General features: G+C 48.3%; 12 protein-coding genes, 1 long non-coding RNA gene, 1 other non-coding gene and 1 pseudogene across 22 annotated transcripts; 7 read left to right on the top strand and 8 right to left on the bottom strand.

Annotated features, from left to right (window-relative positions):
* Nucleotides 1-16,908: 16,908 nt before the first annotated feature.
* Nucleotides 16,909-21,704, top strand: LOC112875510 (ABC transporter G family member 11-like). Its single transcript, XM_025939386.1, has 10 exons — nucleotides 16,909-17,589; nucleotides 18,854-19,143; nucleotides 19,238-19,409; nucleotides 19,505-19,627; nucleotides 19,718-19,846; nucleotides 19,943-20,137; nucleotides 20,266-20,352; nucleotides 20,439-20,711; nucleotides 20,911-21,018; nucleotides 21,170-21,704. The coding sequence occupies exons 1-10, from the start codon at nucleotides 17,164-17,166 to the stop codon at nucleotides 21,509-21,511; spliced, it is 2,145 nt and encodes a 714-aa protein (XP_025795171.1). The 5' UTR covers nucleotides 16,909-17,163; the 3' UTR covers nucleotides 21,512-21,704.
* A 1,297-nt stretch (nucleotides 21,705-23,001) lies between these two features.
* Nucleotides 23,002-25,665, top strand: LOC112878309. Of its 3 annotated transcripts, XR_003225676.1 has the most exons (3): nucleotides 23,006-23,212; nucleotides 23,491-23,606; nucleotides 24,069-25,665. It is a non-coding gene; the product is annotated as an uncharacterized LOC112878309 (long non-coding RNA). The 3 variants fall into 3 exon arrangements; XR_003225677.1 differs by having other exon boundaries at nucleotides 23,002-23,212; nucleotides 23,484-25,665; XR_003225675.1 differs by having other exon boundaries at nucleotides 23,012-23,212; nucleotides 23,491-25,665.
* Nucleotides 25,666-26,765: 1,100 nt separating this feature from the next.
* On the top strand, nucleotides 26,766-29,827 carry LOC112877029 (E3 ubiquitin-protein ligase Hakai). The gene is made up of 3 exons (XM_025941228.1): nucleotides 26,766-27,104; nucleotides 27,960-28,018; nucleotides 28,534-29,827. The coding sequence occupies exons 1-3, from the start codon at nucleotides 26,787-26,789 to the stop codon at nucleotides 29,621-29,623; spliced, it is 1,467 nt and encodes a 488-aa protein (XP_025797013.1). The 5' UTR covers nucleotides 26,766-26,786; the 3' UTR covers nucleotides 29,624-29,827.
* Nucleotides 29,828-30,401: 574 nt separating this feature from the next.
* LOC112878404 lies at nucleotides 30,402-30,501 on the bottom strand. The gene has a single exon (XR_003225730.1). It is a non-coding gene; the product is annotated as a U6 spliceosomal RNA (small nuclear RNA).
* Nucleotides 30,502-30,968: 467 nt separating this feature from the next.
* Nucleotides 30,969-40,990, bottom strand: LOC112875057 (katanin p80 WD40 repeat-containing subunit B1 homolog). 4 transcript variants are annotated; one of them, XM_025938744.1, is made up of 19 exons: nucleotides 40,560-40,987; nucleotides 39,265-39,395; nucleotides 39,045-39,162; nucleotides 38,712-38,938; nucleotides 38,440-38,542; nucleotides 38,178-38,248; nucleotides 34,910-34,933; nucleotides 34,690-34,764; nucleotides 34,453-34,596; nucleotides 34,252-34,375; nucleotides 33,727-34,164; nucleotides 33,223-33,531; nucleotides 33,087-33,142; nucleotides 32,867-32,992; nucleotides 32,669-32,743; nucleotides 32,482-32,594; nucleotides 31,675-31,791; nucleotides 31,506-31,574; nucleotides 30,969-31,408 (listed from the first exon to the last, which is right to left on the bottom strand). In XM_025938744.1, the coding sequence occupies exons 1-19, from the start codon at nucleotides 40,585-40,587 to the stop codon at nucleotides 31,330-31,332; spliced, it is 2,427 nt and encodes an 808-aa protein (XP_025794529.1). In that variant the 5' UTR covers nucleotides 40,588-40,987; the 3' UTR covers nucleotides 30,969-31,329. The 4 variants fall into 4 exon arrangements, 3 of the variants coding, with proteins under 3 accessions (XP_025794529.1, XP_025794527.1, XP_025794528.1); XR_003225105.1 differs by having other exon boundaries at nucleotides 32,682-32,743; nucleotides 33,223-34,164; nucleotides 40,560-40,990; XM_025938742.1 differs by having other exon boundaries at nucleotides 33,223-34,164.
* A 2,632-nt stretch (nucleotides 40,991-43,622) lies between these two features.
* On the top strand, nucleotides 43,623-49,335 carry LOC112875092 (KH domain-containing protein HEN4-like). 3 transcript variants are annotated; one of them, XM_025938798.1, is made up of 8 exons: nucleotides 43,623-43,791; nucleotides 45,573-46,221; nucleotides 46,539-46,955; nucleotides 47,045-47,290; nucleotides 47,396-48,133; nucleotides 48,499-48,554; nucleotides 48,639-48,729; nucleotides 48,831-49,335. In XM_025938798.1, exons 2-8 carry the CDS (start codon nucleotides 45,601-45,603, stop codon nucleotides 49,020-49,022), a joined length of 2,361 nt encoding a protein of 786 aa, XP_025794583.1. In that variant the 5' UTR covers nucleotides 43,623-43,791; nucleotides 45,573-45,600; the 3' UTR covers nucleotides 49,023-49,335. The 3 variants fall into 3 exon arrangements, with proteins under 3 accessions (XP_025794583.1, XP_025794582.1, XP_025794584.1); XM_025938797.1 differs by having other exon boundaries at nucleotides 48,636-48,729; XM_025938799.1 differs by lacking the exon at nucleotides 47,396-48,133 and having other exon boundaries at nucleotides 43,625-43,791.
* Nucleotides 49,336-50,666: 1,331 nt separating this feature from the next.
* Nucleotides 50,667-56,313, bottom strand: LOC112875240 (vacuolar-sorting protein BRO1). The gene is made up of 8 exons (XM_025939011.1): nucleotides 55,529-56,313; nucleotides 53,910-54,860; nucleotides 53,510-53,599; nucleotides 53,361-53,429; nucleotides 52,762-52,902; nucleotides 52,445-52,493; nucleotides 51,641-51,744; nucleotides 50,667-51,538 (listed from the first exon to the last, which is right to left on the bottom strand). Exons 1-8 carry the CDS (start codon nucleotides 56,207-56,209, stop codon nucleotides 51,011-51,013), a joined length of 2,613 nt encoding a protein of 870 aa, XP_025794796.1. The 5' UTR covers nucleotides 56,210-56,313; the 3' UTR covers nucleotides 50,667-51,010.
* Nucleotides 56,314-57,119: 806 nt separating this feature from the next.
* On the bottom strand, nucleotides 57,120-60,640 carry LOC112872802. The gene is made up of 3 exons (XM_025935846.1): nucleotides 60,405-60,640; nucleotides 58,380-58,662; nucleotides 57,120-58,133 (listed from the first exon to the last, which is right to left on the bottom strand). The coding sequence occupies exons 1-3, from the start codon at nucleotides 60,638-60,640 to the stop codon at nucleotides 57,279-57,281; spliced, it is 1,374 nt and encodes a 457-aa protein (XP_025791631.1). The 3' UTR covers nucleotides 57,120-57,278.
* Nucleotides 60,641-66,580: 5,940 nt separating this feature from the next.
* On the bottom strand, nucleotides 66,581-68,904 carry LOC112877664 (pH-response regulator protein palA/RIM20-like). Its single transcript, XM_025942015.1, has 2 exons — nucleotides 67,919-68,904; nucleotides 66,581-67,267 (listed from the first exon to the last, which is right to left on the bottom strand). The coding sequence occupies exons 1-2, from the start codon at nucleotides 68,591-68,593 to the stop codon at nucleotides 66,749-66,751; spliced, it is 1,194 nt and encodes a 397-aa protein (XP_025797800.1). The 5' UTR covers nucleotides 68,594-68,904; the 3' UTR covers nucleotides 66,581-66,748.
* Nucleotides 68,905-69,141: 237 nt separating this feature from the next.
* Nucleotides 69,142-74,104, bottom strand: LOC112877594 (nucleolar complex protein 2 homolog). Its single transcript, XM_025941935.1, has 12 exons — nucleotides 73,970-74,104; nucleotides 73,739-73,848; nucleotides 72,501-72,572; nucleotides 71,910-72,425; nucleotides 71,487-71,801; nucleotides 71,339-71,395; nucleotides 70,767-71,096; nucleotides 70,480-70,686; nucleotides 70,311-70,397; nucleotides 70,109-70,203; nucleotides 69,756-69,890; nucleotides 69,142-69,650 (listed from the first exon to the last, which is right to left on the bottom strand). The coding sequence occupies exons 1-12, from the start codon at nucleotides 73,989-73,991 to the stop codon at nucleotides 69,347-69,349; spliced, it is 2,250 nt and encodes a 749-aa protein (XP_025797720.1). The 5' UTR covers nucleotides 73,992-74,104; the 3' UTR covers nucleotides 69,142-69,346.
* A 2,826-nt stretch (nucleotides 74,105-76,930) lies between these two features.
* LOC112874426 (DNA-directed RNA polymerase I subunit 2) lies at nucleotides 76,931-90,331 on the bottom strand. 2 transcript variants are annotated; one of them, XM_025937739.1, is made up of 27 exons: nucleotides 89,934-90,331; nucleotides 89,321-89,394; nucleotides 89,075-89,197; nucleotides 88,586-88,662; nucleotides 87,852-87,915; nucleotides 87,682-87,752; nucleotides 86,901-86,978; nucleotides 86,771-86,816; nucleotides 86,037-86,217; nucleotides 85,897-85,949; nucleotides 85,740-85,813; nucleotides 85,525-85,642; nucleotides 84,795-84,879; nucleotides 83,555-83,667; nucleotides 83,220-83,347; nucleotides 83,070-83,149; nucleotides 82,595-82,836; nucleotides 82,328-82,492; nucleotides 82,085-82,249; nucleotides 81,908-81,982; nucleotides 80,933-81,036; nucleotides 80,783-80,858; nucleotides 79,787-79,909; nucleotides 79,554-79,697; nucleotides 79,107-79,319; nucleotides 78,062-78,313; nucleotides 76,931-77,622 (listed from the first exon to the last, which is right to left on the bottom strand). In XM_025937739.1, the coding sequence occupies exons 1-27, from the start codon at nucleotides 90,118-90,120 to the stop codon at nucleotides 77,185-77,187; spliced, it is 3,549 nt and encodes a 1,182-aa protein (XP_025793524.1). In that variant the 5' UTR covers nucleotides 90,121-90,331; the 3' UTR covers nucleotides 76,931-77,184. The 2 variants fall into 2 exon arrangements, with proteins under 2 accessions (XP_025793524.1, XP_025793525.1); XM_025937740.1 differs by lacking the exons at nucleotides 87,682-87,752; nucleotides 87,852-87,915; nucleotides 88,586-88,662; ... (1 more) ...; nucleotides 89,321-89,394; nucleotides 89,934-90,331 and adding an exon at nucleotides 87,662-87,681.
* Nucleotides 90,332-91,018: 687 nt separating this feature from the next.
* Nucleotides 91,019-92,600, top strand: LOC112872801 (annotated as a pseudogene).
* A 390-nt stretch (nucleotides 92,601-92,990) lies between these two features.
* On the top strand, nucleotides 92,991-95,599 carry LOC112874429. The gene is made up of 3 exons (XM_025937742.1): nucleotides 92,991-93,201; nucleotides 93,291-93,496; nucleotides 95,108-95,599. The coding sequence occupies exons 1-3, from the start codon at nucleotides 93,109-93,111 to the stop codon at nucleotides 95,355-95,357; spliced, it is 549 nt and encodes a 182-aa protein (XP_025793527.1). The 5' UTR covers nucleotides 92,991-93,108; the 3' UTR covers nucleotides 95,358-95,599.
* Nucleotides 95,600-95,912: 313 nt separating this feature from the next.
* LOC112874427 (dof zinc finger protein DOF1.6-like) lies at nucleotides 95,913-97,587 on the bottom strand. The gene is made up of 2 exons (XM_025937741.1): nucleotides 96,896-97,587; nucleotides 95,913-96,812 (listed from the first exon to the last, which is right to left on the bottom strand). Exons 1-2 carry the CDS (start codon nucleotides 96,995-96,997, stop codon nucleotides 96,174-96,176), a joined length of 741 nt encoding a protein of 246 aa, XP_025793526.1. The 5' UTR covers nucleotides 96,998-97,587; the 3' UTR covers nucleotides 95,913-96,173.
* Nucleotides 97,588-114,799: 17,212 nt separating this feature from the next.
* On the top strand, nucleotides 114,800-117,143 carry LOC112876459 (protochlorophyllide reductase B, chloroplastic). The gene is made up of 4 exons (XM_025940581.1): nucleotides 114,800-114,960; nucleotides 115,107-115,193; nucleotides 115,722-116,247; nucleotides 116,354-117,143. The coding sequence occupies exons 1-4, from the start codon at nucleotides 114,904-114,906 to the stop codon at nucleotides 116,866-116,868; spliced, it is 1,185 nt and encodes a 394-aa protein (XP_025796366.1). The 5' UTR covers nucleotides 114,800-114,903; the 3' UTR covers nucleotides 116,869-117,143.
* Nucleotides 117,144-129,264: the final 12,121 nt, after the last annotated feature.

Below are 129,264 nucleotides of genomic sequence, written 5' to 3'. Positions count from 1 at the left end.
TCCGGGCAACGGCAGCTGCTGCGCGGGAAGGAGTCCAGGAGGCGGCTGACATGGTCGCGGCACGCGCCCGACGACGCCCGGAACCTGCACAGAGCGGGGGTGCCTCCGGGACACCAGATCAATAGTTTTAGAATCTTTTTGTCGTTTCTTTTGTAATATAACTTTTGTTATTGTAAGATAACTTCGTAATGTTGTACCTATTATCAACGATGCATTTAAGTATTTCGTGCGTCTACTTTTTTGCGAAAAACTTAGCTGTTTTCCTGGTTGTCAATCTGTAAAGTATTCTTGAGTACACCGAGGTCCCGTGGCCCCCTAGGAGGTAGTCGCGATAGATCCGGGCTAGCTACCATAGAACCGAGGTCCCGCACATGACTCAGATCGACGTTTAGTCGACGTTCCCACGAGGTCCCGGTCAGGTCAGCGAAGGCCTCCTTAGTTGCATGACGGGTCAGAGCACTAGGACCTAGGTTCGGGGATTAAAGGGGTCCCGGCCACCGGGTCCATGGTTCGAGGTACAACGGTACTCACCTTAGGAGGGCAGGGCGTGTAGGCTTAGGGTACGGAACCAGGCTAAGCGGCTACACAACCCTGGACCCCAGCAAAGGACGAGTACGTCTCCTTGAAGCCAGTTCCCAGGGGTCCGGTTCCTTTTCTCCTGCGAGACAGAGGTCCCGGGCAGAGACGTAGCGTAGCAACTTAAGAAAGGCCTTGGGCACGCCACAGACGCGAAAAACCACGTGGGGGTTAGCGTAACAAGAAGCGAAGAAAAATAGAATTGCATATACTTTAAGGACACACTGAGAAATAAATTTTTCCTTAATGAATTGGTATAGAAGAGTTGTGCGATGTACGCCAGGGGCCGGGTTTACGAGGGCGGACCTCCACCGCCCTGGTCCGCACGTTGATGCTACCAATTACAAAGGAAAATTTTCCTCTCAACTAGGTCCTAGGGATAGAACTTATGGAGGTGCTCAATGTTCCATGGATTGGGTAGTTGCATGCCTTCCTCCGCAGCCAGACGGATAGATCCGGGTCGGCACAACTTTCTTACCTTGAAGGCCCCCTCCCAACTGGGGGAGAGCTTGTGCAGGCCCTCTCGGTTTAGGATTCGCCTTAAGACTAGGTCCCCGACCAGGAGCTCCCTATTCCGCACGAACCGTTGGTGGTAGAGCTGGAGCGCTTGGTTGTACCGTGCGTTTCGGACTGCTGCTCGCCATCTGCGCTCGTCGAGGAGGTCCACATCTTGGCGACGCTGCTGTTCCTGCAAGTTCTCATCAAAAGCCTGGACTCGTAGAGAGCCCATGGTGATCTCCGGGGGAAGGCACGCTTCGGCCCCGTAGACCAAGAAGAAAGAGGTTTCCCCTGTTGCCCGGCTGGGTGTGGTCCGGTTCCCCCATAACACGCTCGGGAGCTCATCAATCCACCTTGCACCGTGTTTCTCAAGATCACAGTAGGTCCGGATCTTGAGCCCTCTAAGAATCTCAGCATTAGCCCGTTCAACTTGGCCATTGCTCCTGGGATGCGCCACTGAGGCGAAACAGAGCTGGATGCCAATGTCCTCGCAGTACTCCTGGAAGTATTGGCTTGTGAACTGAGTCCCGTTGTCGGTGATGACCGGTTCGGGACCCCGAACCGGCACACAATTGACCTGAGGAAAGCAGTTGCTGACGCCTTGGTGATGTTGACCACTGGGGTCGTCTCCGGCCACTTTGTGAATTTGTCAATGGCGACATAGAGGTACCGGTACCCACCGACGGCCCTAGGGAAAGGTCCCAAGATATCCAACCCCCACACGGCAAAGGGCCAAGAGGGAGGAATCATCTGCAGCGCCTGAGCTGGAGTGTGTATCTGCTTTGCATGGAACTGACACGCCTTGCAGGACCTTACCAACTCAGCTGCATCCTGGAGCGTTGTCGGCTAGTAAAAGCCATGCCGGAAGGCCTTACCGACCAGCGTACGGGATGAAGAATGACTTCCGCACTCGCCTCCATGAATCTCCGCGAGCAAGTTGCGGCCCTCTTCCTGGGTAATGCACCGCATGAGGATGCCGTTGGCGCCGCGGCGGTAGAGATCCCCTTTACCACTGTGTACCGCTTTGCCATCCGGACTATGCGCTCAGCAGATGCTTGGTCTTCAGGAAGAAAATTATTTTTCAGGTAGTCCCGGACCTTAGAGATCCATGCATCGGGACCTTCCTGAGAATTTGGGCTTGGCTCCCTGAGGTATTCGGGACCCTCTAGGGAGCACAGAACCCTTGGCAGGCTCCACGGATGGAGCGCCGCCGGGACCGCTAGCTTCGAAGTGCTAGTCCGACCCCCTTCGCCCAGGTCGGCAGGCTGGGTGGAAGGCTTCAGCAGGCGTCTCTGAAAGACGCCCTCAGGCACGGGTGCCTGAGTCGATGCGCTCGCGGAGAGTGCATCAGCTGCTGAGTTGGCCTCGCGTGGAACATGTTGCAGTTCCAGCACATCGAAGTCCTTCTCCAGCCTCTTCACGTGGATGAGGTAGGCTGCAAGCTGGGGATTGTTACAGCAACATTCCCCCCGGACTTGCCTGATGACGAGTTGGGAGTCTCCTTTGACCAGGAGCTCCCGGACTCCCAGGGATAGAGCCGCCGTGAGTCAAAAGATCAAGGTCTCATACTCCGCCATGTTGTTGGTGGCCTCAAAGTCGAGGTGTACCATGTATTTCAACTGCTCACCACATGGGTCGATGAGGACCACGCCAGCCCCCGCTCTCCTGCTGCGGGCGGGCCCATCGAAGAAGAGTGTCCAGTGAGGTCTGGTGAACACCGGTGCCCTCACCTCCTGATGTGGGGGGTCCGAGCCATCTCCCGGACCCCCAGGGACGCTTGGCGCCGGTGTCCACTCCGCGATGAAGTCAGCAAGAATCTGGCTCTTGACGGCGTGGCGTGGCTGGAAGTCGAGCTGGAATCCGGCGAGCTCAGCTGCCCACTTGGCGATGTTGCCTATGGCATTGGAATTGTGGAGGATGGCCCTCAACGGGTAGGAGGTCACCACCACAATCTTATGGGCCTGAAAGTAGTGGCGGAGTTTCCTGAACGCAACGAGTATAGCATAAAGAAGTTTATGCGTCTCAGGATACCTGGCCTTTGCCTCATGAAGGACCTCACTGACGTAGTAGACCGGCTTCTGGACGGTCCTGACTCTGCCAGCTGGAGCGGATCCTTTTGCTTGAACTGGGGACCCATCGGACCCCATGCGGCTTGGTACTTCTTCGGGTCGGAACCCGGCCGGACCCCCCGAAGTAGGGCCGGTTGCTGGAGTGGTAGAGGCCAGACCTCCTTCTCCTGCAGGGGGGGTCCGCGGAGGCCCCCTGTGGGAGATGCTCGGACCTCTCAGTGACCAGCACCATGCTGATCACTTCGGCCGTTGCTGCACGCAAGGAGGTGAGGTACTGCTTCATCTCTTGGAAGGCACATTCTGCCTCTTCAGTCCATGCAAATGGACCGGACCCCCTCATCAGCTTGAAAAAGGGAAGTGCCCTCTCCGCCAACCTTGAGATGAAGCGGCTGAGGGCTGCTAGGGACCCCGTCAACCTCTGGACGTCCTTGAGGCCCACAGGGGGTCTCATTGCCTCGATCTCCCGGACCTTATCCGGGTTGGCCTCGATCCCCCGGTGGGAGACCAGGAAATCAAGGAGCTTATCCGCCGATACGCCGAAGACGCATTTCTCGGGATTAAGCTTGGTGGAGGTCGCTCGTAACTTGTCGAAGACTTGAACTAAATTTTCTAGGAGAGAGTTTGATTCTCTAGTCTTGACAACGATGTCATCAAAATACACCTCAACTATTTCTCTAACCAAATCACCTAAAGTGATGTTCATTGCACGAGCAAAGGTGGGTAGAGCATTAAACAATCCATAAGGCATTACTATATAACAATAAAGACCATCCATTGTTACAAAAGCTGTATGCTTCCTATCATCCTCAGCCATTTTGATTTGGTGAAAACCAGAATAGGCATCTATGAAGGATAGCAAATCACACCCAGAGGTGGAGTCTACAATTTGGTCTATGCGCGGAAGTGGATAAGGGTCTTTTGGACATACCTTATTAAGATTGGTGTAGTCGATGCACATCCGAAACTTCCCGTTTGCCTTCGGGACCACAACAGGGTTGTCCAACCACACCGGGTGGTAGACCTCCTCAATGAAGCCAGCCTGCAACAGCTTGCGGACCTCTTCACGGATGAAGTTTTGCCGCTCGATGGACTGCTTGCGTGGCTTCTGCCGGACTGGCCTGGCGTCGGGGTGGATCTTCAGATGGTGCTCAATCACCTCCCTAGGGATTCCGGGCATCTGTGACGGTTCCCAGGCGAACACGTCGACATTTTCCCAGAGGAAGACGATGAGCGCGCTTTCCTATTTCTCTCCCAGATTCCCCCCGATGCAGGTGGTCTGGGAGGTCTCCGCTCCGACCTGTACGGTCTTCACGGGTACATCGTCCGTGTCGGACGGACGGACCTTGGGCGCCTTGGCCAGAGCCTTGGCACGCAAGGTGGAGGGGTCGGACCCCTGGACGCCAGCTGCAGGGGCAAGCCCTGTTGCCAGCGCATGGAGCTTCTCGACCGCCACGATAGCGGCGGCTCGGTCGCTCTGGACGGTGAGGACGCCTGCCGGAGAAGGCATCTTCAGGACCAAGTACCCGTAATGGGCAATGCCCATGAACCGGTACAGGGCCGATCTGCCAATGATGGCGTTGAAAGGGAGGTTAACCTCCACCACATCAAACTGCACGTTCTCGGTACGGAAGTTGTCCTCCGTCCCAAAGGTAACCGGTAGGGTGATGGTCCCTGCCGGGTACACCGGGTCCGGGCCCACTCCGGAGAATGGGCGTGAAGGAGTCAGTTTGGACTCCGGGATCTGCAGGTGCTTGAACGCTGCATAGCTGATGACGCTGAGGCCTGCACCTCCGTCGATCAGCACGTGGTGGAGGCGGACGTTGGAGATGGTGGGTGCCGTGACAAGCGGCAGCACCCCAGCTCCCGCCATATTCTCCGGGCAGTCCGACGGCCTGAAGGAGATGGTGGTGTTCTTCCACCGCTGGTGCGGCGCCGCCTTTGGCGTCGCTGGCTTCACCGAGAGGACTTCTCGGCGAAGGGTTTTGACGTCCCACCGGGAGACGAGCTCCGAACTACCGCCGTACATGACGTACAGCTTCTTGCGGCGCTCGTCACCATCGGACTCGGAGTCGGACTGGTGGAAGAGACCCTTGAGGTCCTTATTGGGGGCTTGGTACCCCAACTCTCTCTCCGCGGCGGCCGCATCGGCGTCGGAGATCTTCTCCTTGCCGGACCGTCGTGGAGAGGAGGTGCCTTCCCTTGAGGCTTGGTCGCGCCTTTTGCTGAGGCGCTCCGCGAGTTTTTGGATCTCGCGGCACTCGGTGGCGCTGTGGCGTGCCCTAGGGTGAAAAGGGCACGACCCTGGGTCGGTGTGCTGTTGCCGTGGGCGCTTGCCGCGGGGGTTCTGGCCCCCGGTCGATGCTGCTGCAACGGCTGGACCCCCGATCCGTGACTTGTCGAAGCCACGGCTCTTCTTGTTCTTTTTCTTGCCGCTGCCAGGGGCAGCGACACTGGGCCCACTTGTCTGAGCGGGTCCTGCCTGGGTTGCAGAGTGCCATGCACGGCCTTTTGCTGCCCTGGCGCATTTGTCCGCCAAAGCGAACAAGGTGGTGACGGTTTTCACCTGGTGGGTCGTCAGCTTCTCCAGCATCTTCTCATCACGGACCCCCTGTCGGAAAGCCGTGATAATAGATAAATCGGAGATATGCGGAATCGTTCCACGTACCTTGGTGAAGTGGGAGATGAAGGCCCGGAGGGTTTCTCCGGGTTGCTGCCTCACGGTGTGGAGGTGGGCCTCCACACCGTGTTGCTGAGACGCACTGGCAAAGTTTACCGTGAATTGTGCGCACAGCTCCCCCAGGATCGGATGGATCCCGAGGTAAGATTCATGAGCCAGGTCCAGGCTGGCCCGGTCAAGACTATATGAAAGTAACTTGCCATAACGGCATCGTTACCTCCAGCCGCCGTGATGGTGGTGATGTAGACCTGCAGGAATTCTGACGGGTTAGAGGACCCATCATACTTTTTCGGCAGGTGTGGCCGAAACTTGGACGGCCAGGCGACGGCGCGAAGGTGATCTGCGAGCGCGGCGCAGCCCACCCCGAACACCGGTGCCTGGAAAGGTCCCTGCGGGGCCGAAACCACCGTAGCGAATTCGGCATCGAGGTCGCGACCCTCGATACTAAGCCGGCGACCACGCGCCCGCTCGATGGAGACACGGGCGTCCTCTCCCGCACGTCTGCGGTTGTGCTCCGCCCGGAGGTACTCGGTCCGTGCACTCCTTACAGATGGTGAGTGCACAGAACCGGATGCGCCGCCCTGATGACGGCGTTGCCTGGAGGCAGACCCCCCCCCCCCCCCCCCCCGCTGAACAAGGGGAGGCCTGTGCCAGGTTGAGGAGGCGGTCGACGTTGTCACGCCACTGCCTCTGGGCGTCGGGCGAGGCCGCTTCTCCAGGGGGGTTGCGAAGCAACTCCCTGGCTGCCATGTTTCCTGGCTGCCATGAGCGGCCCATTCGGTGCGGGCACCGATTGGGCAACGGAGGCCCGCGCCGCGGCACGCTGCGGTGCTGCCCGCGCCACCCTGGACGCTGGACGACAGGAAACATGTGGCATCGTGGACGCCACTTCCTCGCCCAACTGGAGGTCGTGGCGACCATCTTCTTGCGCCATTGCGGTCTTAAGGGTCGACCGAGCGCAAACCAAACCTAAGCCCCCTACCTGGCGCGCCAAATGTCGGAGGAAATCTCCAGCCGAGTGGCGGAAAGCACCCGCCTAATCGTAGTTAAGGATGGGTTTGGAGAAGACTTAGGAGCGCTCGATCGATGTGCGGATGACCACAGGAAGGACGCAAGGAATTAGAGTGGTTCAGACTGCCGGAGCGTAATACCCTACGTCCACTTTAGTGTTGTACTGACTATGCAAGCCTGAACGGAGAGCAGCGTGAACGCATGTGTGTAAAAACCTGTCCTCTAACGAGTGCACACTCCCTTTTATAGTTCAAGGGAGGTGCTTACACTGTGCGGGACCCCGACAGGTGGGCCTGGCCAACAGGGGCCTACTCTCTGTGATATGGAGATCTCCTTCTCCAGCCCCTTGTCGCTGCCTTCACGGTTGGGAAGATAACGTGCGTATCTACAACCCGGATGCGGTCGTGTGCTATCTTGCAGGCACAGTGATCGCTGTCAGTGTTACCCAACAGTGGTGCTGTGCTGCCACTATTGGGTGCGATTCTGACAGGCGCGGGGGCAGAGCTGACCCGCCGCGTCGTTGCCTCCGCGCGCACTGTAGTAGCGCATGCCTGGGCTCTCTTGTTACAGCCCATCATTACGCCGTGCGCGGCGCCGTGATGGGACTGCATGCCGCTGGCGCACAGTAGACGGTGACACGACGCGCCGTCTTGGAAACAGGCGGGTTTACCGTGGTGTCAGCCTAGCTGCCCCGTGTGTCAGTGGCAGACCACTCTTTTTGACTTGGGGATGCCCGGCTCAGCTGCCGCATTAAATGCTGGTTGGTGGGCTGGAGACCCGCGAAGGGCCTCTTGCCACACGCACGTAGCAGGGCCAGCCCCGCTCCCTCCGCAGGGGCGGCACGTGGCGGCACCTGACCCCTCCCCGGGGGGAGTGGGTCCAGGCCCCCGAGGCCGGTTGGAGCGGTCAGGCCCGTGATGGTCCGGCCATCACGCGCGGCGGCCCCGGACCTCCCTAGGGAGTCCGGGTCCGCGGGAGCTACCCGAGGGCTCCCCTGCCTTCCGTGGCATGCGGAGGTCCCGGACCTCAGGGAGCTCGGGGAGGGTCCGGAGACCTCGGTCCCAGCTGTCAGGCCCGGGCCGTACGCCACGTCACCCAGAAGGCAAGGGGGAGATCACGTATGGTGATACGCTAAGGGCCTGGACACCCTAGCAGGAGGTACCCCTATCTGTATGTACCGACAGTCCCCCAAGAGACATTCAGATCCTTAAACTTACTAATTGTATCACGTGAGGTCCAAATCACAGTTGTTTAAGCTAAATAGAAAGTTATATAATTTGTTCAAATAAAAAATTATATATGCACAAAAATAATTTATACCAATTTACTCGTACAAATATATTAAAATACAAAAGATCTGTATAGAAAAATTGTAAAACAAGAAATTTATATATCAAATTTATAAAAGATAGAAAATAAAAGATAAATTTTGGAGGAAATATTGGCAAAGAGAATATTCGGTATAAAGTTTTGAACCAAAATTTTGAATTTTTTTAAAAATATAAGAGTTGAGCAGAAAATTTAAAAGGAATAATGTCGGTACATGCGGACAGGGGTACCTCCTGCTAGGGTGTCCAGCTCCGGCGTGTGCACCAAGCGCATCATGGTGGACGCGCACCACCACGTGCTCGGCCGCCTTTCCTCGATCATCGCCAAGTAGCTGCTCAACGACCAGAAGGTCGTAGTAGTCCGTTGCAAGGAGATCTGCATGTCCGGCGGTCTCGTCCGCCAGGGAGTCGTCCGCCGGAGTGACCAACTTGATGGACATGAGGTCATCCGTGACCTCGCCCTTGGCCTTTGGGTGACGAGACGTACGGCCCGGGCCTGACGGCTGGGATCATGTTCTCCGGATCTCCCCCCGTGCTCTTACAGGTCCAGTGCCTTCACGTACCCACAAGAACAGGGTGCTCGGGGATGGCCTCCACAGGCCCAGACCACCGGGGGGGTCCGGTGCCACCACGTGTGGGAGCCAGACCCCTATGGGCCTGTCCACCCGGACTGGCCTCGGGGGTCCGGACCTCCCTTCCCCCCGAGAAGGGGTCCGGTGCCACCACGTGCCGCCAAGGGGGCGACAGCTAGGCCAACCCTGCTACGTGCCCGGGGGAGTACGCCTTCCGTGGGACGCTAGCCCAACTACAGCATTAAATGCGGGTAGGTGGGCTGTGCGTGCCCAACATAGGGCACGGCCTGCCCACTGACGCACTGGGCAGGTATGCTAACACCACGGTAAGCCCGCCTGTTTCCAAGGCGGCGCGTCGCATCACTGCGCTCTGCCCGCGGGCGCGCGGCGCGTCACTTCACATCACAGCGTCGCGCGCGTGAGCAAAGGGTGATGATGGTCTGCTGCAGGAGAGCTGAGGCGTGCGCTGCCACAGTATGCACGGAGGTGACGGAGCGGCAGGTCAACATAGCCCCTTCGCCCGTCAGAGGGGATAGACCCAACAATGGCAGCACGTCTTCCACTGTGCAAGCAGTGACAGCGCGCCTTCTACTGTGCAAGTCACGGATAGCAGGCACTGTGCCGGTAAGACGACAAATAACCATAACCTGGTTGCTGATACGCACATCAACTCCCCGATCGAGGGCTACAGGAACGAGCTAGAGCGGAGGATCTCCGTATCCGTGGCATTGAAGGCTCCAGCATGTATATTATTTAATGTGTCACCGGGTTCACCTATCGGGACCCCGTTCTGTGTACGCGCTCCCCTTGAGCTTATAAAAGGGAGAGCTCACGCGTTAGAACACAAGCTTTGTGTCTCTTCCGTGTTCATCCACCCATTGATCAAGCGTTCCTAGAACTCCCCCAAACTCATCCTAAACTAGGATTAGGCGGGAGCATTCCGCCACTCGGCTGGAGATTTCCTCCGACAAATAAAATTTGGATCCACATGTAAGCTCTGGACACTTTCACTTTATAACTTAGAAATAATAATTTGTGTTTCACGTGATACGATTATCAAGTTTGAGATCTAAATATGCATTTTGAAAATTTGAGGACGGTGATAACACCCCGAACCAAGTTCGAGGACCGGTGATACATTATGCTCCTAATCCAACATGATGTATTGTCTCGATGCGGTACTAAACCACTGTTTGCAACCCGCAACCAGACGTCCGCTTTGGAAATCCTTCCGTATCAGACCACTGTTAGCCGGCTCGCTCCAAAGCTCAAGAGGCCGCAACGTAACGTGTTCTGCTGTCTCTCGGTTAATCGGGGCTTTATCCTGCAACATATTCAGGCCTTTTGGGCCCATTGGTCCCAGCCCAGCCCATGTGGACTGGCTGTCCCAAATAGGCCCAGAAAGTGTTACCACACACACAATGGGGCGCCTGTCTGTCCGGCCCTAGTTCTGTCCAATTCAGGCCCAGCACTAGTTCACATTCATGTCGATGGTCCATGGCGGTAAGGTACCAGCAGATCAACAAGAACTTGCCAGAGTACATGTTCATGTACTAGTACATGATTTTTTATCTTCTGGTATCATCTTATCTTTTTATTCAAAAAAAAGTATCATCTTATCCTCTCGACTCTTGAGACTTGGCTTGCGAGGTTAGCAATCCGGAAAAGAGGGACAAATTCCGAACTGAAATAAAAGCAGTAGGGCACAAGCTGATGGAGAGGGATCGTATGCCATCATGCTGTATTGCTGTTTCCCCTGTAGGGAATGATTTCAGCATCAGTTGCTAACATTGATTTCAAGAGAGATTATGGGAGGCGTGTTAAGGTTGATCCTGCCAAACTCTCTACTGTTTGGGATATGGAATGGGACCGGATGCGTGTAGTTGAGTCAGTCCGCCGCACCAGCGGGTTTGATGGGCATGGGCGTGGTGGATAGATTCCACTGTGGATGCCAAGGAAATCCATCTATTTGAAATCTGATCGCGCTCGTCTGCCATAATTAGGTTTTATGGATAAGGATTCTCTGCATTGGAGGGTGTAAATGAAAATTACGTAAAAGGTTCGCATTGAAAACATTTTTATCCAGAAAGGCGAAAAAAAATCTTTGTTTTCCTTTTCAGATGCAGAGAGAGAGAGAGAGAGAGGAGGCGAATCCCAGTTTTAATTGAAGAACAGCAGTGAAGGGACTGCAGTGCTGAACAGTGACGAGTCACACGTACTGTGCCGGGCCTTCGACATACGTGGCCCATGTTGGGCGTTCGCGAGACGGGCCGGAATCCGAATTAAAAGCGCGCCCGCGCCCACCGGCCTGGCCTACTTATCCGTTCCACTCGTACAGGACTACAGGAGCATGAGATTCTGTTGCAGTGGTAGGTATCCTGGCCCCTTTTCTTTTTCCTTTTTTTTCTGAGCAAGAGAACCCTTTCGTGTTCCTTGAGCAGCCGAAACTTGCCTTGCCTTCTTTCAAAACAAAAAAGTGCCTTGCCTGCTCTCTTCTCCTCCTAGTCCGGCTTGCGGGCTGCTGCCAGCCGGCCATCGCGGCGCGCTTGCTTGCTTGTCTTGTCCCTGGCCCCTCCATCTCCGTCTCCTGCTACTCCCCTACAGCCATCGGTGCCCGCCCGGTTGCCGTTGCAGTCGCAGCATTGCCTTGCTCTTGCTCCATAATTTAACCCCCCAGGCAGCCACAGACCCCTTGGCTGCTGCGCGCCCCTGCCTCTTCACAGATCGTAACTGCAGGAGCAGCAGCGCTGCGACGACGACGACCACTTGACCGCGCCACGCACGTACAGACCGTTCAGCTGTCTGGCAAGCAGCAGCTAGCGACGCTGAGACTAATGATGATTCCATCCCCTGTGAGGCTCGCGCCTCCTGATCTCCCGAGCCTCGATAGGTCCGCAGATCAATGGATGCCGGGGACTACTAGACCACCGTAAGAGATCTACACCTGCAGGGGTGGTGGTACGGAAGTCGTGGTGAATGCGGTAGGGACGACGAGCACGTGCGGCCAGGCCTTGTGTGTGGTAAATAGCATGGTACTTTTCTCGCTGGTTCACACTTGACACGCGCGTGCGTGTGTCCTTACCGTGATTTGGATTTCTATACGCATGGATTTCACTGGATCGTCGTGCAATACTGGATCAGCAGGCAGAGACAGCCTCTTCAAGTGGTCTGCAACAGGGCGGCATGTTGCAATAGCAGCATGGTGTGAGAAATACCTAGGAGAAACCACTACACATGCATCTCCGGCGCTGCTCTTAATCAAGGAAGAGAGCATGTTTCTTGCTTCTCGCCACGAAAAGTCTCTTGGATCTTGCATCTCCTGCCGTGCACGCATGAGCCCAGCCGTCGCTGGATCTGCCCATGATAGCGCAGCCCCATGCATTGGCACTGATAGCACGATACAGGATGTTTGGTTCTGAGGACTAAACTTTAACCCTATCACGTAAAAAATCTTATTATTTAGGAGCATTAAATAAAATTTAATTACAAAATTAATTGTAGAATTCCTAGACTAATTCGTAAGACAAATCTAATAAGATATAATAATCCATAATTAAGTGGATGGTTACCGTAGCATCACTGTAGTAAATTATAAATTAATTAGACTCGTTAAATTCGTCTCGCGAATTAGCATTCATTTGTAAGAAAAATTTAAACAGATTAGCTCTCCGAAACGGACCCACAGTGTTCTTTCCCGGCCCCATGTTGATGGTTCTCTCCTCCGATCCTGCAGGCGGCCGCCAGCAGGAAAGGATGGGCTGTAGAGAAACCCGGCGGCAGGGCACAACACACTACAACAGTCGAAGTCGACACAGGAGCGGCAGCCCTGTCCTGGTTCAGCGCTCGATTCCCCGGGCCTGCAGCATGGATCCAATCCATTCCTTTCCCGAGGATTCCTAGACCAGCCGACCAACACAGAAAGAAACGGGTCCGATCCGTTTCTGAAAACAAAAAAATCTGAATCATTCCTGTATTGTATTCCATCTGGCATACTATATCCCATCAGCTGATTACAGGTGAGCAGCAATCAATCCAGTTAGTACCAAAAGGCAAAAGAATTTCTAAAGCCCCAAGAGGCATTCTTGTGAACTCGCTATTCACCACCAAGGTCGGTCGCAGTGGCAGCAGCCGCAGTACTCGCCGGGTTGCTCTGCCTGCTAGTAGCAGCAAGCTGCTGCTGCTGCTTGTGTTCTTTGACGCAGCGCCGCACTGAATGCGTGCGCGCGTGCCGGCAACCACCCACCTGCCCGCCCCTGCTTGAATGCGGTTGATGGCCTGCGTCGTCCATCAGCGTTCGTCCATTTCGTTTGCATGGGAGGTTGGGGATGGGGAGATCCAACCGGCCGCCGCATGACCCCCCGAATCCATCCAGCCATGCCTGCCGCCAGCCCGCCGCTGGTGGTGAAACCAACCTGCCAATGGCGACGCTCCCCGCCCTCCCGTTCGTTGCACCTAGCTACCCGCTCGTTCAATGGGCTCGCAGGATGACAGCCACGGCGTCGCAGGGGGCAGGAGGGGGAGAGATCACTCCGGAGAGCCAAATCGGCCGGTTTGAGTTGATGGAGCACTGCACTGCTACATCGATTCGGGAATGCGTCTCTTGTAGTCTTTTTTTCTTTTTTGAGAAATGTGTCTTTTGTAGTCGAAACGATTCATTGTTCACACGGTTTGAGGAAGCCCAGCCTGTTTGTTAACAGGTCCGAAAAATTTCCAGTCATTTCGTTCACACGGATTAGACATGGCTTGATGATGGTTATTCATATTGCAAGAAAATCAAGTGGATATTTTCAGATGGAGTAATCAATCAAGTATTCGACTGGGCGAGGAGATATTTTGTACAAGGAGACATGTTTGCTTGATCTCCAACACGCCACATGTTAAACTCACCATAACGCATAAGTGCTTACTGATAGAATGTGAGTGAATTGGATCATAATCGGCTAATTCCAACCGAGGGTTTATTGAGAAAGTCGTCCAGCGTTTTATCTCTTTGAATGAAACATGCCGGGTTTGCTTTTAAACGACTACGAAATGGCCTAGCCGCTTTAATTATTGGGTACTTTTGAAGATAATGCAATAAAATTAGTATAGTAACCAATTTTATCTCCTCTAGGTGTGATCTTTAACTACTCTGGGTGTTATCTTAATTACCAAGTTCTCAGATCAAATAGACTAGAGGAACAAGATCGGAGTATGATTGTAGAAAGTTTTTATAAGGAATTATATTATTGTATGTTGCATGATTTACAGAAATGATCGATGTTTATAGGATGAGGAGCGCAGTATGATTGCATATTTCCTGTGGTGAAGATGATGTAAGTTAGATTGCTGGGTGCTAACACAACGTATAAAAATTATTAATTAAGATATATCCTAAGATTTTAGGTAGCCGGTGGCTTTTGTGTAGACAATAACTATCGCATCTAGCACTAACATTTTATAAACTACATGCTTAACCTCACTACATAGCATCGGTGGTAAGTCGTAAGTAAAACACATAGTGTTGGTCAATTTTATTTAAGAGTTTATCAAGAAAGCTATTTAGGTTTTCATTCAAATTTGCTTCCAAACACGTACGTAAAAAGGTAAGCTGGTTATTTCTTTAGTACTTTGAACAACACTATGGGTGAAAACGATGTGTAAATTTCTGACCAACCGAGTATCGTTTTTGAAAAATTAATTTTGTTTCTGATTATTCCCAATTCTACCCAAACATAAAACTTGCTATTTCTAATCATTTCCATCTCTAAATTGCAATTCTCATTTAATTGCTAAATTGACTAATATGAAAATCCCCCACCAGCTATTTCTAATTGCTGAATTGATTAATATGAAAATTCACGAGCGGCCAAGTATCATATCGAATAAAATGATTTTGTATTCGATCTTTTTCATCCTTAGACTACACAATAGAAGTAGTAGCAACATGCCAACATGGTATCCAACTATTGGATTCTTTGATTACTTTTGCATATATGATCTCAGCTACAAAGTCCCATATATGATAGAAAGAGTTGAGGAATGTTATTGGGGACATGATATGTTAATTATGGAGGTTTTACATAGCATTCACTGGACTCTTTTAGTGTTTTAAAGATTGGATCAGCATTTATAAACAAGAAACACGAAATGATTCCACATTCCTTGTTTGACACGTGTTACCAAATTTCATGTCTCACAAGTCGTATCAACAACGCACTACCAATTTGATATATATGTTACCAACTTCTACTTTTCCTCATACTTTTTTTATAGGGTGTGTCTTCTTGTCAACTGATTGAAATTTTATTTATCTGTCAATCACTTAATCACTTGTTACATCCACTGGATCTAGAATAGAGGGCTGAGATCCACTCCTTATCTTCTTCTACTCTTAGCAGCCACCCACCGCCCACTACCATCTCCACCATACCACTGCACCGCCGCCCCTGCTGCTCCGCTCCTAGCTACGGGCGCGGGAGGGTCTCGCCGGAGCCCCGCACCGGCCGCCGCGGGCGCGGGCTCCGACAAAACCCTCACGCGCCCGCGGCTCCTCTGTCTGCCCCTCCCGGCGCCGCCGCCCTGCCATGGCTAGGCCCTCCCATGCCCGGCGCGGGGCTCCGCGTGCCCCTCCCGGCACCGTCGCCCCCGCCACCGACCCGGTGCTCATCCCCGCCACTTCCACAGGCCAACCGGCTGTCCACTAGCCACCCACGGCCGGCGGTGCCCGCGCCGCCTCGCCGCCCCACCGGCACGAACTGCCACCACCGCTTGCTCCACTTCGGAGCTCTCTCTAGGATCGCCGAATACAGGTACACCACCTCCCCAAACCCTGGACCCTAAAGACCCCGAACCCTAAAAGCTCGCTGGAGCTTTCCGAAATTGAGGAAGACGAGGTCGGGTGGTGTCGATTGAGAGATATACAGGATTCCAATCAGTTGATGAGGAGTAAATTTATTTTCTATATTGCTTTTTCCAAGCTCCAGAAGGGAGAAAAAACATATTCTTTCCGTACAAGCACCAATCTGCTATCCGGAGAAGGTTCATACACCTGCATCTAGAAAAGTAGCTATGGTGATAGCGTCACGCATGAGCAACAAAGTGACAATGGATGGTACCATTAATGGAGGAGACAAAGGGGATAGTGCCACGCCCAGCGGGCGAGTGGCGAATAAGCGAGGTGGAGATTATTGGAGAATGGAGATGAAGGTAAACTACTAGGCAGGCTATGCAGTGCAGAAGAAATGTGAGAAAAGAATGAAAACGCCATCGGCCTTTTGAAAAGAAGGTGAGTGGTGTTGTTAGTCCGTCCGTTCGTCGTTTCATGGTACAACTCAAGCATTCATACCACATGCACACTCACTACTATAAACACATGTACGCAAACCCTACCTCTATGAGCATCTTCGAAGATTGAACCGACAAATCCTCGAGATTGATAAAATCACCACAGGTGCCTCGCTGCTACCACTTAAAAACATAACGCCGTTAAATACTAGAAAATTCGCTTCCACGGGAGTCGAACCCAAAATATGAAATTCCACTGAGGCTCTTATAACCACTATTCTACGGACCCTTTCGTAGGCCGTTCGTCCGTCGTTGGATGCCAACTGAACTCATATAAGAGCCCTCGACCGATATATGTTCCAACATTCTCGGCAACCGAAATAGAAGCCACGCCACAACTTGTTACGTGATTGCACCTCTCACGTTTGTCTCCTGCACAACACGTCACCCTTTTGCCCGTGAAGCAGCGCCAACGTACACTTACGAGTACACGACAATGGATCACGTACGTATAAGCCCTAGCTTTACTGTGCTATAAGACTCCCAAAGAAAAAAAAACGGAGAGCCCAAGTCAGATCCGTTACGGAGAGCTACCGGTAACTCACTTTCCCCTCATCAACCCGCCCGGTCCACGCGCGGCGAGCGTTGCGTGCAGCCGGGGCCGGGACGCGCCCCAGGCCTTCGCGCGACGCATGCGGTTTCGCACCGCCCCGGCGTGCGCCGCATGAAGGCTAGCTAGGACTAGGGCACGCCCAGCACCAACGCCATGTCGCCTCGCAAGCATCGCATGCTCGATGCTTGACCTGAGATCAAACCCCTTCATAACTTCCGCCCCTTCGGCCGTCACTGCTCGCCTCTCTCCACCACTCACGGTGTCTTAACCGCTGGCTGCTCCATTTACTCCCCAGTATCCACCCCCTGCTTCCCGCTCATAAAACTCGCCACCCCCGGCAGCAGAGCGGGGCAGGCGGGCAAGCGCGCGCATTACTTGCAGCGCGGACACGCCCCGGCGAGCCAAGCCAGCCAAGGAACCGCCACTCCTCTCGCGTGAATCAGCCGGCTTCAAGGGGGGGAGAGAGAGAGAGAGAGAGAGAGCCATTCTTGTTCGCGCGGGCAAGGAAGGCGGCCGGGGCTCCGCGCCTGTACGCGGCGGCCGGCGGCGGTGCATGAGGAAGGCGGGAGCGGCGGCCGAGGCGATGGGGAGGGAGGCGGCGGCGGCGGTGGCGGCGGAGCTGGAGGACTCGGCGGGGAAGGCGGTGGCGGTGGCGGCGGCGGCGCCCGTGCTGAGCCCGCTCAGCGAGACGCTCTGGCGGGACAGGGCGGGCGCGGTCCTCCTCGGGGACGTGTCCGCGCGCCTCGCGTGGCGGGACCTCGCCGTCACCGTCGCGCTCGCCGACGGCAACACGCAGGCCGTGCTGCAGGGCCTCACGGGCCACGCCGAGCCGGGCACCATCACCGCGCTCATGGGCCCCTCCGGCTCCGGCAAGTCCACGCTGCTCGACGCGCTCGCCGGCCGCCTCGCCGCCAACGCCTTCCTCTCCGGGACCATCCTCCTCAACGGCCGCAAGGCCAACCTCTCCTTCGGCGCCGCGGTACGTCACCCTTGCTACCGTCGTCTACTAGCCCGTCCGCTGGCCTTCTCGTTCTCAACAACACGGCTTGACTCTGATTTTTGTTTCCATATCCAAATCGCCCAGTTCAATGCATCAAATGGCATTTTCTTGAGCACTAGCTTGCAACTATGCAGATGAAGACTGGAAAAGAAAAGAGAAAAAAATTGTGCAGTAAAATGTTCCAGCCTTGTCTTATTAGATGTTGATCTGATGGATCAATCCTTCCTAGTGCAGAAGGTTTTTTTTTTGCCCTTCCCAGAAAGAACGTTTTCCGTGTGAAAAAAATGTAACAGACCATGTGTCTCCCATGTTTTTTGGAGTGGATTTGGACACGTCAAAAAGTACAGCACTTCTAGCAAGTTGCCGGTGTACTACTACCTATTCGGCAGCACGCATCACACTTTCCTTGTTCTGAAGCACCCTGGTGGTGTCTCTTTCCCACAACCACATCCGTGATCCTGAATTCTCTTTGGATCTTCCTGCATCACCTCACCTGAACACCAACACTCATATGGAGAAAGAAGCTGGTCACTCACATCACCCATCACAGGTCACATGCCTAGTTTTGTATCCTTTGCCGCCTTCTGGCATCGGCTTCGCGTTCGCATCCGCTCGCTTTCAGCAGATGCCATGCTAAATCGGGGGATCTCGGCTCAACTTCACTAAACCCTTTTCGGTTGGGGTTAGATCAGTGCCCGGCTACGGTCAAGATCGGGCCATCTGCCTTTGCTATCGCCTGTCTGTTTTCGGGTGTGCGTTTGGTGATGGAGTTAAACACTCACTGGTTGGTGTGGGAGCACGCCAGTTATGTTTCCTGAAAAGGGGAACCGGGGTTGGAGTGTTGTTCACCGGTCTCCTTAGCATGGGGTCACCAGAAGTTCATGATCTGTTGAGACCTTGCTGGTCTTATCTTATCGGTTTTTTATATATTTTAATCGAAAAGGTACGGTGTACTCTCTAAAAATAACTTTCATATTATTGTACCATGGTCGAAAGATCTAAGAGCACCAGTGACCACTAGCTACTTAGTAACTAAGAAAAATGTGCAGGTAAATTCAAAGCAGTAAGAAAGTGATGATCCCGGATCTCGATATGTGGCATGCATCTGATATTTGATCGTTTAATCGATGTCATCTAAACACTTGATCATAATTCACACCACGAATTCGCATCCTGGTACTGAAAGCTACAGTTTCAAAAAAGAGAGAAGGTGCTGAAAGCTTTGGTCAATCTGCAATTTCAGGCCTATGTGACACAAGATGACAACCTGATCGGCACACTGACGGTGAGGGAGACGATCTCATACTCGGCACGGCTGCGGCTCCCTGACAAGATGCCCAGGGAGGAGAAGCAGGCCCTGGTCGAGGGCACCATCATCGAGATGGGGCTGCAGGACTGCGCTGACACGGTCGTTGGCAACTGGCACCTTAGGGGGATCAGTGGTGGCGAGAAGAGGAGGGTTAGCATCGCCCTTGAGATACTGATGAGGCCCAGGTTGCTCTTCCTGGATGAGCCTACCAGCGGCCTCGATAGGTATGTCCTACTGCATCTCCCATGTATTAATCATCAGTTTTGGTACCTATCATCTGCCAAAGTGACTGATTTGCAACCCCAAAAAATTGTGCAGTGCTTCAGCGTTCTTCGTGACACAGACGCTGCGCGGGCTGGCCAGGGATGGCCGGACAGTCATCGCCTCAGTGCATCAGCCGAGCAGCGAGGTGTTCACGCTCTTTGACTGTCTGTATCTTCTATCAGGGGGGAAAACAGTCTACTTTGGGAAGGCCTCTGAGGCTTGTGAGGTAACAGTCTGAGACTGATCTTGTTTTTAACTGTATTTCTGCTCTGCTATGCATATGGGATCTCTGAACTATCTGCTGTCTTGTGCATCCTGCAGTTCTTCTCCCAAGCTGGCTTCCCATGCCCACCGATGCGCAACCCGTCGGATCATTTTCTCAGGTGCATAAATTCGGATTTTGACAAGGTGAAGGCCACTCTGAAAGGATCTATGAAGACGCGAGTAAGTTTCAGAATTTTTTCAGCTCCCTAGTATTTGCTGTACCATGTTGGTTTACCTCTCTTCATCATTGCTCTCCTTTTGCATATGTAGTTTGAAAGATCTGACGATCCGCTCGAGAAAATCACAACTTCAGAGGCAATGAGGAGGCTGATAAGCTACTACCAGCACTCACAGTACTACATCAATGCGCAACAGAAAGTAGAAGAGATGGCACGGGTTGTAAGTACTTGATTTTCTTGAGCGATCTGTGACGATTAAAACTCTGCTAGTCCATTCCAGTAGAACTAAGAGGATCGATATGGTTTGCCATCTCAGAAAGGAACAGTGCTGGACTCAGGTGGGAGCCAAGCTAGCTTTGCGATGCAGGCGTTCACACTCACGAAGCGATCGTTCATCAACATGTCGAGGGACTTCGGATACTATTGGTTGAGGCTTATCATCTACATCATTGTGACACTCTGCATTGGGACTATCTACCTAAATGTCGGCACTGGATACAGCTCCATTCTGGTAAAAGTTCTTTCTACAGTTGATACTTACATTATTCTTCAGTTACATCTTATGCACTGAAAGTATCTACTTATCCTTAATCCGAAACCCAATGTTGGCAATCTGACAAAACTGGTGAAAACAATCAGGCTCGGGGTGCGTGTGCTTCCTTCATATTTGGATTTGTCACATTCATGTCGATCGGAGGATTTCCATCGTTTGTCGAGGACATGAAGGTCTGTGGAAACCACTAAAGAATCAGCAGTGACATTAGAAAAGTTCTTCAGGTCCTAACGCTACTAACTGAATTTTCACTTTTCAGGTCTTTCAAAGGGAGAGGCTCAATGGGCACTATGGTGTGCTGGCGTTTGTCATCAGCAACACACTGTCGGCCATGCCGTTCCTGATCCTGATCACCTTCATTTCGGGCACGCTGTGCTACTTCATGGTGCGCCTGCACCCGGGCTTCATGCACTACCTCTTCTTCGTCCTGGCCCTCTATGCCAGCGTCACTGTCGTCGAGAGCCTGATGATGGCCATTGCCAGCGTGATCCCCAACTTCCTCATGGGCATCATTATCGGTGCAGGGATTCAGGTAAACTGAACATCCCAACAGCTTGAACCTATCCATCATCTGTCAGGCACTGTTAGGAAAACGAAAATGTTGTGACACCTGAACTTTGGATTAATTCTGACACTGTGCATGGAACCACACATCATAAAGCTGATGCTTATATTCTCTTCTGATGATAACAACACACATTTAATGGGAAACAATCCTTGGAAATGGACAGGGCATATTCATGCTTGTATCAGGATACTTCAGGCTTCCACATGACATCCCAAAGCCTTTCTGGAGGTACCCCATGTCATACATCAGCTTCCACTACTGGGCATTGCAGGTAAAAAAAATAAAACTTTGGACTAGATTTTTCACAGTGATTAGCAGAAGCTACCAGTTATCTCAATTCAAAAATCAAATACTACTAATCCGTAAGAAAGATCAGAATAATGAATGCGACGCATGGATTGTGTTCTTGATTGATCTTGCAGGGCCAGTACCAGAACGATCTCAAGGGCCTGGTGTTCAACAACCAGGACGACGAGCTGCCCAAGATCCCGGGGGAGTACATCCTGGAGAACGTGTTCCAGATCGACGTGAACCGGTCCAAGTGGCTGGACCTGGCCGTGCTGTTCAGCATGATCGTCATCTACCGCCTCCTCTTCTTCGTGATGATCAAGATCAGCGAGGACGTGACCCCCTGGGTGCGCGGCTACATCGCGCGGCGGCGGGTGCAGAACCGGCGGCAGCGCAAGGTGGAGCTGGCCGCCCGGTCGCCGTCGCTCCGCGGGTACGTGGTGGACGTGGCCAGCCTGCCGGCCGATCTCCCCTGAAGCAACGCCGTGCGGGGAACCTGAAGAATGCGGGCGGCATAAAAATGCTCAAAGCTGAAACTAAACTAAACCGTACTGCGATACGGATGCGTGTAGATATAGTAGCGACTGCTTGAACGAAGCTGTATTGGAGTGTTCTTTGATGGACTGCTAAGATCGATGTATATCAGCAGCTGGATGCAAGGTTTGGTCCCTTCTCTGCTTCAACCATTGTTCATCTTTATCCAGCCGCGTGCATCGATCTCAGGATACAGAGGCCCGGATGTTCTCTTTGGGCACTATCATGGTGAAAAAAAGAGCGCTATAAATGGCAGCAATGCACAGACACCTCGCGTACTGAGGATTTTTTTGGCCGGTGGATGGATGGATCTCGTCAGGGCAGCAGCATGCGCGCACTACATGTACACTGTGCGGTTTACGACAAGAACAGGAGAGGAAAGGACGACGGCATGGTTATGGCCATTAAGTGCCAAACTGTTTGCCACCACGGCTAATTCATTGCCGCCGCTGATCTGAATCTGACGGAAGCAGAGCGATCAGGCAGTGCTTACTGGTTAGCAGTAGGAGTTAGTAGCCGGATCAGGGCAGGACGATGATACTGATGGGCTCATCGTCGTGTAGCTATCACTGACCGTCTCTCCGACTCTCCCAGCACGCCTGAGCTCATCGATGCTCGCTGCGGATCACATGACGAAGTTATTGCAGCGGGCAGCGGCCACAAGCACCCTGACGCGATCCTTTCGTTCTCCCGCTGCAGCAGCCGTATCGCAGCGGTGCAAGAAACTGCAGGCGACGCCACATGAACTAGCAGGCAAGTTCGGCCAGGATTCGCAGATATTTTCGCATTGTTAGGTGCCGGATGAAGATTATTTGGTGCTGGAAGTTACTCCAGCAATGGCGGTAGTACTTGGCTGCATTGACAAGCCGGGGGAGACAGGCGAGATGCTGCCTACTGATTAGCTCCCGCACCCTTCTTCCTCGGTACGGCATTCCGGGATTCAATTTGCACCCCGGGGCCTCCTTACTCTTTGTGCTCGGGCACGGGCACGGCATGTGGATCCGTCGACAGGACAGGAGGCGGCTAGAGTTGGTGTGCAATTACTGGCAGAGTAACTGAATCATGTCGTCGTATGGTCAACTGGGTACGATGGGTGCTTGCTGTTCCTTTTCTTTTGCCCTGGGGTGCTGCGATTTTCTTCAATTTTTCACTCTCTGAATCTCTGATTGTTCGCGAAGACCGACTGTAATTTTCTCTACCACTAATAACAACAGGCCGCATTTGTAAAACACCCTCAAACTTATATGAAATCAACCTGCAATCCACCTCTCCGCTCAGCAAGTTTTGCTAAACAACCCTCCAATTTGGATAACATCAACCGGCAGTCCACCTCCCCATGCAACACGTTTTTCAAGAACACCCTCCAATTTGAATGATATCAAACCGCAGTCCAAGTCCAAGTCCAAGTCCAAGTCCAGCGCTCTTCCCTTCCCGAGTCGCGAGTCACGCGTCCTCTGCTGCAGGGAGGCTCCGCCGCCTGCCGTCCCCACAACCTCGCGGATTGCAGCCTCCCCGTCGTCCGTGCCCGCCGGCCGTCCCTGCCGGCCATCCTCGCCGCCCTCCCCACCGCCCTCCCCGCCGGCAGTCCGCTTCGGCCGTCCTACCTGCCGGCCGCCTTCCCCGTCGTCCGTGCCCGTAGAAAGGTGCGTCTCCAGCTCCCCTTCGACCCTCCCCAATCTCTTCCTGCGCATCGCATGTCCTTCCCTTCTCCTCATCTTCTTTTCGCTTCTTGCTAGGGTTTGAGTTGGCTGTCAACTCATATTGTCCATGCCTTGAACAATCGATTCCGTCAACTAGGACTATGTGTGTTTATGGGTATGCGATTGGGCTGGGGATGATTATTAGCTCCCATGGTGGAATTTTTGCTAGGATATGTTCCTTCTTTGGCAAGGTTCTGTGTCACATTTGGCTTAGGTTGCAGGTTTTTGGATTCAGTTAGGATATTGTGGCCCTACCAGAGGCAGGGGGCCGCCGGCTACATCTCCTCCGCGCACGCCGCTGGATGCTTGTGTGAATAAAATCTTCTGAGTCCCTTGTGTAAGTTGCCTTTTTTCTTCCCTTGTCAATGCAAACCCTCCCTCTTCTTGCAGCAGAATTAGAATACAGAGATCAGTAATGTTAATGATCTGCTTGGACTCTGAAATCCTGATTCTATTATTCTAGCATTGTAGTCGCAATGAATCTTGAGAGTAAAAACGAAAGAAAGTTCTAATAATTGGAGATCAAGAAGATTGCAAAATATTTTTATATTGAACTGAGAGAATATTTTTATAATTTCTACAATACATTCTGTTGTGCGGGCTTCTGGAATAGATGCACTTAATGTGAAAAAGCTCTCAAATGTGCTGATCTCTGAAGTGTGTAATCTGTAGCTTACTCTTGGAAGTTGACAAGATTATATACACAGGCATGTAATTAATTTTCTTCCATTGTATAGCATAGTGTTGCATTTTAATGTGTGTCAACTAAAAATATTCACACATTCTTTGTGCATGGCAGCGGGCTCCTGATCCACCGGAACCTGCTGCTTATGCACGACATGAGAGCATGCAGCTCCCTTGTGTGGTAATCCTGCCTCATGAATTTCCACCTTATGCTATTCTTATCTATTTTATTTTTGAAACAAGCAACACCATTTCACTGATGGGTCAGTCATCCTTGCACACTGAAGCTTCTCTATATCAAGTAAGTGCACACTGAAGCTGCCATTACAAAATGGCAGAAAGGATGATTGAGTTTCTCTCTAGCTTTCAATGGTTCTTTCATTGTATCAAGTAAATGAACACTGAAGCGGCCACTATAGATGATGTCTCGTCTGTTTCAGTTTCTAACGTTTTAAAGAAAACTGAGCAAGCAAAAATTGAAAGGCAAACCCAAATATTATACTTTTCATTTCCTTTTCTCCCATAATATACTTGTATGATCAACATGAGGTTATCTATTGCAATCTTATATGCAGAAAAGTGAATGAACCAGCCCGGGTGCCTTCTCATTCCGTCAGCTAGACAGGTTCCATATTTGCATATGCGGCTCCTAGATGCACTGCATTGCCCACGACAGTAGTGTTGTGAGGGATATGAGAAACCATGATGAGTATTTACTGCCTCTTGTAGGGTTTTCCCTCCATTGGCCATTCCATTTTGAAATTGAATGTTACTTGTTGTTCAGTAGTGTCTCATGGAATATGAGGCCAGAGGCACTGAAGAATGGTGCCTAGGGTTTTTGGTTGTTTTTCAATAACTTTGAGTTATCTATAGTTTTTAACAGGAGTGAGATTATTGGCTCTTTTATTGGTTTTCAGCGATTTTGAGTTATCTATATTTTTAACCAGACTGCATAGCATTTTTCACTCTGTTTTGTTTGTAGCCATAGTGCGCTTGGGAACCTAATAGAGCTTTCAAGTTTCAACTGGCTGTGTGCTTGCAAACAATGGAAAATTTGCTTCGAATTTGTGCAGACGTTTAATTGATGCTTCTATACTTAAACATTAAAATTCTTAACTGGTTTCTTGTGCCTAGCTGAACCATATTTGCTTCAGTAATGGTGTAACCAGTTCCAGAATAACCAAACAAAGACTTTGCCACTGTGATCTGAAGAGGTAGCCCAGCTTAATTCATGAAAAGGAACAACTCCTTCTATTAGCAATTGAAAATTGTTTATAATTTATAGTTCAACAAATAAGGATCCTTGAGTATGATGGTTGATAAAGCAATGGCCAACTTTTTCTTGAGAAAGTTTACTATGCACTGGATGTTTAAGTTTGAAGTTGGATTCACATTCAGAGTTACTGATAAAGAATATGAACACTGACATATCTTTGCATAGGTTCAGAAGTATCTTTGCTGACGAGATGATCGGGGGATTTTGATTAAAGACATCGAGTGTCGTCGTTTCTATTGGTATTTAACTATTTATGGGGGTGCTTTTTAGCTGGAGCTCTTGTTTGATCTCCAAGAATGGTGTAAGACTATTCCTGTGTTCATCACTCGAACAATTTCTAAAGTTGTTACCACCGTCTTGGGTATGTATATTGTTAGCTGTGACCTGATGAGATTATTATTTTTTAAAAATGAAGAAATATCCATCTTTTTTGCTATATAGTTTTGAATTTCAGTGGGGATTCGCAAAACTAATAAATGGGTTGTGTTTCCTTTTTAATTTAAACTACATACTTGATTGTCCATATTTTCACATGATTTGTTCGTGCTTTGACACTATTATGTAAACAAATTAACCTCAAAAATATATTTGCTAAGATCAACATCATTTTACCTATATTGTGCATCGTGCTGAAATTATTTTGCCACCTGTAGCAACGCACAGGCATAAACCTAGTCTATTGCAAAACCTGCATGGGTTTAGCCGTTTAGGTTTGGAAATATCAGGTCAGGACTATTCAGTGACCAGCGTACACAGGAGATGATGGGGCTGAAGGTTTTGATGGAAGGCATGTTCCTCTGCAGGGAGAGACGTATAGAACGAGAGCTGAGGGCTCAACAGGCATCACCAAACTCGAAGTCATTAAGTTGGCAGTGCTCTACAAACAAGAGACACGCAACATAATCCAACTTGCATGGCATTGCATTGCACGATTAAGATAAGAGTTAATTGAACTCCGTTCCGATTGGGAGACAAGAAACATTCTCCAGATGAACGGGGAGTTGGGTTGGGTCGCGTCCAGCGCGAGCGGATTGATTGATTTGAGCAGGGCCGCAACGATCCACAGGATCAGGACGAGATGAGACGGCCGGGTCCCTAGTCACTGTCACTGAGCTGCTGTGCAGCAGACAGCAGTGCTCACTGTTCAACCGGGCATATCCCTCTGCTAGATTTCATCATGAGCCCGATTTTCAAATTTTGGTTATTTTTCATTCGATTTTTCAAATTTTGATATGTTTCATTCAAATTTTCAAATTTTGGATATTTTCATTAAATTTTTTAATAAAAATAAATAAAATTCATCTGCAAGTGTGGGAAAACAAAAGGGAGCTACACACACAATACAAAAAAAGACAATTTTTGAGACAAAAAAATGAAATAAAAGAAAAGACAAAAGGGTCAGTAATCATTATTGTCCAACCGAGTCCACATAGGAAATTGCGGGCCGAAACTGAAAGTATGATTCTTGGGCCTCCCGAGTCCACATAGGAACGAGCAAATAAACCCACCAAAAAAAACCCACCCGAGAAGTGTGGGGGAAAAAAAGAAACCCTAGAGATGCTGCAGATCCGCCTGAGCAAGATCGGCTCGTCGGACTCCGGCGCCGCCGTCTCTGGCGCGGCAGCCGCGGGCGGCGCTTCCGCCGCCGCGGGGGCGGCTGCGGCGCTGGGCGGTGGCGTCCCGGAGTCGGTCACCGTGGCGTGCCCCGATCACCTGGTGATTGCGGACCTCCCCGTCGCGAAGAGCCTCGGCGCCGTTACGACCTCGGCCGCCGCCGCCGCGCGCGCCATCGGGCGCCGCTCCCGCCGCCCGCTCGGGGAGCGTGTCCACATCTGCTCCCGCTGCGAGTTCCCCATCGCCATCTACGGCCGCCTCGTACGGACTCCTAAACCCTAGCGTTTTTTTTTTCATGCAGCTATCAAAACCGCGAACCTGCGCTGCTCGTGTTGCTTCTATGCTAAATTACATGTTTAGTTAACCGCGTCTGATGCTATAGCCATTTACGAGTTATGACGGAGTTAGCAAATTTTGTGGTTTAGCAATTAACACTGGGGCGCCACTAGCTCTAACCATGCCCTGCCGGTAACATAACTGTAAATAATGGAGCAGGAGATGTGTATTATCTTTGTGTTATGCTCCTTTTTAGGGTTTTAGGTTTATGAGGGTTGGAACAAAACACCAAAATGCGTTTAATTTGCAAGAGCTCATTGGGAATGGTTATTGGCTCGGTATTCTAGCAATTCCATTTGTAAGGCGAGCTAATATTTACTGACCTAGTTTTAAGCTGTATTGGATTGAATGAAGGCAGTATCGCTGTCCTCTTACTGTTCTAGTGCATGTTTAACAGATCAGACAGAGTTTGCTTGTAGTTGATACTTATTAGCCTAATTTATATAATGCTAAATGGACTATTCATACATTTGCATCATGAAATAAGCATTCGCTACTAGTTGTTAGTGTTATGTTTAAGCTTGCATTACTCATATATAGTCTGCCCTCCTTTTCTTTTGTTCTGAAGTACTTCGTAAGCAAGTCAAACAGCCTGGCCACATGTAAAATAGGTTGGAATCATCTTGGTTTCTGTTATCTTCAGTATTCCGTATTTTATGTTCCTGTGTTTCTACCTTTTCCCTGAATAACTGCATACATGTGGCCACTCAATTCATAGATCCTTTTCTAATATAAGCAGTTGGCCCCTGTAATAGTGTAATGAATTTTTCTTGGTTTCAGATTCCTTGCGAACATGCCTTTTGTTTAACCTGTGCAAGAAGTGATTCCAGCTGCTATCTGTAAGCATTCTAACTCCCAAACTTTTCCTAACTTGCTCTTGTCTCTTTCTCACATTCATGCATGTTGTTTTACTCAGTAGTTCATGTCTTCACAATAAGGGTAACATGCAGTAGTTCAGTTGGTTATCAGCAAAACATGATAGAGCTTACTCTAGTAAATGATTTGTTATACGGATTCTGAGTCTTGAATGATTCTGATGTTGCTTTTCTTAAGATATTACAATTTATGTGCATATGCTTGCAATAGTGCAGTACTCTTAAAATCATTTTCTATCCTAGTTTATTGCTGTACACACATATGAGATGTTCTGTTCATTTGGCCTGATAGATATGAATATTGGTTAAAAATTGACATATCCTGTACCTGTACCATTGAACACATAATCAAATATAGTGCAGGCAATTTCCTGGAAATTTTGTGCTTTCATTCCTTAATTAATATGGATAGCTGCTGTGTTTCTCTTATAGAGTTTAGCTTTGTCTAAGTCTGTCAATTTGAAATTTTTCTGCTGCAGATGTGATGAGCGTATTCAGAAGATACAGAGTGTGAAAATGATGGAAGGGATTTTCATCTGTGCTGCACCGATGTGTCTCAAATCTTTCCTTAAGAAAGCAGATTTTGAGTCTCATGTGCCTGAAGCCCATGCTAACCTCCTACAAACTAATATAGAGAAGGAAGAACGTAACGAGTCAGATGCTCCTAACATCTCCCGTGCTTCTGCAGGGGATACTCAAAGACAATCTCAAATGCCTGAAATGTCCACTGCACGTGCTCCTCCGAGGCCAGGTGTTTCACCCACTTCAACTTCTCACATGCAAGATCGTGAAGAACGCTCCCGCTACCACCAATCCAGGGAGCAAACCCCACTAAGGCCCCCAATGCTTTCAAAACCGCCATCATTCCATGGCCGCCACTCATATCCACCAGGGGATGCTCAGGCCGAGAACAACCCACCTCAAGGATTCGACCGGCCCTACAGCTGGGCTTCTCAGTCACGCCAGGAGAGCCCTGGTGCGGCAACTCCACTTCGCCAAGAATCTGACCACAGTACTCAGGACAAGCAACAATTGATGGCTAATGCACCCTTTATGTTTCCACCGATTCCTCCTCATCAGGCAAACTTTATGATGCCCATGAATATGAATCAGCCTATGATCCCCAATGCGCCATTCAATTATCCTCTCCAGCAAGATGGAAATCCTCAGTATTTTGCCGCCCCTTTCCAGATGCAACTACCAGATACTGGATCAGACCAAGGTTCCATGTCAGGTATCCAGCCTCCAGGTGGTCCTATGAGCTTCCCTGAGGGGCTTCAGCGCCCATGGGCTATGGGACTGATGGGTAATCCATTTCAGTCAATGGCCCTTGGGCAGGGAATGGCTGATGGTGCAGGTGATCCTCAGGGTGGTGGTGGTATGGCCTTCATGCAGGCCAGTTTTGGGGGCATTCCTGATGGCTCCATGAATCCAGGCATGTCAGATCGAGGTGATGGAAGGGGTGTTCTAGCACAGATGCCTATGCCGGTGCAAATGCAGATGTCACTTCCCCCACCTCCACCTACACAACCACCATCAGGCTCACAACAATCTTTTAACAGGAGTTGATGTTTTTGTGCACTAACTGATGGTTATTGCCAAATTGCATGTTAATTCGTTGAGCAAATTGTAATTTTTTCATTTTAGCATGCAACTTATGAGAATTGGGTAGCTCAGTTCTATCCCTTAAGTGCCTGCCCAGCTATTGGTGGAAGGAGCTTGTATTATGCAATAACTGGTCCTGTTTGAATGAAATGTTTGCGATTTCTGAAATTTTAGTTCTGGGTAGTTGGTTGTGTGCCATTGCACAATCAGTGAAATAAATCTCTCTTTTTTTAAAAAAATGATGCAGTGATAGAAGTTTCAACATGTGCTGAATGTTAATGTGGTCTAATGTCTGAACGCTGATATGCCCATTGCTTTGAGGTATTTTAGTTCAGTTGCATCGTTTTGGCTGCGTGCAGTACATGCCAAAATCAAGGCAACAAGGTTCTGATTGAGTAAATAAGAAGACAAGAGGACTCGCTTGACTCTAGGACAATTGAGCACACGGGCTTGCGTACAGTACATGTCCATTGTTCAATTTCTAACGTGAGAGAGCATAACGAACCCGAGGAGTCGAACGTTACAGAAGAAAAAGATTCAAGGTGGACAATACAAGTGCACTAGGACTGATGTGCATCAAGAACTTTCTTACAGCTTGCCGATGAAAAGATGGGACGTGCTGTGGAATGTGCTGTCCAGCTGTAGGGACCTATCCGCAGGGAAACGAGAGACCTCAAGGGGCAAAAGAAAACACGCCAGGGGCATATCTGAAAATGTCCAAGGACCGAAGCAGAAAATCTAAAAAAATTTGGACCATTTCTTGATTTGTGCGTGTCCTCCTTGCGCATGGCCATGCTAATCTTCTGTGAGACAACATTGCACCCACGGCTCAACTTATAAGCTGGTATGCTCTTCCTTTGGCCGTATGGTACAAAACTCTGGGCCTGCTTCCGCTTGCTCGCTCCCGGCCGTCCGCTCCGCACCCGAAGGATCCGGCCCGCGCGCGAGCTGTTGCTTACGGGCTTACGGCCCATAGACCATATCTAATGGATGCCTGGTATTAGGTCCACCGCAGCCCACGGGCCGGCTGCGCAGTACAAACTACGAAACACTTTTACTTTGTACATACCATGATAACAAGTAATGTGGTTTTCTAATAAAGATAATCCTCAGCATAAATTTATTGGTATTACTACGTACGCACGTATTTTTATACAAACTATTTCTGTACGCGATACTGATTGCTGCCAACCAAAAACAGCATAGGAAGGTTTATGGAGCATCTCTACGGCACAGCAATCACTGGAACGAAATTTGAATGCCTCTGTGCCTAACTGCACACGTATGGATCACAGAGTAGATATTAGAGTAGGCAATTGCTCAGCTAACCAACAAAACAACATGGGAGAAAAAACATTAGCAAATTGCCAATGTGCAAGTTGAAAAAAATGTACAAATATAGAACCTTTGAATTCTCCATATATTGTAGAAAAGGAGGGGGGAAGATAAAACTGGGAAGTTTCACTCTGCTATAACCCCCCCCCCCCCAAAAAAAAAAAAAACTCACTCTGCTATGTGTAACTGTGACACCTTTGATTTTCTACACCTGTGTGTAATTTCTATATATTTCGTCTGTTATAGTTGCTCATCCTATGTACCTATATATCTGTTATACCAAAGGAAAAAGGTTAGGGGGTTGGAATTTTTGTGAGTTGCGGTTTGGTCACTGTTTACACGCTTGACAGTTGCAAGATATCCTGAAGAAAAAGGGCGAGCTCCTGTGCTGATCTCCCAACCTCGCCTTGCCGCCTGCAAAGGGATGCCCAGAGGCATCAAATATTTCTGTCGACTGAACTAAATGCTGTTTTGAGGTTTCATGGGATACTCAAGTGCCATTGAAGTTTACCTTGTCAGCGACTTGAGGCTGGCACTCGCCTTCCTCAGCTCTTGGAAACATAGACTGCACCGCTTCAACCTGGTAAGATATGCGCTAGTGAAGCAAATTTATTTTATGCATATGGGGCAAGAAGCAGGAATGCAGGATCCATTTCAATGAGATGAAAGGAGGAAAATACCTCTGCTCGGCCTCAAGGTCCACACCAACAGGCGGCGCAGCCGACAAAGCTGAAGAAATAGTGGCACCAAAGCTCTTAACAAGGCTGAGAATCATCCCCAGGGCAACGCTCAGATGCCTGCATCAGAGAATGTCAAAGGACATAGGTTAATCATGGGCTTTCACTTTTCTAACAAAACAGTTACTGTTGCAATTTATATTGGCAGTCATTTTCCATACTGCTAGCACCATATACAAACTGTGGAAAAACAAACTTAAAACTGTGTAACTGGCAGTTAAAGATCGCATAATCCATTGTATGCACCAAAAATGATGCTTTTGGTGCTACCATCAGTGAAGGAAGCCATGCCAGGTTCAGCATTGGGCCTTTTCTTTCTGATGAGAACAGGTCAGGTGTAGGTTTCAACGCTTACATAATAGCTAAACTGTTCAGTTGCGATCGATAAGACTTAACACATGGAACCGTGGGAGCCATGACTCATGTGAATTGAAAAAAAACACAACCGTGCAAAATATTTGATTCTAGCGATGCAGAATTCTGTACAAGTGGTCATAACCAAGAATACAATCGACTAAAGTCTGAACCATGAACACTATGTCATATCAGTGTATTCAGAGTTCCAACCCTTTTATTCAGGAAGGGGGATGGTTTATAGCCAGACTCTCCTTACATCACAAGGTCCAACTCGCCGCAAAGCGTTTAGTCAGTTTGAACTCAAATAATAAAAAATGTACAATAGCAAGGTCAAATCTAAATGATCCCACAATTCTAATATTGCATAAATTAAGAGGAAATATGAGAAATGACCTGTCATATTTGCTTTCAAGAAGACTGGAGGAAAGATGCAAGAGAGAAGCGCAAATATCTAAAGTGATACAGTTACTATTCTCCATTAGAGCATTAATTATATCAGTAGTGACCTACAAGAGTAGAGAACATGTTAGAGCTCGCAATGCATGGAACTCCAACAAAGATGGTAATCAAGAGTACAGACAGCAAAATCCAACATTCTCCATGTAGCATCAATAGAATCCCTTATATCATTTCTTTGCCAACACCGACAAACCACCTGCAAATATCAGTATATCACATTGTGACTACCACTACTCAATATATATGACATAATTGTGTCTCACACCAGAAAATGAATTCTTGATAATTACTCAGTAGATCTTATTCTGGACCTTTATACCTCTAGTTTTGCTAGCCTAGACTTCATTACATGAATAAATTCTTGATGGTTTTCCATTAGACCATACATATCATCTTCATCACTAGCTGAAGCACTAAGTTTTCCAGGAAGTGTAGGGTGCAGCCTCTGCAGAAAACAGTAAGACAGGGTGCATTATGTGCTACATATCAACTAAACTAACATTGACGTCCAAATGACACAATCTTGAATGTAAACATACCGAGCTGTATAATGTTGGCACATACTGGATATTATCATAATTATAAGAGTAAGGTCCTGTTCCAAACACAGAGCTTTGGTGATAATTCTGGAGGAGGCTGAAACCAAAAGAACAATGTTAGGTCTCTACGACTTACGATGTTCAACAGCATGCCTTCCACTTGATTCCATCCATTGGCTCATTCCAATTACTTCATTTCTCTCTCTGTTGGCAAATTCTGTATTCCATGCAGCATCAGAATTCTGTTTGTCAAAACAAGACACGCCGTACCAACTACCAGCTTCATTAGACTTGACACTTTCAGTGCATACTGAATCAGAACGGCTATCGTCCCCAGCGCTTGAAGATTTTCTGATAAATTTCCTCTGTGAACTAATAGGCTTTGACAGAAATATATGCTCACGCTCTTTTGTGCATTCTGGAGCCCTCCTTGTACAGTCAATATCTGGAATAACTCTCAAATTAGTTTCTGGATTTATGTTTTTATATCCTACATCATCAGTGATTCTTATGCAGCCAACTTCTTCAACCATCTTTGAGCTCCTTGAATCGATTATATGTATCAACTTGCCACTTTCTTTGCCATGATTGGCAGATAAACCTACTTCTATATTTTGAGGCTCAATAACTGGTAACTCACCTGTGGCAGCTTCACTGAGAATGGGATCAACATTCCCCTTGGAGCTATGCCTCGGGGCAAGAACAGGTAAGAAAGATGATTCCTTACTGTCATACCCCAAAATATGGGACACCGATTTATACATGGGAGCTGCCGCTGCACGTGAATTGCGAGATAGCATTCCAGCATCTGAAGAGAGATCCACTTTAGAGCGAACTATTGATGCTGGTAAAGCTACAGCAGTGTCTGGCTGTCTCTTCTGGCTGTCAAAGAAATTTGGGTTCAATCTAACTCTAGGAGAAAGGAGAGGTGCAGAATCAGATCTTGTGAGCTGGAGATCCCTTTTCCCAGGTGGCTTTGCCAATGTCTTCCTTACCACAGAAGAAGCTGAGACAGGAATGTCTTTTGAAGTAGACATTGGGCATCCAAGCAGAGTATCTGAACCAGTTTCATCGGCTGCTTCAAGAAGCACAAAATTATATCTTGTTTTAGATTGCAGAGATAACAAACAGATAAGTTGTAAGAAATGTGGTGGACGCTAAGTACCTGGGCTTCTGGAAACTAACAGTCTACCAAACACTGCTGATTTGCTATTATCAGATTGAATTAAACCATCTACACTTCCATTCAAGTGTGATCCAGCACAATTATCAGCATAGGGCTCATGTTTCTGAAATTTATTAAGTATCATGTCAGGAAGAAACAACTCAACTGCTAACATAGTAAACTATTCATAACACTTCATACCATCAAATCCACAACCCACACACCAACACAATTTTGGTTATATGAGCAACCAAGAAGCTTTCCTTCATCAACAGTTAAATCTGCTAATGTGGACCAGCCTACATCAACCACATCATGACATATGATGGGTTCCCAGGAAAGAACCTACAAGCGAAGTGATAATATGTAATGACCTTTGTTCCACTATTATTTCCTTAAGAATGAAATGATGGTGTGATAAATCAGTAGGGCTTCTACCTTTAAGGTTTCATGTAATCCACAAAAAAGTGTTTTACCATCACTGTTGAATTTCATAGAACGAACTACATTAGCCTGAAAATTGAGGACAGCTGCCATTAAGCAAATGATTATCTGATTACGGATCATGTGTCTTGTTTCCAACAAGCACTCTTATCCATTTCCAAAACAAATTCCAGACATATGATGATATGAAGAAATTGATGATCAGAGACCATACCGGCTCAAAGTATTCTCGGCTGTTCTGCATTAAGCTGGAAAAGGTTAATTATATCCAAGAAACGAAACTAGGTAGAGAACGGACAGCAAAATTAGCTTCTTTCGATAAAACTCAAATACAGAATGTGTGGTTATGTACCCTAATTTGGCTTGCAAACAATCTACAGAAGATTCAAAAAGTACATACCACTATACCTATTTTAGGAAACCTCAAATTTTAAATAGTTGTTTCACAAACAAATTATTACATTACATAAGCTTAATAATAACTATTTTTCACCAAGAATTTTTTTCATATGGTGCAATCTTTGGTCTGGCATGCTGCAGTATTGGTACTAGTTCATGACCCCAGACATACATAAGAACTGGTGCTACATGCTAACTTTATGTATTTTTCCTTGTAAGATGATAGTAGATTAAAAATTCATAATGATAGATCTTAGTTTAAATATATTTCATTTAATCCAGGCACATGATCATTTAAATATATTAGTTTAAATATTTTTCTTTGTGGGTGCGACTAATGTAGGATATGAGCGAGTACACGGGGGTTTCGGGTATGGTAGTAGGAACGAGGGGGGTGAGGATGTTTTGAATTTTGCGTTGGCCTACGACCTGCTGTTAGCGAATACCCTCTTTAGAAAGAGGGAGTCCCATCTAGTGACCTTCCATAGTGGACAATACTCGAGCTAAATCGATTTTATCCTTGCTAGGAGAGAGGATAGACTTGCCTGCTTAGATTGTAAGGTGATACCTGGGGAGTGTGTTGTCCCCCAACACAAGCTTGTGGTGGCGGATTTTTGTTTTCGGATACGTACCCACCGGGACAAACGTGCCAAGATTGCGAGAACGAAGTGGTGGAAGCTTAGAGGGGAAGAGGCACAAACGTTTAAGGAGAGGATGCTAGGCGAGGGGCCTTGGGAAGAAGGAGCAGATGTAGATGATATGTGGCTAAAGATGGCGACATGTGTTCGGAAGGTGGCCTCAGAAGTGTTTGGTGTGAGTAGAGGAGGCAAGCAGGAAGTGAAAGAGACTTGGTGGTGGAATGATGAGGTGCAAAGGGCTATTAAGGAGAAGAAGGAGCGTTTGAAACGCCTTCACCTCGACAAGAGCGCAACCAACATCGAGGGCTATAGACTAGCGAAGAGGTTTGCAAAGCGAGCTGTAAGTGTAGCGAAAGGTCAGGCTTTTGACGACCTTTATCAACGGCTAGGTACGAAGGAAGGAGAGAAGGACATTTATAGGATAGCTAGGACCCGCGAGAGGAAGACAAGGGACATAAACCAAATCAAATGCATCAAGGATGGGACAGATCGACTTCTGGTGAAGGATGAGGAGATCAAGGACAGATGGCGAGAATACTTCGACAAGTTGTTTAATGGGGAAAATGAGGGTCCTACCTTCGAGTTGGACGACTCATTTGATGATACCAACAGACGCTTTGTGAGGAGGATTCAGGAGGCAGAGATCGGGGAAGCTTTGAAGAGGATGAAGGGAGGTAAAGCGATGGGTCCCGATGGCATCCCCATTGAGGTGTGGAGATGCCTGGGCGAGAGGGCGGTAGTATGGTTAACTAAGCTTTTTAACCTAATTTTCCGGTCAAACAAGATGCCGGAGGAATGGAAGAGAAGTATATTAGTACCGATCTTCAAGAACAAGGGAGATGTTCAAAGTTGTACTAACTACCGGGGGATTAAGTTGATGAGCCATACGATGAAGCTTTGGGAGAGGGTTATCGAGCATCGCCTAAGAAGATTGACAAGGGTGACCCAAAACCAGTTTGGGTTCATGCCTGGGAGGTCGACCATGGAGGTGATTTTCTTAGTACGACAGTTGATGGAGAGATATAGAGAGGAGAAGAAGGACTTACACATGGTCTTTATTGACCTAGAGAAGGCGTATGAGAAAGTACCGAGAGACGTCATGTGGTGGGCCTTGGAAAAATATAAAGTCCCAACTAAGTATATTACGCTCATCAAGGATATGTACAAGGATGCGATGACTTGTGTTCGAACATGTGATGACGATACCAGTGACTTTCCAATTAAAATAGGACTACATCAGGGGGTCAGCATTGAGCCCTTATCTATTTGCTTTGGTGATGGATGAGGTCACAAAGGACACACAGGGTGATATCACTTGGTGTATGCTCTTTGCTGATGATGTGGTGCTAGTTGACGAGAGTAGGGCAGGGTTAATATGAAGTTAGAGCTGTGGAGACACACGTTAGAGTCGAGTGGGTTCAGACTGAGTAGGACCAAGACCGAGTATATGATGTGCGACTTTAGCCCGACTAGGCATGAGGATGGGGACGTTAGCCTCGAAGGTCAAGTGGTGGCCAAGAAGGATACTTTCCGGTATTTAGGATCAATGCTTCAGAAAGATGGAGACATTGATGAAAATGTTAGATATAGAATTTCAGCCGGTTGGTTGAAGTGGCGGCAGGCTTCGGGCATCCTCTGTGACAAGAAGATGCCACAGAGGCTAAAAGGTAAGTTCTATAGGACGGCGATTCGCCCGGCGATGCTATACGGTGCTGACTGTTGGCCTACAAAAAGGCGACATATCCAGCAACTGAGTGTAGCAGAGATGCGTATGTTGTGTTGGTTCTGCGGGCATACAAGAAGGGATAGAGTCCGGAACGAAGAGATTCGAGATAGGGTCGGGGTGGCACCTATCGAGGAGAAGTTGATTCAACATCGGTTGAGATGGTTTGGACATGTACAACGGAGGCCTCCCGAGGCGCCGGTGCGTAGTGGAGTTTTAAAGCGGGGCGATAATGTAAAGAGAGGTAGAGGTAGACCTTGACTAACTTGGGACGAGACGGTTAAGAGAGACCTTAAGGAGTGGAATATCGCTAAGAAATTAGCTATGGACAAGAGCGCTTGGAGATTAGCAATTAACGTACCTGAACCGTGACCTTTGTTACTTTTTGTCTAACCTCTAACTCTTCCTTTGGCTTGTGCCCTTTTTGTGTTTCTTATTCTTGTTTTCTGTGGGTTTCATCTCTAGCCTACCCCAACTTGCTTGGGACAAAAGGCTAAGTTGTTTTGTTGTACATGATCAAATCACCTGCCTAAATACAACTTTTTTAAAATTGTGGCCTTCCCAGAGCTAGGCAGATAGCTTTTCCGGATGACTATATGACCTTGGGTTCAACAGCTATGCTGAATTGCTGATTCATAATTTGAACATAGGATAGCTTGAATTTAGGACATGAAAAAATTCACTTTCTGAGTCATTATATATAGATATGGTTGATATGGTACCTCAGGTCCAGAAGAACCAATCAATTCAAAAGTCTCAAGGTCCCAAAATTTAAGTGTCTTATCAGCCGAACCTGCAAAAGTTTTGAAAAGAACAGCATGGAATATGTCACTTGGATCTCCAGATGACGTACAAATAAGAAGCACGAGGGAGTAATAAGCCACAATAAAGAAGTAAAAAGTTTATATTAGAAAAAAAAGGAGAAATTGTGATCCCAGGAAAAAGCCACCACAGTGTGAGTGAAAATAGGACCTGTTATCTAACCTGTAGCCAATAAGAACTCGTGGGGGTGAAAATCTAAGCAGTTGACTGGACCTTTATGAAGACTAAAGTCATGCAAGAGTTTCCCAGCCGTCAAATCCCAGATCTAGCAAGATATTTTAAACACAGTTTCAGTGATCAGGAATATTAGCTGTAATAGTATGAGATTGTCCATCTTGTTGATAACAGACAGGTTGTGAGCACACCTTGAATTTTTGGTGCTATGATTTTAGAAACTTTTGCATTAAAATTATTGTACATGCTCACAATTTTACCTTCACCGAGTTATCAGCCCCTCCAGAAACAATCCATCGACCATCAGGAGTAAATTTAAGGACATCAATTCGCCGGGTATGGCCCTTGTATGTGTGAATGCATTTCTTCTTTCGAATATCCCATATTTTCATGTTTGTATCTGAAGACCCAGAGGCCAAGAATTCTCCAAAAGGATGGAAATCAAGCGATGCACAATTTGATCTGTGCCCAGTGAAAGTTCGGACAACTGCGCATTGTGCACGATAGTCAATCAAAACAGAGACAATTGCATAACACAATTGCAGTTTATGTATTCAATGCAAAATGTACCGAAGCATCAATACTGTTCATACCTTTCGCCTCCTCAACATCCCATATTTTTATTGTTCCACTTGCAGAACCAGCACCTATGGTAACTTCAGAAGAGTCAAAGCTCACTGACTCAACTGGACTTGTAAGGCCCGATAGGCTCTGTAATGTACAATGACAATCACTTGAGTTAGATAGTTGATTACCAAAAAGAGTAAGAATGAGAATACACACGAAACGGCAGAATATTCTATAGGAAATTACCAGGAGGGCACTGGGTTTCCCTACAGCCCAAAGATTGACCTTCAAATCCTCCCCACCAGTGATGAGGATCCTCGATGTCCGCCTCCCAAACTTGGCACAATTGACACTGGAAGCATGTGCAACGAACTCCTCTGATCATTGTCAAGGAAACAAGATATAATCGAATGTTTTGGATTATCACGGTTGCAGCACATCATCTTTACATTTTATTTCATAATTCACTTTTTAAAGGATCTAAGTACACATTTTCCACAAGGAAAATAATGACGGAAGATCCAGAGTATAGAATACTTAATTACTCATCATATTATCAGAATGGCTGGTCACCATTGACGTTCTCGACGTCAAATGACACCAGGTTAACACTAAGTTTATACCAGTAGCAGCATAATCATGCTATGCTAGCACCTACATTCTCAACGACGCATGGATTATTTTAGTGGTGCCATGATTTTATTTCAGTAGCTGAACCATTCATTCTATGCAAGCACCTACGACCAGAGCTCTTGATGGAAAGAAATAACAAGTATGGCATTTGGACATTCTGAATTGATCCTCCCAACGTTCATATGATAAGTTGCATTTACTGATATCAAATGACACCAATTGATGGCATAACACTAAGTCCATACTCAGGTATGGACTTCTCAATGAAGAGAAATAGTTGGCATGAAGTTACAAGCACCTAAGACCTAAGTTCTCGATGGAAAGAATAAAAAGTATGACATCTAGACATTCCGAATTGATCTTCCCAACTTTCATTTGATAGGTGACAGGACTTCATAAATCAGAACATACAGCATGATCCCATTTACAGCAACTGATACAACCTATCACACAAATGCCAAACTACAGAGCACGGGAGTAAGGTTTGCTGGCACACAATAGAACGATTCTCCTCACTCTGGCTAACCCAGACCAGAAAAATTTGTTTGATCTTATGCAGAAAACTGTATTGTTCCAGGTCTGAAACTTGGCAATACCGCTTCCGATTCCCGCACTAAATTTCATTCTGTCAAGTAGCAATAGCAAGGCAGCTCGGATGGTTCCTATGGCCTACACAACTCCTGCAGTGCGCTCCACCAAATCACAGGCTCACGATAACAAAACCAATATGAACAGTGAACACCACAACAACCCGAGACTCGGAAACAGGACCGAATTCGTTCACCGTGAGTCCGTGAGCAAACCCAACCCAACTAAAACCTAGCTGCACCGATTCAAACAAGCAAGCAAAGCAATTCGACTTCGAATATTCCGAATCAGAATCCTCAAACCGGCAATACACAGGATACGGAGCTTGTAGGCTCGCTTGGTGGCCATCTGCGACGACCGCCGTCATCAAAAGCTGGGACTCCCGCTGCGGGTCACTGTGGGCATTCGGTCAGACCGAGAAATTCGGTTCGGTTCCTCGGGTTTTCTGAAATTTGGGTTATCAGAAACTCAAGACCGATCGGTTCCTAACAAAATCTGAGACCGAGCACTTAGGTCTTCGGTTATTTCGGTTCGGTTTCGGTCATAAACCGAACTACCCGAGGAAGCGGACGGCAGGCGGTGGACGGGAGGAGCGGCGGCCACCTGCGCGGGCTGCGGGCGGGAGGGGCGGCGGCGGCCACCTGTGCGCGTGGCGAGCTGGAGCCTGGAGGTGCGGCGGCGGGGTGGACTGGGTGAGGGTGGTTAGATGCTTTTGGGCTGGTATTGCAGGTGTTTGTAGGCTCAGTTGATTGAATTTCGGTTCTTCTCAGGTAATTCGGTTACCTGAGACTAATAACCGATTTAACAGAGATAATTTCAGTCATTTGATATTTAAGACCGAGTTTTGGGCGCGATTGGTTGCCTATCAGAATTTGCCATGCTAAAATGTAGGTATGCTAAAAAAAATTTGCATGGTTGGAAGTTAAAAATAAATACCAACATTATTGATAGCTTCAGGGACCCGGGGTCCCCAGCAGACCTAATTATTGCTGGTGTTCTGAATGGTTTAAAACTACGCGTGGATCAAACAGGCGCCCTCTGGGCTGTGATTTTCTCCAAGCCGCCTAGGCCCACGGTTCCGACCGGCCGGTCGGCTGGAGCCTCAGCCCACGTCCCCGACCGAGGGGACAATCAAATCTTAGATCCGTACTATGATTCCAATTTAAGACGCCAACCGAACTCCACCATGCATGTCATTTTCCCCGATTAGCGAGGTCGGGGACCGGCCAGGCCTCGCATACTGACCGTCCCCGGGGTTAGGTGTTGAGAATAAGGACGGACACGCCGGAGTTAACTTGCTGGCCAGTCACTCCCTCTGTGGAGGTACGGGGGTTACAGTCCCCTCCGTTGACTCCGTTGCTATAGTGGGGGAACACTATTCCACTGCCCGTCCTTGCGAAAGGACGGGATGCAACGTTATCACGCCGCAGCAAACACTCCTCCATTACAACAGAGTGATGGAGCATGACGCACAGGGATAAAATAAGACGGTCATCCTACGATGCAGGATCTGCACAGTGGTCATCGGGAAGCCCCGACCGACAGAGCTGGCGGCCTCGGCTGACAGAGCTGGTGACTCCGACCGGCGAAGCAAGGAACACTCTATCTTTCTACCTTTCTCTGTAACGGAGATCCCTTTTGGACTATAAAAAGGAGGGTCATCTGCTTAGAAAAAACAACCTCGACAGATCTCAATCATACCACATCATCCACTCGCAAGTTTATAACTCTCTAAACTCTCACGAACACCTAGGCTCAAGCAATACAACCGACGGACCTCTGACTGGACGTAGGGCACAATTTTTGCCTGAACCAGTATAAATCTTGAGTGATTGTGTGTTATGTCATCTCTAATCACGATGCGCGATACACATTTCGAGTAGATTTACTGTCGGTCATTTTTGGAACCGATAGTTTTGGTAGAAAAGATTGGCATAACCACGTTTTGGAATGCCCATATTTTGGCATACCTATGTTTTGGTAGCCAACCAATCAAGTTCTATGATGGAAATTTTCGGTTTCGGTCTCGGTTATTTCATTTTGGTTTTCTATTATCAGTTATTTATGCTCATCCTGAGCTGTGGGGGAGAGAGGATTCGGATTGCCTTGCTCGCTCTCAGGATCCTCTTTCTCCACCCGTGACCTCTTCGCTGGCGCTAAAACTTCATCCAGGTTGTTAGGTGGAGTGGGTGAAGGGAGAAGGAATGTTGAGGAAGGAAACCAAACAACTATTTTACTTTCCTCCTACGGTCCTCCCTTCACGGCCTCTCCTTAGGCTTTCCAGTTTCTCCCTTGATTTTTCAATTTTTTAAAAATCTTTTACCAGTAACTTTATTTTGAAGCCTCCTCTCATAATAAAGTTTTATTTCTAGAGTCATGAAGCAGTACGGAATTAAAAAAATTTGACAACAATCTTTTCATCTCCCAGAGATTATAAATATTTCTTATTGTTAATCCGCTATCATTAAGATATTTAGATATTAAATAGATTAAAATTCAGTCTCACATAATCATAAGAATAGGATGCACGTTTATATTCATAGGATAAAAGATAACATTATATAAAAAAGAAACATAGGTTGAGAAAAAGTAGCATATCACAAACTTATACCTACTAACCTACCTGCTAGGTACTGACAGTTCACCGCTCTCTCTTGACAGAGTTACTAGAAAAGTTCGAGATTCATGAGTTATTCAAATTTAACTAGTTAAAATCTTAATTTAAGCTTAACTATACTAGAAATCAAGTCAAGTTTGAGGCTAACTTGGAGCTCACGAGTTAATGATCCGATATCGAGCTATTCAATAAAACTCAAGTATAGCTGGAGGCTGATGATACTAACTAGCGAGTTATTGCATCGTATAAACTAAGAAATGCACAAAATAGTAAGATTAATTTAAATATCCAGATATCCTTTTTTAGTTTTCTTTTGTTGTTAAGGGTTTGATCGGTTGGTTACCAAAATATAGGCAATGCCAAAATATGGGCATACCAAAATGCAGGCATGCCAATCTTTTTTTACCAAAATATTAGCAATTTTAAAAGGTGAGCTACTTTTAAATAAATGCTAAATCTTTTGACATGCCTATATTTTAACATGGTAAATTTTAGTAGCCAACCAATCAGACTGTAACTTTTACATCCGTATATATCTTCTCATTCCATCATCGATGCCGCTTATATCATTTGTCTGTCGGCTATCGAACCGTTGTGCTGTGACCTCCAAAAATATGAATATTCTTTTTCTCTATCTGATGTCGAGCCGCTCTAAGCCTATTCGAGTCGAGCTGGAACGTTGGCGAGCTTATGGCTCGGTGGGCTAGGGATGCTGTCGAACTCCAGCTTGAGGTGGCAGGCTCGCTCGAGCACGACTTATTGACAGCCCTCCCCCTCAGGCTCCGAGCCTCAGTCTCATCTGTGTTTCTTTCCCCCTTTCCCTTCTCTCCGACTCTCTCCTCCCTTGTCTTCCCTGGCGGCGACGACTGGGCGAGCGGCGGCGCCATTCGTCACGTCTTCGCCCAGCCCTTTTCCGGCGACGAGCCATCCACCAGGTATGCCCGCCCTTCTCTGTGCTTCTGCTGTGCGAGACGGAGCACCCCAAACCCTAACAAAACTATTTGTATTCGGATCTGATCCAGTTACATTACATTACTTACTAACTTCGATTTCGTTTGCAAAATTATCGGGTGTGTATGCGTGCACAGGACATCCATGTCCTATGCTGGGTCCGCCCCTGTTACCAATCAAATCCATTATTCTTTTCTCGGGATAGGCACGTCAGTCCGTTCAATTTGGCCCTAGCTGGTTCTCTTTGGATGTAGCGAGTTTGTTTTTCCAAAATATCTGGTGATTCAGTTGAATTCCCATGCACCTAAGTTAACCATCTGTGCGAATACCTCTGTAAGTGGGCTCATGCGCAGTGTGCTCAGCTTGGTATCTTTCTTGTGTTGTTGATTGAACATGAATTGAGGTTGCTGAAATCTGTGTAATCAAAGTTTGAGCTTGACTGATATTATGAGCTAATACATGGGAGGTCAACCAGCAGCTTTCCCATGCTAGTGTAAACAGAATTGCTGAGAATTTTGTGAACGTGCTCAAGTGCTCTAATGATTTGCCTTACGCTGTGTTTCATTGGGGTGTTGGATTGCTATTTTTTAATACATGCTTGTAGAGTGCAGTAGGATCAGGATTTACAGTTGACAATTTGGTGCCTCGCTTTAGGTAATCGCCTGACGAGGTGTGATTGCCACGTTGTTCCTTCCAATGCATATCGATTACACTTCCTCTCCCCAAATGCCTATTTGGTTGTTTTTTTTATGTCTAGGATTATGAGCCCAGCTTGTTAATTCCACAAGACATTAGCTCATTCTCTTTTCTCATTTAATTGCTTGCAACATCAGTTCATACCACGTGGACATGTATTAAACATTCACCAAAGTGGGGTGTTGGGAAGGCGTTATGATTTTATGCAATCATGCTTGTATAAAATTCAAGCTGTAGCTATCTAGTTGCCTATGCCTTTCCGCCCTGGTACAACCAGTTTCTTTGTAGGAACCAACAGAACTGGAATTTTATTTATACTTGATCGTTTAGGTCTTTATGGAATCATAATGGAATATTTTCTGTGCCTTGATTTGGTGAAAACGTTGATGAAGCAATTTTGTCAAATTGTTTATTTATGCCACAGCCCCTGAACCTTTACAATGTTAAATGTTTTCGTCTGTATTTAAATTAGGCATGGCACCTTAAAATACGATGTTCCTTTTTTGACCATTGCTGGCACTATATCTGCATTTCATGAAAAATGAACTTAAAAATCGTGTTTTGACTATCTCTTAGGCTGGATTAGTGGATTTTCATTGCCATAAGGCGCTAGATTTTGCATACTCCATGCACACATTGTTATTCACTCTCTTTTGTTAAATAAAATTGTGCTGTAACTTACAATGGGACCAAGTTATGCAGGGGTAGCCCTTTTATTTAAAGGAACCAAATAATGCATGCTGCCTGAATATATTTAGATATTTGAAAACTTAATTGCTGGTAACTGTATCTTGGGTCGGCGTGACTTGAGGTTGCCGGGGTATTTTGGTCTGTGCATGGTTACCTGCTGTTGTACAGATTACCTATACTGGTATTCTGTAGAACAAAATAGCAACATGAACTTTTAACAGCAGCTTCAGGATTTTGTTACGTGCATAACATACAAGCTTATGTGTGTATCATCATTGGAGATGCCCAAGGCTTGTTGCATGCAACATCCTTTCATTTCTGCATTACCTTCTTATCAGTATCTTATTCTGTTTATGCTGATGGATCATTCGTTATGTAGACAAAGGTGGACTACAAAATTGAGTTTGATGGATCATGGTAATTCTAGAAGAAGTAACTCCAAAAAGAGGACGCATTCCAGTTTTGATGATGGAAAGAGGAAACGGGTAAACTCCAGGCATGATGACACATCTATGTCCTCTGAACCAATTGAAACCATTTACAGGATATTGTGCCCGGTAAAAAAGATAGGCAGTGTCTTGGGGAGAGGTGGTGACGTTGTTAAGACCCTTAGAGAGGAAACTAAATCAAAGATAAGGGTTGCTGATTCCATTCCTGGTGCAGATGAGAGAGTAATTATCATCTTCAACTACCAGAATCATTCTGAACAAGCTGATGAAGCAGCTGAAAATATATCTAGTGATGGATTAGGGAGCATGAAGCCCCATTGTTCTGCCCAAGATGCCTTATTGAAGATACATGATAAGATTGTGGCAGATGAATTTCATAATGGAGTTGCCGACAAAGAGTCTGAAAGTGCTGATGATGTGACTGCCCGAATTTTGGTTCAAGGCAATCAAGTTGGCTGCCTTCTAGGAAAAGGTGGCTCCATCATACAACAACTGCGAAATGATACTGGTGCAGGGATCCGTGTCTTGCCATCTGAAAACCTTCCCCTATGTGCACTTAGAAGTGATGAACTGGTGCAGGCAAGTTATACTGTAAAAACTCCTTTCTTATCTTATTCAGCTTAGTAATGCCTTTTCCTTCCATCGATTCCTGTAGCCTCATATAGTGTTTCTTTTATTTGATTAGTATTCAACTATTCATGTATTACTTTTACGGAAACAAACACATCAAATGCTGTCCTACTTCGCGAGTTTCTCATGTTTTTGATAACTTAATTTCCCTGTCAATTAATTAAATGAATTTTGGGTTGGCATGTTCTATTTTAATTTCCATTGGCATGTTCTATTTTAATTTCATTCTTGGACATGAATATCCTATTGTGCTTTTGATATTTCAGATAACTGGAGCACCTTCTCTTGTAAGAAAAGCTCTCTATGAAATATCTACTCGTCTCCATCAACATCCTCGTAAAGAAAACCTACCTCTTGAGGAAATAATACATGCAAGCACGCAAAGGAAACGCGAGTCTCCACCAGTACCACATGGAAACCTGATGTTTCCACACTTGCATTTTGATCATCCACCACCTGTACCCCTGCTTGATCCATATAGAGATGGGCCATTGCGAACTGTTGCTGAAACTGAGGAGTTTTCTGTCAGAATTCTGTGTGCCTCTGAGCTCATTGGTTCAGTTATTGGGAAAAGCGGGGCTAATGTCAAGCGGGTAGAGCAGCAGACTGGTGCTCGCATTAAGGTTCAAGAAGTTGACAAAGATGCTTCTGGAGAAAGGCTTATTATTGTTTCATCTGAGGAGGTAATGCAGATGGTTGTTCCAATTGCCAACCCCTTCTAATACCAACTTACAGCATGAGCATTCACAATTTTACATCCTTATTTGTTCAGATACCAGCTGATCCAATATCCCCAACAATTGAGGCACTCATGTTGCTCCATGATAAATTGAGTGTACTCTCTGAGAAACGCCATGTGAGTACAAGGCTTGTTGTACCATCAAGCAAAGTTGGCTGTATTCTTGGGGAAGGTGGGAAGATAATTACTGAAATGAGAAGGCGAACTGGGGCAGAAATTCGAGTTTACTCAAAGGCAGATAAACCAAAGTACTTGTCTTTTGATGACGAGCTTGTGCAGGTGATTTAATATTTGCTAACCGCTGCATCACAATAGGTATATGTTTTTTCCAGACCTTTTGTATTTAACTTTTGTTGTGCCTTTACATTTGTTCCAAGCTTCCAGGTTGCTGGGCCTCCAGCTATTGCAAGAGGAGCCCTCACAGAGATTGCTTCGAGACTTAGAACTAGGACTTTGAGAGAAACAAGTTCTGCCAATAACCCTCCACCTGTCGCCCCTTTTCATGGTCCTCCTGTTGATTTGCCTAGCAGAGAATTCACAGTCTATGGAAGGCCCAGCAATGATCCACCATATGGAAGGCCTACCATTGATCCACAATCCGGAAGACTTACCAATGATCCATATGGAAGGCCTGCCATAGATCCACCATTTGGAAGACTGACCGACGATTCACCATATGGAAGGCCTGCCATTGTTCCACCATTTGGAAGGCCTACCATTGTTCCACCATATGGAAGGCCTGGCAACAATGCACCATATGGACAACTTGCAAACAATCCACCATATGGAAGACCTTCCAGTAATGTACCATATGGAAGACTGAACGAAAGTGCACCTCGTGATCCTTCCCATTCATATCCTGTAGACTACTTTTCTAAAAGAGAATATCCCCATGGAAGCCCTCCATTTGTTAGTAATGCCCCATCATCTACTTATGAGAGATATGCAGCACCTGCTCGCGTTCCTACTAGAGAACTTCCCTCCTCTTTCAGTCCCGGTGCAGATTATATGTCACATCGTTCTTATCGTGACCATGTGCCTATTGATAGCTACTCTAGTAGGGGCACACAGCAATTAGGCATCACAAGAGATGGAAATTCGAATGCTTACGACTATACTGAGGTACATCTTTGACGAGCTAGCTTCCCTCCTTTTGAAGTGCCGACCACCTGAAATTTTTCATTAGAAGCTTGAGACTGTACACATGACTGTTCCTATGTGCCTATTTCATTCCGTTATTGGGTGATAGTTTTGAATAAAGAAAAAAACATGTGCTACTGTCTTATGGTGAACAACTTTCATCCTTACAGCTCTCACTTCTGTGGCAGCTATGTTCACTCTAATGTGGACACAATGGTGCAGCTCTGTTGATTTTTTATCACGTGCAAATCCTAGATTAGCTGCTGAGATGTTCTCTGCTTCTTTATTTTATTTGCGCCTGTCAGAAAAATTGAGTTCTGAATGGATTTGAGTTTCTTTCTTGTCAGGCTGCTGGACAGATGCATGGACGTGAGGATCATCGAGGACAGACAAGTGTTGCTGGGTATGACTTTGGAAGCCTCCCTTCCTAAACATAAATTTAATTTTACCAGTACAAATTTCATTGAAAAGGATACTTTGGCAGCAGGTACTTAAGCACTATTGAACTGAGGGTTCCAAATAGTTCCTTGGACTCTATCGTTGGAGTTGGTGGGGTCAATCTAGCAGAGATCCGTCAGGTATAGAAGCTATGCTTTTTGGTTCCATGGGGCACTGCTATCTGAAATGCATCCTCTGTGATGATCTAATAGGTTCTCATGAGTGTTCTACTTCATCCCAGATCTCCGGTGCAAAACTGAGGCTACTTGAAGGGCATCCCGGTTCGTCCGAGTCAGTGGTGGAGATCCAGGGCACGTTGGACCAAGCGAAAGCCGCGCAGAGCCTCCTTCAGGGCTTCATTAGCGCGAACAGCCGGAGCACGCTGCAGCAACCCCAGCCTTCCCGCATGCCACTTTACCCAAGCTGGGGCTAGTTTCTGGTCTCGTTGGCAGCAGAGGAAAGCAGATTCCGCAGGGTTCGCCCTGTGGCTGGAGCTATCTGTGGCTGCAGATTAGCTGCCCACTGCCCTTCTTGATTTCCCACTAGATAGCTGCTACATTGACTGTGCGATCAAAGATAACTTAGGTTAATGTCTTATGACAATAATATAGTTTACCTCTCTGATGGCGCGACTGGAACACGAGCCGTCTGATCTATGTTAGCTGTATATGGATTCTGAATGTTTGAACCCTGTTACGACGGCTGCTATTTGAGGCCGAATGAAACTGCACATCTGGTTCTCTTGAGGCTGTCTACTCCCATGCTAGTTTGTCGCTTGTGGGAACCCAGTTAGGTCTGGGAAAAAAAAGCTCGAGCATAGCTCCTTTAGAGGTTCGGCTCCGTTCAGCTAGGCTTATCTCGTTTCTAGACGAAAGACTAGAGGAACTCGACAAGCTTCACCTGCTACAGTTCGTGTGGCCGCCGGTCGCTGGGGGCAAGAAGGATTCGCCGCGCTGTGGAAGACGAATAGTGAAGGGGGTAAATTGATTTCGATCTCTTGTTCTCCTCTACACCCGTGAGGCCCTCTCCTATTTGGGGCATATTTGAACGGGTTAAAGGGTGCTAAATTTTAGCATCTATTAGCATTCATACTCCTACTAATTTTTTAAAATTGTAACTAAAATTCCATTAGCAAGCGCTAAAATCATCCAAACACCCACCTAGTATGTCGCTCTTGGCCAAACTCTTACAGGTGGACCAACCTGTCCCCACATGGCAGCAGCACACGTGTTCAGCAAGCTGCTCGACCGAGGATCTCGGATCAGATCAATCACCATTAACTGATGCTTAATTTGCAATTTTTGAATGGTACTAATAATCACGATCTCCTTTAATTCCCGTGATGGATCCTCAGGGGACACGGATTGCATGCGTTTATGGGCGATTTCAGCTGAGAGAGGACTTCAACTACACAGTATAGTTGTCGTCGATAGGAGCGCGCCCTTAGCTTGCAGCTGATGATAGACGAACCTGCAGGATTTTAACACGGCCCAATGCTTGCTACTAATGGCTCGTGAAATCGACGATGGATATGCCTGCATGTAGTTATTTGTGATGATATTCAGGCCAAGCGCATGAAAGCTTCACCAGAAAATGCCAGTCTCTTTCAAAATGGTCTCTAGGCCTGGGAGACTCCCAAGTCATTAGCTTTAGCCGCGTCATCACCAAAGCTGCTGATATAACCGGGATTACACATTTGCAAGCAGGATGGAACGTTGCTTTCAAGCATAAACTGAAATCAGACACTCAAATTCGAAGTACCATCATATGGTCTCTCAATTAGTATTGGAGATAACCAATGGTAACTTGGTAAGCATGGTCAGATAAATAGAGATAATGGTATTAACAAGACAAACTTCAGGAAATCACAAACAATGAGCCAGAATGTAAAGAGAACAAAACAAAAGAACCATTTTAGCTTCTGAGCAGATTGCACTTGGACCAGTCTGCATTCCGGTGAAGCCCGAGAAGTTAAGTTTTCATGGGCTGAGAAGTTGCATGATGTCCTTGAACCAAACACTCACAAAAACAGGATGGACCCATCCCATCCCACACAGTCCCTAGAACAAACACATGCTAAGGTAGGAACACATTTCAAAATATCTGTGAATTCATAAACTGAATGACAGCTCAAAATATACTGAAAGTTTTTATGTTGGGTTTGGTAAACGCCGCTCAGGATTGTTTTCTACACCACTGCAATAGCACTTTAGTATGTACTCAAGTAATGACACTTGGCAGGCCTTACAGTGTGGCGATTTGCATGAGAATGTACCCGTGTAATATACCACATCCAGCACATTATTATACGCACAAATCATACAAGCTACCGTCTAACCAACCTGATATTACTCCACAATGTTACCCAATGGAAAAGAAGCAAACAAATAGTTGCAGCAGCCATGGCAATATGACCATCACTCATTGAGGCCTGTAGTAGTTGCTCTGGTGGGGAGGGTAAGCCCCTGGGGCATTGTAAGGTGGCTGAGGATAGGGCCCCGGTTGCTGCGGCTGCGGCTGATGGGCGTTGTAGTATGGCCCACGCCATCCAGGATATGCCGGCTGACCATAGTCATGACCAGGAGGCGGCTGGTGCGGTGGCTGCTGGTACTGACCAGGGTGTGGCGCACCATATGGGGGCTGTTGTGGTGGTGCACCATAGGATGGGGGGTATGGCTGTGAGTATGCAGGTCTTGGCTCCGGTTGAGAGTATCCAGGCCTGGAATCGCCCCCAGGTGGAGCAGCATAGGGGGCCTGAGCGTGGGGAGGTGGTGATGGACTGCTCTGATCAGGCGGTACAGAAGCATTCCTCTGCATAGACGAATGGCTGGAGGATGAGAAGTTGAAACCCGCTAGCTTCCTCTGCACATCTTCAATCATTTCGCGGCATTGAATGTTTCGGGTCATTATAAAGTCACTGCACTGCTGTTTTATTTTGCCTATTGCTTCCTGTACACAGGAATCATCAGAGAATCAGTAGCCCATCCGGGAAGAGACATCAGCATTCCTATGTTCAATGCCAAATGGAACCAAATGGAAATGCAAACACACCTGTAAAGTCACATAAAAGTTTAAGCCCTCATTGATGTTCTTCTTAATCTCCCGGTATTTAGCAACAGCAGCAGCAATTTGCTTGTAACATCTCTCACGAGCAGCTGAAATAAAGAACAAAGGTTTCAGAAATCGGAATTACACATTACAATACCTGCAAAGAAAAGGAACTACACAACACCTTTTTTAGAAAATCTGACTCCTACAGCCTACAGGTCTAAAAATAATAGCACCTGACTGTGATATTATTTCCATTCAATAATGATTACAAGTTAGAATTTACGCAGAACAGTGTTAATTTGAAGTAACTTCAGAAAATGATGCACGTGCAAAGCAATTCCTAGACTGCTATAAGCAGTATGCAAGTAATGTAATCAAGCTTATGGATAACTGAAGCAGATAAATTGCTGCAAATTGCAAAGAAATGCATGCAAATCAATAGTTGTCCAACCTATCAGCACAACTCTAGGGAATCACTGTAATTGCTGGGCTCGAGAATGAAAATTCCACTACCAAAGTGATTAAGTGCATGATAGCTACCATACACAGGACGAACAAAATAAAAAAAAAGTTGCTAACAAGTATAAAAGTGGAAAGTGACGAAAGGTAGCAGTTCATCACATGGATAGCTGAAGCAATAACTGTACAACCTTGATGGCATGAGGTAAATTAGAGTAAGTAATCTAAAGAGCCTGTTGAAACTTGTAACTTTTGCACTCAATGTATAAAGCAAGCTGCAAAAATCACTATGTGCAGGCATCTATCATAACTGTGACAAAAAAAAAAGAATACTAGAAAGGTTACCTTTGTAATCCTCTATATTGAATACAGCAGCAAATTGCTCGTTTTGCGCCTGTGCAAGGATCCAATATGTAATTGTCATACACAAAGAAGTAAATGACGAAATATAGCACATTGGGTTCTTATAAATACTTCTCCCGCTGTTTCTTTCTTTTCTCATGTACTGGAGTTAATTCACTCAGTTGCAAAACGATTATGCTACCACTCACTCAGTTTGAGTGCACATGTTGTTGATAGGATATATGCTTTTATGCTAACTTCTAGCACAAAGAAAGTCTCAAAGCGGACTGCACCAATATTTATCAGGTATGTCTGCTTACCTGTATTTGCAGCAATAGTTGTTCCTGTGCCACGATGTTATCACCAATTTCAGCACAGATAGAATCATACTTAGCAATCTCCTTCTTGAAAAGATCGTCATGTGATCCAACACCAGCCATCAACTTAGGCAGTATATCATCCTGGTAGAAATGAATCTTCTCAGTGCACACAGTAGTATAGTATATGACCACATCACCAGTTACTTATCAATCATTTCTAAGAAATGAAAGATAAAGATTGAATTTCAGCTATTGTAAGGACTAAGAAACTTGAAAAGCAATCCATCAGGTCCTCTGTAAAATCTTGTCAAATGGAATTTGGAAGGGGCAATGCAAAGCAGAAGATTTACTAAGTAGAGTAGAGCAACAGTAGTGCACACACAAAAAAGGCACTCATAGTCATGATGAATTAGTAATAAAGACAGCACTCCAAGCAACACTAACATTTTAAGCATAATTTGTTCACTGAGAAGATAAACCGCACCGTTGCTTGTAATTTAATGCTAGTGACAAACTTAAAGAATTCTACAAGCACAACTATAAAGACAAATTTCATGTAGAGAAGTTATAAAGAAAAATCACAGGAACAGTATTTGTACCTTTCTTTTCATTTCTTTGAGCATGTCTTCAAGACCTGCCCTTTGTGCTCCAAGAGATTCCAGTTGTCTCTGTGTTGACAAGTTTTGCCAAGTTTAAAACAAACAGTCTTACTGCACGTCTAATCATCTAAAAAACTAATGTACATTACCAAGCTTTGTTTCAGGGCTCCAACAATGGCATCTTCATTCCCATCCAAGGACATGATAGGCCTAGAAATACTTGGAAGTGCGGACTCTATCTGCAACATATAGCAGGAATGTGTAACTATCTAGATATAAAGAATGTAACGATGATAACAGAAAAAGAGGATCATGGTTCATTATGAAGCACAGGTAATCCACTCGGATGTTAAATCCTAACAGCAGTGTTTCAAAGGCGTCGCCTAGGCGTCCGGGCGGACCCAGCTCGCCTTGGGCGACAATCATGCCTTGTCGCCTGGGTGTCCAGGCGTACCAGCTCGCCTTGGGTCTCCTTGTCGCCTTTAAAACACTGCCTAACAGTATTTTAAGTTTCATGTAATATACTAATGTTAATTGTTAAACTCTCACCGGTCGTTTGTCAAGAATAGACATCAATGGATAGTTCTCCTTCACTCCTCGTTCGATCAAAGAGTCACTATCAGCAGCTTTCTTAATATTAGCAGCAAATAGATTCAATCGATCCTGAATGTTTTTAGTTAGAGTGCTTGATTGAGGTCTAGTCCAACGACTCCCAAATTGTGTACGAAATTGTGCATCTTCATTGGCCTCCTTCTGCAGAAGCTCTTCGGTCTGAACAAGTAGTTCTTGATTGACCCTCCTCAAATCCCTAAGCTGCTGCAACTCGGAATCCAAGCCAGCAGGCCCACCACTTATCTGCACAGCCTCTACGTCTTCTTTCAGATCTAAGGGTAATGCTATATTTCCTTCCAATGAAAGAATAGAATCTGGTAAATCCATTTCCTTCAACCTGACTCTAGTGATCTCACTAGCTTGCTGCAATTTCTCTGCCTGCATCCGGATAATATTATCTACCATCTCTGTGTACTTGGAGAGTGCTTTCATGCTGCCATCAGGCACAAGTGATGAAAAAAGCCTTTCCTTGCTGGCATCTAAAACTTCAGCCAGAGAGGTAGGCTTTACAAGGGATGCTGCAGGGAGGGCACCCAAGGAACCAGCAGCTGGAACCCGCATCAGGTAAACACGATCATTCTCCTTCATAGCCCTTTCCAAGTTGGTTTTCATGTTACTTTCCAGCTTGTTGACAGAATCCAGAAGCTGGGCAGCAACTCCCTTTGCAGCCTTCTTAGCATCTGCCAAGGCACTCATTCCAATCTTTAAGCGTGCAATTTCCTCAGCAATTTCTTCTTTCTCATGAAGATCAAGTGAATATCTATAACAAGCATCAGCATAGAATTGAGCTGCTTTCAGCTGGACATGAGACACCCATGTCTTATCGAAGTGCTGACTTAGAGGAGGTGCACTGAGAGCTGCATATGCTTCTTCGTAGAATATACCCACCTGAAAAGATACGTGAACATGTAATGACCAAGAATTAGGCATTGACACCAAAGTTTCACAGAAGAGAAGAAATGTGGCGGTATCATGAACAAGAATGTGTTGTATTAATAGAAGCTCAACATCAAACAGAAGAGAAGAGATGTGACAGTATCATGAATAAGAATGTGCAGTATTGACAGTAGCTAAACATCAACCATGCAACTCCTCATAACCAAGTCCTAATATACATCCAAATTAAATCAATAGTAGGAACTAATCTCACTGCCATCATGATACACACTAGAACTCTAGCAAGTCAAACATACCGCAATCTTTACTTGATGAATGATCATACTACTACATCGATTGCTTGCTAAGTCCTAAATATGTTTGAATCAAACAATTTAACCACCCTATAAGCCTATAAGATTATTCCAGAATTAGGTCTATCATGATGTTACCGTAAATGGACTTCACTACCTTAGGGTTCAGCATACTACGATGGTCTCATAATTAGTTAGGTTCTGAATAATAAATAATCGCAAATTCACTGGTAAACTTACTGTTACTGCTCAAACAACTTCAGAAACATTCAAAACTCCATTCCACACCAATCCAAACTAAGCTCCCATAGCGCTGAGTTCATAGCGACAAAACAACGTGGGCAACAAGAGGCAGTAACCACGCACCTGCCGCGCCACCTTGGAGCACAGCGCGGGCGGCTTCCCTCCAGCAATAACCTTCTCGAAGAAGCACTCCTGCGCCTGCGCGAGCATGAGCTTCTCCAGCATGCCCGCACACTCGGGCGAGACGTCGACGGTGGTAGCCCCCGCGGCGACGGCCTTGGCCGCGACCCCGCTCTCCCTGAGCCACGCGAATGCCCCCGCCGCGCTCTGGAACGCGCCGCACGCGGTCCTGATCCCGACATCGGTGGAGCGGTCCGCGGCGAGCGCGATCTGGGAGTAGACGGCGCCGAGGTTGAAGAGCACGGCGGCCTTCTCGAGGTGGATGGAGGCGAGGGCGCACTTCTTGTTCCCCTTGAAGGCGTCGTGCCAGGTGAAGGTGAGGGAGTGGACGTGGGCGCGGTCGGGGGAGATGGGGAAGCGCGGCTCCACGAGCGCGAGCGCCCGCGCGTAGGCGAGGAGCGCGTCGCGGCGCTGCTCGAGGGAGGACGGGTCCGGGAGGGAGGGCTGCTCGACCGCGGCGCGGAGGTCGCGCACCGCGCTGAGGTCGTCGTCGGCCGACGCGGCCTCGCGCTCGGAGTAGGCAGAGGCGATGTAGAGGCGGAGCGGGCGGTAGAGGTCGGTGGGGGTCGTCTTCTTCTCGTGGATCGCGAGCATCAAGTTGGAGGACCCCGCCGCCGACGCCATCGGGAGGCGGACGCGGTGGCCGGAGGCGGGATGGGGAGGGAGGGGATCGGGGGGATGGGGGTGGGGTTGGGTGCTTCGGGGTGAAGGAATTTGGGGGGAGTTGTGAGAGTTGTCGCGCTGGAAGGGCAGCAGAAGAAGCGAACTGGAAGAGAATGCTTCGCCGCGTCAAGGACGCTGGGTGCTTTGAGATTGGTGCGGGCGACCAGCAGCCGGCGGTCGGCGGGCTCGGTCTGGGTCGGGAGTTGGAACGGGGTCGTTGTTGGGGTTTCCGTTCTTGACACCTGGGCAGTCGAGCATACATGCATGGTCGCGTTAGACCTCTTTCCTCCACCCATCTTGCCTTGTTGCAGTTCACACCCTACTTTTGCCGGTCAAGCAGTCGCAAATACATGAAGATTTGGTTAATTTTTCTTGCGAGTGAGATTTGGTTAAATTTTGGTCAAGCTTTAGAAAACAAATATTTGGTTCAAAAACACAATTTTTCTTACGAAAGCTAAAATACGAATTTCATAAACGTTGTTTAATCTCATGCACTTATATATCATAACCATATTACAATGGAAATAGTAAAAGATGGACAACATCAACTATTTTCGGCCGTAGGTAGCATTAAGTTGCCAAGGTTTGTTTTTACAAATTAAATTAAAGGCTTTGTGTAACGTAGTATTTTTCAAAAATTTTGTTTCATTTTTTTTTCTTTCATGAACCTTGTGAAAATGCAGGATTTTGCACCAATTATTATATGAATTGAACTTTTCCTGGTAAAATCCTCGCATTTCAAAGACGGCCTCAGAATACAGATTTCATGCCAACACAAAAACCATGAACATCGGTGAGGCGATGCAGAGTCTTGATGCTCATGCTACATTACGAAAAGAGGAATAATTGTGTCGGTGATGATGCACGCAGCTGGATTTTATACCTAGTGTTCATTTCTTATGTAAATTTTAAGACTAAAACAATTTTGTACAAAGAAGATTTCGGTCTTTGAGAAAAAAAACAAAGGACGATTTGAAGTTTGTATCCGCATCCCAATTTTCCTCTCTTTCTAATAAGAACTCAAGGCTGTTCAGTGTTCAGTGATGGTAACAGTAGCGTCAGTGTCACCGCCTGCCGAAGAGTTGCCGGGGCGATCCGCCGGCCGCGACCGGACTCCAAACCGGAGGCGGCACATCTCGGCGGGGCTGGGCGCGTCCCACCGCTCCGCGCGCGCCCGGAGCGCCTCCACCTTCGCCACGCACTCGCCCGCACCCATCCGCGCCACGCTCCGCCGCACCGCGGCGGCCTCGGCGCCGGCGACCTCGTCGAACAGCGCCTCCCACCCTGGCTCCCACGGCCCGCTGGCGTCGCAGAGCTCCAGCGTCCCGTTCCGCCACTCGGTCCAGCTCCACCCGCGGTGGAGCCGGGCGAGGTGCCGCGCCACGCACCCGCCGCGGCAGGCGGGGCGGCAGGGCCGGCACTTGGCCCCGCTGAGCGGCCCCGGCGACCCCAGCGACGCCACGGGCACCGCGGACCTGGCCCACGGCGGGAACGAGTAGGTCCGGTCGCTGAGCACGCAGAACGGGAAGCGGCGCTCCCGCGCCGGCACGCCCGCGGCGCGGAGCTGCGCGCGGAACGCGGACTCGGAGTTGAGGTCCCGGTACCCCGCCGCGGCGAGGCGCGGCAGCGCGGAGAGGCGGGCGAGCGCGGCGCCCGACGCCTCGCGGGCCCCGGCGCCCAGGCGGTCGTTGAGACCCCCGAAGCGGGAGCCCTCCGGCACGACGTAGGCGGCCGGGTGGAAGGCGCCGTCCGGGTCCAGCGGCGCCGACCAGAAGCCGTCGACGCGCGTGCGGAGCACCCAGGCGTAGGTGAAGTTGCCCCGGGACTCGCGCTCCCGGATCAGGTCCAGGCATCCCTCCACCAGATGGAAGTATTGCAGCAAGCCCTGCGTGGTGTCCCAAAATGGTCAGCAAGCAGCAAGCTCTAGTGCCATTACAATAACATGTGCCACGTGCTGTCGTGCTCCGGCCTGCAGCTCCAAGTCGTCTCGTTGAGCAGGCCACGTTCGGATTTGGAAACTGCCATGATCGTGCGTTGAGAATCCGAGCCCTATTCTACTGGCCAAATTGGCCTGCTTTCACATCACATGCGCGCGAGGAGGGGCTGGGGAGGAGCGAGCGAGCGGGCTGACCTGGACGCCTTTGGGCGAGTGCTCCGCGGTGAGCGCGCGCGCCCGCGCGGGGGTCACGGCGATGCGCCCCGGCCGGAACACGCGCACGGCAGCCAGCGAGGCCCCCGGCGGCGCGGCGCGGGCCAGGACGGAGAGCTTCCAGGCGTCGGCGTCGAGCGGGCTGTGCAGGAACACGTCGGCGGCGGACGCGCCGGCGAGGAGCGGCGCCAGGACGTGGCGCGCGATGGAGGGGCCCGTCAGCTCGAACCGCCGCGCGCCGCCCACCAGGCACACCGCCACCCGCAGCTGCTGCGCCTGCCCGTCCCGACGCGGCGGCGGCGGGGAAGACGAGGAGGAGGGAGAGGAAGAAGAAGCGGCGGCGTCGTTACGGGGCGCGAGGCGGGGCTGGGAAGGGAAGGAGACCTCGGCGGCCAGGAAGAGGAGCAGCGGCGCGAGCACCGCCGCGGCCAGGCGGCGGCGGATGCGCCGGCGCGAGGCGGCGGGGAGGAGGCCAGGCTCGCCGAGCGAGCAGGTCACGGCCTTCATGGCTCGCGACTAGATGGTTGCTACGTGGACAGGCGACGAAGCTATGAAGCGAACGATCGCTCGACGCGTCGCGGGAGGAGAAGCCGGAGGCGGCCAAGGGCGGAGCAAACCGTGGGATTTTGCTCTACGAAGCTAGGAGCAGAGACACATGCTAAACGATCACCCGAGTTCATTGAGAATTTGGAAGGTGGAAGGAAGTCAGCAAAGCTGCTGGCACTGGCATGCCTCTTGGAGACTTCAGAATGGCGCTGCTGTTGCAGGAATGCTGCTGCTGGCGCTGTCTGCACTCTGCATACACGCAGGTCTCATCCGAGCTGAGACAGCTGAAAAACACGCGGCTGTAGACTTTTTCTTCACTAAAATATTTTAGCAACTTCAACCTGGAGTAGGTGAGCATTCGGCTTCGTGCCGGGATGAGTACTGTACCATAGATGAACCGGCTGTACATGGCTATATTAAGAATCTGGATCAAGTGCAATTTTGTGTAGGTAGGGTTAATTAACTATTAGGATGTCCTAGCCTACGAAAAGAATGATTAAAGAATCATAATGTTTTTTTAGAAAAAAAACGTAAGTTATGATGCCCGCAATTGACTTACAAAAGTTTTAACTTAAACTTCACACTTGTGTAGGGAGAAATGAAAAGACAAATCCTACCAGAGGTAGATTGGACAAGTTGATATGATTAAGGGGAATAAATCAAACCAAAAGGGCGGAGGCAGCATGAGCTAGCATCGAGGTCGGGAAGCGGATGTCAGGTGAAGGGATAGGCGACACGTCAATCTTTTTGTCTGACATGATGTTTTAGACAAACAAAAGAAATTAGGGTTTAGCCTGCAAAGCATGGTGTTTCAGCAAAATGTTTAGTCCCCATCAGGAAACCTTAATTAGTCAAACGAATGACACTGCTAGTATCTTTCTGCAATTTTCAGGAACGCATTAGGTAAGCCACCGTGGCATGTACCACGTGCTTTAGCCTGAAAATCTTCTGTGTTCGGAGTAACAAAATGCATCATCGAGAATCCTCCTAGCATTATTCTGGTAGCAATCGACTTGTTACGCGGCCGAGAATCCTCGCATGTGCAATCACGCTCGGCTCGAGCGGGGGGCGTTGGCCGAGCCGTCCAGCCGGGGCACGGCATGGCAAGCAAGCGAGGCAAGGAATTGGTCGAACGAACTGACCTGGATGCCTCTGGGCGAGTTCATCCCCGTGAGCGCTCGCTCGCGCGCCGGCGTCCTGGCGATGCGCTCCGGCCGGAACACGCCCACGGCGGCCAGCGCGGCCCCGGGCGGCGCGGCGCGGGCCAGGACGGAGAGCTTCCAGGCGTCGGCGTCGAGCGGGCTGTGCAGGAACACGTCGGTGGCGCCGGCGGGGAGCGCGCCCAGCACGTGGCGCGCGATGGACGGGCCCGTCAGCTCGAACCGCCGCGCGCCGCCCACCAGGCACACCGCCACCCTCTGGGGCTGCGGCTGCGGCTGCTCATCCTCCAGACGCGGCGGCGGGGGAGGCGGAGGCGGAGGCGGCAACGGGGAGGATGTTGAGGATGATGGAGTGGCATCGTCACGTGGCGCGAGTAACAGGAGCTGGTCGAGGCGGGTCGAGGAGGGGAAGGCAATCTCGGCGGCGAGGAAGAGGAGCAGCGGCGCGAGCACCGCGGCCAGGCGGCGCCGGCGCGATCCGCCGTGCGGAAGGAGGCCCTTCGGCTCGCCGGGCGAGGTCGCGGCGGCGGGCTTCATTGCCGGCGCACGCACGATGTGCTCTCCGCCTCTCCGTGAACGCTACGCCGAGGAGCAGCAGCCGTTCATCGGCTCATGCATGCTATGGCGTGGCGGCGGGCAATGCAAGAGGAGAACAGCGAGGCTATGAAGCGACGCCGGCACGCGGAGGGCCGGGGCGGCGCGAGGGAATGGAGACTGGAGAGCGGAGGGAGGAAACCGAAAGAGATGTAGCAGACACAGACGTCAACAGTCAACCGATCGCCGGTAGCAGTTCGGGACTCAGGAAGGGTGGAGCCGAGGAGGAAACTAGCTGCTGGGTGCGTGGAGATCGCAGGATGGCAAGCGTCCACCTGAGGCGGCTGCCATTGCAGGAAGGCTCCGGCTTATGCGCTGAGCTGCGCTGCGCGGCAGGTGGAGGTCTCATCTGGGACAACTGGAATTTGCTACGGTTACACAGACACGCTAGCTAGTACTCTACTCGTCGCATTTCTTTCTGAAATTACAGAAGCTGAAGCTCCACTTTGATTTTGGCCTATTTGTCACAGCTTTTGCTTCATGAATTCTCGAAGCTGGTCATCTCTAGCTCCAAAAGTTCTTGGAACTAGAGCTGTAGGCACAGTGAAGATATTTTGCTCAGCAATTTCATTATTGTCGCAAAAGTATTTGGGTATCAAAAGTTTTCTAAAAAATTCATAATAGATATGTTACATTTTAAAAAAATTGGTACTAGTTTCATATTCTTCTGATTTAAAATAAATTATTTTTTATTTTTAATCTTATTAGAATTTTTTTAGTTTTTCAAAAAATACAAAACCACCTTCGAAACCACCCAGAAAGCCAAATTTGCCCAGTTTTGACAATTGGATGGCTCATACTATCCGATTTTGTAGTTAAAGATTAAAAATCATACTTTTGTGATAGTTCAAAGGTGTAAACCAGATTTTTTTCTATTTTTAAATAAAAAGTATATATCTAAATTATTTTATTTTACCCTACAAACTCGAAATCCTGCATCTGCATGGGTTTTGAAGTTGCAGCCCAAGAAGGTGGATAGTCTATTACACTAGCAGAGGCATATGTGCGGCACACACATGTTTAAAAAAAATCTAGAAAACAAGAATTTTATATTTATAGTAAAGGTTAACATGTGGCAATGATATATTTTTAAAAAGAACCCAGTAAAGAAAGATATTTTAATTAATGAACCAATAATATATAATAAATCATAGAGCATATCATAATTATTTTTATCCATGTATTATATATTCGTCAGTGATAAAGATGTTAAGGTCATGAGTAAACCTACAATATTCAATCAAACAAGCCAAAACAAGGTCATAAGACCTCCCCCCCTCGTCCTCTCCTCTATCATCTCTCTCTCCCTTTCCCTATTTTGAGTCTATGCAAAATAGTCCCAATGAAACTATTGCCTCTTTTTTGACTCACCATTACACCACTGTGATATGGATTCAGTGCTGTACCAAATTCCAAAAGCTCTGATCAGATAAAATACACCATCACACGTTTCCAAGTTTATTGATTGTAGATGAGATAGGAAAAAATAAGCCTACTCTCAACTTGACTACCAAACATGTGTGCAGCCATAATGAAAGACATCTAAGCCCCTAAGTGGGTTTTGGTGATAAATGACAAAGCACATGTATATTTAATCATGTTATTAAACATATGTGCAGGTGCTAAGGGTGACTCAGCAAAGCATATAGCGAAGGTGAACCCTCAAAAAGGATATGAAAAGCGGCGTTCTCAAGTGTACTAAAAGACTAGATTTTATTTTTGAAATTGAGTATAGAAACGCCGTACTATCAAGAGGAACTTTGATCCACAAGTGTAGACAAGGTAGTTGTGCTCAAGAGAACCCACAAAAACCATGAGAAACAATCCTACCACTTAAAAAAGGGACTTCCTGTGAAATTCATTGTCTAACCCGGAGTGTTCGGACCCCAGTCCGGAATGTCCGGACAGAGTGTCCGAAGTATCCGGACATATACCCGGAGTCTCCGGGTTACTGTCACCGATCCGCAAAACACCCTGGTCCGGAGTCTCCGGACACCTTCATCCGGAGTATCCGGACATATACCCGGAGTTTTCGGGTATCGCTCTCCCAACGGCTAGTTTCTGGGTGAGGGGGTATAAATACCCCGGTATAAATACCCCCATACCCCCTCTCATTTCCTTTCTTTGGCTCTGTTTCGACTAGAACAGCCTAAAAGATAAAGAGAGCCCTCTCACTCCCCATTTATTCCATTCTTGAGTGATTTTCTTAGGGCATTGAAGTGAGATTGTTGCAAAAGCTAAGATTGTGCAAGTAAGCCTTGATTCCATCTCTTGAGCACATCATCCAAGTCTAGCCCGTGGATTCTAGTTTGTTACTCTTGGAGCTCCAAGCTCCTAGACGGCTAGGCGTCGCTTGTGATTGCATGATTGATTTGTGAGCATCACAGCAAGTTTGTAATCTTCATTCCTCTCCGAGAAATTCATAGTAAGTGACCCTTGGGTTTGAGCGTTGGTCTCACCCTTGGGAGAGGAGCATAGGGGTTCTTGAGCACCGTCTCTTGAATTCTTCCTCAACGGAGACGTAGCTCCTTTGGGAGTGAACTTCGGGAAATAAATTCTGTCTCACTCTCACAATTCTAGCTTGTATTTGTGGTTGTTTGCTTGTGAGACTAACTTTTTAGGGTTTGAAGGCGATCTACTATTACACAAGTCTCAGGAGTAAGACAACTGGTGAGAAACACTTCAAAGGTACCACTAGTTCCTCTAAATTTACTGGATTCAATTTACAGCATCATTATTTTTATTTTTGTGTAGTTCGTTTCATACCCGGATAGTCCGGACACTATCTCCAGAAACTCCGGACACAATATCCGGAGTATCCGGACATATATCCAAAGTATCCGGACATCTGTGTTACTAACCGTGTTCAAAGTGTTTTTAAGTTGCAGATTAGCCTATTCAACCCCCCCTCTAGGCATCTTGAGGTCCTTTCACGTGATCATAACATGATGAACTACTTGCTATTCTCCGAACAATAAAGCATGAGATCATTCCCCACATGAACAAATTAGTCACATTATTTTGAAGCTTCAAATATAATGTCAAATAATGGTAATTTCATTGACTGCCCACCATGCATGAATTAATTAAAGGTGTACCTGATAAGAGGTGATGTTAATTCGCTCACAAAGGGTATTTGCAGAGCTGCCTTTCAGCGCCATTGAGGAGGTGCCTTTGATCATTGTTGAGGTTGTCTTGGCATTCCCTGTGACATACGGCTTAAAAATTAAAACACATCAACTAATATTGACATATGTAATCGCACTGTGATGTAAGCTATATGATATAAAGCAAAACTGCATACTACTGCGACGCGACAAGAAATCTGACTTGCTAACATCCATTTTACAAAATCCTATGCAAACTGTAACAGAAAGGGAAGGAGAATGAGCATAATGGCAGAGTGCAGAACCTCAGCATGCAAATCAGTGATCTTCCATCCTAACCTGAATAGACAACATGCAATGCTCCTTTAACCTAACATGCTAAAAAAGATCATCTGTTGTCTACTCTATGCAATAGAAAAAAGACCAACCTTTCAATCTATTTGCATATAGCACACTGAATCACAGATGTGTTACACATAAACCATGTGGAATTCTAATTGCCAAAACCGGCATCCTTTCCACCATAATAAGACAGATCAAATTGACAAACCAAATATGCCCAAAAATCAATATCTAAAAAAAGAGAGGTTTTGATAAATACCTCCAATTGAAGCTAGAACCCTAGATCACAAGATGATGCCCCCAACTATTGCCATCCCCATGGAATCACATGTGCTGGAACGAATTGACGAAAATTAGATGCATATCTCCAATTCAAGAGACAGATAGGTATCAGCGATGTTAGTATGCACGAGCTTCCTATTTGCTCTCCTAAAAGTAGCAGTAATACAGAAATGATATGGGTTATGCATTTCATCGAACATGAAGAAGGCAGGGAGCCATATGTGAGGACTGTGGGGCCTCGGGAGAGACCTACATGAAGAAGATGGGGGAAACAACGCTCTACAATCTACACCATGCCTTACCTCTGTTGTAGGCTTGTAGCCATGTAGAAGGACACATGGAGAAGAAGCAGGACTCATGCCTAGGAAAGCTCGGGCTCGGGCTCAGGCTCGCTTGGAGGAGATCAGTGCCTATGTCGCCGACCACCTGAAGGGAGCACACCTACCGGTGTCCCGCTCCATTGGCCGCCAAGGTCGATCCGATCTTCTCCTAGGTTGTGCCACGCATCCCTAGCAGCAGCCGTGCGCGAGGGAAGAGGTGGCAAGCGGCTTGGCCTCCGTGTTAACCTCACCGGCGGTAACGCCAAGGAGCTTCAGCCGCCGCAGAGAAGCGCCGCCACAGGGAGATGTTCTGTCACCGTCGGCGTGTGTCCAGGTTTAGTCGCTCGAGTACCACTCGTCCCCATCGTCCTTCCCGTTGCCCTGGCATCTCAGGTGGATGGAGGAGGGGTTTATGTGGTGCGGATGAGAGGAAGGGGAGGGGTGCGGTCGTGCAGAGAGGTGGTGCTGCGGATGGAGAGGAAGGGCAACGCCCCTATCATGGTGTGCACACAAGGACGGAATAGGGAGGCGGCATGGTTGACGGGCGGATTGAGCCGGGTACAAAGTGTGGGTAGAGAAAAATTTGGGTGAAAAAAGTAGGGCCAAAAAGACAAACATTATTGGTAGGGTTTACACAGTCCACCTAGAGATCTTAAGCGGGTGCAAGGAATCTAAATTTAATTTATTTTATGTTTTTGCTTCTGGACCTTTCATAGTCCATGATTTTACACAGCGATGATGTACGTGTTGAATCTTTGTTTGAGTAGGCCGTAGGCTGGAATTCGAAAACCAAGATGTCCCATGAAAACTTATTGGTAGGGTTTGTTATGTCATACTCAGTTTTTTTAAAAACATAATACAGACATAAACACTCACATAAACGAATACACACTCACCTCCATGAATACATATATGCATGCAATGTTAATCTTATGGGCGCCTCCGAGAGACACATTCATGTTCGAATTTTATCATATTCGGATGTTTTGCCTCTCACTCACACTCGATTTTTTCTCATGCCATCTCTTTTCGTTCTTCTTTTACCTTCGGACTTCAGCGGGCTTTTAGGGTTTGTGGCTTTAGGGAGGAAGGCTTTTTATGTGTGTTTGGCTAGTCTAGAGGGAGCTTCGGTATGACAAGGTAGTGGATAATGGTGGTAGAGAGATAGGGGCGACATTGAACCCATGGTTAGATGGTGGAGGCAAAGGGGGGAGCATTCGAATGGGTTAACGTGTGAGTGGTTGTGGGCAGTGTGGCTCCAACGGCGAGGGCAAGTGAAGGTCGGATGGGTGTCGCGTTGGTAGGAGATGGATAGAGAGAGAGAAAATTGATCACAACTGACGGTTATAGGTCTAAAGGTTAATGGTCTATTTGAATGAGCTAAAGTTGAGTGCTAAAATTTAGCATATATTAGCAACTCATACACGTGCTAAAGTTTTTGAGTCTTGGCTAAAGATTAGTTCACCCTATTAGTACTTTCATTTGGATAAGCTAGTGATAAAGTTTAGCACTCTCGCCTATTATTACACTTAGATCCAAACAGGATCTAAATTGAGGTGCGAGAAGAAAAAATACCTCTGAATATCACATGGGAGGTAGACGATCACAATATTGGTATATTAGGAGTTGACAAGAAAATTGATATTAGGATGGCAGCGGCGATTAGAGGCAAAGTGAAGGATAGCACGAGGAGCGACTGCGTCCATCTTACAAAGTAGACAACATCCAATGCCGATGAAAAGTTTTGAGAAAATTTCTTATCTTAGAACTGAAACATTTTTGAACAATTGATTTAAAACGAATACAGTTATCGTGCTTCCCATTGAAACGAGGAATACGGATCGGAGGAATCACCTCAAAAGAAGAAACGGAGTCAATCACAAATCATGGCCGCGCGAATTTCCTCGTCGAGCACACGATTGGATTCCAACGAACCAACGAACAAACACGCGAACGCATGCAACAAGAAAGGGAAAAAAAAATACAACCACAAAAAAGGGTCAATGGCGAATCGTCGGCGCCCCGCCGTTGGCCAAGGCTGCCTCGCCGTCAGCTTCCCTGAGGACCTTCTCCACTGCGGTGGGCCGCACGAGCGGCTCCGGCAACGCAGGCAGCTCCTTGAGCGCGTCGGCGGCCGGCACGCGCTCGAAGTATACATGGCAGTTGTCGTTCTCCGCGGCGGCCAGCTCGGCCTCGACCTCCTTCCGGAGGCGCGCCGCGGCGTCCCGCACGGGCGCCAGCGCTGCCGCGGTGGACGACGACGACGAGGACAACTTCTTGCCCAGCGGGCCCGTCTTGCCGGCGGCGGCGTCCAGGACCGACACCGCCAGCCGGAGCCGCGCCACCGCCTCGCCGACGGAGCCGGGGCCCTGCTCGCGCAGCGCCCGCGCGCGCTGGAGGTTGGCCTCGGCTTGGAAGTAGGCGGCCTTGGCCTGCGCGTGCGGCGCCCACGACTTGTCGATCGGCTGCTGCTCGAGGCTGCCCAGATTGATGAACACCTCATGGTAGTCGTGGCTGACCTGCAAAACGCGGCGAGGGATGATCGTTAGGAAATATACTTGGCAATTGCTATTTCTTTTTCTTCAATTCAAAAAATAATGACCCTTCAGAAAAGTTCAAAAAATAATTTGGTACTAGATTTGGTTACTACAAGGTTTATTATAAGCTCCGTCAAATCGGATGTTTGATGCTAATTAGAGTATTAAATATAGATTAATCATAAAATAAATTCCATAATCCCGACTTTTTTGCGAGACGAATCTATCAAGTCTAATTAGTCTATGATTAGCTCATGTGATACTATAGTAAACATGTGCTAATTATAGATTAGTAGGCTTAATATATTCATCTCGCGACTAAACTCTACGCTTATGCAGTTAGTTTTATAATTAGCTGTTTAATCTTTCTAATTGGTATCAAAATATTCGATGTGACAAAATTTATTATAAACATCTAGAATCCAAACAGCCCTCAGACCAAGCTGCGCATATTGGCAGCGAACTTCACTTGCAATGGAATCTCCTTAGCTTGCACATAATTTTTTGGATTTATTAAATGCTCATTGAAACGTGATTTTAATTTGAACAGTGTAAATATTTTTTTTCTTGCATTATTAGTAGCGACGAGCCGACGACTAGCGAGAAGTGATTTTTGTTGGCATGAATACCCACCTGCTGCGCAATCTTGGAGCACAACGCCGCCGGCTTGCCGCCGGCGACGGCAAGCTCGAAGTAGCACTCGAGCGCCTGCACGAGCATGAGGCGCTCGAACGCGGCGATGCAGGCGTCCGTCGTGCGGGCTCCCGCCGCCGCCCTCAGCGCGCCCGCCGCGTCGCAGAGCGCGCCGCACGCGCGCCGTATCCCGTCGGCGCCGCGCCTGTCCTCGGCCGCCGCGGCGCGAGCCAGCTCGGCGGCCAGCGCGACCAGCGCCACCGCCCACTCCGTCACCAGCGACGTGTGCCGCTGGCTCTGGCTCTGGCCCTGCCCCGCCGCCGCCGCCGCCTTGGCCTTGGCCTTCTTCCTGTCGCTCTCGTCCCCAGCGTCGTCGCGCCACGCGAAGCAGAGCTTCTGCTGGCTGGGCCCGGCCAGCATGTTCGACGCGTAGATGACGCGGAGGTACGCGCGGAGCGCGGCGGCGGCCTCCGCGGCGCTGGCCCTGGCGCTCTCCGAGGCGAGCACGACGTGCGCGCGGGCGTGCATCAGGACCGCGAGGTCCGCGTCCCTCTCGGCCGCCGAGGTATCCCCCTCGAAGCGCAGCGCCTTCTTGCCCGGGAAGGACAGCATCGGCATCGGCGCCGGCGGGGACGCCGCCGCCGGCGCCTTGGCGCGTCGGAACAGCGAGTGCATGGCGTGCGTGGCCACGTCGCGCGGGAGGTGCGTGCCCGCAGCGAGAAGTTCGGCGGCGTTTGCAGCTACGCTTCTAGCTGATCGAGGGGGAGGGTTGATAAAGGAAAGGAGTTGGGTTAAGCTTGCGATTCGGAGGTGGATTAAGATGCTAATTGCTAAGCAAGAGATGGAGGCGGATTAAGGAGAGGAAGATGAGTCCGGACGCGAGACAGTATCATCAAGCCGTCGGAGTCATGGCGACGGGCGGAAGACGGGCTGGGCCCACACGGTTCGGCTTGGCGCGTATGGCCTCTTCGTGCAATGTCAACTGCTGCAGCTGGAGTTTTCCTTTAAGAATTTTGCAGCACATCTTAGCAGAAAAATATAAATAATATTAGGGGATCGTTTAGTTTTGAAACCGCAAGAAATAAGACACTTAAATTATCAGATACAGGTTTCTTGTTCAGCATCGCTAGTTTTCATACTCTGCGACGAAAGTCCAGGTAAATTTCCTGGAAAGCACTTGGCAGTTCACTTGGAACACAGATCCTCCAGCAAGAAACAATCCATGGATCAAACCAAAACAATATCGCCCATGTCGAACCAACAGATGGACATAAACACTAGCTACAAGTATTTTTTTTCACGAAATGACAGACACAGCAACTGAAGTAATCTAGGAAAATAGAACAAAATTTTTCACTTGCAAAATGTTTATCTCAAGTGTAAGCATATTACAACAGCAACATATTTGATGAATCCTATCTAGCAAAACTAATGTTTGGCCTTCTTCTTGGGATGCGCCTTCCTTTTCGTTTTAGAAGGTGCATTGTTCGACAAGGGTTGGCGCTTGTTCCTCTTCTTCAGTTTCGCCTTCTTTTGTTTCTTATACTCACTGTCAGGGTCTACGAAGTCGTCATCACTATCATCTTCAACTGGAACAGAGACATCCTCGTCCGATTCCTGGTTACCATCCTTCTCATCATCTGAGCTCAAGATTAAATCCTCAACCCGATCCTCCTCAGTAGCAACATCATCATGCTCCCGGGGTCGCTTCTTTTTCTTCTCCTTTGAGGTTCTGCACACCAAACTAAAGGTTTAATGTGTTTTTCATGCCAAGTAACAATGGAAACACCAAAGTATGAGGAAGAAAACAAAGTACAAGGAGGAAGGCAGAACATACTTGGGTTTTTTCTCTTCAGTCAGCCAGTTCTTACTGAAAGCAATGGTGGCTTCATCATCATCCTGCTCATCCTGTTGCTTCTGTGCTTCAGTTAACCTCCTTGAGAAGGTTGACGACTCCGCCCCCACAATAACACTGGTTGGGAAGAAGGAATTAGCAAACTCAAGGCCAGTAATCAGTATGCAGTTCCATACTTACAAGATGACCATGACACGTTCTTGTGGTTTGTAAAGACTATAAAAATGTACTATGTTCTACAAGATAATATGAAGGAAGTTTTCCAAGCTAAAATGCAGAGGGTACTTGTTTGTTATATAAACTTAGCTAAACATGGTCACATGGAGGGAACCAACCTAGTCTCATCCAGAGCATCCATCCTGTCCTGTGCTCTCTGGTGCAGAGTAGCAACATATTTTGAGAGAGGGCTGCAACGCTCTTCCTTTTCGGTCTGTTGGGAATGAACATTACAAGTTCACACAATAACAGAAGAATGGTAGTAAAAAATAAAATAATGCGCAAAAAGCAAAACCGTTAAGTCAGTAGAAGGATTCATGCCTGTAGAAATGACTCTACAGCTGGATCATTGGGTGAAAATGCAATCCCCGCACGTTTTGACTTAACGAACTCAACATTGGCCTCTATCTGAAATCCGACATGATGATAAGCTATGTGTGCAATGGATCAAATACTATAATCCTAAGTCTTCCACAAATGCTTGACAAACCTGATGGATAAGATCCTTCATTTCCTTCCTAAATCTGTCAGCTTTAATGGTTTTGCAAAAGCTTCGGAGCCGAACAAGTGGAATGAAGGACATCTCAAAGAAAGCGATGGAGTAGCTCCAATGGGCCAGATGTTTAGCAAGTTCATCAACCACAGAATAAATGCAGGCTTCCTGAAAGGCACGTGTCTTAACTGTTTTCTTGTCCACCTGTGTCACAAGATAACTGTTACAAGCTTCTTCAAAAGGCATGTTCCATGATAAAAAAATTGCATTGCTAGAAAACACACCTGTTTAACACTGAACATATTCACTGCTTTGCCTACACCTCCATCTGGACGTCCTCTGAGTTCTTTCATTTCAAGCATATCAAGCAGCAGGGAGGACACCGGAATGAAGGTACCAGTCGCTTCAGCAATGCAATTAAGCATCTTTACACACCTAAGGCGTACAGGGAAGTAACGTGCACTAGGTACAAGGCATGCCACGCCGTGAATTATTTGGGTCAATGGATAAGCAAGAGGTCGGAATTCTTCCTCAGAACTACATCCGCACACAACACTGGTCCAAAGCTCAAGGCAGAATATGTATTGCCAATCATAAACCTTTTGGTAAGATTTCTGCACAAGAAGTACTCATCAGCAGCCAGCAACAGAATAACATTGCTGTAGTGTAGGACAACAAATAGTTTCCTAATCAACAGAGGTAGGGGGAAGAAAATAACATTCAGAAAAGTGAGATCTTCTCAATAAACGAGGTGCAAGAATAAGGGGATTGCTCAAGATATTACGAATGTAACAAGTATTAGAATGACTTGTACAATACCAGAAAGGTAGTTGAAGAATTGAAATACTAATAGTACCTCCATTTGTTTTTTCGTTGATTTGCTAACTTCTTTCTGCTTTTTGTCCTTTGCTGACTTTCAAAATAAAACAAGAGGCACATAACTCTCTGTCAGGTTATAGGTAAACAATGAAGTTCCAGTGCATGGCAATGAGTTTAGTATATACCTTTGGTCCTTTTTCAGTAAGAGCTCCTCTTAAGATAACCGCCAGTTGACGGATGAAAACAAAAGCATGCTGATATGCATTTTGTGGATCCAGACTATACAATTCTCTGACACAATTTCCAAGGAATTGAATGTGTTGCAGTTTTGATCCACTGATGGATTTGGACAATTTGCAGTTTACCAAATAAGCCTTGTAGATACCCTTGAGGCATGTGTCAAGGCAATCTGAACCTAATTGAATGCACAAGTGTCGAAGGAACATAAATGAAACAAGAGGCATTGCACCTCGTCCTCTAGCCCAGGTATGAAGCAGAGCCTATAATTGAAGCATGCAAAAAAAAAAAGTAAATAAACTTTGTAGATGGACTCCAGAGGCAATGGCGAAAGCAACTGCATAGGCAGAACAGAATAACAAGCTACACACCTTAACATACTTCCTCAGGAGTGATGGGAAAGCTGCCAGAAAAACAGCAGATGCTCTGGCACGGTGTATAGTAAATGCTATCATTTGCTCATCAGTCATCTCTGTTATCATATTAAGTGCATTGGCAAGATAGATCCTCATCAGATTGCCATGCCTCTTCCATGGCTTACTCAGCATCAGTTCACTGATTGTCTCTTTCTTCCCTCCAAAGCTTGGGGCACCAAGTAATTGACGGAGGACTCTATCCATGTGTTTCAAAACAAAGTGCATTACTTTATCAAGTACACTACCAGACATGACACTGAATTTTGGAGCTGAATTGTCCCCTTGATCTTCACCATAATGGCAGGCTCGCCGAAAAGCTTGAAGAATAGAACGAATAGAACCTATCTTCTCATTCTGCACTCCAGCGCACCAGGAATCAACCATTTCCATTGTAATAGGTTTCACACTTTGCTTCAGTTCTTCTTTGGGAACAGGTTCCTCATTATCAGAAATCCCAGCTTCCTGGGCATCCTAAAGGTAATATTCAACGATGAGTCCACTCTCATGCTTCTATTATACAAAACTTACAAAAAGGGATCAGCTTACCTTGATTTCATTATCATCGAATTCCAACAAGCCTTTATCGTTCTCTTCTAAATATTTATAGAACTCAGGATCCTACAACAAAGAAGTAAATAAGTCTCATAAACAGCCAACAAGGATATGGTGACGTGCAGGGGAAAAAAGGAAAACTAGGAAGGGGAGAAACGATTAATTCGAAGAACAAAATTGAGCATCTAATTGTGGGCCTGAGGCTAAATGTGCAACTAAAGTTCACACAGTTCAGGATTTAAGCGTTCAGTATCAAGCAGACCACTAATACTAGCCAAAAACTATCTACCACAAAGAAAGCATTTTGCATTTAATCAACCAGATTAACTTGAGCAACTAAGAAACTGGAAAGTTATATCAAAGAATAAGTGACAAAATGCTATGACAATGCCATCTTCCACATTCGATGAATTGGGAAGGCGAAAGTTTTGGTGTCTCAAACATGCAGGAGAGCTGTGTGTCACTGTACTGTATTAGAGAAAGCACAAGAAATGCCAGTCAATTTAAAAGCCCCTTGAGGCAAAGAAAACTGGAAGAACAAAGAAAAACAAAGACAGAAAAAAAAGAGCTCACATACAAGATACAACAAACAGAGAGCGTGGAAGTGTAACTTCAAGGGATCACTCATCGGAGGATGGATATGCTTAAATTTAATGCAACTGCAGTGTAGGTCAAAACATTGATTATGCGGGCATTCCTTACACAAAGTTGTCGCATATCTACCGCTACATTACAGGAAAAATGAGAACAAAACATAGAAAATAATTATTGTTAACTCACTTATGGTACCAACATAAAACAGCTAAATATCAATCACTGTTAATTTGTCATGCACCACTCGAGGAACTTCGTCCTATTAATACTAGTTTGCTACCATGGAGTCAGTCCATTAATTCATTTCTGAATCAATAAAACAACTATCCATAAGGTCCACCACACAATTTCAACGTGAATGCATACAGACCCAATAACTTCCAGCTATTAGGAAAAAACCACACCAGCTTGTGGAGCCAATTTAAAAGCATGAAAAAGGCGCAATCTAGCCTAGCACTCACATATCCAGGCAACCAGTAAAGCATTGAAAAGAAAGATGAGCATAGTGGGCAGAACCAGTAACGATCAACAATCAGCTTATGCTGCTAGAAATTGTTGTTTAATAACTAGTAACAATGGATATAAAGTTTAGTTCGCAGGAAACACAGAGCAGATATCGGAAGGGACGGAATCAAAACCTTTTCCGACAGCCGCTTGAGCTCTGCCACGTGCTGCTCATCCTCCTCCTCATCCATTGCATCCTCCAGCTCTTCGTCCTCCTCATCGTCGTCCGAGACGGGCAAGTCCACTAAACCCCCACCAAAACCACAGCGAAACAATGGCCAAACCGATCAAACAGCTGGACAAATCGGATGGAAGAGTAGAGAGTGGCGTACAAAATTGAGGTTGGGGTGGGGTGGGGAACTCACCGTACTCGTCGGAATCCGACATGCTGAGCGGCGGCGGCGGCGGCGCCGTGCGGCTATGCCCTAGTGGAGGCGGGCAAGGAGGAGGGAGGCGGCTCAGCAGCAGCAGCGGGCACTTGAGACTTGAGAGGGGCGAGAGGGCCTCCGACGGGTGGGGTTGTCAGTGTATTTGTGGGCTGTGAAAGGTTTCTTCCATCATGTAGTTTTTCCAGGCCGAATCGATCGTGGGCCTAGCAAGACTGTCGAGAGCGCCGCCATGGTTAGCGTACAAATGGGCCTAGTTCTGCTATGGGCGCGACACGAGCGCCGCATCTTTGCTTTTCTCCGGCCTCTATTTTGCCCACGACCAAATCCACCGCATCAGCTTCATGGGATCGAGGGAAGCTCCAACACTTCTTCACGCCGATGGACGCGGTTATCATCGGCTCTATTCCATTGACCACTAGGAGACAGGAGGATTCCTAGGCATGGCATTACGAGAGGACGGGCGTCTTCTCGGTATCGGCTTCCCGAATGCTTGTGCAAAACAGAGAAACCAACAGAGCCTGGTTAGAAGGTTTCCCCAGCAGATCAGATGTAGGGGGAGATGAAACTGAGTGGAGCACACAATGGAAGATCAAAGTCCCTTCGAAGATCAGGGTTTTTCTCTGGAGATTGGCAAAACATTCGATTCCGACGGGAGACGTCCTCCGTCGGCGGCACATGGCACCTAAGGATGTTTGTCAAATCTGTGGCGCACGGGATTCCTGGAAGCACTCCCTGCTGGAATGCAACATAGCCAAGTGCGTCTGGGCGCTAGAAAAGGAGGAGACAATGGAACACTTGTGCAACCTTCATGAGCAGAACGTAAAGGCCTGGCTGGCAGCCGTCAGTTCATCTTTACCGCAGGTGGAAACCATAAGGGTGATGGTAACACTGTGGCTGTGGGTTATCTGGCACGCCAAGAGGAAGGCGATATATGAGAACTCCTTTCGGAGCGCGTTATCGACTCATTGCTTTGTGGACAGATTCATATCTGATCTCTCTCTGTCAGGGACACGAAGGGAAGTGAAAGAACGACCAGTACTGAGCTCTCCAAGATGGCTCCCCCCTCCGCAAGGGCTGATGAAGATCAATGTAGATGCTGCTATATCCAAAAATACTGGTCTCTCTTCAGCAGCTGCTGTCGCAAGGAATGAGGCGGGACAGTTTCTAGGAGATCATCAGTGACCATGGAAGGTATTACTGATCCGGAGACTATGGAGATTTTGGCGTGTAGAGAAGGTCTAGCTTTAGCAAATGATCTTTCTCTTCGCCGAGTACAAATGGTCAGTGATTGCATCAACGCAGTGAGGAGCCTGTCAGGTCCTACGCTGGGGATCTATGGCCACATCATAAAGGAGATCAGGGCGGTAGCGACATCTTTCCAGGAGATGGTTTTCGTCCATAAAAGTAGGGAAGCTAATCAAGACGCGCGCACATTGGCGAGGAGCTCTCTCGATAGATAACTCGATAGGGAGGCATGTGTGGTTCTTTGATCCGCCGGATGGCGTTTGTTATTCGTACTCGTTACCTAGTTAATGGAAGTTCCTACCCCCTCTAAAAAAAACTTGAGTCCCTCAAAAACAGAAGATCCAAACCCTACTAATTTGCTGCAGCCTGCAGCTTGGAAGTGATGATTCTATAATTATTTAGCAGAACTGTATGAGGTTCAAAGAAAGTAACCACCTGGAAACATTCAGCGAGGAAGAAGTCTACGTACCCCCCTCAAACTATTAGGGTCGGAGCACTTAAACTCCCAACAATAAAACCGGACAGGATATTTAGCGTCCTGTTCTATCAAATTCGGTGCACTTAACCCCCTCTAAGGGTTTTGCTTAGCGGTTTCACCACGCTAGACGCTAACGTGGTCTCTTGACTCGTGGGGCCGGCTTGTAAGCGACATAGGGCGGGCTAAAGGAGGAGAGGAACTATGGACCCCTTCGCCTTCCTCTGTTCTTCTCGCACCCTCTCGCTGGCTCCGCCCCTTCCCTCCGGTGATGGGAATGGGCTGCGGGCGGCGAGATGATGATCTTCAACCAGTTCCTCGCCTCCTTTAGTGGTTTTGCTTCCCCCGCTCGTACTTGGCGGCGAAGTGGCCAACGTAGCCGAAGCTCATGTCGAGCTCCCGCTCAACCTCCTCGGCGCCGTCGGAGCCGCCACCTCCGGCCCCGTGCTCCGGGATCGGGACCTCAGCAGGCGGCTTGGGCACCTGCGACGCGGACGCCGGTGACCGCTGGCCGAGGCGGCTCGCTTGGTCGTCGCCCCCATCTGCCCCCGTGCGGCGTCCCCGCTCGCTCCGCCTCCCGCCCCCTCTCCCTACCTCCGCCGCGTGCCGGCGGCGTGGGCAAAGGCAATGCGGACGCCGGCGACCGCTGGCCGAGGTGAAGCGCCACGGACGCCTTGATGTGATTGGCCGGGGACGGCGGCGGGAACGTGCGACGGAAGAACCTGCACGGCGTGGACGCCAAGGTCGCTGGCGATGACGAGATGCCGTCGGGGAGCCCGAGCAGGCTCCCCGTCGCCGCCCACCACGCCGGCGTCGCCCCCGTCCTGCTCTCGCGTGGCGTCGCCGCCCGCTCCGCCTCCCGTCCCCTCTCCCTACCTCCGCCACGACCGTGATGGTGGTCGCCCCCAAGCCGCCACCGCCGCCGCCGCTCGCGTCGACGCCATCCAAGCCGCCACCGCCGCCGCCGCTCGCGTCGACGCCATCCAAGCCGCCACCACCACCGCCGCCCGCGTCGACGCCGTGCACCTTCCCCGGCGGACGGGAGAAGAACAGAGGGAAGGCAAAGGGGTTCACAGTTCCTCCCCTCGTTTAACCTGCCCCATGTGTCGCTTACAAGCCGGTCCCACGAGTTATGGGAAACGGCAGCGTAGCAGCCGAGACGAACCACCAAGACTATCATCCAACCGTATATCAAAGCGTGCTAGTGCAAAACGACGGCCACGCAAAGCTGTAACTCGGATTCACATTGAATCATTGATGTTTGCTACAAATTGCAACGATACATCACGCCCACGTATGTATGGAACAATACAAACTGCGACGCGCGACTAAACTGGGGGAACATACACTTCCCTCGAACAAAATTTTGCTGTTCCCGGCAGGGCGTTGCAATTGCAACGGCTACACTTGAGCTTCCTCCTGCCAGGTGCCCCCGAGATGAACTAGCGGTTGTTCAGGTGGGGGAGGAACCTCATGATCCTTGGCTGGGAGGCAATTCTGATTTGTTGCTCAGCCGGAGCTCCAGCTTTATGTTCATGGCGGCCAGCTCGGCCGCCAGGTACCTGAACACGTATGGCATCGCCACGGTCTCCATCCCCTTGCTCGTTTTGCAGGCCTGGCACACTAAGTTCTTCGCCAGCTTCACCGTGGGTAGCCCGAGCATCTCGCGCTTGTCTTTCTTCTGCGTGTCGGATTTGATCACCGTCGCGGTCAGTAGGCTCCCGCAGAAGGAGCACACGTCCGCAATGTGGTAGTCCGAGCAGGAGTGGAGCCTGTCGTGCAAGAGGTAGGAAGACCCGTGGGCGAGGAGCGCGTCGCGCTCCATCTCACCAAACCGGATCCCTCCGCCATGCTTCCTTCCTCCAATGGGTTGTCTTGTCACCTGGTCTATACGACCAGTAGTGCGGACCTGCATAGACAAATTAAAAGAGTATTCAGTTATAATCCAAAATTACAAGTGATGCTAGTACAAAGAAAGTGATATTTCGGTTTCCGATACAGTTGTCAGGCACAACTATAGGGCTTCTTTTGCATGGTCAGTCAAATAAATACATCAGGGCAAAGGTCCTCCAATTCAGTACTCCCTCCATCCCAAATTATTAGTGGTTTTGGCTTTTCTAGATTCATAGGTTTTGCTATGCACCTGTCTCCTAGACATAATTTAGGATGGAGGGAGTACCAAAGAAGACAGAGGGGGGAAACCTAGCTACCTACTTTGGAGAAAACTCTTGCCTCGCATTTTTTTAAAGAAACAGAAGAAAGGTTAAGCTAATGGATATTGGGTGCATGAGGATATTGATACAAGGCCCACATGTCACTCAAATGTAGAACAAACAACAATTGCTCACCTGGAATTTATCTGAGACCATATGCCTAAGACGCTGGTAATAAACAGGTCCAATGAAAATCGCACACTCCATCTCAGTTCCAAAAAATCCACTATAAAGGGTCTCTGTTCCATGATAACCAAACCCATAAGATGCAAGCATGGGACCCAGTTCATCCACAATAGAATCAGATTTACGGGGATGCTTGCCCTCCTTTTTGACAGAGCTTGAAAAAGGTGTGGCATCAATGAACTTTCCATGCAGACTTCCAGCCTGCGCCAAATTCAAAGTATATTTAAGCAGAACGGACTGCTATAATAGGCATACTCCTCCCCTTTTTCTACAAGGCGTATTTCGTTTCGTTAAGACAAAACTCTGACCAACAAAAACTCCATTAATATTTCATTTATGTGATACAAATTTTTAAATTGAATATGAATAGAATTTTGATCACATGTATCTTTTGAATATGAATCTAATAACATCGATTTTGTGTCACAAAAATTATGTACTAATAGAGTAATTGTTTGTCAAAGCCTTATAATTTCAAACAGAGGGAGTATCTAGGAACAAATATTTCAATACAGGCATAGAACCTTTAGAAGGATGAAACCTGTCAGACAGTATTCAAAGTGAATGACCACCAAAGGTGACTAGGGACACTTTTCAAAGTGAATAAAAGACAACCATACACCATTTGAAATACAAACGATACTGTTTCTATTTTTGTGCGATTTAACATTTTAGGAGTGCATAAGCATTTACTAAAATAGGTTTAATTCGAGCAACTATAAGATCATACCAAAAGCTAGTCTCACACAGGAGGTAAAGCACCAATCAAAAGATGCCAACAGCTGTATAAGATCACTGCTGTAGAAATGTTAATATGCCAACAAATCTTTAGTACCTAGAAACATATGGTGTTAAAGTTATGTAGTATCAAATTAACTTCATTTCAGATATTCCTTCTGTGAAATAAACGCAGTTGTTAACTTGCTGTATTTTTTTAACTTGCAACATGATACAGGTTTTCTCAGAACCTAGTGAGAGAAGTAAATATTTGTACCTTTGCTGCCATAGACTCCAAGAGCATTGCTATAGTCATTCTTGAAGGAAATGCATGAGGGTTAATGATAAGATCTGGTCTCATGCCAGTATTTGCAGAGAATGGCATGTCAATGTCAGGCCACAACTGAGAGCAAACACCCTTTTGCCCATGTCTGCTGCTGAATTTGTCACCAATTATGGGGTTTCTTACACGACGCAGACGAATGTTCGCCTGTAGAAAGATCAACACATGACTAGATCACAAAGACAAATTTGAGATGCTTGTAGTCAGAAATACGCTTTTCCGAAACTCATAGCACAAAATGCCATATGAATTTAATGATACATAAAATTTGAGGATGGTATGTTTTTAAGGAACTCAGAAGATCCACAACTTCTGTGTGATTGTTCTGATACCTTTCTGCCAATTGAAATTCTACTGAAGGTTACTTAAGTGTTCGCTTACCTTCTGAAAGTCACCTTTCGAACTTGCCCCATTGACAGCAACATAGTCAATATACGCTGGCTCCGAGCCTTTTAGTTTGACAGGCCTTATAGCGCCTGTGAGTCTGTTATAGACACTATAGTACTGCTCATTTGGATGTACTGTCTGTCCATGAAAATACATGTAAAATGAATTCAGTAACTGTTCTTGCCAAAGGAAATAACTTTTTTAATATATAATGAACAGATAACTACCTGTCCAAGCCGAGGAAGGCCATCTGAATCAATAGCTGTGCTTGTATCCCTAGATAATACACTCTTTGCAAAGATTTCTGGAACATTTTCTCTGTTTTTCTTGGATAAGTCAATGCATTCGGTCTGCAGAAAGTTTTCACAAGGAAAGGGTTATTTTTAATGTTTTTTAAAAAATTGAAGGGCTGCTGAGAAATGTTTAGTTCCGAATTAGTTGGTTGAACCAAAATTTTCCAAGCTTCCGCCTGGAGGATATTTTCAATGTGCATCATAATGTGAGGAACTAAATACAGACATTATGCATGTTACATACTTTGTATAGCAAAACATTTTACAATAAGTTACACATTTTCACACTAACATTTAAAACAAATCAAATAAAAATATGGTACTATATGCTCTCATTTTCTTGTGAATACAATATCTTTGAATGTTCAAACAATTACATGGTACAACAGATAATTACACACTGCCCGAATTCGATAAAATACAGGCACTGTACACCATCTGATGCTCATATAAAACACGCTTGGATTCGCATGTATGTCCATGACATTAGGGAGTATCACTCTCATTTTCAAGATATTTCAAAAGCAAAAAAGTAGTTTTTGTAAGGGAAAACCAATCATGAAGAGCAACTAAAGGAGGTTTGAGTGCTTCAAGGGGTGCGCACCAAATTGCTGGTTAATTTATTTATTGCTTTTTCCATCAATTTTCGGTTTCCTTGACCATATGTGAAAACAGAGCGAGTAGTCAGATTTATATTTATAACATTCAAGACTCAGAAGTTTTTTGGCTAGCCACACTAGTGCAGCCAACATTGCCTAAATTAGGAAAGAAAAGTTGGAAAAATGAAATAGCTGTCTACAAATGCTAAGGCATACAAATGCTAAGGCAGTAGGAACTAAAGCATGCCTTGGATTGCACCCATTACACCAATACACCATGTTAAAGAAATTATATTAAACCTGACTGCACTAGATTATAAACATAACTTGCCTGGTAAATATGTCCACGGAACATTCCACGATCAACAGCTGATTTATTCAGTATCATGGCATCCTCCATGTCATAACTATATCGAAAGAATGATTTCATCACATAAAGCAAGATTAAAAAAAATGATGATACTGCATATGAAAGGCATACCCTGTGTATGCTAGCACTGCAACAATAGCATTCGTTCCTGATGGAAATTCATCCATACAATATTTATTATATGTAGCTGTCCGAACAATTGGTGTCTGAGGGGTCTACAGAGCATCAAAGAAAATAGAGAAGGTTAGCAACGATTTCCAGGAATTGGTGTAAATTGGAGAAAAAAGTTACACCCATATGTCAGTCTGTGTATCACACAACTAAGCAGCAGACAAATTTGAGTGTGACTGCTAACAAATACATCTGGTAATACCGAAATGAATCGGAAAGATGACCAATCATATTGCAAGAAGCAGAGGGTATTTGTCAAAATTAGCATATCTCATGCTTGTTTCCCTTATTATACTCTTCTCACGCCACATCTTACAAAGAAAATTTTAAGTCTTCTAGTTGCCCATGTCCAGGTGCAACAAGGGTTTCATAATTATAGTAAAACATAACCATAAATAAAAATATTAGTCAGACCTTGTCGTTAGACAACCAGTATGATGAGGTGCACTCAAGTTATGGGTTTAACCTGAAGTACTAAGTCATAAACAAACCCTACAAACTTTGACGGGGTTTTATGTCATGTTTCCTAAAAAAAAACTATTGCACGATATCAATATGGTAAGCTACAAATTGCCCAAAAAAATAAATGATCTATGAATTCTGAAAAGATATTGATGAGATATATCTTCCCCATACATCACAAAGCATTTGGACTACACACTGGAACTATAATCAGACAGAGATTACCGACATCTAGTGATAACTTAAAGCTATCTGGTAAACCTGGCTACATTACCACTACTAAAAACATAAATGTATATGTTCGAGTGTTTAAAATCATTATTTCCTCAGGAAACATGCAAGTGCTAAGTATGCTATCAGGCTACATGTCCACTACAAGGAGACAACTTTAATAATGAACCAAACAATGAAGCTCTTTTAATAATTGTTTAATAATTTTACAAAAGAACAAACCTGTAGGTGGAATGCTTTTACATCAGTACGGAATTTTAGAGCTTGTCCACAAAAACCCATGGTTTGCTTTGCCATCTGCAAACAAGCATGAGGATTGGTCAGTCCAAAATGGAAGCGCATTACCCATCATCACACATGATCAACTGATCACTATAAAGACAAGATGTGACTGCTGACCTGGCATTGGTACATGTTCCTAGGACTTTGGTTGTGATCAGACCAAGGTGTCAGATTGGCAACTACACTAAGAATAGCAGTAGGGTGGATTTCTTCATGAGTTGCAGGAAACATTTCTTTTCTCCCACCATCCCCACCATCAGGACACCGTATCTCCATAAATGCCTAATTTAGAATAAAAAAATGAAGTCTTGTGCTATTGGTAAGAAGTAATATAAGACACAGAAATTGATTAAAATAAACCTGTTCAAATGGTCCAATAAGCTCAATACTTTGCTTTCCACCAGGTACAATAAAAAGATTTTTGACAGGTCGAACAAATCTTGCTGGGTTTGTAAAAAGGTAAAGGCCAGGATAAGCTCCACCAAGACTAAGAGGAATGTAGCCAACTTCCAGATCTTCCGGAATCTGATAAAAAAATTAAAATATGTCCCTGAGTTTGAACATGAGGGGAAAATTTCAATATATGAATCCAATTAAACAAAAGCATGATAAGAAAAGAGAACAGACCCCAGAGTGTGCCAGAAGTTTCAACTTCCGAAGAAAATTAACTGTTTCCTCAATTCTAGCAGAAGAAATTGTACCAAGAATACATCCATCCAAATGTACATGTAGTACTTCCGGGGGACCAGATCGTTCAATCCTAGGAAACACTGGGTTCATTCCAACACGAACCAACTCAGCAGAGAGTGACTTCTTTATTTTCTCAAAATCTTTAACCACCCCTTCTGAATTGTAGAACGATGAAATACCTGACAGACCAAATATAAGCTGGAGCTAAGAAAATGACAACGATGGATTTTAGCTGCATTGTCCCCAAAAAAAAACAAGGACACAACTATAAAAACATTTAGACAGAAAATGCAGACACAATATGCTGTTAAAGATGAAAGAGAAACAAGTCCAGTATGTGAAAGGAAGTGGAGTTTAGGGGAGGTTGTGCGGATTCAAATTCTAGAGAAATGACAAGATGAGAATATCTTACGGCATGTGGAAGTCATATGGTTCAATAAACCACAAGGCTCTCCATCAGGTGTATGAACTGGACAAAGGAAACCCCAGGACCTACATGGAAATTTTCAGTACAACGGATGCAAGGAAACAACAGGGGAATGGAATTGAGAGGATAACATACTCTGGAAGTAACTTTCTAACAGCTGTTGTGCGCATTTTAGCAAAAGCAGCACCCCTATGAACAGAACGGAAGTGTGAAATATAACGATGAAAGTTGAGCCGTTCAGCATGAATGGTCATCCCATCTCTCTGCAAATTTAACAACAAAAACCATTTTTAGTTCCAAATATTATGAGAAAACAGTATAAACCTAGCAACATTAGATGCATAACATATTGTCAGCATTCAGCTTTACAGAAACAGGTAGTATACTTGTAATCCATGTTGGGCTTCTCTTAATCATAAGAAAAGGAAGCAATTTCATCAATAAAATTAAAGGCATTGTAAGAGATGCACCTGTGGAAGATCCAATCCTGATTGTGAATTCACTTTCCCAATCTTTATCATACTCTCGATAGCTCTACCAACAGATGTTGTGTGTTTAGTAAGAAATTTTCTTACTTCCAATGCTGCACAAATAACAGCATATTTATTGCGTAAATGTAAAACATGTTGATATACCAAAACAAAGTTAGGCACAACACATCAAGAAACAGATAAGACGACCTAACTGATCATGTGAGCAAATAAACTGGAAAATTAAACAGTCTAATTGAACCACAGTATTCATAATTTAATTGGTCAATAATGCTTTGACCTCATTATTCAGTGTTCAACTATCTCGGTTTATGGCATGATCCAACTGGAAAGATTAACCAAAATATACAGAAAAATGTCATGGCCACACCTTTAGGTCCTCAGGTTCAAATACAGCATGCATCACCATTTCAACCCACATGCTAGAAAATATATCTTATGCACGAGGGTCTCAGGTGACAACATTCTCAAGACTGCTGGGTTGTCTAGCTGTGATTCAAACCAGTCCAAAAAAGTGGAATCAAGTCGAGACCTTCAATGTAAAAAATTGTACCGACATGCTCTCATATCAACATCTCACATCCCCAGCCTTCAAAAAACAGGATTTCCAACGTTGTCCAATGTTTATAAGCATCTGTCACTTAATTCCTTCAGGCCAATGAAGATACTACCCCAGCATTTGCATTCATTCACATTGGATTTTTCTTATCCCTTCTCATTGAAGGAACCGAGTTAGAGTCAAGAACAAATTCCCTTAAATGTGAAAATCTCATAATCATATTTCAATAGCAGGGGAAAGGATGAAGATAGGATTCAAATTCTTGTATTACCAATGGTCATGGGAGATAAGGGTCGTATCCTCTAAAAATATTGTACTGCACTCTCCTTTTCCAAGAACCCAAAGCCAAATATAGACACTTACTGTTTATATTCATCATCCTCACAGTCATCACCACATCCACAAAAATCTTATAGCAAATATTGTGCAGCTGAATCCAGAACCACAAAATTAGTGGGGATACAGCTGCAAATGCAATTATCTGTAGCTGTCTACACACAGCCAAAGTTTGATGCTGTTGCTCTTGCATGATGCTATTGTTACTATACCAGAGTACATAAGTGATTCTATTTAGTTTTCAATGAATTCAACTGTTTTGCCCCACATAACAGAGTACATAAGCTAATTTTTTGGCATAAAAACAGTAATGGAATAGCGTACCGTTGTTGAGATCAAAACTTTTGTTCTTTGTAGCCTCTTCAATGATTAAACGTTTAGACTTTCTTAGCCAATCCTGAAGTCTATCCTGCAGATGTCAGCAACAAATTCAAACAATGAGAAAAAAACAATATTGAGGTCAAGAAATCATGTTTTGCACTAAACAAATCTATGCTCAAGTATAAAAAAGAAACAGCACCAAGTATGGGGAAAAAGTTTGACAGCATGACAAAAGTGCAACTTTAGTACAAAAGTATAACATCATTACAGCTTTGACGTAGATGCTCTCCAACCTTCATTTCCAACCACATTAACCACGCCTTTATTACCTAAGTTATCTAATCCCAAATCTTAGATGATGCAATAAGTTCAGTTGGCGAAGGTTCAAGGTTCTACATGCCTCACTGAGGCAGCTGGCTCAAGATGGCAGGGTTCATGGCAAAGGTGAGCATAAAATGGTTGATTTTGGGCCATCCTCAGAATCTACAACTCACTAGGGAGGGACAGCAATCGCTCGAGGCAGTTTTGAATGAACATGTTGTAACCCACATTCACAAACATCAACTATTCACTGGTTCATGGGAAATGTGGAAAAGAAGTTAGAGGAGAGAAAGAAAGGTAAATGGCCATTCGAAAGCTGGATTATTTTACAATGCAATGAACTTTTATAGTGGGCATTTTTCCAATGATATGGGGTCCTTTTCAAAAAAAAAATGCCAGAGAGTTCAGTAACCTTCAGAAAAATTGTGATTAAGTGCCCAGGCAAGAGAGCCTCCTGGAATTGTAGTGCGTCAGGATTGTCAGGCGAAGCAGTTTGGTCTACGATGGCATAAAGTTTCTGCAGCATAAATCTAAAGCAGCAAGTGTAATAAGAATGTCATAATAGAGGTTAAGAAGATAAAACTTTTACAAAAAAAGTAAGATAATAAAATTTAAATTTAAACTCACATCAATAGATTAAATTTATCATGGTTGTTTTCCAGGTGCACAAAAATATAGTCCTTCAGAACCGCTTTAGCAACCTAAACAATGTAGAATGGCCAAAGTGAAGCATGATCCATCAGCAGTATGTCAATGTAAACACTAAGAAAATATTGCACATTACAGTTTCATAGTCATAATGTTCAAATCCTTCCATCACAGATCGGAAGTACTTTCCTGCATTTGGAAGATCATAATCAATGTCAGCATACACGAGGTATTCAAGGGATTCTAAACACAGAAAAAATTAAACTCATAAAGTACCAATATGCATCAAGCATTGCATGCGAGTCAAAAGGGACAGGTCTCTGACTTCGTCAAGAATTATTTGTGCCCTTTCACCAATTAGTTGCGTACTAACAACACCCTTTCTTCTTCCATATTTATCACTGTAGCAGCATGTCAAGCTTGTAAAGATTTCCCGGTCACTCGTATCAATAAGGGCCTGTCATTTAAAATTCATAATCAAGTCAATGCAATGCTGAAGCGACATTAACAATACAATCTAGACTAAAATATTATAAAGAAAGAAGCATGGTGAGCAAAACATGTGACAAATCGAACACTACACCACAAGTGCGTGATACCTATTTCGATGGAAAGATCCAAGCCTTCCAGAAGATGGGAATAGAGATAGAAATGCACTTACTTTCTATTGAACAAACAGATTGATCATCTCAACCAAAAAAAAAAACAGAAGGAAAAAACAAGTAGATTGATAACCTTAGGGCAAAGAACAAAACAAGTTTGTGGATTAACAATTTCGTACAACACAATTCAACAGCTAAAAATGGAATGCATCAACAGAGGACTCCAGGTCCTTTTTATAGGCAGTTGCTGCATTATACAATGCATGCCGAGGGTACAACATTAGCAGATGTTTACCAATGCTAACTAGCATTTATCCATACAGAATATGTCACTGCGCACAAAGTTATGTATTGTATTGCTGGTTAGAAATGGTAAGCATCTTAAGGAGACATTGATAGCTTGTATACCTTGAGGACAATCCCAACAGGAAGCAGAAACTCTCTACCCCCCAACCTATTAAACACAAATTCAAAAGGTCAAATTGAGGGAAAAGAGTTACATATTTTTTTACTCACTGTTTACGAGCATAGATCTTACCAAAACCCAAGCCTTGCACTTCCATTTTGGAGGTAATACAACTTTATTGTCACACTGGACTGGTCTGTATGGACACATCTGTAAAAAACAAAAACAGAAAGGAATAGTAAGGCAACACACACAATTGCAACTCCGATGTTATAGTTATACCTAGTAGGCAACATGCACAATAGATCAAAGGTCCACACCAAGGGATCGGGAAAGGATACAAAAAAACAAGGTTCTTTGAGAAAAGAAAATACAGAGGAAAAGGGCAATGGCTTTCAGTCACTAATTTTTAGACATTGTCCAGCGCTGTCTCCTCTTGTGCATCAGCATTAATAGCATTTGTGCAATGCTCCAAAAACATTACGCAATACAGGATCTGGCACTACAATTATTCGGGTCTTAGTCACTGTGAAAATTATTCTTTCATTTTACCAAGTTACAAGTACAGTATCTTGTAATTTTGTAGCAATAGATCACACCATGTCTTTTGGAAGTACAAATAGCTTATCCACTAACTCTGTCTTAACTAAAATATATTTCAAAGTTAGCAGAAAAGTTGTACTGGGTAATTGTAGTTTTTTATGTACTCAGTAGTCAGCAAACTTAAAGGTTTTGCAAAGATAATCAAATTGGATAGTAAGAAAAAGTAGGAATTATGTAGAAACATGAAAACTGGAGTCAAAATAGAGGAAAGTACATTGCAGTTGGATATTGCTAGAATGACAAAATAAGCTACACCCAAGATTAGACCATAAGTTATCCAAGCATCATGCCTCATTTATTAGTGCACAACCTTATGACAACTGCTTTGTCAGTGTATCCAGCACCACGTTTAAGAAAAGAACCACGCACCATGCCCATAGGCTGAAAATCAATAAAAAAGAACTCATCAGAATGATGCTATCTAGTTCAAAATGCTGGCCTTGTAACATAAGGCACAGAGCAAAGCTGAATCTGCCTTACATAGTTACGCTTTTGTAATATAAGAATCCTTATAAGTCTCTCCATCCCGCCACATATGAAGTACCTAAACAGAATTTCAAAAGTGTATCAGAATTATTCCGGTAACATAGGGAACAAGTTCATCACAAAGCTATATTCTGAACACACAGGACAGGGTACAACTTTAGATTTCCACTTTGCAATACAGCATGCTCAAAAGAAAAGGAAGACATTTGAACTGTAAACCCGTGGGGCACAACAAATAAATGCTTCAGAAACTATATTATTTTTTTCTTACTCAATGCGTAATCCATATCAAATATGGAATAGTTTCAATTCGGTGTGTTACCTTTGAAAGAACAGGAAAATAGACACGAACAAGACGATTTCATTACTTTGAACAGTACAATCGCTAAATATTTCTCCTAACTATACATAGTCTTTTTCCCCAAAGGCAAGTTCAGTAAACTTATACTAAAAAAGCACAGCTCAACGCAACAAACCTGACCATACATTCCCTCATCCACATGTGCAAGAGAACGATAAAAAGGAAGCATGACGCTAATGAGAATCACAAAAGTAAGATAGTACCTAAATAGCAAGTTCAGCAGTCAAAGATAATGGCAAGGTTAAAGATTTTGATGCTCTATTTCCCAAAAAAAAATAACTTAATGAATACTACAGTAGCACATTAAGAAAAAACAATGAAAGGATGCGCTGATACGGTCAAGTGGATGCAAATGAAACATACTCACCCGCCCATTTCGGTTGATTCTTCACCATGGAAAACTAATTTATGTGGATCAGCATCTCTCAGATGGCACAATTTTGACTGGAATTACAAGAGCGTAAAGTCAGGGAGAATAGTTGATTGACATATACTTTGTGAACCATTATGATTTTGATATCTCCATAAATAATGTGTGGATATAATATGCAATGATTTGTCATGGATAGTACTTCCATAACGCTATAGTTTTACTAGGCTCTAATACTACAACAGAATTAAGCGGTCAAAGATTAGTTTTGGAACAGCACAAATGATCAGAATGACGCCCTTTTGCGACTAGAGGGATCAATCACTAAGATGGCACCGAAAGAGAACCAAAGCACTAAAATCAACTCACTTATTAGCCTCTATTAGACCCATAAACTCCAAAGTCCAAAAGCATAGAAACCTTATCCATCACAAAATTATTCCACGGGAAATGACATTTCACGAGTAGAAAGGAAAGGGTAACAACCATCAACATAATAGGCAGATGGCCAAAATTGAAGGTATGCCTGATTTGTGCCCCTTCTTCATTACACTGGAGGCAGACGTCCACTTTAAATTCCCCATGATATGTAATTCTTGCTTGCCTGCACTGCTCCAACCGAAGAAAATGGGAAAAGATCAGACTAGCAAACACCTCTCTAAGTTACCAAAAGAGTATGTTACTAGTAAAACAGGAAAAAAAAACTTATATTCCAGAGGAAATATGACAAACCTCCTGGGGGTAGAGGGGTACACCCAACCGACCATCCCTCATTGGCGGCAGCACATGACCTTTCTCCAAGGTTAGTATACACAATAGTTAAGGGGGGCAAAAGAAAGAAAATAGGGGGTGGGGATGGGAGTGGGGGTTGGGTGGGGGGGGGGGGGGTGTTCAAGGACCAAGCTGTTTGGTGTAAGGTTTGCTGAGATATCTAAATATCAACAAGCTTAACATCCTTTGCATACTGTATTTGACTATTTGAGTGTCGTCTGGTTTCAGTGCAATTCAGTATCCTCACCCAGAAAATCAGTCAAACAGAATTCCAGTACGTGCTTCAGTACCTTTACACTGAGCCGTGGAGATTAATTACTATAACTATAAGCAAAAAAAATCCCAGTATATCATAATTTCATTAAGACATGAACCATTTCACAGTAAATCAGCATTAGCTACTAACTAGGTATAAAATAGTTATCGGCTGTTGTGCCCTCTATAGCTACCAACTAGTAATAGCAACTTAAATTCAGACGGTGTTACCTCTCAAAATTAACTCTCACATGAGCAAAACAATTCCACGCAAAGGGAAAAAAAACAAAAAAAAATGAATTTAGAGCATGGAGGATATTTTTTAGGATTGTGCTGGAGTTGGGGTCCTTGATCTCCATGGGGCGGATGCTGCTGAGCATCTCTTCCAGCCCCGCATCGAGGAAGTAGTCGAACGATTCCACGTGCGGCCGGAACAGCTCCCGCAGCGCCGCGTAGTCGCCTTCCTTGGCTCCCGCCGGCGACGCCGACTTCGTCGCCTTGTCCATGGCCGGAGGGGCGGCGTGGCTCCGGGCTGTGGCTACGGTGAGCGGCGGTGGCGGCGGCGGCGGCGGCGGCGGCGGCCCGGCGCTTGGTTTCGGCGGGAAGAATAAAACCCTAGAGAGGAGGAGGCGGCGGCGGAGGGGTTTAAGGCTGCTGCAGAGTGCAGCCCTGCAGGGAGAGGAAAGAAAGAGCTTGGCTTGTGCGTTTGCTTGAAACTGGTCCACATCCGACAGAAGAACCCGGCCCAAGTTGGTGAAGTCTTGAAGAGACACATTGGGGAGTTTGGCAACGTCTGAGTCGTTCCTTCAACATCCAACGCCGATCCGACGCCAAAGCATGCGCGTGTGCTAGTGCGACTAACGGCTCTGTCGCGATAGGCCCAGCAGCTTGTTGAATGTGAGACGATTGGATTTCAAATCTATGATGATAATTCTTTTTTACGGAATACAATGTATATGCAGCAAACTTACTTAAACGAGCATCTTAAAAATATTAAGCCGTCAAATTTTTAAAATTGAAAATGTTACATCAAACAATTCACTTAGGATGCAAGTCGATCAGAGTTGGTTGACCCAAGCAATGACCCATTCTACCCAACTAGCTTTTTGGAGGATTTGGGTCGACCCAGCCTAATATGATCTCTGATTTTTTGGTTTTATGTTTTGGGTTGCCTCAAAGAAAATCAATAAATGTTTTTCTGTCAGTAACTGCGACGACACTGTCTTTTGGTTCTTCGGTTCCCGTCTGCTTCTTGCTACACATCATCACACTCTTCAACCTCATAACGCAGGGTGGCTGCAATGCAACGTGCTCAACTGTCTTTCATCCATATTCATCACCGCTCGTCCATCTTCGTCGGCGCCATCAACATTTGTGGCGGCGGTGGGAGATCATGGCGGTTCAATGAGGGCACATTACGCGCTCCAGTTCTACGATATGCAGGATCGTCTGGCCTACGAGTTACGACCACCCTCGCAAGGCCGCCGATTGGCTTATCAAGAACGCCAAGGACGCCATCGACAAGCTTGAGGTGTTGCCCAAGTGGCAGCCCACGGCCGCCGCCGTCCTCCTTGACGCGCCCCGACTCCGTCGAGAACTGTGACGGCTAGGTGCATGCCATCACCGTCGTGCACACGTTCTTAGCTTCCCCAACACCGGTAGAGCCAGCGGCACAGGTTCGCTCCCGGCGTCGCTCGACTCCGACTCCATCACGGACACGATCAAGCCGTTCTTTCCCATAGCCGGCATGGCAGGCGGAGCCGGAGAGGCGTCCTCGACCTCGTCCAGGTGGCAGCACAGTCACTGCCATGTGCCTCGTCATTCGTTCAATCATTCACCCCAACAACGTCGGCTTCATAGCATTCGGCTTCCACCGTCTGCAACTCTACGACAACCCCACAGCGGACGCCATGACTATACGGCAACCCCACAGCGCACGCCATGACTATAGAAATGACATGCAGTTGGAGGTTGTATCACCCAGAATCTCGACGACGACGAAGCAGCTGGATTGACTCGTCATAAGTGGATCTGGCGAGAGCGGCTGTCTGCCTATCCTTGAGTTTTTTTATAACCTACTGAGTACTAACTCACAACGTTAGATCCATAGGCACCAAATTTTTATTGGTTCAGTTTTATAGCGTTTTGATACTATTATTTGTGAATTGAGTTTTGGGCTATACATCCTAAATCAATGGGCACGTTACCTACCATTAGGATTAAATTTTAAATTAATCCAAAAACTACGAAAACCCGTGACAAGTCGATGGTTTGGATGTGCATGTTCTAGTACGATGAATATGGATCCTACCTATAGCTGAGCTACTTCAACGTGAGAAACACGAGGAAAAAGATTCGTCGACCTAGTACACTAAAACAGTACAATCCATTTGTTAAACTCATTTCAATTGGTCATGTTCTTTGTTATAGAAGAATCTCTACCTATATGAATTCGAATCCTATTTACCGACGGTGCTCACAATTTTTAAAATTTATTCTTGTTATTCTCGATTTACCATTCGAGAAACTAGTGAGATTACTGAATTAGGATGCGCATGCATATCCTTGTTTTCAAGCTGAGGTGTGTGCGCGTCTCTTGGGGGAAAAAGAAAGAAAGAGGGCAAGATTTTATTGCATGATTTTATAAAATGCTACGTCATCTAAGTATATTTGAATCCGCGAATGAAATAAGTCCTCCCGATGCAAAGTTTCATTTTACAATTTTATAGAATAACCATAGTATTTAATTGTGAGGTATGTGATTAGATATAATTGCATGAAATGAAACTCTATAGCCCTTAGTTTTAACAAGTTCCATAGTTTTGGAAACAGTGTATATACATTTTCATCCTGATAAAACTCATTCCCCCATTTCTTCATAATTATATTACTGTATCTTCATAAATGCTGGTGTATCACAGTATTTAATGCTCATGAAACCTGGAAACCTGGAATTAGCCAGGCCCGCATGGATCTTTGGAATTGAATGCCATTCTAATAATTATAATTTAGATATAAATTAATTAAACTAATATAGTTTGTATGTGGAATATATTTGTATATTATTGTTAGCAATACTAGAGAGATACTTATGTACTATGTATTGTACTTCTGCTATAGGGAAGCGAGTTGAAGAGCGTACCATAAGTTGTACATTAGTAATATAATATAGGATCTATAGAATCAATTTCTATCTTCCACTCTATAAATTTAAACTAGATTTATATATATACTTTAAAAAAATTGTAGAATACCAAGTTCCAAAATAAATAGTCTATGGATCCAGACGGGAAAAAGAATTATTTGGTTGACACAGCGCGGCACGCCGAGTCGGGACGGGACAAATGTGGAGAAGGCAACTCGCCACGAGCCCGAGCCAACTAGCCAAGGCGCCCACGACAGGACGCGCTTCGCCCATCTGAAATCCCGGGACCAACCAAAAGCCTTCCCCGGCGTCTCCGCTGACCGCGGCGCCGCCGCGCCGACCGCACCCCATGGCCGGCTCCACCGCGGTGCTGGCTGCCATCCTGCTCGTCGACCTCGCCGCCTTCGGCCTCGCCATCGGCGCCGTGCAGAGCCGCCCATCGGTACATTCCCTCTTCCTTCCATGGTTGCGTTTCTTGGTTTCCTTTTCTGACACCGCGGCGGCGCCCCGCCGCTCTTCTCCCTGTCGCAGGCGAGGCTGGAGATCGACGAGCGGAAGGAGTGGACATACTGCGCGTACCGCCCGGACGCGGCCACGGCGCTGGGCGGCGTCGCGCTCGCGCTACTGCTCGTGGGCCAGGCTGTCGCCGCGTTCGCCAGCCGGTGCTTCTGCTGCGGCGCCGCCCTGCGGCCCGGCGGCTCCCGGGCTTGCGCGCTCGTCCTCTTCCTCTCCTCCTGGTACTACTACTACTTCCCCGCCGATCCGAATCTCCTCCCCCATCTCCTCTGACCTCTCCCCTGCTCGGGCTCGCCACCTTGACTTCCCACGTGAGGCTGACACGGAGGGCCCGCGCGCCGATTCCTTTTGTTTTGTGGTGCTTTCTTGGTTTGTTTAAGCAGCGTCGCGCAAATTTAGCGAATAGCATGGGAATCTTAGCTATCGTGTCGTGCTACCAAAAAGTAAATAGAAAGCGTGTTAGATCAACGACTCAACCCAATGGCGCTTAGCAGAAATATTGACTATTATTGAGGCTTGCCGGAAATCTCGTGTGGTTGATGCGATTTGCTCAATCGGAAATGGTCGTTCCATGCGTACAAGCAATTCAATGGGTAGTGATCTGATTGTGCACATTCTTGTTCACATGTAGACAATTCTGTGTTTAAACTGCTAGAGATCCAGAATAATTGTAGAAGCAATTTGATGAGCAGTGATCTGATTGTGCACATGCTTGTTCACATGTAGAGAATTATGAAATTTCTGTGCTTAAGCTGCTAGAGAGAGCTGCCCTTTCTTGTCACAAAGCCTCCTAAGATGTTCAAACAGTTTTTTTAGACTAGCAGAGTTTCCTGGATTTTCTAGTTGGACAATGTGTTCATTGATTCTTTTAGAAACTCATCACATTCATCAACCAGAAAGGTTAACAAATGAATTTTACAGACAAAAGGTACAATACTTTGAAGTTGACAATTTTTAAATTCTGTATAATGCTAATTAAAAAGCTTTATGGTATCCCACCGATCTCGATCATGAAAAAATGTATTTTACAAGCTTTGCGCATTTGCACTTGTGGACATAATTATTGGAGTGATAGCGTGGTGTTGGCTCCAGTGGGATCCAAAGCTTGGTACTCTAGCCTTTGGGTCATCTGTGACTGATTCTGCTGAATTGATCAAAATGAAGAGGTCACAGATAATGTCAGTGACAATAAGAAAGACCAACAAACTTAGTTGCTGGCATCTGAGTTTTGTTGAAAAAAGATGGGCCTGGTCAATGTCATATTGGTTAAGGACATGCTCAGTCAAGAATCAACGACTAGTATTCGCTATGCCGATTGCATGGTTTGATTGTGGGGGTCTGGGGTTTATCTCTTGGAGTATTCTGAGACTGATCTAATGAAATAACCAGTTTCTTAAGTTTACTTGATAAAAAATGCGGGGTAGTAAAATTCATGTCACCCATATGCCAGCATGAGCTCCAAATTCAGTCTGTGTTGACACTGTATCAACATTTGCTTGTTTTTCCCAGTGTTGTATGCCTTTGTGTGTATGTATGTATCCCAATGTAGATATCCATGTCCTCGATATTGCACATGCATGTTGATGCCGTCATGATGGTATGGAACTTATTTAGCTGATCAGTTTTGTGTAATGGGAATGCATTAGGCTAGGATTCAAGGATTGCATATATCTCATGATGGATCAAGAACAAAAGAATGTAACTGATGGAAGTTCGAAATTCCTAATGCTGGCCTTCTGATATTTTTAGCCAAACTATACTTCCTGAACACCAACGGATAATGATCATACAGATAACCCAGGACATTGAACTTTTTGGCTTGTCCTACACAGGGTGACATTCATCATCGCTGAGGCGTGCCTGCTGGCTGGTCTGGTGCAGTCCGCGTACCACACCGGCTACCGGAAGGTGTTCTTCCAGAACCCGCCGGACTGCGCGACGGTGCGGAGGGGCACGTTCGTAGCTGGCGCGGCGTTCGCGCTGTTCACCTGCGTGCTCACCTCGGCCTACTACTACTGCTTCTCCAAGGCGCGAGTCAACTTCCACCGCCGGGAAGTCACCATCGGCATGACCCCGTTGTAACCGTCTCTCTGCTACAAATACAATGATTTGCCACAGAAGAAAAAATTGGGAAACGCGCATCAGTTGTGTTGTAGTAATAACAGTTTTGATAGCAATGATTTGTGTTCTTAGCTTTTGCACATATTGTGTATTTGTTTCCGGCTGGGAACTGAGTTGAGTCCATGTACGAGGATGGCTGATGGTGCTGGACTTGACTGTCTTTATTGAATGGAGATTTCCTGTGCCTGCCGTGGCTTCTTTAATTTTCCAGTGGCTTTTACTAGCTGTATAATTTTATATGCGCATGGAAAATGTTTGAATTGTATTATCGACATGAATGCCTTAGAGTTTTCACTTTTTATATGTGCACGGAAAATGTTTGAATTGTATTTTCGACATGGATACCTTAGAGTTTTCACTATCTTCGAATTGTTTGAATTGGTTGAGAAATTGACCCCAATGGACAAATGTATTCGACCATAAAAATATTTTCTAAAAGGTATACTTCATGAAAATAAGGTTACATTTGTGCACTATCCAAAACTCTAAACGGTGAAAGCTACCTTGCAAGTAGGGTAATTGGACCATAGCGGTATTATTATTAGCAAGCAGAGTTTCAACTAAGAACACATACTACGTGCACAAAAGGTTACTCCAGCATATATAACATACCTACATACATATATACGTGTACGTAACTAAGACGAAACAAGCTCATCGTATGCTATTACGTACTACGTTTGCAGTACACACATACAATATACGTATATAGGATTTCGTAAAAAAATTATACGTATATAAGTACTCACTGATACAAGCACTACTAGTAGTCTACTTTTAGCAAGCCCCATCAAGGCCGGGCATGTCATCTTGCTGCCATCCGCCCCAGTACTGCAACGCGCTGCAGTTGGCCTCCGCCGCAGCCGCTCCTCCGAGTGCGCTGACCTCGCCAGTCCCCTGCGGCGGCGCCGTGGCAGCGGCCATTTGCTGCCACGCGCTCAGGTCGATTGCGTAGCCGCCCCCGCCCACGGCCGCCGCGCCCGGCTGGAAGTGGACCAGCTGCCGCAGGAGGTCCGGGAACGTGTCGGCGCCGACTGCGGCGCTCCCGCCCTGCGTCATCGCGGCCGCATCAGCCGAGGCAGACGCTTTTGCGGCGGAGGCACTGCCCTTGTTGCCGCCGCGCCTGTTCTTGCGTCCGCCGCCGACGGGCACGTCGCGGAGCGTGCCGCCCTCGGTCCAGTGGCGTCGACACGCCTTGCAGAGGTACCGCGGCTGCGCGCGGCTGTAGTTGTTGTAGTAGCAGAACTTGGTGTTGCCGGACTGGCAGCGCGGGCACTGCCGCGGCGGCGGGCGCGGCAGCGGCGGGTGGCCTGCGCCCGCGTTCCGGGCGCCCTGCCGCGGCGCCGCCGCCGCCGCCGCGTCCACGGCCACACTTGCCGGCACACTGATGCCACCGGCTGCACAGTATCCCTGTCCCTGAGAAGAACAAGAACACGCCGCGAGTCATCTCATGAGCATAGTTCCATGAATTTCATCAGACTGTGTATGTGTATATATACCATGGCAAGAGGAGGAGGAGGAGCCGGCGGCCTAGCAGGGATCAGGTAAGAGAGGTGCGACGAAGCGGAAGAGGAAGGAGAGGTCGGAAAGGAAGACCGCATGGTTGGCCGGGCGCCGCGGCAACGGCCAGGTCAGCTTGTTGCCGGCGGCGGGGAGGGCGTTGTCGTAGCCGAACGGGGCGCGCTTGCTGCGGTGGGAGTGCCACTGTGACGCTCCGCTCATGTCGGTGCCGGGCCGGTCAGCCGCCACCGCGGACGACTCCTCCAGCTCCCTTCCCCTCCTCACTCTCGCCACAAATCCAGAGCTGCAGCTTAACAATCTTTTCTTTGCAAGTCTGTGCAGTGACTCTGCTGGGATCACGAACAGTGTAGCTTCGACCTCGTAGAATGGATGAAGCACGCACAGCTCAGGACTTCAGGCGAAGGCTGCGAGCCATGGAGGCGTCTGAGTGCTCGACCTGGTGGTGCTTTTATAGGCAATCGATTGAGCGCGCGCCGCCGCCACCGCGCGAACGAAGGTTCCTCGTTTTGTTCGGTGAGATAATTGGCTTGCTTAGTTGCTTGTTTGCTTAAGGGTTAAGGTCATAGTGGAGCGCGCAGAGACCAGAGCCAGCGCGACGGCCGACGGGGAACAAAAGCGAGCGCGAGCCGACGTGGACTGGCTGCTGCTAGGCTGCTACAGAGCTGCGGCCCTGCTGTCTCCTCTCCTCGCTAGCTTTGGGCCTTTGGCCGCTGTGGGGCACCGAGCCGAGGCCATCCACACATTTTTGGCAAGGACACGTGCCACGCCGGCGCGGCGGTTCCGCTCGCTGGGTTTGCACAGCTCGCCGCCGCCGTTGCTTCGGCCGCGAGTATTTCCCGTGCCGTGAAAGGCGCTGCTGGCCGTCGAGCCTGTGGCGGGGTAGGCGGCTGCTGGGCGCCACGAGCTCGCAGCGCACCGGTCGATCGTTTCCTTGCGGTCGAAGAAGAGAGGAGCGACGGCATGGGGATGCGAAATGCTACCAGTGTCCAGTGTGCAAGCCACGCCACGCGCGTGTATAGTTTACTCCGGTGGTGGCCGGCGACGGCGACAGCCGACAGGAACCGGCGGAGGAGTGGCTGGTCGGCGTGCAAAGTGCGCGCTTTTTAACCCCAGCTCCTAACGAGTGAGTAGGATGAAAACTACGGCGAGCTTGTCTTGTCGCGAGCTGGCTGGTTTGGCTAGCGCTGCTGCTTCCTCGTCGTCGCAAGTCGTCCACCTAGCTTGTGTCTTGACCGGTGGTCGCTGTTGAATGGTTAGTTGCCTTGCTAGCTGCGCATGGCTGCCTTTTCGCATGCTCGCCACAGCTCGGAGGCAACGCAGGCAGCGTAGGATCGGTGCCCGCTCGTCGTCAGAAAGTTCAGCGAGGCTGACCCAAGTTGGGTTCTGGGGTTTGTCGCGACACTATACATGGTCGCCACGTTTCGTCCCTCTCCCCTTTATCTTTCTTGCCTCTATGATACTGTTTCTCTGCTTCTAGCTGGGATACACAACTAGTGGCAGGATAGTCGGAGAACACTGGGACCGGGACTTCTCCACTTACGGGCGGGCTGACGGCAGTAGGACCCACACGTCAGTGAGAGCAGACAGTTACTGCAGAGAAACTATTCCGAACACGGGATCCGTGAGGTGGAATGATTTGCACAACGTTCGACTAGCATCATATGTGCCAGTACATCTAAATGCTAATCTTTGGAACCTAACATTCTCCTAATTTATGCCGAAGACACTTTAAGAAGTAATTTGCTCCTTTGAAAAAGAAGAAGGTCTTTGGCAGGAAATAGTGAGGAAAAAAATATTTAAAACAGGCTGGAATCTATCAGCTGAAACAGAAGCAGTCAAACTCGCCAGTGTGAAATGATCTCCTTAAAGTGAGAGAGCTATGTATGAAAGGAAGGGTGATGCTAGTGGGCGATGGGAAAAGAACGTCCTTATGGGAACTGTCGGAGGAATTCTCCAGCCGGGTGGCGGAAAGCACCAGCCTAAACCTAGTTAAGGATGGGTTTGAAGGAGACTTAGAAGCGCTCGATCGGTGGGCAGATGAACGTAGGAAGGACACGAAGATTTAGAGTGGTTCGGGCCGCCGGAGCGTAATACCCTACGTCCACTTTAGTGTTGTATTGACTATGCAAGCCTGAACGGAGAGCAGCGTGAACGCGTGTGTGTGAACCTCTCCTTCTAACGAGTACACTCTCCCTTTTATAGCCTAAGGGGAGTGCTTACACTGTGCGGGGCACTGACAGGTGGGCCCGGCCAACAGGAGCCCGCTCTATGAGAGATGTGGAGATCTTCATCTCCAGCTCCTCTCCGTAGTTTTCTCTATCGGGAAGTTGATGTGCGTATCCATAGTCAGGATATGGCCGTGTACAGCCTTGTCTTGCACAGTGTCCGGTGTCAGTGTTGCCTAACAGCGAAGCCGTGCTGTCACTGTTGGGATGTAACCTCCTGTCAGGCGGTGAAACAGCGCTGACCCGTTGCGTGCGCACTGTTGCAGTGCACGCCTTGGCTCGCCTATTACAGGCCATCATCACGCACGCAGCGCCGTGACGGGACTGTACACAGTCCGCGCACTGTGCACGGTGATACGACGCGCCGCCTTGGAAACAGGCGGGCTACCGTGGTGTCAGCCTGCCTGCCCTGTGTGTCAGTGGCAGGCCGCCCTTTTTGACTTGGGCGCGCCCGGCCCAGCTACCGCAGTAAACGCTGGTAGGTGGGCTGGAGACCCGCGAAGGGCCTCTAGCCGCAGGCACACGGCAGGGCCAGCCCCGCTCCCCTACAGGGGCGGCACGTGGCGGCACCGGACCCCTCCCTGGAGGGAGGGGGGTCCGGGCCCTCGTGGCCGGTTGAAGCGGTCAGGCCCGTGATGGTCCGGCCATCACACGCGGCGGACCCTGTCAGACCCGGGGCCACGGGGCTGTGTACGTCAAGGAGTCCGTATTGGGCTAAGGGATAGGACATGTCCTGAACCTTGTTTATGTTGTATTCTACCCGCATGCGGAGTAGAACTAGTCGATACAGAAGGAAACTACTCGAGTTGTACTTGAGTACGATTTCTAAGTTAGTATCAGACTAGGATTCATGTAACCTTGTCCCCCCGGATATATAAGGGTGGGCAGGGACCCCCTCAAAACTAAGATCACCAGATCAACATCAAGGCAATACAAACCATCATACAGGACGTAGGGCATTACGCATATTGCGGCCTGAACCTGTCTAAATCTTGTGTTGTCTGCACCTTCGAGTTCCTGATCTCGACGCATCCCAACCCAAAACTTACCACCTTGGGTATACCCCTCGGTGGGCAGCCGGATAAAACCCGACAGCTGGCGCGCCAGGTAGGGGTGCGCGCCAGAGATCCGCTGGAGAACTCGATGGCTCTTTTCAAGTTCCCTAGTCCCGTGCTCCCTGAGGGCACAACCTTTGTTTTTGGCTCGTGGGTCTGCATTGCCAACAGCGCAGGCGGTTTTCGTCGGCATATCGTCGACGACACCGTCAAGCTAAAAACACTTGCCTCAAGGCTCGACGACTTTGTCGATAGTCTCGACGAGTTGCCGTTTTTTGACTCTGCCAGGGAAACCGAGGCAGAGTCTGTCTCTACTGTTTCTTTTTCCACGTTGGAAAAGGACCTGGACTCTTTGCTCCAGGCTGGAGGTTCCGAGGCCACCGCATGTCGGGGGGCTGCGGATCACCTGGCCACTTGTGGGCTGATGATCACCACCACCTCCGAAGGACGAATTGTTCATTCGAGGGGGATGAATCTGTCCGATCTACTCGGACATGAAGACCGCTTGGTAGCCCACCTTGAGCCTTTGCCTTTTCAGGAGGGCAGGGCGTTGGCTACCATAACCGAGGGCTCGACTGAGCTAGTCGAAGCCCCCTCTGAAGAACTCGCAACTCGCCAAGTCCTGATGGCGGAAGAAGGGGACGATGATGCCCTCATCCCCATTGGCGCACTTGATGGCATATCAGAAGATGAAGACACCGCTGAAGCCGAGAACGAGAACGACGCCGAGCGCGACGCGCGTCGGGCAAGGAACAGAGCTCGTGCGGTTCGCAGAAGGCGAGCCAACGAGCGCATATGTTCTGCACAGCGCGAACTCGACGCTGAATTCGCCGCGGCAGATGAACGTGGCCTCAGGACTTCTGTGGCCAACATCGCTCGGGTAACAGCACTACTCGAGCGAAGCAACGACCCCAACGTCCGACAAGCACTCATCTACGCCCAACGGGCGTGGGTCCAGTTGGACCAGCAGGCTCCGGCATCGCTTGTCAGGGAGGAGCACGTCGGAGACAGCCGAAGCCAGGCCCCAAGTCGAACAACAGGTAATCGCCCGCGACCCCAACGCAGCAACAACAATGATGGCGTGGGTGGAAGCCAGCTCACCGGTGGGCGGCGGCAGCCACCTCCGGCAAACAACCCGAGGCAGTCCAACCCTCCACGTCAACAACCTGACCTTCGCCAGAAGATCAATGAGGGGCGCGATGCTCGGTCAGTCCTCGACTCGAGGCGACGGGAACGCGAGATAGCCGAGCGAGACGATGCTGACTGCAGCGATCGTTTCCCTGCGTTCACTACGAGATTCAACAACTACAAGTACCCGAAGGGTTTTAAGCCAATTGGTATTACCAAGTACGACGGCAAGCAGGCCCCCCAACAATGGCTCCGCTGTTACTCCACTACCGTTGAGGTGGCTGGCGGCTCCAACACTACCAAAGTCGTCTACTTTCCGATGGCTTTGGAGCCTGCACCGTTGACTTGGCTGGAAAGCCTCCCCAACGACTCCATCGACTCCTGGGAAGGCCTCAAGAAGATCTTCATTGATAACTTCCAGGGGGCGATATCCCGAGCAGGAACCCGGCACGACCTCGCCCAGTGCAAGCAAGAGCGCAATGAACTCCTCCGATCCTACACCCGCTGTTTCTTCGATGTGCGGGCCACCATCGCCAACATCTCGGAAGAGGACATTATCGACTGCTTCTACAACGGCCTCACTGACCCAGGTATATATCGTGATTTTGGGCGTAACAGGCCGAAGACGGTTGCAGGTCTACGCGACATGATGCACGACTGGGCTGAACAAGAAGAAAAGATGCGCGAGAGGTTTCCAAGATGCACCGACCTCAACCAGAAGCGCAACAACGACAACCGGGCTGACAAAGGCCAGCGGGACTTTTCGGGTTCTTCCCGAAAGCGCAAGCCAGACGATCTCGTCGTGGCTGTGGAACGTCCTTCGCGGGGCAAGAAGTCGACCACGCAGGAGCAGTTTGAAAAACTCCTGTAGAAGAAGTGCCCGTGGTGCGTCAACTCCAAACACGCAGCGATCGACTGCTTTCAGCTGAAGCGCACCTTTGGCTCTCCTGGAAACAGCAAGAAGAACAAGTCGACGGGCAAAGAGCCTGAAGACGAGGAACAGGAAGACAAATCTGAGACGCCCAAGTTCCAGGATGCCTCCAAGACCGTCAATGTCATCTTTGGCGGTGACGAAGATTTTTGCTCCAAGCGGGAACAAAAGGTGCTGCTACGGGAGATTCTATCAGTTGAACCGGCGGTACCACGACCACTCCGATGGTCGGAGGTCCCCATATCATTTTCCTGTGATGATCAATGGACCAGCTTTTCCGAGCCAGGGAAGTTCCCACTGGTGCTGGATTCCGTGGTCGCAGAGGTCAAGCTTACTCGGGTTCTTATCGATGGTGGGAGCGGACTCAATCTTATCTTCGCCAGTACGCTGAAGAAGATGGGTCTGGACCTGACCAACAAGCTTACACCGAGCAAGGCTCCTTTTTACGGTATTGTCCCTGGCAATGCCGCGCACCCGCTTGGAACAGTTGTTCTCACAGTCACTTTCGGGACGAGGGAGAATTACCGAACCGAGTTCATCAAGTTCGAGGTGGCTAACTTCGAATCTTCCTACCATGCTATACTGGGGAGGCCGGCGCTCGCCAAGTTCATGGCGGTGCCGCACTATGTCTACTTACTTCTCAAGATGCCAGGACGCAGTGGTGTGCTCACGCTCCGAGGCGACTTGAAGAAGTCTTATGATTGCAACCAAGAGGCCATCCAGTATGCATCGACTTCCCGCATGCCAGATGCTTCCGCTGAAGTACTCACGGCCGCACAGCAACTCTCTCAAGCCGAGCTAGACATCCCGACGAAGAAGGCGAGCCAATCGGGCGTCAAGTCGACGGGTGATGTGGCTCTCAAGACGATCCAGCTCCAAGAAGGCGACTCCTCCAAGACAGCTATTATCGGCGCCGGCTTGGGCGACAAATAGGAACTCGCGCTCATCAACTTCCTGCGGGCTAACCGAGACATATTCGCATGGAAACCATCGGATATGCCAGGGGTGCCCAAGGAGCTGATCGAGCATAGTCTTAATGTGTACCCACAAGCTGTACCAAAGAAGCAACGTCTTCGTCGTTTTGCCCCTGATAAACGGGAGGCTATCAAACGGGAAATAGCCAAACTCCTCGCGGCCGGATTCATTAAAGAAGTAATCCATCCGGAGTGGGTAGCTAATCCCGTCCTTGTATTAAAAAAGAATAAAGAATGGAGAATGTGTGTCGATTATACTGATCTCAACAAGCATTGCCCAAAGGATCACTTTGGGCTCCCTCGCATCGATCAGGTAGTCGACTCGACCGCAGGTTGTGTACTATTATGTTTCCTTGATTGTTATTCAGGCTACCACCAGATTGCTCTCAAGGAAGAAGACCAGATCAAGGCCGCGTTCATCACCCCGTTTGGGACTTATGCCTACAAGACAATGTCTTTCGGGTTGAAGAACGCTGGCGCCACCTATCAGCGAGCAATTCAGATGTGCTTCGCTGATCAGTTACACCGGAACGTGGAGGCCTACGTGGACGACGTGGTCGTGAAAACCCGGAGTCCCGAGGGCCTGATCACGGATCTGGAGGAAACTTTTACCAGCCTAAGGAAGTACCGATGGAAGCTTAATCCGACCAAGTGCGTTTTCGGTGTTCCATCAGGCAAATTGCTCGGGTTCATAGTCAGTAGCCGGGGCATCGAGGCCAACCCTGAAAAGATTACCGCCATCACTGATATGGAGGCACCTGCCACGATCAAAGATGTGCAGAAACTTACAGGGTGCATGGCAGCTCTCAACAGGTTCATCTCCCGGCTCGGGGAGAGAGGACTACCTTTTTTCAAACTCTTAAAGCGCCAAGACAAGTTTTACTGGACAGAGGAAGCCGAGCGGGCTCTGCAGGATCTCAAGCAGCACCTACAGTCGCCCCCGATCCTCACAGCACCATTGCCGGGTGAGACCCTTTTGCTTTACATTGCGGCAACTACCCACGTTATTAGCAGTGCTATTGTTGTCGAACGCTCCGAGGAAGGCCATGCTTTTGGCGTGCAGCGGCCCGTGTACTTTGTCAGTGAAGTACTCTCGGAGCCTAAGGTGCGGTACCCGGCGGTTCAAAAGCTTCTCTATGGCATACTGATCACCTCAAGGAAATTACGCCACTACTTTGAAGAGTACCAGATCACCGTGATCACAGACTACCCGTTGGCGGATATCCTACACAACCAAGATGCCACGGGTCGTATTTCAAAATGGGCAGTGGAACTGGGGGCTTTGTCGATCGACTTCAAGCCACGCACTGCAATCAAGTCCCAAGCTCTAGTCGACTTCATGGCAGAGTGGAGGGAAAATCAAGTTCCCAATCCAGTTGACAAGCCAGAGCATTGGACCATGTACTTCGATGGTTCTCTTAAGCTCGATGGCGGCGGCGCTGGAGTTTTATTCATTTCCCCAAGAGGCAAACAACTCAAGTACGTCCTCCAAATTCTCTGGGAGGTATCCAACAATGAAGCCGAGTATGAAGCCTTGCTTCACGGGCTTCGTTTGGCGATATCACTAGGGATCAAGCGACTACTTGTATACGGCGATTCACTTTTGGTCGTTCAGCAAGTCAACAAGAAGTGGGACTGCAACAAGGAGACCATGGAAGCCTATGTACAAGAAGTACGCAAGCTTGAAAACAAATTTTCTGGCCTAAAAGTTCATCATGTGCTGCGGGAACACAATGTCACTGCTGATGCCTTATCTAAGCTGGGATCAACCCGAGCACAAGTCCCAGCAGGGGTATTCGTTCAGGAGCTGAAGCACCCGTCCATCAGCCCTTCACCGCAGGTTTCCACCGCCACTGGCTCCGTACAGCCAGAACGGGAGGTTCTGCTGGTCGGTGAGGACTGGAGAGGACCTTTCATCGACTTCATCCGAGATCTCGTATTACCGGCAGGGATGGACCCCAAAAGCGCTGCTGCCGCCCGCCTCATGCGACGGAGCAAGGGGTTTGTCCAAGTCGAAGACAAACTTTATCGGCGCGGCGCACGATCTCGAGTACTCATGAAGTGCGTCACAACAGAAGACGGTCTGGACATATTGAGGGAGATACACGAGGGCGTGTGTGGTAACCATGCCGCGTCAAAGTCACTGGTCGGCAAAGCGTACAGAGCCGGTTTCTGGTGGCCTACCGCCGTGTCCGACGCCGAAGATCTGGTGCGACGATGTCAGAACTGCCAGTTCTTCGGTAAGCAAACTCATGTCCCGGCCCACACCCTCATCACTATACTGCCTTCCTGGCCGTTCGCTTGCTGGAGCCTCGACATGATTGGGCCCTTCACAACGGCGCCAGGAGGTTTTACTCATGTTCTGGTGGCTATCGATAAGTTCACCAAGTGGATCGAGTTCAAGCCGATCGCCAAGCTTACTCCAGACAGGGTGGTCGACTTCATCTCCGACATCTTACATCGTTTCAGCTTCCCCAACACTATTATCACTGACTTGGGTTCAAATTTCACGGCCAACCAATTCTGGGAATTCTATGATAACTCATCCATCGAGGTCAAATATATTTCGGTGGCTCACCCAAGGGCAAATGGGCAAGTCGAGCGGGCGAATGGCTTGATCATTGACGGCCTCAAGAAGAGACTTTACGATGCCAACAACAAAAAGGGCGGGAAGTGGATTCACGAGTTGCCACACGTCGTCTGGGGGCTCAGGACTCAACCTTCAAAAGCCACAGGGCAGACCCCGTTCTTTCTTGTCTACGGTTCCGAGGCGATCCTCCCAGCAGATATCATGTGGAAATCCCTAAGGGTCGAGATGTATAAAGAAGGCGAGGCGGACGAAGCACGACAGCTGGAGTTGGATTCTGTCGAAGAGGCTCGCTGCTCTGCTCTCGTTCAGTCAGCCCGTTACCTACAGGGAATCCGGCGATATGATGATCGCAACATTAAGGAAAGGTCGTTTAGCATTGGCGACCTCGTCCTTCGTCGCGTTCAGGACGAGTCGGGTTTGCACAAGCTTAATTCAAGATGGGAGGGACCGTTCATCGTCAAGAGGGTTACAAGTCCAGGATCTTATCGACTTCAACACCCCGACGGTCAGGATGTACCCAATTCATGGAATATCCAGCACCTGCGACGGTTCTACCCCTAAGCAGATTCGTCTCCATTTTCTGTAAGTGTCAAGGACAAGTTTTACTTTTCCGGGTTGATTTGGCGGCTTTGTGCCACACAACCCGAAATGTATATTCTTGAACATAACGGTGGCGGCTTTGGCCACGCTCAAATTTTATACAAAATCGACTACTTGCTAGCGGCACATGGGTCGTCGCGATGCTAATCGTGTTCTTTCAAACTGGTTAGGCCCGTCTGGCTCGGGTTCTATCTAACTTGTTTAAACACGTCCGCATGATTGGCTACTCCTGCGGTGGTTACACCCCAGGGTAGTTTTTGTCTGTTTGCCATGGGCATCCTAGTCGTCGCGCCACAGACCGCGCATTCTGGGCACGAGTGGATCCCTTCGGCTGGATCTTATCTAGCTCGCCCGATGAGCTCACGTGAAGGGCTAAATCGACTACTCTCTGAGTCGTTGCACCCAGAGGTAGCATGTTCCCACTACAGAGCAGACGGAGCTCCTACAACTTCGTACAAGGCTACAAGAGAACAAAGGTAGTTCCTTATATTACAAAGTCATGTACACTAACGGTTCAACCTTGGACCATGTCTCCCACAATTTTTTCAGCCACCGGCCAGACCTCTAGCAAATACTCGCGGAAGTTTTTGTCAGTGCACTCAGCAGCTGCACCCTCCGCGAGTACTTCTAACTGAGCCTTTGGCCAGAAGGACTTCACAAGGCCTAAAGCATGACCCACGTATGATGTGGTCGCCTCGGTGACATAGTTGAGGATCTTTTGCGGTGCCCCGGGATGTCGATCCAGTAGTGGTGGCCCACCTTCAGCGCCGTCTTCCCGAGGGTCCACCATCTCTACGAGTTCCTGGGCCGCCATCTTCAAATCATCAAGTTCCTTCTAGCGCTGCTCTTTCTCCTCGCCCAAAGTCTTGATCTGCTGGAGGCAGTCGACGAGTTGCTTCTCCGTGTCGGCCATCACCTTCCGCAGACCCTCGACTTCATCTGCGCGGCGATACAGCATGTTCTTCAAATCAGTAAGCAATCCCTCTTTATAACTTAAGAGTTGTTTAAGTTCTGCATGATGAGCAGGTTTCAGACCATAAAGTTATCGACTACGGGTACGATTTCGAGAGTCGAATTCAACGTACCTTGATGGGTTTTCCGCTGCTCCTTGAGTCGGCTTTGGAGCTCGATGATAGTCTGCTCGAAGCCGGCTCGCTCCTGCATCAGCTCGTCGATACGCCTGGTGGACTCTTCCAGCTTCATTGAAGTTTTTTTGGTTCATGTCCTACATGTTCCTGGGCGTCAAGCGACTTAAGCATACAGTTACCAGCGGTTTAGACAAGATTTACCAGAGCAAACGAGTCGATCGCCTTGATCATTTGGCGCAGGCGGCTCAGATCATCCCCTGGGAGGTGCATCTCTTGGCGTATATCAGTGTTCTCCCCTCCAGGGGTGGGCAACCCGGTTGCCTCGCACGAAGCACCCGCACCCTCTAAGGCTGACGGCTGCGGGGTCTCTGCAAAGGACAAGTGTTAATATAGCAACGATTGCGGCAGAAGGCAGTGGGATCATTTACCTGCAACGTCGATGGGTACGGCAGTGGCGGCCTCGACTTGCTCATTGCCAGGGGCTTCGGGTTCCGCGTATTGGAGCTCGGGCAGTGGCGAGTCAAGCATGATTACATCTGCCCTCCCTGCTGGCTCCAGCGCGTTGGGTTGCTCAGGTGAAAGCTCGGGGGCTGGTGGAGCCAACTCGAGTTCTGGCGCTACCGCAGCGGTCGACCTGCTTAAGACAACAGCACAACACTTTTATTGTGATTTCATCGCATGGCCAAGGGCAGGGTCCAGGGCGTCACTTACACTCGGGATCAGATCATCGTTGGTTTTTTCCACACCAGCTTTAAGGGTTTCTTCACCATTGTACTCGTGGCCAGTGGTGCAGGCGCGCAAGTCGATGAGGCTGGCAGCACTGGCGTGGCGATGGCCGCGGCATCCACTGATGGTGACAGGGCCGCTTCAGTCGAGGGCGCGAGTGGCCCCGATGCAGGGCCCGCTACGGCAATCGTTACGTCCTCGGCACGGGACGGTGCCGGTTTCACCCCATCGGCTTCTGTGGGTCTGGCCTCTAGTGCGTCATTCCCGGTGAGGGGCGTTTCGGCTACCCTCTGGCGCTGGGGGCTGGGCAAAGAAGACGATGGACTGCAAAGCAGAGTTGTTATCAATATTTCAATGAAACAACTCGACACTTTATAGTTTGACAGATACTTACCCGGCGAGGTCAGTGGTGCTGGCTTTGCGTTTCCGCATCTCCCGGCGCCGCCGGGGAACTAGAGGTGCGTCGTCAGATAACTCCACGGATGATCCGGAGGAGTTGTTTGCTTGCACCCCCTCCCCAGTTGCCTGGCTGCCCGCGGTTGATTCGTTGCCAGCAATTTTTTCCTTCTGTGCTTTGGCTGCGGCGCTGGGCAGCGTATGGTAAGGCCGGGGAAGATCGGGTTGTGGTGGGTAACTCCGATACAACGCTGTTGAATCCTGTGTTAAGACAATCAGTTAGTTTTGACTCTTCAGATCGAGGGAAGAAGTCGAGAAGTCGAACACTTACTGCTGGTGGTCGATTCTGGGCTGTAAATCCCGCTGGAACATACGGGACGGCATCCACATCTAGCAGAATTCGCTTGACGCGAACAAGTGCAGCATCGTCCCCAAGCTCTTCTGCGCACATACGGGATGGGTCTTCAGTACCCATGTACTCGAATCCTAAGGTATGGCGCTACTGAATGGGTTGAACTCGGCGTTTGAAAAATGATAACATCACTGATGCCTCGGTCACCCCCATCTCTTTGTGTGCGGCAATCAACTCGAGCAGCTCTTTTACTTGGTCCATCTCGGCTTCAATGGGCTCCAATGTCCATTCGCCACGCTGAACAGGGGGCCTGCCGGACCGCACAGGGAGTTAGGGGGCATGGTTCGCAATGTAGAACCAGTGTTGTTTCCACCCGGGGACATTTGAAGGAAATTTGTACGATATATATTTGTCACTAGCGTGTTGCCTAAGCTGGATACCAGCGCCCCAGAAGGATTTTTTGAGGTGGGCTGGGGCTTCACGCGGAAAAGATAGCGGAAAAGAGCCCAATGGGGCTCAATTCCGAGGAAGGCTTCGCAGAAATGGATGAAAATGGAGATATGGCAGATCGAGTTGGGGTTGAGATGTTGCAGCTCAATCCCATAGAAGAAGAGAAGGCCACGGAAGAATGAACAAGTGGGGAGGGCAAATCCCCGTTCAGAAAAAGAGCAGAAAGAAACGATCTCATTGACGCTTTCCATGGGAAATGGATCGCGAAAGGGAAGGCGCCAATTGATGAGATCCCTCTCCTGAAGCAGACCTCCCAACACTATTTGCTAGATTATGGCGAGAACACTTACTAATTGACCATTCGCCGGTTGCTGCTTGCGCTTCTTTCAAGTCCTTCTGGTCGGTCTTTTTCGGCGCCATTTCAACTCTTTTCAGCCACGAGTTGTTCGCACAGCGCTCAGGGGCTATGGTGGCGGGCTCGAAGATTTTCGACTACGCTGGGCGGCGGAAGGGCTCAGGCAGGTCAAACTCTAATTAGGGTTTTGTTTTTCTCTAGTGGCGGCGTCAGATCTGAAGGCATAGGAAAAACCCTAACTGACCGCGGGGTTAAATAACCAGCGTTCAGGCAGTGGTTTACTGTGTGAAAGATGAAGCGTCGCGCAATGGGGTTAATTGGATACAGGCAGTTTTTTGGCAAATTTTTTGGGCCGTTACTTGATTCACCATTTTTTCTGGGTTAGTTGTCCCGAAAAAAGAGGTTTTTTGGGTTTCGAGTCTAATTTCTGCTAATTGCCTCCTCTTAGACTTTATTTTTTCAAAAGGAACATTTTTGCCACGATCTTTGGGATCCTTTTTTCCAAAAAAAATTTGGATTCAAGGCTCGGGGGCTGTGAGACACGTGGCATCGACTACCTATTTTTTGAAAGTACTCGAAGGATAAGAAGGAAAGATTCAAGACTAGTTTGACCCTCAGCTTGATTCTTTGATTCAACCTAAGCCTCGGAGGCTACTCCATATGGAGTGCGATTATTCATCGCACCCCATATAAAAGAAAGAATTCGGGGCATGAGCACCTCATAGCTTCGATGCAGTCAGAAGAGTACTCGAAGAAAAATTTCAAGACGGAGCTTCGAAAGAAGTCTAAGACTGCTTCAGAAGTACTCGAAGAGCCTGCAGCACCCAGCTACGAAGAGCTCGGGGGCTTGTCAGACCCGGGGCCACGGGGCTGTGTACGTCAAGGAGTCCGTATTGGGCTAAGGGATAGGACATGTCCTGTACCTTGTTTATGTTGTATTCTACCCGCATGCGGAGTAGAACTAGTCGATACAGAAGGAAACTACTCGAGTTGTACTTGAGTACGATTTCTAAGTTAGTATCAGACTAGGATTCATGTAACCCTGTCCTCCCGGATATATAAGGGTGGGCAGGGACCCCCTCAAAACTAAGATCACCAGATCAACATCAAGGCAATACAAACCATCATACAGGACGTAGGGCATTACGCATATTGCAGCCTGAACCTGTCTAAATCTTGTGTTGTCTGCACCTTCGAGTTCCTGATCTCGACGCATCCCAACCCAAAACTTACCACCTTGGGTATACCCCTCGGTGGGCAGCCGGATAAAACCCGACAGCCCCGGACCCCCTGGGAAGTCCGGGTCCGCGGGGGCTACCCGAGAGCCTGCCTGCTCTCCTCGGTGTGCGGAGGCACCGGACCTCTCAAAGCTCGGGGAAGGTCCGGAGACCGTGGTCCCAGCTGTCAGGCCCGGGCCCTATGCCACGTCACCCAGAGGGCGAGGGGGAGATTACGGATTGTAGACGCCAAGGGTCTGGACACCCTAACAGGAGATACCCCTGTCTGTATGTACCGACAGGAACATTTGTGGTGCGGCTAAGTCACTCTAAGAGATAAATGATTATTAGTGCCTTTCCTACGGGAGAGGGGGACCTGATTTACCTAAATGGGTTTGGGAGAAATCTGGCCGTTTCTCGGTGAAATCAATGTACTCTCACATGTTTGACAACGAAACTGAAAAGAAAAATAAGAAAATCTAGGGCAAAAATCCCACAATCAAAATTTTTGTGAATTTTTATGTGGTTGGTAGAACAAAACGCTATCTTAATGAAAGATAACTTGCTTAGAAGAAACTGGAATGGGGATGGGAAATGCTGTTTCTGTGCACAGACGGTGCAACATATGTTCTTTGCATGCACAATGGCGAGATACATTTGGAGTCTGGTGGCCATGGTCGTTGGCGTCGACTGTGGACCAGTCTCCTGGGAATCCTTCTGGATTTGGGTTGAAATGTTTATGCCGCGGGTTGTTAAGTTCCATATGGTTGAAATGTTGGGCCATTTGGCGTGCGAGAAATAACACCTGCTTTGAACAAAAGTTTGTTAAGATCTCATACAGAGATCGTTCGCCTTGCTTCATCTTTTCTCTCTTTCTGGGCAGAGCTTCAAACTGAGGAGGAGGAGAAGGCTTTGGAGGAGGGGGCCGAAGCCCTCAAATCGGCTGCCGCTACACTTACACCCCAGGTCGCCGAGTGACGGGAGCGCTGGGATGGTGCTGCTCCAGTAATCACCACGTTTTGGCTATATGACGGTTCCCTGCTTTGGTTTTCTGCTGGAGTTTCGGTGGTCTTGTGCGTCTGCTAGCTGCGTGTGGCGCTTCTCTCTAATCGTCGCTACTAACGGGCTGTTTGGTTTCATAACCAACATGACATAAGTTGCCATAACTTTTCTTACCACACTTGTCTAAAGTTAGTCGCTCGAATTCTTCGCCATACTTTACTATGCCTAATAGCATCTTGCCATACTTTTACAAGTCATTGACAAGTGGGACCAAAATCTTACCACAACTGTGGTTGCGCAGCAAACAGATACCTAAGTTGATCAAACCTGCCCAATTTTAGACGTGGCAGACTGTAGCAAGTTAGGTAGGAAACCAAACAGCCCCTAAGTTTTGCTTATCTTTTGCACGCTTTGATGGGCGTTTCATATTGGAACTTGTAATAAGTTGTTAAATCTGAAACCTGGTACTCTCGAACCTATGTAATTTCGTTACGAGAAGTAATAAAAACAGGGCTATGCCCGTGGTGGAAAAAAAGAAATAATTTGCTCCAGTTCTCCTCCGAGCAAAATAGAGACTACCTAAAACTCCTATGTCTGAAACTCTGAATGGTTAGAAGATTTGTTGTAATTCTTTTCATTTTTTTCCCTCGAAGAACGCACCTTCAGCCCACCTAATCTTTCGGCCCACTGAATGAATCGTCGGTGAACCGAGTCGGCTACTTTCGTATCAACCCGCCGCCTCCGGGCGCAAGAAACCTGCCGCCGGGCCCAGCCACTCCGCAGACGGCTACCCGAGCTGACAATCTCCCTCACGGCCTCGTCGCGAACCCCCTTACCGATCGCTGCCTGCCTCGCGCGCAGCCGCGGAAGATGTCGATGCAGTCGCGAGCCAGTCTACGGTATGGTGAGGCAAGCACTTATTCCGCCCACAAAAAAATATAATTATAAAATCCGTGCTGATCAAACTAGTTCAAACTTAATCAAATTTATAAGTAAATAAGATTAGCGCTTATGTCTTCAAATAAATTTATTGTAAATATATGTTCTACAACTAATCTAATGATACTTATTTTGTATCATGAATGTTATTATTTTTTATATAATTTTAATCAGAGTTTAAATTATTTAACTTATCGAAAAGAGAGAATTGCATTCTCTCGTGAACGGAGAGTAACCCAGCAGGACTGTAGGAATAGCCCAGATCCAGGCATCCAGCCTTTGACCATCCAAGAGGCCCAGACCCGAGAGCACCTGCCAAAGCAGGCACGAGTGGTGTCAGGGGCGAGGCCCCGCGGCTTCACTGCTAGGGGGCAGTTGTCTCGTTGTCAGGTGTGTTCGTTTTCTACCCTCTAAATTTTAGATCCATCACATCAAAGAGAATCTTGTTATTTAGAAGTATTAAATAAAGTCTAATTATAAAATTTTTTGCACAGATGGATGCTAATTCACGAGACAAATTTAATGAGCCTAATTAATCCATAATTTGCCACAGTGATGCTACAGTAATCATCCGCTAATCATGGACTAATATACCTCATTAGATTCGTCTCGCGAATTAGCCTTGGGGTTCTGCAATTAGTTTTGTAATTAGACTTTATTTAATACTTCTAAATGACAAGATTCTTTTTGATGTGACCCCTCTAAACTTTAGGCCCCAGAAAACGAACACACCCTCAGTACCGGTTCATCTTGAGATGAAGTTGATCGTGTTAGGCATTGGGGATCGGCTACCGCACGGTTAGATCGGAAGAACTTGTGTGGTTCTAAAACAATCCGAGAAACAGAGAGAGAGGAAGGGGCACGGGGTTATACCTTCGTGCCCTTGGGTCACAGGCGATGCAGACGTCCCCGCCATGGTCGGGCGGCGCTGGTGCTTGCGGTGGCAGAGGTTCGGGTCGCGGGCGCGGGCACGGGTCGAGGCGAAGGCGTGGACGGTGGCCGGCGGTGGAGCTTCCCGCCGCTACTGCGCTCAATCTAGATCGGCTAGGGTTACGGTGTCGGTGGGGTGGCGGCGGCGGCGATCCTCGTGTCACGTGCCACTGGCCCCCACCTATCCTTTTATAGCGCACCGCGACGGGGACCCACCAGTTAGGAACGAGCTGGGGCGCCCCGATCAGGGCGCGGGGTGAGGAGGCCCATCGGGCCCGGGAGATCAAACTAACAGATCGATGCTATTCCGGCAATGGTGCTTATCAAGACTCTCGAGCGTACATAGTTTGAGAATTTGAGAACTAGAAGCTGCCCCCAAAGTGATTGGCACGAGAGAAGGCACCATGCAGTACCTGTACAATCAGGTGAATCCTGAAAGTTTCCATCGCTTCCGGTGAGCAGGGGACTGTCCTGAGCACAACTAGCTTCCATCACGGCGATAAAAACCCGAAGCCTGAGTATGTTCATTCAGAAAGAAAAAGAGAGAACCGGAGCCTGAAAATTGCTCTCTCTTGAATCAGATAGCTCGTCGCCTTGAGGTCCTGCCGCCGCGAGACCTGACAAGCCCCGCCCATCCACGAACAACTCACGCTTCCAGAACCGTCCCGATCGCGGTCGCGGCGGCGAACAGCGACCAACGTCCGCGCCAGGAGGAAGAACAAGAAAAAATATCCAACGCGTACCAAAAGTATCCCACCCATCCACCACGAGGACGCTTGTGGACGAGGGGGGGAATCCCGCCGCCGGCCTCCCATTGGCCGGGCGGGTGCCAGCTCGGCGCCGCGTGGCGACCCCCACCCCCGCACCCCTATCCCGTTATCGCCACCGCCTCCGGCCCCCGAATAAGATCCCGCCGCGCCTCGCTCTCTCATCTTCTTCTTCCCCCCCGCCCAACAAGTGAGGAACCCGCAGGCCGCAGCCAAATCCCCACCCGTTCCGCGACGACCTCTTGCCTTCGCCGGTCGACCATGGCGCTCCAGGCGGCGACGTCCTTCCTCCCCTCGGCCCTCTCCGCGCGCAAGGAGGTGAGCTGCGGGCGCATTCTCCCTCCCCTCGGCCCTCTTTCTTCGTGCGTTTCCCCGGCGAGCGTTCCAGTCGCGGTTGCGGGTGAACGAATTGTTGCGTGTTCCGTTGGTACTGACTGCGGTTGCAATGCTGGTGCGGCGTGCAGGGGTCGGTAAAGGACTCGGCGTTCTTGGGTGTTCGTCTCGCGGATGGCCTCAAGCTGGATACCAGCGCTCTGGGCCAGCGCACCAAGGTACAAGTTCCGGGCTGCTTCTGCTGCTCTTTTATCCGTTCTCTAGTCCCTCTGTTTCCGTGAGCTTCAATTCAACTCCCCTCGACGGGAATGTGCTCAGCTACTAGTTACTGCTCGTCTGTGCCCATTGTTAGTGAGGCCACATCCGCTTAATTCACTGGTCTATGCCTGTCAAGGTAGATTGCCGTTGCCCGTAATGGCCACTGAAAGAAACTGGTAATCTTTGAACTGATAACCGGGCAGTACTCTATTGCTGTCTCCGTCTCTCCGAGTCCAACTGTTCGATTGCTACTGTTCGATTGACTAGATGCAGAAGAGTTGTGTAACTGTCACCTTGCCACTTCTGTTCAAATTTGAAATTCAGAAGAGCTGTCTAATTATCACCAATTCACAACTATTCTTGTGAGCGATGGAATTTGGTGCAGGTTTTGCTACTCAATTCATCGTGCATTTCTGTCAGTTGTATCCAACTGAGTCCCCTATATGATATTGATGCCTGCAACTGAAATGCGCACACAACACCTGCAGAGGGTGAGCACGTCGGTGGCCATCCGCGCGCAGGCGGCGGCGGTGTCCTCCCCGTCGGTGACTCCCGCGTCGCCGTCGGGCAAGAAGACCCTCCGCAAGGGCACGGCGATCATCACCGGCGCGTCCTCGGGTCTCGGCCTGGCCACGGCGAAGGCCCTGGCGGAGACCGGCAAGTGGCACGTCATCATGGCGTGCCGCGACTTCCTCAAGGCGTCGCGCGCGGCCAAGGCCGCGGGCATGGACAAGGACAGCTACACCATCGTGCACCTGGACCTGGCGTCCCTGGACAGCGTCCGCCAGTTCGTGAAGAACGTGCGGCAGCTGGAGATGCCCATCGACGTGGTGGTCTGCAACGCTGCCGTGTACCAGCCCACCGCCAAGGAGCCGTCCTACACCGCCGACGGCTTCGAGATGAGCGTCGGCGTCAACCACCTCGGCCACTACCTCCTCGCCCGCGAGCTCCTCAGCGACCTCCAGTCCTCCGACTACCCCTCCAAGCGCCTCATCATCGTCGGCTCCATCACCGGTACGTGACGATCCTCCGGCCACGATGGCGGCGAACATTTTCTTGGATGCCTGTCAGCAGATACTGATAACTGAACCAAGCTGCGAATTGGATGGTCGTCGAGCAGGGAACACGAACACGCTGGCCGGGAACGTGCCGCCGAAGGCGAACCTGGGCGACCTGCGCGGGCTCGCCGGCGGCCTGAACGGCGTGGGCAGCTCGGTGATGATCGACGGCGGGGAGTTCGACGGCGCCAAGGCGTACAAGGACAGCAAGGTGTGCAACATGCTGACGATGCAGGAGTTCCACCGGCGGTACCACGAGGAGACGGGCGTGACCTTCGCGTCGCTCTACCCGGGGTGCATCGCCACCACGGGGCTGTTCCGGGAGCACATCCCGCTGTTCCGGCTGCTGTTCCCGCCGTTCCAGAAGTACATCACCAAGGGGTACGTCTCCGAGGAGGAGGCCGGGAAGCGGCTGGCGCAGGTGGTGAGCGACCCCAGCCTCACCAAGTCCGGCGTCTACTGGAGCTGGAACAAGAACTCAGCGTCCTTCGAGAACCAGCTCTCCGAGGAGGCCAGCGACGCCGACAAGGCCAAGAAGCTCTGGGAGATCAGCGAGAAGCTCGTCGGCTTGGCCTGATCGATGTGTGTGCATCACCATGGCCGGCGCCGGCAGCCGGCGACAGTTTTTTCTTCCCCATAGGACACGTTCGCTAGTTGATCTCAGACAATGTGGTGAGCCCGTGCCAAGAGCTAGTGCCATGAGCACAAGTGTGTACACGTGTACAATATTTGCTACTGCACCGTGATGGTTTTTGCAGTGGACTGTAACTCTAGCCTTTTGCACTGCTTTTGTAATTTTTAAGAGGTTATTATTGGGCTGCCAAAATCAAATCAGCAATTGCCTTTCAGCAACTTCAGATTTTTTTTCTTTGTTGGGGACATGAGTCATGACACGTCTTCTGTTCCTTCGAGTTCTTGAGGAATTTCTTACCCAGCAAATCATTTTTTTTCAAATGCTCCAAGCACGGTACGAAGGGTCGAACGTTCCAAGCATCCCCTTCAATTTATTTTTCCCATGCACGGGGGTAAACTAATTCACCGCATTCCTCGTGGTAAAAAAAATAATTCAGTACACGTGCATACAGAGTAATTGAAGGCGCAGTATAGTACTAGTACGCCGATCAAAATGGGTAATTACCTAGGGTCTAGGGTCTATTTGACTGAACTTCAGTCTCTGTCGCATCGGATGTATGGATACTAATTAGAAGTACTGAATATTGATTAATTATAAAATTAATTGAATCCACGAGATGAATTTATTAAGTCTAATTAGTCCATGAATTGATAATATTGTACTACAGTAAACATATGCTAATGATGGATTAATTATGTGTCTTGGGAATGGCCCGGCCCATGCAGTAAATGACCCGCATGTAAGGGTCCGATAGCCTATTTATGAATATTGTACCCACCAGGCGGTTGGGGGCAAATTGTCACCTCTCTCTCCTCCTATGTATAAATGACCCAAGGGGTCAAAAGGGGGGAAGTGACTTAACCACCCTTGACTTGCTCTCTTGGCATTGGATCTTCATCTCTCATATGTACCTTTGGAGTTCTCTTCCTCTCTCCCTCTCGACTGCTTGGCGGAGTCACATCCCCAACATTAGGCTTAATAGATTCATCTCGTGAATTAGCCTTCATTTATGCAATTGGTTTTGTAATTAGTCTATATTTAATACTCCTAATTGGTATCAAACATCTGATATGACGGGATTAAAGTTTAGTTATCCGAATTCAAACAGGCCCCCAGATTCCTGAAGGGGAAGGCTCAAACCAGCAAACAAAGATAGAAAAGAGTCGGTTTTCCTTCCGTTCATAGGTTTTCACCCTTCAGTCTCAGTGGAATTTCTTGAGGCGCATTGGTTTGACCCTTTGGCGATGATTCCGAATTGTTTTTACCCTTCGTCGTTGACTCAGGATTGAAGTTGACCCCTTCGGAATTAATTTTTCACCCTTCATCGATGACTCGGGGATGGTTTTTTACGCATTCGGACTCAATTTTTCACCCTTCGTCGGTGATTCAGTTTATTTTCACCCTTCATCGGTGATTCAGTTGATTTTCACCCTTCGTTGGTGAAGCAGTTGATTTTTACCCTTCGTCAGTGATTCATCTGACTTTCACCCTTCGTCGGTGATTCAATTGATTTTCACCCTTCGTCGGTGACTGTCATACCTGAGCACACGGAACTATCCACGTGGCGTACTTCTCCTAGGATACGGGATGGGGCATGGCCCACGCCCTACATCTGTTGTAACTACTCGTAGTGCAGTAGGACTACTCATACAGTAGTAAAACTAGTCGGACACGGTAGGGAACTACCCAAGAAGTATTCAGGTAGAACTCCTCGGCTTGTACCCGACTAGAACTTCCATGTAAAGCTGTCCCTCCAGACTATATAAGGGCGGACAGGGACCCCCTCGGGGATAATCACCATAAAAAATAATACAAACCACATAGGACGTAGAGTATTACGCTCTCGGCGGCCTTAATCTATTTAAACCTTGTGTTCCTTGCACTTTCGAGTTCCTGATCTCGGTGACACCCTACCTACAAACTCACCACCTCGGGGGTATCCCTAGGTGGGCGTGGTGGTAAAACACCGACAGTGACGCAGTTGATTTTCACCCTTCATTGGTGATTCAGTTGATTTTCACCCTTCGTCGGTGACGCGGTCGATTTCACCTTTCATTGGTGATTCAGTTGATTTTCACACTTCGGCGGTGATAAAGTTGATTTTCACCCTTCGACGGTGACTTGAGTTAATTTTTACCCTTCATTTTTCACCCTTCGGTGGTGACTTGGAGTTGGTTTTTACTCTTCGAAATCAATCTTCCACCTTTTCGGTGGTGGTGCTGTCACACCCGATTTATAAAGAACATAAATCGAGCAATCATATATGCGCCAGGATCAAGTCACGCATATATACAACAGAATCATCAAGATATCACAACACATATCACGAATAACATTAATATAAATCGTAAATGAATTATTTTATTACAACCGAATCAAGAATCGGTTCAAGAGTGCGGAAACGTAAAATGAAATACATGAAGAGCTGGGTGCCACAGGGACGTCGACTGGGAGACAAACGCCTAGAAGTCGTCGAAGCCGCTGACGTAGTCCTCCACGTTGCCGGGCACTGAGCAGCAGTCAAAGATATCCGAAATAGAACAGAAGAGTAGAGAGGCAAGTGTGAGTACAAACTAGTACTCAACAAGTATAACACAAACTATGAGGCTCTAGGTTGGCTGACTCAACTGCGTTAACTTTTAGTCTTGGCAAAATTTTATTAAAGCTAATTACTACAAGTGGATGAATTACCATAAACCCATATTGCATAATAAATTAATCAATATTGATTAAGAACTACTGAGAACCATCCAAACCAAAACTACCCGGGGAATCTCCCTAATCAAAGGTTGATAACCCCACTAATCAGACGGAGGATCTGGGCCGCTCATGACTGTGAGCACAGCTGATATATCAGTTTTACACTCTCGAGAGGTTGCACAACTTTACCCACAAGTCGTGAGCTACGCTAGTTGTTCATCACACTTCCTTAGGTGAGATGGCCTGCAAGCACACTACGAGACCGTTACAAAGGATCACGTTGGTAAGGTGTAACCGCTAAGGATTCTGGATCAGCAACGATGGGGCCTACCTCCGGGGGTACAAGACACACAGCACAGACCAAGCCGGAGGAGCAGGGACCATTGAAGCTTACCACCCCTCTTGCGCACGCAGGTAAGTTACTCCCGAACCAACACAACCTAATTAGTAAGTCAAGACCGTCCCATTCCAGTCTTGTGGTTGCGCGGTTGTCCCAGGTTGTCGCTCTATGAACCGGTCCTTATGGAGAGTGGCCAACCAAGCACTAAGCACCGTGCTGGCCCCCTAAACCATGTTTCTAATAAAAATATCTTTTAAGGAGACGTGAGCCACTCAAGCACAGCACAGAGGGCCACTCTCAGGACTAAGTTGCATAAGACCATTAATCAAATTAATTAAAAAGGACCAAGAGTGTTATAGCGCAGCAACCTAGCACAACTAACCAAAATGCAACCCAAAGGATATATATAAAGGATATAAAGTGGCTAGGAAAGTTCTTATAGGCATACAGTATTAAAATGCAGTATGAAATTGTATTGAAAGTGATAGGATGTTCATGTTATACTTGCCTTCCTCGTACTCTCCCGGCTGCTGCTCGAACTGCTCGGAAGATGGCGGCTCCTGGTGCTGTCCAAAGGCTCCGCGTCTACTCACGATCGCAACGCCAAAACATAGTCCAGCACATACATATACATGCAAATAAGGACAAAATATAAGAAACATTACAACATTACATAGAAATAGCACACAAAACTATGCTAGAACTATTCTACACGTTACAACAATCGCGTGGATATAAAGAACACCTAAAACTGAGCCAAGATGCGAAAACTACGGTTAAAACAAGGTCCAGGGACCTATTTGCGAGAAAAACAGAACTTCCAGGGGGGTTCTATGCGAAAACCAGGGACCTAAACGTAATTAAAGCATAGACTCGGGGTCTAACGCACTAAAACGCACGGCATGGACGGCGGGTATGAAAACTGGAATGCTCAGGGGTCTAAAAGTATAAAATAGGACCTAACCGTAATTACTTTTGAACTACGGGTGGACTGCAGGTTGATTCCAGAAAAACCCGAGGGCTCTTTAGCAAAAAGGCTGGCTGAAGCGGTACGTTTTAATCTGGATCGTTGGATCAGGATCTGGCGGCTCGGATTAGATCAGTCTCGCGAAGGGGTACGAGCGACTCTCACCCGTTGGATCCAGATCCGACGCTCCCGACTTTCTCTTCTCTCAGATCTAATGCAGCTCGCCGGATCTAAGATGGACGGCTCGGATTTAAAACAAGAGGCGAACCGGTACGCGCGATTCGGGTCCCTCGGATCTCGATCTCACGGCTCAGATCCACCTCGAGCTCGATCTAATCTCACACGCTCAACACCGATCGGACGGCTCAGGGAAAAGGGGAAGGAGGGGGCGGCGCTGCGACGCCGGCGGCCCAAATCCGCGGCGGCGCGGCTCGGGACTCGCCGAAGCTCGGCGTTCCCGCCGCTCCGGGGGCCAAAGCTCCACGACTTCAGGCCAAGGAGCACCACCGAGGCACGGGGAAGCGATCTAGGACTACGGCTGGGCCTAGAGGGGCTCGGGCTTCGCGCGCGACGGTGAGGGGCGGTGGACGTCGCCGGCGAGCGGCGTTCCAGAGGCTACGACCTGCCAAAGACCACGGGGTCTAGCGCAACACGACCAGGGGGATGATGTGCTGCTCACCGAGGCGTCGTGGGGGCCGGAGACGCGACGGAGGATGGTCGTCGACGATGACCGTGCGGCGGGGGCGGGCGGCGCTCGCGGAGGAAGCTGCTGCAGGGGTGGCCGGGGTCCTTGGCTGGTGCAGATCGGCTCCGGGGACTCCTGTGGAGGTGGCAGAGGGGTCAGGGAGGCGTGGGGCTCACCGACGGCGAGCAATTTCGGCGGCGGTGGACTTACCCGCGGCGGTGTTCCGGGAGAAATTCGGACCGAGGAACGGGCCGAGGTCGAGGGTGAAGGGCGCTGGAGCTCCTGGGTGGTGAGGCGGTGCTGAGGCGCAAGCTCTCGCGGGCTGTGGTGCGGTCGAACGGCGTGCCCACGGTGGCGCAGAGGAGGTGGTGCGGCGGAGGAAAAGGGGCGGCGGCGCTGGAGGTCCTCGGGCGACGCAGGAGTAGGGTTAGGGTTCGGGGGGGCTCAGAGCGTTCCTTTTGTAGGGCGGCGGCGATGCCTCGGCGTGCGGGCCCAGGTGAAGGAGCTCGCCGGGGATATCGGGGACCGTTGCGCCGGGGAGGAAGAAGGAGAGGGGGAGAGAAGGGCGCTTACACGCGGGCCCCAGCTGCCAGAGAGAAAAGGGACGAGGAGGAGGCGCTCGGGCTGAGGGAAAAGGTGGGCCGGTGTGGAGGGGAAGTAGAGGAGAGGAGCCCGAGGGAGGAAATGGGCCAGGCGCGGCCCACGCGGGAGAAAGGAAGGAGGAAAGGGGTGCTGGGCCTCGGGGGGAGAGAGAGCCCGTGAGGGAGAGAGGGAGAGGGTTTTGGGCTGGGCTAGGCTCTTTTCTTCCTCTCTTTTTCTTTTTCTTTTCCTTCTTCTTTCCTATTCGTCGGTTTTCACCTTTCATCGGCGATTCCCTTCGGAATCAATTCTTCACCCTTCGTCCTTGACTAAGGGTTAGTTCTTTACCCCTCAGAATCAATTTTTCACCCTTCGTTGATGACTCGGGGTTGTTTTTATGCTTAATTGTTCACCCTTCGTCGGTGACTCCCTTCAAAATCAATTTTTCACTCTTCGCCGGTGACTCGGGGTTGTCTTTTACCCTTTGGAGTTAGTTTTTCACCTTCCGTCAGTGACTCCCTTCAAAATCAAATTTTTCACCTTCCGTCGGTGACTCCCTTTGAAATCAAATTTTATCCTTAGTTTTTCACTCTTCGTCGGTGACTCGGGGTTGGTTTTTACCCTTCAGATTTGGGTTTTCACCCTTCTTCATCATTAGGCTTCGTCACCAGCCTTCAGAGTATTATCGTAATTGGGCTTCGTCACCAACCTTCGGAGTATTCTCGTAATTGGGCTTCGTCACCAACCTTCAGAGTATTATCATAATTGGACTTCGTCACCAACCTTTGGAGTATTCTCGTAATTGGGCTTTGTCGGTGTTTAACCGGCTGCCCACCGAGGGATATGCCCAAGGTGGTAAGTTTTGGGTGAGGAGACGCCGAGATCAGAAACTCGAAGGTGCAAGGAACACAAGACTTAGACAGGTTCGGGCCGCATGGAGCGTAACACCCTACGTCCTGTATGGTTTGTATTGCCTTTTATGTAGACTGACCTAATGATCTTCTGTTTTGAGGGGGGTCCCTGACCTCCCTTATATATCCGAGAGGTCAGAGTTACAAAGATGCTAACCAACCCCCGTCGAGGGATCATACCAGAGCATATCTCGAGTAGATCCTCTCCGTGTTGGTTAACTCTATCTTCTATTTAAACGGGATAAACAAGAGATAAACAAAATGAATAAGAGATAAGACGGGCTTAATCTCTTAAACTTCGTAACGTGCCCAGCCTGGTGGTCCCGGGTCTGACAAGCCCCCGAGCTCTTCGTAGCTGAGTACTGCAGGCTTATCGAGTACTTTCAAAGCAGTCTTCGACTTCTTCCGAAGCTTCGTTGTGAAATCCTCCTTCGAGTACTTCTTTGGCTGCATCGAAGCTATGAGGTGCTCATGCCCCGAATTTTATTTCTGCTATGATGTGCGATTGAAAATCGCACACCATATGGAGTAGCCCCCGAGCCTTAGGTTGAATCGGAGAATCAGGCTGAGGGTCCCATTAATCTGTAATCCTCCTTATCCTTCAAAGAAATTTGAAAAATAAGTAGTCGATGCCTCGTACCCCGTAGCCCCCGAGCCTTGAATCCAAATCCCACAAAATTGGAGGTAAGGGTCCAAAAATCGTGGCATACAGGCTAAACAATGACACGTTAAGGGGAGGCCAAAGTGATGATACAAATGATATAATTGGACCAAAGATTCGGAAAACCCCTTTTTTCAGGCTAATTAGCCCTGAAAAAATGATTAATCGAATATTTGATCCAATCAGATCACCAAATGACCCCTCACCTTCGGAATATTCCACAAAACGACTCTTGAACTTCAGAACAGTAACTTTTCCCCATCCCGCTGGTTACTTAACCCCACGGCAATAGGAGGAAAAATTGTGCTTTCAGTCCACATTCCGCCAAAAACCACCAAAACCCCAATCTGAGCCAAACGCCGCCGCCATCCCCTCAAGGAGAATCTCCCACTCCGACCTCCCTGCCCCTCTTCCCGCAGCCCCCGAGCATCTCGTGGCCAGCGCATCAAAGATGACGTCGAAGAAATCAGAGATCGAGGAAATGAAGAAGGATGCGGAGCCATTGACGACGGGGTGGTCACACAGTAAGTGCTCCCTCAACAATCTGAAAAAATTGGTTTCCGAGGGGTTGCTGCAAGAGAAGAACCTTGTCAACTGGCGCCCCTCGTTCCGTGAGCCCTTCCCCATGGAGAATGTCAACGAAATCGTCACATTCTTCCATTTTGCCGAACGGGGATTGGCCCTCCCCACTTGTTCCTTCTTTCGTGGCCTTCTTTACTACTACGGGCTTGAGCTCCATCACCTCAACCCGAATTCCATTTGCCATATTTCCATTTTCATCCACTTCTACGAAGCATTTCTCGGAATCGAACCCCACTGGGATCTGTTCCGCTTCCTCTTCCGCGTCAAACCCCAGCCGACCACAAAGAAACTTGCCGTGGTGGGGGGCGCCGGCATCCAACTGCGACAGCAGGCCGGCGAAAAATACCTTTCATATAAATTCCCCTCAAACCTTCCTGGATGGAAAAACCTATGGTTTTACATCGAAAACCATGCTCCCCACCTGCCGACGAAGTCGAGCAGACCGCTAGTGGTGAGGGGGGAATGGAACCTTGAACCCTCCGGCATGGGGATGATACAGGTCAGAGAACTGCTGGAGGCCATCGAGGCACAGAAGAAGGAGGGAGTGACCGGCGCCTCCATCATGTTCTCATTTTACAAACGCCGCGTCCAACCCATCCAACAGCGCTGTTGCCTGGGCTTCGAGTACACCGGCCCCGCTGACCCTTCTCGCATGTGCACAGAGGAGGTGCCAGACGAAGTCGCGCTCCAGCGAGTTCAGCGGGTGCTACTGGACGTGAACGCCGTGCCGTACGTGCCCACCTTGTTCTCCGCGTGAAATCCGCCCCCGCCGGTAAGTATTCGACTTCTTTCACTGAAGAAATCTGCTACAGCACCGGTACTGAACTGAAGAACTTTCTGCAGGGACACTCGGAGCTGTACTGCAGCTACCCGCCGCAGCCGGACCTCCCCCAAGCGTATCACCTCCTCCCTTCTGCAGCCATGGCAGCCAAGAAGGCTCGCCTTGCTGCAGCTCAAGGCAGCAGTGAGTCCGCCGAACGCGTGGACTCGTAGGCGGGAGGAGAAGCCGAAGGAGAACCGCGCCCTGCTGTTGCCACGGCGACCAAGAAGGCTCGCCTTGCCGCGGCCCAAGGCAGCAGCGAGTCCGCCGAATGCGTGGACTCGCATGCGGAAGGAGGAGCCGAAGGGGAACCGCACCGGGACAACTCCTCCGACCAGAGCGTGGAGTTAGCCGGCGTTCTTCCGTCGGTGCCAAAGGGCCAGCGGCAAGTGCGCAAACGCAAGGCGCAAGAAGACGAGTCCTCCAGGTATCGAATTGTTGTTTTGGCGAGTTGCTAAATATCAATGAGGCTGAATACTTACAGTATCCACTTATAGTCTCCCAGCTCTGCCACCCGAGATCGAGCTCGAAAGGGTGGAGACGGGCCCATACGCCAGCGATGCAGTGACTATTGCCGTGGCAGGGGCCCCTCAGTCGGCCGACCGAGCCTCACCATCGGCAACAGATGCTCCTCGACGGGGCTGGCGGGTGAAGAAAGCCGCCAAGAAGAAGTCGACACTGTGAGTTTTTCTTTGGCCGCTTGAAGATCTTGCTCTTGCCCACTTGGGTAATAACGACTTTGGCATTATCAGGGCTGCGAGCGCGGTGCAGCTTCGGCTGGATCCGGGCGGGCTACTGCAGCCCTGGAGCCATCGGCCCGGGCGGAACCCTCCGGTGCGGAACCGGACCCGGCTACTGCGGCCTCCGAGCCCCCGGCGTCTGGAGAACAAGTGCCCGTGGAGCTGGCCCCTGAGACAGATGCAGCGCTTCCTGACTTGCCGCCTCCCGAGCCCCGACCAGAAGGAGCCGGACCTGGTGGCGGAGAACAAGTTGTGACCCCTGACGCCGCTCCTACCGATGGCACAGGTACGCGCTTACCTGCCCGCGACTGGTTACCGAGGTCTGGGCACAATGTGTTGACTACATTGTATACTTGCAGGTGTCCCGCAGCCGCCGTCCGGAGATACCGCCGGGCCCTCGGGGAGCCCCCGTGAGGTGCTGAGGACCGGGCCAGGGCACCAGAACATCATCACCACCGACCTGGTGGACGACCTCCTGCTGACGGCCGAGAATCTGAAGACTTTCAAGAGCACCTTCAAGGAGTTATACGATTTTTCCATGGTAATACTTGGATAATGCGCAAGCTGTGCACATTGGTGAGTTGGTTGTGACTCAATCTCCGCCTTTTGTGCAGCATGTAATCACCAAGTCCCAGAAGAAGTCGGAGAAACTCCGCGCGGTTGTGAGTGACGCGTGAGAGTTAGCTGCCCTGAACAAGCGCATCTCCGAGGAGAAGACGAAGAATTGCTATCTGCAGCGAGAGCTTGATATACTGAAGCAAGAAAGGACTCGAGAGACCTGACTGCTCAAGAATGACCTGAAAAACATGGAGAAGGCCAACTCCGAGCTCCAACAACAGCTCAAGGAGCAACAAGCAGAGTACCAGGAGTAGCTCAAGGCAGAGAAAAAGGCGCACCAAGGTAAGCTCTCGCTTCCCTCGAGTACTTTTCCTTAGTAAGCCCCCTTAGAAGCTGAAGTACCCTTGCCGCAGAGCTTAGGAAAATAACGAAATACAAAGAGGAGCTGCTTACTGACGTGAAGAATATGCTGTATCGTCGTACAGATGAAGTCGAAAGGCTGCAGAAGGTGATCGGCGACACTGAACGTCAGTTCGTCGACTGCCTTCAGCAAGTCAAAGCGCTGGGCGAGAAGAACGAGCAGCAGCGCCAGGAGCTGGAGGACCTCCGGGGAGCCACCCAAGAGCTGGTGGACATGGTGGATCTGCCAGAAGAAGGCGAAGCAGGCCCGCGGCCCCTGCTGGAGCGACTTCGCGAAGCCCCGAAGAAAATGTTCAAGTTCTTATCTGAGGCTCCAGTCGCGTGCGTGAGCAATGCGCTCGCGTACATGAAGTCTTTCGTGCCAAACGCGCAGCTGGGCATTTTTGCGCAGGGGATGGCGGCGGACTGCACGGACGAGCAATTCGAAGAGTACCTGCGAGAAGCCCAGCCTGTAGCAGAACAAATTGTACACAGTGTACTGCAGGATTAGGGTATGAGAAACAAGCGTTCACTTCCGTGTATATATGGTTATTTTGATGTCTCTACTTGTGTTTGTGCCTGTGTTGGATTGATGTCCAGGTTTGCAAGGCGTAAGTAGTAGACACTACCCTGGGTGCAGCGACCCTGGAGGTAGCCGTAGCTCCATGTAGGAACTCGTCTAACAAGTTGTCCACAGCCCGATCTCGTGGGTCTAAACTCGTTAGGAAAGAACGCGAACATCGTCGCGGGATTGCCGTGGATAGGGCAAAAAAAACGGGACTACCTCGAGTGCGATGACTCTGAGTGTAGTCGATTAGTCGCTCCTGCTGTGAGCGTGCTCCGTAAGCTGAGTAAGACCCGGACGGACGGATCGAGCTTGTGAGGAGCAGGTGCGGTCGTTGCCGCGGTTTGGCCATTCTTTTGGCAAAAACAAGACTGGTCTGAGTGCAGCCACTCAGGATGTAGTCGAGGTAGCTCTTTATGGGAGCCTTTCCAACGTGCTGTTTCTAAGCCAGTCGAGCGGATCAACTGAGTTGGAAGAAATGCGACTGCGGTCGCGTGCGACCATCCAAGGTCGCGGCGGAACTCGATATGTGGAGGAGTTAGCCGGAGCGGATGGTGCGACAAAAAATAAAGGCGATAAGTTATGAATGTAGCCATAACTTTCTTATCATTCACGACGAGTGGCCGATTTTCACAAGTGTTTGCACGTGGCCGTGGCTGTCGTGCGCTGGAGAAGGAATGTTCAATCCGAATATTGTGGCTCATAGCCTCCAATATGTATCGAGGAAAGGAGATCTTCCAAGCCCCCGGGGATTCGGATATCACCGGGCATTTGCTTATGGGTAAAACTTGCGCAGGTTTTGGACGTTCCAGGAATTCGGGATGTCGTGACCTTCGGGGCATTGTAGTCGATATGATCCTGGCCGTGTGACCTGCTTGACGACGAACGGGCCCTCCCACCTTGAATTGAGCTTGTGAAGGCCGGACTCGTCCTGAATACGGCGCGAGACCAAATCACCGACGCTGAATGACCGCTCCCTGATGTTGCGATCATGGTATCGCCGGATCCCCTGCAGGTACCGGGCTGACTGAACAAGGGCGGTACAGCGAGCTTCTTCCACAGAATCGAGCTCTAGCTGCCGCGCCTCGTCCGCCTCGCCTTCACTGTACATTTCGATCCTTGGCGACTTCCACATGATATCGGCTGGTAGAATAGCTTCGGATCCATACACGAGGAAAAAAGGTGTTTGTCCTGTGGCTTTGGACGGCTGAGTCCGAAGCCCCCAGACGACATGCGGCAACTCATGCACCCATTTGCCTCCCTTCTTGCTGTTTTCATCATAAAGTCTCTTCTTGAGGCCTTCAATGATCAAGCCGTTCGCCCTTTCGACTTGTCCGTTAGCCCTGGGGTGTGCAACCGATACATATTTAACTTCAATGCAGGCATTCTCGCAGAACTCTCTGAACTGGTTCGCCGTGAAGTTTGACCCTAAGTCCATGATGATGGAGTTGGAGAAGCCGAAGCGATGCATAATATCTGAGATGAAGTCGACGACCCGGTCTGGCGTGAGCTTGGCTATCGGCTTGTACTCGATCCACTTAGTGAACTTGTCGATAGCCACCAGAACATGGGTGAAGCTGCCTGGTGCCGTCGTGAAGGGCCCGATCATGTCAAGGCTCCAATAGGCAAAAGGCCAGGATGGCGGTATGGTGATGAGGCTATGAGCTGGGACATGCGTCTGTTTGCCGAAGAATTGACAATTTTGGCACCTGCGCACGAGATCCTCCGCGTCGGTCATTGCGGTGGGCCACCAGAAACCGGCTCTGTACGCTTTTCCCACCAGTGTTCTTGAAGCCGCATGGTTTCCACAGATGCCATCGTGGATCTCCCGC

Source organism: Panicum hallii, chromosome 9 (genome assembly GCF_002211085.1).
Source record: "Panicum hallii strain FIL2 chromosome 9, PHallii_v3.1, whole genome shotgun sequence".
NCBI lineage: Eukaryota > Viridiplantae > Streptophyta > Magnoliopsida > Poales > Poaceae > Panicum > Panicum hallii.
The sequence above is the reverse complement of the archived record's forward strand: the minus strand, read 5'-3'. Positions and strand labels throughout refer to the sequence as shown.

What these genes read in the sequence shown, in the direction of transcription:
- LOC112875510 (XM_025939386.1), top strand. Translation starts at nt 17,164, where the DNA reads ATGAGGAAGGCGGGAGCGGCGGCCGAGGCGATGGGGAGGGAGGCGGCG. An exon ending in CTGGATACAGCTCCATTCTG is followed by an intron (nt 20,138 to 20,265) that starts GTAAAAGTTCTT and finishes GAAAACAATCAG; the next exon opens with GCTCGGGGTGCGTGTGCTTC. An exon ending in TTATCGGTGCAGGGATTCAG is followed by an intron (nt 20,712 to 20,910) that starts GTAAACTGAACA and finishes GGAAATGGACAG; the next exon opens with GGCATATTCATGCTTGTATC.
- LOC112877029 (XM_025941228.1), top strand. Translation starts at nt 26,787, where the DNA reads ATGCTGCAGATCCGCCTGAGCAAGATCGGCTCGTCGGACTCCGGCGCC. An exon ending in TCGCCATCTACGGCCGCCTC is followed by an intron (nt 27,105 to 27,959) that starts GTACGGACTCCT and finishes TCTTGGTTTCAG; the next exon opens with ATTCCTTGCGAACATGCCTT. An exon ending in AGTGATTCCAGCTGCTATCT is followed by an intron (nt 28,019 to 28,533) that starts GTAAGCATTCTA and finishes TTTCTGCTGCAG; the next exon opens with ATGTGATGAGCGTATTCAGA.
- LOC112875057 (XM_025938742.1), bottom strand. Translation starts at nt 40,587, where the DNA reads ATGGCCACCAAGCGAGCCTACAAGCTCC. An exon ending in TTGGTTCTTCTGGACCTGAG is followed by an intron (nt 34,934 to 38,177) that starts GTACCATATCAA and finishes AGCTTAATGCAG; the next exon opens with AACAGCCGAGAATACTTTGA. An exon ending in GTTAGTTTCCAGAAGCCCAG is followed by an intron (nt 34,165 to 34,251) that starts GTACTTAGCGTC and finishes TGCTTCTTGAAG; the next exon opens with CAGCCGATGAAACTGGTTCA.
- LOC112875092 (XM_025938797.1), top strand. Translation starts at nt 45,601, where the DNA reads ATGGATCATGGTAATTCTAGAAGAAGTAACTCCAAAAAGAGGACGCAT. An exon ending in TTATTGTTTCATCTGAGGAG is followed by an intron (nt 46,956 to 47,044) that starts GTAATGCAGATG and finishes TTATTTGTTCAG; the next exon opens with ATACCAGCTGATCCAATATC. An exon ending in ATGCTTACGACTATACTGAG is followed by an intron (nt 48,134 to 48,498) that starts GTACATCTTTGA and finishes CTTTCTTGTCAG; the next exon opens with GCTGCTGGACAGATGCATGG.
- LOC112875240 (XM_025939011.1), bottom strand. Translation starts at nt 56,209, where the DNA reads ATGGCGTCGGCGGCGGGGTCCTCCAACTTGATGCTCGCGATCCACGAG. An exon ending in GCTCCAAGGTGGCGCGGCAG is followed by an intron (nt 54,861 to 55,528) that starts GTGCGTGGTTAC and finishes GTATCTTTTCAG; the next exon opens with GTGGGTATATTCTACGAAGA. An exon ending in CAATATAGAGGATTACAAAG is followed by an intron (nt 51,745 to 52,444) that starts GTAACCTTTCTA and finishes TCTTTATTTCAG; the next exon opens with CTGCTCGTGAGAGATGTTAC.
- LOC112872802 (XM_025935846.1), bottom strand. Translation starts at nt 60,640, where the DNA reads ATGAAGCCCGCCGCCGCGACCTCGCCCGGCGAGCCGAAGGGCCTCCTT. An exon ending in CCTCCGCCTCCGCCTCCCCC is followed by an intron (nt 58,663 to 60,404) that starts GCCGCCGCGTCT and finishes GGCGCAGCAGCT; the next exon opens with GCGGGTGGCGGTGTGCCTGG. An exon ending in ACTCGCCCAAAGGCGTCCAG is followed by an intron (nt 58,134 to 58,379) that starts GTCAGCCCGCTC and finishes GACACCACGCAG; the next exon opens with GGCTTGCTGCAATACTTCCA.
- LOC112877664 (XM_025942015.1), bottom strand. Translation starts at nt 68,593, where the DNA reads ATGCACTCGCTGTTCCGACGCGCCAAGGCGCCGGCGGCGGCGTCCCCG. An exon ending in GCTCCAAGATTGCGCAGCAG is followed by an intron (nt 67,268 to 67,918) that starts GTGGGTATTCAT and finishes CGCGTTTTGCAG; the next exon opens with GTCAGCCACGACTACCATGA.
- LOC112877594 (XM_025941935.1), bottom strand. Translation starts at nt 73,991, where the DNA reads ATGTCGGATTCCGACGAGTACG. An exon ending in TGAAGGATCTTATCCATCAG is followed by an intron (nt 70,398 to 70,479) that starts GTTTGTCAAGCA and finishes GTCGGATTTCAG; the next exon opens with ATAGAGGCCAATGTTGAGTT. An exon ending in CTGTAGAGTCATTTCTACAG is followed by an intron (nt 70,204 to 70,310) that starts GCATGAATCCTT and finishes CATTCCCAACAG; the next exon opens with ACCGAAAAGGAAGAGCGTTG.
- LOC112874426 (XM_025937739.1), bottom strand. Translation starts at nt 90,120, where the DNA reads ATGGACAAGGCGACGAAGTCGGCGTCGCCGGCGGGAGCCAAGGAAGGC. An exon ending in CTCCAGCACAATCCTAAAAA is followed by an intron (nt 89,395 to 89,933) that starts ATATCCTCCATG and finishes TATTGTGTATAC; the next exon opens with TAACCTTGGAGAAAGGTCAT. An exon ending in GGAACATGTACCAATGCCAG is followed by an intron (nt 81,983 to 82,084) that starts GTCAGCAGTCAC and finishes GCTTGTTTGCAG; the next exon opens with ATGGCAAAGCAAACCATGGG.
- LOC112874429 (XM_025937742.1), top strand. Translation starts at nt 93,109, where the DNA reads ATGGCCGGCTCCACCGCGGTGCTGGCTGCCATCCTGCTCGTCGACCTC. An exon ending in CCGTGCAGAGCCGCCCATCG is followed by an intron (nt 93,202 to 93,290) that starts GTACATTCCCTC and finishes TCCCTGTCGCAG; the next exon opens with GCGAGGCTGGAGATCGACGA. An exon ending in GTCCTCTTCCTCTCCTCCTG is followed by an intron (nt 93,497 to 95,107) that starts GTACTACTACTA and finishes TGTCCTACACAG; the next exon opens with GGTGACATTCATCATCGCTG.
- LOC112874427 (XM_025937741.1), bottom strand. Translation starts at nt 96,997, where the DNA reads ATGCGGTCTTCCTTTCCGACCTCTCCTTCCTCTTCCGCTTCGTCGCAC. An exon ending in CTCCTCCTCCTCTTGCCATG is followed by an intron (nt 96,813 to 96,895) that starts GTATATATACAC and finishes TGTTCTTCTCAG; the next exon opens with GGACAGGGATACTGTGCAGC.
- LOC112876459 (XM_025940581.1), top strand. Translation starts at nt 114,904, where the DNA reads ATGGCGCTCCAGGCGGCGACGTCCTTCCTCCCCTCGGCCCTCTCCGCG. An exon ending in CCCTCTCCGCGCGCAAGGAG is followed by an intron (nt 114,961 to 115,106) that starts GTGAGCTGCGGG and finishes TGCGGCGTGCAG; the next exon opens with GGGTCGGTAAAGGACTCGGC. An exon ending in CTCTGGGCCAGCGCACCAAG is followed by an intron (nt 115,194 to 115,721) that starts GTACAAGTTCCG and finishes CAACACCTGCAG; the next exon opens with AGGGTGAGCACGTCGGTGGC.